General features: G+C 37.3%; 1 protein-coding gene, 2 long non-coding RNA genes and 1 other non-coding gene across 7 annotated transcripts; 3 read left to right on the top strand and 1 right to left on the bottom strand.

The window, feature by feature from the left end:
- Nucleotides 1–3,975: 3,975 nt before the first annotated feature.
- On the bottom strand, nt 3,976–102,562 carry fam135a (family with sequence similarity 135 member A). Of its 4 annotated transcripts, none has more exons than XM_039738587.1 (22): nt 101,438–102,561; nt 75,848–75,944; nt 56,193–56,321; nt 48,022–48,101; nt 45,484–45,623; nt 45,330–45,400; nt 44,883–45,056; nt 39,208–39,334; nt 38,353–38,506; nt 36,379–36,456; nt 35,315–35,364; nt 32,415–32,570; nt 31,155–31,228; nt 30,693–30,847; nt 26,228–28,469; nt 18,112–18,272; nt 14,928–15,019; nt 14,161–14,258; nt 13,366–13,517; nt 7,713–7,823; nt 7,168–7,281; nt 3,976–5,355 (listed from the first exon to the last, which is right to left on the bottom strand). In XM_039738587.1, exons 3-22 carry the CDS (start codon nt 56,267–56,269, stop codon nt 5,150–5,152), a joined length of 4,512 nt encoding a protein of 1,503 aa, XP_039594521.1. In that variant the 5' UTR covers nt 56,270–56,321; nt 75,848–75,944; nt 101,438–102,561; the 3' UTR covers nt 3,976–5,149. The 4 variants fall into 4 exon arrangements, with proteins under 4 accessions (XP_039594521.1, XP_039594522.1, XP_039594523.1 ...); XM_039738588.1 differs by lacking the exon at nt 101,438–102,561 and adding an exon at nt 93,958–93,998; XM_039738589.1 differs by lacking the exon at nt 101,438–102,561 and adding an exon at nt 84,728–84,744.
- On the top strand, nt 24,713–37,523 carry LOC120516715. The gene is made up of 3 exons (XR_005630895.1): nt 24,713–24,785; nt 30,639–30,798; nt 37,348–37,523. It is a non-coding gene; the product is annotated as an uncharacterized LOC120516715 (long non-coding RNA).
- LOC120517055 lies at nt 29,841–29,951 on the top strand. Its single transcript, XR_005630979.1, has one exon. It is a non-coding gene; the product is annotated as a U6 spliceosomal RNA (small nuclear RNA).
- Nucleotides 102,006–114,339, top strand: LOC120516714. Its single transcript, XR_005630894.1, has 4 exons — nt 102,006–102,094; nt 109,362–109,443; nt 109,893–110,082; nt 114,302–114,339. It is a non-coding gene; the product is annotated as an uncharacterized LOC120516714 (long non-coding RNA).
- Nucleotides 114,340–144,179: the final 29,840 nt, after the last annotated feature.

Below are 144,179 nucleotides of genomic sequence, written 5' to 3' on the forward strand. Positions count from 1 at the left end.
TTAAATTTTCTTAAATTAAAGAGTGACAAAACTTAGGTTCTCCTCATTGGTTCAAAATCCTCATTTTACAAAGCCGATAATCTTTCACTTGCTATTGATAATTTGTTTCCTCTTCACAACAGGTACTCTATCTTTCCCATCTCACATTAATAACATCACACGGTGTGCTTACTTCCACCTACGTAATATTATTCGCATCCGCCCCTCCCTCACTCCCCATACCACTGCCATTCCTGCTCACAGTCTTGTTACTTCTTGTCTGGACTATTGTAGTTCGCTCTTCTTTGGTCTCTCTAATAAATCCCTCCATAAGCTTCAGATAGTCCAGAATCCTGCAGCTCTCATCAATACTCAAACCCCATCTATTCACCATATTACTACAGTCTTGCAGCAGCTTCAATGGCTCCAGATTAGGTTTCAAATTGATTTTAAAATTCTGTTGTTAACATTTAAGGCCATTCATAATCTCGCCCCTCCATATCTGTCCAACCTTCTTCATGTTGCCATTTCCTCCTGTAACCTTAGATCCTCTTCCTTCATCCATCTGACCATCCCTCTCGCCCATCTAACCACCACTGGGAGAAGAGCATTCAGCCATTCTGCTCCCAAGCTCTGTAACTCACTACCTACTGAGCTTAGAAATATCGAATCATTTTCAACTTTCAAATGTAAATTTAAAATCCATCTGTTTAAAATGGCTTTTTCTTTATGATTACAGTGGCTTTGCTTGGTTTTTATTTTTATATTTTCTGATGTTTTAAGTTTTGTTTATAATGTGTTTTTTTATTTATTTATTGTTTGTTCACTGTCCTTGAGTTCTTAGAAAAGCGCCTTGTATAAATAAAATGTATTATTATTATTGCAATAAAGGGGTGTTGGTGGTCTGCAACAATTTGAAGGTAGGCGGAACGTGTCAAAGTAAGATCCATATGAATGCCAGGATCCAAATTTTCCCAGCAGAACAGTGTCTCACACTGCTTCTGTCAACCTCTTTCTTCCCTTAATGCATACTGCAGCCATCTCTCAAGGTAAACAAAGCTCACACACCCGGCCCACCGCATAATCTAAAAGAAAACGTGATTCATCAGAGCAGGCCACCTTGTTTCATTGTTCCATGGTCATGTTGTGATTCTGCCTGTTGTGGGTGCTTTTGGTGGTGAATAGGGGGTAGCAGGGGCACTCTAACCACTCTGCAACTATTCAGCCTCATACACATGAAGCTACAATGGATTATGTGTTCTGACACCTTTCTCTCATGTCCAGTATTACGTTTTTCAGCAAATTGGGCTACAGTAACTCTTCTGTGGGGTCAGTCCAGATGGGCTCCCTACATGCATTAATTAGCCTTGTGTGCCCATAACCATGTTGTTGGTTCACCAGTTGCAATTCCTTGGACCACTTGTGGTAGGTACTAACCACAGCATATCGGGGATACCCTACATGACCTGCCATTTTGGAGATGCTGTGACCCAGTCGTCTAGCTCTCACAGTCTGGCCCTTATCAGAGTCGCTCAGAGCCTTAAACTTTCCCATTTTTCCTACTGTACTTCCAACACATCACCTTCAAGAACTGGCAGTTCACTTGGTGTCTGATATATCCCACCTCTCAACAGGAGCCATTGTAACGAGATAGTCGATGTGATTCCGTTCACCTGTTCCAGGTTTTAGCGTTGTGGCTGATCGGTGTACATCTCTCATAGGAAACATTCCTCTAAACATTGTGTTCACCAGTTCCTTCCATCCCATGTAGTCACACTCAATACAAATGTCTGCCTGAATTTTTTTTTTCCTCTCTGCATTTGTTTTGTAGATGTTTAGATGAAGCTAAGCATGCTCAGGCCTGGCCTGTACTTGGATGGGAGACCAACCAGGAAAAGCTTGGGTTGTTGCTGGAAGAGATGTTGGCGAGGCCAGGAGGAGGCGATTACCCTGTGGGTTTGTGTATGGATCTCAATGTCCCAGTGTTGTGATGCTAAAATGGCCCTGTCCTTCAGATGAGAAGTAACAACGAGGTTAGGAATATCTGTGGTCATTAAAGATCCCTGGGCATGCTTCGTAAAGTGCAGGGTGTACCCCGATGTCCTGGCTAAATTACCCACCATTGCCTAGTCATTCTACCCCCTAATCATCCTCTGTCTCTAAACAGTTAACTGTCTAACACACTTCATCACCTAATAGCTAATGTGTGGTGAGCGTACGGGTGCACAAAATGGTGGATGCTATACATTGGTGGTGGTGGAAGTGGCTCCCCACTCATTATGTAAAGCACTTTGAGTAGTGAGAAAAGGGCTATATGAAATGTAAGGAATTATTAAATTTCCTGATTAACTGCAGCATACATGTTATGAACAGCAGCCACCCGTATATTATTTCCCAGCTGCAAAAGTTTAGTATTATTTGTTCACAAGACAGAGTCCAAAACAGAACTGATTATTTGGAGGTAGGATGGTGGTTTTAAGGGCTGGGAAAGGAAATGATGCCATCTAGTCCTGAGCCGGAAGTGATGTCATCAGAGGCGCCAGAACCTGCTGAGATTTCCAGGGAATGGTCTGCAAGAAACTGAGAGAGACAGTCAGCACACTCTGCCACCCCCTGGTTGGGTGTAGTATTACAGTTCCCCAGGCCCTTTAGCTGTCTCCTAAACACACGTGTGTGACACTAGTTACACTGAATTCGAAAAATTGGACACCCCACAACTCAGTGGAGCAACATTTAACGGTTCTTCTAAAATTGACATGTGACATCATGCCTGAAGAAGGGGCCTGAGTTGCCTCGTAAGCTTACATATTGTAATCTTTGTAGTTAGCCAATAAAAGGTGTCATTTTGCTTGGCTTTTCTCTCAATTGTAATGTACATTTGTCATTTTTCTCCCTTGGTGGTGGTCCTTGGAGGGATCGGATCCCTAGGGAAGTATCCAAAATCAAAAATAACATATTTGTAATCAGTAACCATGAAATTGTCTAAATGATACCTACCCCACGTGCTTACAGTATGTTTAAAAATTGTCGTATTTAACCTTCTTGGAGCCGTTAAGGGTTAGGACCGCCAATAAAGAATCAAATATCAAAAATACGATCAGCAATCTCAAAATAGTAAAAACACAACACTTTATATTTTGATATTACCAATCTCTCTTTTATTTTTTTTTTTAGTTTAGTAAAAAGGAATAACTTTGACCCCTCATATAAATCCATGAGGTCAGCTGATGCGGTCTGTACAACTCAAAGCCCTTGCTGAAGACTCCTATTGATTCACTCTTAAATCATAAGGGGATCATTTCCTACACAAAATATGGTCCAGAAATGGCATAAAAAAGGGGGGTCTTTGAGTCTAAAGAGCCAAAAATTGGGTAACCCCAAAAAGCTTGATGTCTTGAATAACTAGATATCATGCCGAGTTCAACAGCACATCATAGGTGGGAGTTTTCTTGTACTGCTGAGTTAAGGAAGTGCTGGACAAAACCAAACTGAAGTGATTTCTAAACACTCAGAAGTAATTTTTATGAGCACAATACTATTTTAAATGACATAAATCAGTGTTCTTCATTCTAACTGCTTTTTATTGTTAGTATTAAATGAAACCCTTTTTATTCTTTAATGAAGTATAAAGCCAAAGTACCCATATACTATATTCTGTTGAAATTAGAGAATGCTGGCACGAGGTGGGTGGCCATAACCGTTCCTGTCACAGTGTATACTACTCGGTACAAACAGCGTCCACATGCAGCTCAGGACGTCCCAACTCCCACCCCACCGAGGAACTCGAGAGCTTTGGGATTTGAAGCCACAGCAGTTTCTTTTAGCAAACTCTTGGCACTCCTAGTGATGCAGCCTCCAGCATTAGATGAAAAATTACAATCATACAAAAGAATTTCCACAAGAAATGACAAGTTTCTCTCTTTATATTAACAAGATTAAAAATGGAGTATTTTATTGTGAATTATAACAATAAATTTGATAATAAAACAGATCAGGTTTCCAGGAAAAAGATAAATCTTTGTATTTATTATGTACATTTAATCAACACTTGTGCAAGAATAGTTACAAACCACATTTTTGGACAAAGCCATTGACATGCTCGGTTGTATTAGAACAAAAGTAGTCCAATGTTAAAAGCACATACAAATTTTATACACTGCTTTTTTAATTCAGTGTTAAAACTGGGGAAAGTACAAGTTTATTTGGAAAGCATACAACTTCATACAAGACAGGTCACATAACGTATTTTTTATCTATCAGTTTTATAAAAAAATTATAGCTGCACTAGGTGTGTAAATCATCTTTCCATCATATCTCAGTCCCGCCAATTAATTCACCCATAAAGGTTTCTTTTTTGAATATTTATTGATCAGAAAATTATTTTGTAAAATGTAGCAATTTCTTTGTATATTACAGCATACAAGATCTCTATCTATATATGTATATAATATCTGAAATGTACTTGAAGGAAATGCTGAGCCAATTTGGTAATAAAGGTTCAAAAAATCATACAAAATGAAACGAGTCGTCAAGGCAATCAATGTTCTGCATGAAGTACATTCAAAAATCCCCATAATAAGGTGGACGTCTTGAAAAGCTCGAGAAGATGATAAACCTCACAGTAATAAAATGTTGTATTCTTTCATCATGTCCCCCCCGCCAATTAGGTGAAAATAGTTTTTTTCTTTTAAATTAAGTAGTGACGATTCCTTGTATTAGTAAAATGTAAATAATTTAAAAAATAAATATCTTTTAGCAGCTACATTTTCCAGTTGAACGTATTCTTGGTGTTTCAGGGTTTTTTAAAGCAACATGGCAAAACTGTTCTTACAAATTTAAATTAACATTTGTTCTCATGTAAGTTTAACAACAAACAATGTCTCTGCTGTCACCATATACTGTACAAAATAAAACAATAATAAAAAACAAATTAAACTTTATGGCAGTAAGAAAATGAAAATAAACCCAGCACTTTCACAAACAAAAGACCAACAGTGACACACTGAAAAACAATAATGTTCCTTTCTTTATTAAAAAAAAAAAAATGTATAAATATATTTAAAAACCCAACATGATTTTTGATTCAGCAAAATTAACCACGTGAGTGTGTGTGTTTGTGTTTTTTTTGCAATGAGGTAATTGCTTTTCTTTCTGCTCAGGAAAGTTCAGTCTACTGAAAGTATTTAAGGCCAGCAACCAGGAAGAATTTCTCTAAAAATATTTCCGAATCCAGGACAGCAATGTGTGCGGCTCTTCCTATAAGCGAGTTTGCAGTGTTTGGTAAGGCGTGGATGACATCATAACGGACAAGATTACATTCCTTGTTCTGCAGAACAGGTACCAGCAAGTTCTGTATCATCTCTGCATATACTGGCCCTGAAATGTAAGACAGCAACGCGTAAACATCCAGCATTTATTTCACAATTGCTCACTTACTCTAACAGCCCCTTCCTTGTCTACACTGGCCTGCAGCACAACAAGACATGGGTTTCCTTGTGCAGTTTTTGTTAAGGTAATCAACTGTTCAGTAAATCATTTGCTAACAGTGTAATAATAATGCTGGGACCTCAAAACTGCCATTATTAGTATCTCTTCAAAAAGATGTAACCAAGTAGCTGAAAACACACCAAAGCAAGTTCCAAAGTGATCATAACATTGGGAAGACGCAAGTAGGCTCTGTTTCTTTTCAGATAATGCAAGGCCACGTCATTACACAATTTGATAGCTTAGTCATAACACTTCAGCAGGAAGACCCTTTCTGCCTATAAAAGTGATGAATAAAGACCCTTTTAGGTTTACCAGTCCAAACAAACAACAAAACCTCTTGCAACATATAAATGTGTCCATTACATTATATTTTCTTTGGGATACAACTCTTCCTCTTCATCTCTTCCAACCTCTGTGTGGGTTCGATGTGTTTGGTCAGACCTCTCGCTAGAGCTCAGCCCTGCACTTCCTCACCTGTCAAGCCCTTTTCCTTCAAGTCTTTTACTTTATTCCTCCACTTTGAGCTTTCCTGCTTTCTCTTCTGCGCACATATTCACAGTCTCTCCTCATCACGTGTCCATACCACTTGAACTGAACCTACTCTCCCCTAATTTCTTGGTTATTTCCTCTACTTTTGTTGTACCTCCGATTGTCTCAGTTTTATTCTGTCCTTTTTTTGTAATTCCACACATCTATCTCTACATTCTCATGTCTGCCATATCCAACTTCTTCTCCTGCTCTCCCTTTACTGTCCATGTCTCAGCTCCATACATTACTGCTGGTCTTATAACTGTCTTAAAACCCTCACCTTGATTCTTTAATGGCAAAACACTCCTGATACTTTCTTCCAATTGTTCCATCCTCACTGCACTCTGTGGGTTATCTCTGCATCCAGTCCTCCCTCCCTCCTAGATATCCTGGACAATCCTCACACACTTCTCTGGTACTCCTTTCTCTCTTGTGCACCCCCAGACTTCCTGACACTGCACTCTATCATAGGCTTCTCCAGATCAAAACACCATATGTAGACCTTTCCACTTTTCTTCATGCTTCTCCAATGCCAAGACGGCATGAGCTGTTCCTCTCCCTGGCATAAAACCAAACTGCTCCTCCCGTACGGTGGACTCTTACGCAGGTCTTCCCTTTAACCCTTTCCCAAATGTACACTGTGTGTGACATCAACTCTATCCCTCTGTATGATGGGACACAATAAGATGCATAAATCAATGTCTTCAGTACATGCATTTTTATAATGATTTTGTCTGCTCTGTTGCCATTACTTTTTAAAACCTTCAGATCTAATCCTTCTATCAGTCCATGCTAAATGCTGTAGATATCAGGCACACAGACTTCCTTCAGTGAGCATAAAATGCACATTCAATACCAAAAACAGATCAAGACGTCATGGAGCTACTCAAAACTGACTGCTATTCTGGGGGAGTGGGAAACTCTGAGATTTGAAAGAAGGGATTAATAATGTAGTCATATCATCTAAGAATGTCCCACTTGGCATATCTAGGTCTTCTGGTTTCAGATTTGGATCCATACAATCCATTTACAAAGACTAATATTTCAGACATGGTTAACCACTGTAGACCTCAGTTTAATAAACTTAAGATACTTCTCTGCAAAAGTTTTTAACAGCATTGTTCAGTGACCAAAAATAAATAAATAAATAAAAGAAACAGTTTTTCTTTTTACCTGACTGTTTATCCTTTAAGGCTGTTTTGCACATTTCAATTCGAGCAGAATGATAGGGAACGTAGCGATCTTGAAGAGAACCAACCAACACAACATTTTTGAAGAAATGAAGTCCTAATGGGTAACACAAATAAAGTGTTAGTAAATATACATCATATCGACAGTGTTTTACCCCAATTACAAAGATCAATAAAATCCACATAGTATTATAGTTTTGCCAGAAAAGACAAAACTGATGCAATATTGAATTATAAGCACATAACAACAAAGGCAATTCAGCTACAAGCTGATGTTATTCAAAAACGTACGGTGTAATAGATAAAGTGCAAGCCATAGTACATGCAGTTAATATGTAAATGGATCACAAGAAATAATCATGATGTACGCTAAAAACACAAAAAACATACTGGAATTCAAAGACATGCTTAGATAAATAACACTCATTGAGAAAACAACAGACACAGTATTTCTTAACTTCATTTGTGTGGCACACATACAATAATAACTTCAACCAGTGATTAACAAAACCCCTTAGAGTGACATACCAGCTTTTTTACTCAGTTTGTATAGAAATGTTTGCCGTGGGTCAGAGTGATCCCGGCATGTCAGCTGCAATAAAGAGCCCGACTTTTTCCACTTCTGCATGAACCATAAACCTGAAAGGAAGATTGTAAAAGGTTTAATATTTTATTTCTTATATATTCAGACAAATTAGAGAAGCAGAAGGTGCATATTTTAAGTTAGAAACGCCTAAAGCACTGCTTTTACTGTTTTACTTTATTTTTAGTCTACTCCTCCTTCTTTCAAACCCAACTTTTTCACTACTGGGCTACAGGTCTACCATTACGTATTATCTGTGATGAGTTCTAATAATGTTGAACAGCACTGATGAATGTAAATCCAATCTATAGCAACCCACTCCCCCTTTAAATAATGTTTAAAAAGATGGAAATATTGCTGCATTTATAGTGATTTGGTCAAAAGTGTAATTATTACATACTTGCTTTTTTTTCTAAAGCAGAAATACAATTTACTTTACTAAACTGGAAATAACCTCAAAACTCAGTATTATTCCATTCATTAACCAACCCACTATATCCAAACTACAGGGTCATGGGGGTCTGCTGGAACCAATCCCAGGCAACACAGGGTGCAAGACAGGAAATAAACCCTGGGCAGGATGCCAGCCCACCGCAGGGCGCACACACCAGGGACAATTTAGAATCGGCAATACACCTAACCTGCATGTCTTTGGACTGTGGGAGGAAACAGGAGTACCCGGAGGAAACCCACGCAGACACGGGGAGAACATGCAAACTCCATGCAGGGAGGACCCGGGAAACGAACCCAGGTCTCCTAACTATGAGGAAGCAGTACTACCCACCGTGCCACCCAATTCAGTGTTATTGATTCTTAAAATAGGATCCAGAGCAGCTTACAAAATAACTGGCACAATTTTTCCTACATTTCTAAAATTAGATGCCTAGGATCAGTTACTTTTAGCCAGTCCCATATTATGCTGGGGATTATAATATCAAACATATGGGGTAAGGAAAGCCACGCCAACTCCTAGAAAATATGTGCTGCAAACCTCTAAAGATGGCCAAATATCTGGGAAGTATTTTATTGCTACCAGAATACACACAACGGTAGTAGTACTGTCATATGTATAGTGAAATTCTTACATAATGTATATGTCTGAGCAAGCTACAACATTCAAGTTTCTAGCGCCATGAAAAATAATGTTTTCAAATATATATATATATATATAATGTTCATGTTATTTAATTTAAAGTGCAGTTGATAATTCTATTAAATCTTTGTTCCTTGACAACACTTGTATTTCTAGAAAATGGCAAAATTGTTTATCCATCTGTTTTGTTTTCTTGAAGAACTTTCTTCAACTTAGGGTTCAAGGAAAACAATAGCCGATCTTGGCAGAGTCAGGCACATGGCAGGAACCAACCTTGGACAGGACACCAGTCCATAACTGAGCACACTCATGAAAATCTGCACACACATCTGGACAATCTGGAGACGTTAGTTATTAGACTTCTTAATGGCAACATGTATAGTGGTGAGAAATGGGGTCTGGAGCTTAGGCACCATGACCTATTTTCTCCAACTGCTACTTGTAGGCGTGTTTTCCTGCTGATTATGTGAATTAACAAGGTGCCTGTTTTTTTTATTGTTTTGTAGGATCATTTGGATAAAAGGGCCCTGAAATAGGCATGCAAAGTTTCCACACATGTACACTACTTATCCCTTTAAGATGATTATTATGGACAAACCTCAGTGATTATATTGGAATTTATTGATTAATTCATGTCTGTTAGACATTTATTTAAATAAAAGATGTAAACACTAACTTTTGGCACAAAATTGAAGAAAGTTCTTAAAATGACTTTTACAGAAATTTGTTTTAGATAGATAGATAGATAGATAGATAGATAGATAGGGTCATATTGTCACCAAATTGTTAATAAACAACATTTTCTAGTTTCAGATGGATTACATACAGCTTACAGACTATAGAATAATGTGAAATGGTCTTAAGAGTCACTCTTTATTAAGATGATGGACGATTGTGAATATGTGGATGCAGGTGGTAGTAGTACAATCTATTAGGCTAAGCATATGCATTGGTATTTTACTATTTACATGCACTTTTATTGGACATTTTTATTTACCCATCCATCATATGAATTCAGTTTGTTCATATTTAGGGTTACAAGTTCTGCATCCCATCCAATAAGAGTTAAAAGTTTCCATATTCTACAGTTAGAGGTGTAGAAGCAGTGAGTCACCGGTGAGTATTAAACTGGTGCTTAAAAGTCCAATAGGACAAAATGTCCACGACAGAAATATGTTGCAACATTTCTTCTTCAGTGATAGTCTTAGTTGGATGTAAGCCATAAAAAGATATCATCAGAAGCACATTTTCCACATATGTTCCAATTACCAGACTTCCATCCTATTGGTTATTGGTACAGTCAGCATTAACGGGAAGAAATGTATGTTAAGTAATAGTGGAGTGATTTTACACCACTAACATTTCATTTACAGACTTATTCCCCATGTAGTAATAATCCAACATTACTCTATAAGACATAGTTTTGTCTTCCCTGTGTTCTTTAATTATGTTGGTTTAATCAATACGTTATTTTGTCTCTCAAAATGGATGTATTTCATATAGATAGATAGATACTTTATTATTTACTTGATTAAGCCTAACAGTCCGGAATACTGATTGACTGAGAAAAGGAAAAAAATATAACAGGTGTTTCATTGAAAGTCCACAAGAATTACCAGTTTGATAAAAGTAAACCTGATGAATTAAAAAAAAAAAAAAATCCCCACATTTTCCACATTGCTGTGCACTACATATTGTAAAGAACAGTGTTGTGCATGAACTAGTTCAAAAGAAAGCGCTCATTGAACCAGCTCATTTTTCTAAGAACGGCTAACTTAACGTAACGTATTTGCAAGTGAAGAACTAGAACGTGAGCTAGTTCAGTTTTATGTGAATATTCTGGATCTGGTTTAGGTCCAGATTAAACTTTTTGCCTTACCTGTAATGTAGGGGTGGAGCCGAATCAGAATGCTGTATTCAGATAAGCACAAATATTTATTTTGTACAAATTTTTTGCCATTTATTTGTATTTGGGGAAAAATAATGTAACATCAAAGTCTATGTCTTCCTGCTTGTGCTTAAGCTGCAACCCTACTGGCACGAGCACATGGTGAAGCTCTGCCTTCGCTTTTAGGAAAAAGTTGTACTTTGCAAAGCCACTTTATATTTTTCCCCGTTGGACATCCAATATGTGACGTGGATTTTGACCGGCAGCGTAATTGGTTAGTTCACCTACACGCTGGTTTCACAGTCACCATTTGAGTCACATGGTTGGAAATAGATGCAAGTATACATATAAATTACTGCTCTATTTAATTTCTTTTTTGACAGGGAATATATTAGCATATATGGTTATACGTGTTTGTTGCTGGGTATAACTCAATAAAGTGTATTTAAATAAAGTCTTCATAATTATTGTATTTTATTCAAGAACACTGTAATAGCCTAAAATAAGGCATGCAAAATTGAAAAAAGTAAACTCGGGGTCATTTATTTTCATGAACGAGTTCAAAACTGAAATGGTGAAATATGAATGTGAATTTATTCATTTTAATCTGTGTGAACTGAGCTTTGAGCTCGTTCTTGTGAGGTGTGAACTTGCACAACACTGCTAAAGAACAACTTCCTGAATGGTGTGACCCAGTAATGGAAACCCCAATATTAAATAGATGGATAAATGAATCTGTTTCACACCTTGTTCTGATCGTTTTGCATCACTACATAACATTTTCTGCCATGTTTCTGATCTTTATATTTGCAGTTTATACACTTAAATTAAAAACCTAGTATACAGTGCATCCGGAAAGTATTCACAGCGCATCACTTATTCCACATTTTGTTATGTTACAGCCTTATTCCAAAATGGATTAAATTCATTTTTTTCCCCTCAGAATTCTACACACAACACCCCATAATGACAACGTGAAAAAAGTTTCCTTGAGGTTTTTGCAAATTTATTAAAAATAAAAAATTGAGAAATTCCATGTACATAAGTATTCACAGCCTTTGCTCAACACTTTGTCGATGCACCTTTGGCAGCAATTACAGCCTCAAGTCTTTTTGAATATGATGCCACAAGCTTGGCACACCTATCCTTGGCCAGTTTCGGCCATTCCTCTTTGTAGCACCATTCAAGCTCCATCAGGTTGGATGGGAAGTGTCAGTGCACAGCCATTTTAAGATCTCTCCAGAGATGTTCAATCGGATTCAAGTCTGAGCTCTGGCTGGGCCACTCAAAGACATTCACAGAGTTGTTCTGAAGCAACTTCTTTGATATCTTGGCTGTGTGCTTAGGGTTGTTGTCCTACTGAAAGATGAACCGTCGCCCCAGTCTGAGGTCAAGAGCGCTCTGGTGCAGGTTTTCATCCAGGATGTCTCTGTACATTGCTGCAGTCATCTTTCCCTTTATCCTGACTAGTCTCCCAGTTCCTGCCGCTGAAAAACATCCCCACAGCATGATGCTGCCACCACCATGCTTCACTGTAGGGATGGTATTGGCCTGGTGATGAGTGGTGCCTGCTTTCCTCCAAATGTGACGCCTGGCATTCACACCAAAGAGTTCAATCTTTGTCTCATCAGACCAGAGAATTTTGTTTCTCATGGTCTGAGAGTCCTTCAGGTGCCTTTTGGCAAACTCCAGGCGGGCTGCCATGTGCCTTTTACTAAGGAGTGGCTTCTGTCTGGCCACTTTACCATACAGACCTGATTGGTGGATTGCTGCAGAGATGGTTGTCTTTCTGGAAGTTTCTCCTCTCTCCACAGAGGACCATCGGGTTCTTGGTCACCTCCCTGACTAAGGCCCTTCTCCCCTGATCGCTCAGTTTAGATGGCCAGCCAGCTCTAGAAAGAGTCCTGGTGGTTTTGAATTTCTTCCACTTATGGGTGATGGAGGTCAGTGTGGTCATTGGGACCTTCAAAACAGCAGAAATTCTTCTGTAACCTTCCCCAGATTTGTGCCTCGAGACAATCCTGTCTCGGAGGTCTACAGACAATTCCTTTGACTTCATGCTTGGTTTGTGCTCTGACATGAACTGTCAACTGTGGGACCTTATATAGACAGGAGTGTGCCTTTCCAAATCATGTCCAATCAACTGAATTTACCACAGATGGACTCCAATTAAGCTGCAGAAACATCTCAAGGATGATCAGGGGAAACAGGATGCACCTGAGCTCAGTTTTGAGCTTCATGGCAAAGATCTCAAGTAAACTTTTTTCACGTTGTCATTATGGGGTGTTGTGTGTAGAATTCTGAGGAAAAAATTAAATTTAATCCAATTTGGAATAAGGCTATAACATAGCAAAATGTGGAAAAAGTGATGTGCTGTGAATACTTTCCAGATACACTGCATATGATCATATGCATAAATTTACTGTCTTCTTCTGAAAAGAAAAACAAAATCTAAAAACTGAGCAATGGGTTTAGTGTAAGCCAGAACCCTAGCCTCCAGTTTAAAAGCTAGGCACATCAACCTTTAAATTTAATAAGTAAATTAAAATACCACATACACATTAATATGTTGGCAGTATAATGCGAGTTTTTATTTTCCTTAATTCATTTTGCTTACCTGTGTTCACCAGAGCACTGCTGTTATACAAAGTTCCCAAATGTGGCCCAGATAAAGAAAGGAATGTGTGCAGCTTGTTCAGGTAATATTTAAATCTTGGTCTTGTAAGGACTGAGCGGATTATTAAATTCCCCAGTGAGTGCCCTATAAAGCTGTTGAAAGAATGCATTAACAGTTTTTGTATGTTAGTGGAAATTTTGGTACTCTGCTGAAACCGTTACACAGAATTATGAACCTCCTTTTTAAAAACACTGCAATAAACCAAGACAAGCTACGTAAATACTGTTTCATATTTAACTTTATGTAAACAATCTTAACTGTGAAACAAGTGCTCAAACAAACTAATTTACTTGAAACTTTGCATCTTTTAAATTATAGTGGTTCAAACTGCTAGCAATTTATTTAAACTATGAAACTTTATTGATTTGAGTGTTGTAACTTTTACTTCATTTTTACATATATTTCTTCATTCTAAATGTGAAAATGCCATATTTAAGAAAAAAAAACTATAATATTACAAACTGTACTGCCAAAAATGTAATTGATGCCTTCTTTAAATAAGTATATAGAAACAATATGAAACAAACAAGTCACTAGTTATTCATATAATTTATTCCTCCATATACAGTACTCATTAAATCTGCCTGACTTAACTGTTTCTAAACTTAACTATGCATAAATGAGCTGCTGTGTGGCCGTATCTTTGCCTGACTACTACCCGTGTCTAATATTGTTCCCAGTCAGAGGTAAAAACAGAAGAATAAACAACTTAAGCAAGGCTTGAAATATGCTTACCTAATTTTTGATATAGTTAAATTGTAGATTTGAATATATTGTATTATTTCATCTAACAGACGATCTGTCATGGAATCAAAATCTGCAAATGTGTCATTCTGCAAGAAAGGGTTGTCTACTATTAGTATAATACATGTACCTGAGCCTAGAAAAAGTATACAGGATGCTATTTATATACTAACATATGCCAATTTCTTAATATACCACATTTCTTTTTAATTTTAACACATACATGACCAACCCATACACATAACTGCTTCGTATTAGTATGGTGAAACAATCAATTCAAACAAATATGTTTAATACATTTACTTCATTTCATGCATTAAACAATGTTCCAGGCAAAAACATATATTAAAACTAAATCTCTTATTAAATCTGAAATCCTTTTTTCACTATAGCCATGTTTTACACATCCTTAATCTTATTTAATCTTCACTTGGTCACACATTACTGTAAATCTTCTGCTTTAGGTTTTATTTATTTAACAATCAAAGCTTGATTTAAGGCTTCACAAGTAAACAACACATCGTTTTATTCCAAACAATTATGCGGTATTGAAAAACTAAAACACGGCAGTAATCAAAATTAGTTCTTATCACAATTAGATGAATCCTTGAAAAAATTCTCTTGCACAAATATGATCAGTCACCTTTTGATAAAGTATAATTTAACACATGATTTTAATTGTACTGGTGAGGTTTATCAGATTTTATAAAGAAAAAAGAAATAAACTCATTTATATTTACACATATTGAAACTTTTACCTGGTTTCGCTCAGACATAAGGAAATCAATGCGAGCACCTGGTAGACCCAGCTCAATATATGTCTTTACTAGTCTGAGGTCGGCACTGTTACCTGGAATACAGAATATATTTTAGGAATTTTAATTTAAAACAGTTTAAAAAAAAGTTCTGGTCACTAATGAATTGAGGAACCCCCATGAACCACCCTGTAGTAAGGATGCACCCAAAGCACCACCCGTGGAGTAGTGTACCAGGCATGGCCTACTAGGAGAAGGCCTAGGACATGTTAAGGGATTATCCTCTTGACTGACTTGAGAATATATGATAACTTCTTAAAAAAAAAAAAAAACACAGCTGGACGTTGCTAAGAACTGGGAGGGCTGGCCAGTCCAGCAAACCGCACCAGTAAAATAGGTCAAAATGAATGATCTGTTTAATTTACAAGATTTTACAAAGTCAGCTCTAAGTATTCACAGAAGCAAAGAAAATGAGTCTAAAAACAGGCAGCCTTACCAAATTTTATAGAGAGTTTTCAAAGAAAATTCCATACAGTGTTCATAGATTGATGGCGATCCTCAAAAATATAGACATTTCTTATACTCAAAACCAATTTTCTTTCTTTGTGAAAATGATCTCATACATACAAAGCTTACCTTTAATGGGTTGTTCTTTACAAGATTCCCAAAATTGCAATATATAAATAAAAGGTAAAGTCAGAGAGCACCAAAGAAGCAATATACTGAATTAAGCATTTAAATAAGTATGTAACAAAACAACTGGTTTTTATTGTGTGGTTTATGGTTATGCAGTTTGCTTTTTCAAGACGAATGCATCTAATAAGCCTAAAAATTTGATTTTGTAGGAGATGTTGAATTAGATCAAGTGATTCTAGGCACTGCTCACATTGATGACAGATTCAATGACAAATATCCAGCATTACTTCTGTAATTGCTACACTGTTTATTCCTCATATAATTTGCTCAATTTTGATTATAAAATAATCTGTCTACAATACTTATAATAGCCAATCTTAGACTGTTAATATTAAATTGACATAAGTGTTCGCTAATTTCAACAGAATACCAGTTTCATATACTTACTTAGATTATGGTACAAGTTACCATGTAATAATTAGCTATTCCTGTAAAAACAGGAAATCGTCTCACTGCTAGAAGCATGGACTGTTAGATTAGTTTACAGGTAGAACACCGACATAAGTTTTTCAGTATTTTGTTTGCTGTGATGTGAACATTAACAGAAATGTCTGTCTTTGTACCATGAAGGCAACAAAACATAAGAGACACACTTTTGCTTGCTGGTTCAACATCTATAATAAGCAGGTCTCCATTATAATTTTGTTTGTTCTGTGAAGGGATTTAGACGTGTCCCACTGAAGTACCTCAATACTGCTTAGCATCACAGCCACCATCCAACAAGCCAAAGAACTAGCAGATGTTTTAAACTTCTATTTCTATCTCCTATCAAGCAAGAATGACTTCAGAAAGAATATGACAGCATTATTTACTTATTACTGTCAGGAGATTTAAAAAATCTAAACTTGTTAAAGAAAAGCGTGCTATGTAAAAATCAAACATAAATTAAACTGAATCTCTGATCTAAAAGTAGGACAGTTTAGATTTCCTGCTTTGCACTTACATCTGACAGTGGCCTAGTTATCGGAGATGCAGAACATCTGGCGAAGGGACATGCAGGCAAGTTCTTTGAATTTTTCTATTGTATCTCAGGACAGACATCAGACATTTCCTTCCCATGTTTATCAACTTTAACCCTGATGTACTAGAAAAGCAGACAATGCAAATCTAAACGTCCAACAAGTCTGATTGCAGATGTCAGATTACCCTCACAATACCCACTGATAATTGGGTTGTGAAATAATCAAGTTGATAACTGAATACGGTAAGCAGCAAGCAAGTAGCAACTGTTTTCAAGGTCTACTGATGCCAATTGTGTCCTCTGTCTCAAGAACACTCAAATGTTTCACTGTCATTTTTTGTTTTTTATTGTTTCAGTTTAATTCATTCACATATCAAATGCACACATAGTTTATAACCAATTCCTACTAGCAGCAATTAGCAGCAATTTAATGAAGCATGGCAGATTTAAACCTTTTTTGGTTCAATTCAGTATTAAACATTACATTTTTTGTTAATACATTTTTACAAAAAGAATCATAAGTTTTTAGGAAAATATTTTTATGTCCATTTGAAAGGTTGTTCTCGAAGACCCTAACTAAGGATATCACGATTTTACATTTTTTTTACCAACATAATACGGGTGTTAAAATTTTAGTGATTAAAACAAGTTAGGAAATGGTTCTTGTGTTATTTTGCTGCTCTTGAGCTTATTATTACCATTATTATTGCCTTGTTGTCTGCAGAATCTAAGTTTCAAAGAGCCAAACCACATGAAATACATGGGTTAAGAGCAGCAACATGGAACTGATTTTTATGCACTTCAAAATCTGGTCCATGCTGAAATTAGTTTCAGTGTGCAGTTTTTATTACTTGAGTTATTGAAGTTGTCCACTTTTCTTTTTCTAATAGTAATGAAATTTGAAGAGGTCAAACAGACCAAAGTCCTGAAGAGGTTTACTGGTACAAACGTCACCCATTTTCTATCAGTCAGTTTTGGAGAAATAAATTCCAGTGCAATTTACATCTCCTAAAATGTCCAACTGATGTATAGTAAAAATACATCAAAGCATACAAAAATGTTCACTTACACCACGTTTGACCTTTTGACAATTAAATATAACAGCTTATCTAGCATTATTAATGTAAATGTTTCCTAAAAGTAGTTTTTTCCCCCCTGTTTTCCCTGGGGTTTGAAAAGTGTTACTGGCATTGGCTGAATACAAGGATTACACCAAATGTTAGTTATATTAAAGGTGGTAACCCTAATATGCTGGTTTTTGTAAATCAGCTTATTATTTTAATCCCTGAGATTTGCATTAATGTTGTACTTTTTACATTATTACTCTGTACTCGAATCAAAAGGTTTTACAAAGGTCAAGTTTATCTTTGAGAATATTCTTCTTCCTTTGTGTTATGTTTAAATCATCACTCAAATTCATTTGAATGAAACAGTAAACACTCACTGGGCAAAAATTAGGCCGACATTTTTAAGAATGCATATTATTATACTACAATTCATGTGAAGACTAATAAGGCATTATATATTTACCATCAAGACCATGGACACAGACGATCAAATGGATTCCTTCTTCTGAAGTTTCATCTTCTTCCATACTAAAATATGGGATGTTTGATGCCAAATTGGGAACTTCACTATATAAAAATCCAGGTAATTTTAACTGCCGAAGATCTTCTTTAGCCTGGATAAACCTAAAAACAGCAAGAGTTTGAATCAGAATGATCAACAAGTAATATTTGCTCAAAAACTTACAATTACATTTATTCCATGTGAAAACTGTGCTAACTGAAGCTCAAACTTCATAGGTTTATTAACCTACGGTACACTCAGTGCACACAACTGTACCTTCACACCAATGCTCATTGCTTTGCTCTTTACTCATCCAAGTGCAATTCTGTAACATCTAAATTTCATGATGAAATGAATAAGCCTACTATTAAGACAATTATATTCAGTCCTTCAACCACAGAAGCATTCTTGTCAATTTTCTTCAGTGAAGTCCATCAATACATTAGTAAGCATTATTTGTATGTTTTGAATCAAATGACACTAACTTTTCAAGCAAGGCTTCAACTTTAACAGTAGATACAGAATCCCAATTTGATAAATGTGATGAATATAGTGCCAAAGAAATGTGCCTGGAGGCAAGTAGTACTAACTATAATATATATAGGCGATCCTAAAATTGTCCCTAGTGTGTGCTTGGAGTGTGTGTGTGCCCTGCCCTGTGTGTTGGCTGTGATTGGCTCCGGCAGACCCCCGTGCCCCTGTAGTTAGGATATAGTGGGTTGGATAATGGGGAGATATATATATATATATATATATATATATATATATATATATATACACACTCAGCAAAAAAAGAAAGTCAGTACCAGTCAGTATCTGGTGTGGCCACCAGCTGCTTGAAGTACTGCAGTGCATCTCCTCCTCATGGACTGGACCAGATTTGTCAGTTCTTGCTGTGAGATGTTACCCCACTCTTCCACCAAGGCACCTGCAAGTTCCTGGACATTTCTGGGGGGAATGGCCCTAGCCCTCACCCTGCGATCCAACAGGTCCCAGACGTGCTCAATGGGATTGAGATCCGGGCTCTTCCACTGCGAGGATGATCAGCTGTCCTTCCTGTCTCCCTGTAGCGCTGTCTTAGGCGTCTCACAGTGGGGACATGGCAATTTATTGCCCTAGCCACATCAGCAGTCCTCATGCCTCCCTGCAGCATGCCTAATGCACGTTCACGCAGATGAGCAGGGACCCTGGGCATCTTTCTTTGGGTGTTTTTCACAGTCGGTAGACAAGTCTCTTTAGTGTCCTGCGTTTTTAGAACTGTGACCTTAAATGCCTACTTTCTGTAAGCTGTTAAGGTCTTAACGACCATTCCACAGGTGCATGTTAATTAATTGATTATGGTTAATTGAACATGCATGGAAAACATTGTTTAAACCCTTTACAATGGAGATCTGTAAAGTTATTTGGATTTTTAAAACATTATTGTTGAAATACACAGTCCTGAAAAAGGGACGTTTCTTTTTTTGCTAAGTATATATATATATGTGTGTGTCTATGGCTATGTCTGGAGACAACTGTGAATGAATTTGGCTTAAATGAGGATTGGGATAATTAGACAGTTCATGGAGTGTGACATATCTAAATCAATCCAAGTGGTGACTTAAGAAATAGTGATTATGTTAACATCGTCTGAACAATATGAAACTTGTGATTATGATGAATAAACTTTCTATGGCTGAAACTTCACCCAAAAACAATCCCTGCTAAATATACATACAGTATAAATATGCGTGCAGATGACACATTAAATATGCTAAAGAATAAATATAGCCATTCAGTAAAAACAGATTATACTTTGGCATTCAAAGATATCAGTGGACTAATGGTAAAAGTGAATGAGGCATTGCTGCCAGCAGTATGTGGCCTCTGTCACTCACAGTTATAACAATACACCTGGAATAAATGTGAGGTTCTAAGGATTGTCAGATACTGTATATCCATGAAACAATGAGCTCAAGATTGTACATTTAAGTTAAACAGTGTGCTGTCATACCTATTTAAAAAGAGATAAAATGAACTCCTGTTAAGTGAGATAATAAAGAGCCGCAGGAGGTACAGATTTCTGTAATCAATGCCCCGAAACAGTAAATGTGCCCAACAACTCTGATACAAGCAGAACCATGCACAAATTCTGACAGCACAGCTAAATGAATAACTGAAATAACTTAAAAATGTAAATTCCAAACATGCCATACCAGAATATATACAGATCACAATACGTTGTTGAACTTTATTCTTAAGACAGTTTGAATTATTACTGTTAATGTTGATTAATAAATTCAGTACAATTTTTGTAGTCTTCATGATTTTGCTTTGCTAGTGTTTTTAGTTGCACCACACACATTTAAAGTGCAAGAAAATGGAGGAAATTGGGGCACGTTTTCACAAAGAAACACTGCAGACAGACTTTTCTGTGACAGATTTAGCTGCTATTCACTCCAAAGATTTTGTGAGATGTGTATTTTCTTGGGCAGCACGGTGGCGCAGTGGTAGCGCTGCTGCCTCGCAGTTAGGAGACCCGGGTTCGCTTCCCGGGTCCTCCCTGCATGGAGTTTGCATGTTCTCCCCGTGTCTGCATGGGTTTCCTCCGGGCGCTCCGGTTTCCTCCCACAGTCCAAAGACATGCAGGTTAGGTGGATTGGCGGTTCTAAATTGGCCCTAGTGTGTGCTTGGTGTGTGTCCTGCGGTGGGTTGGCACCCTGCCCAGGATTGGTTTCTGCCTTGTGCCCTGTGTTGGCTGGGATTGGCTCCAGCAGACCCCCGTGACCCTGTATTCGGATTCAGCGGGTTAGAAAATGGATGGATGGATGTATTTTCTTTCCAACAATAATGTCTGGCTTTGTAAGACTAGGAGGTCAAAAGCTCTTTAATAGACAAATCACAGTGCATTATAAGTGTATTGCCATCGTTGTGGATCCAGTTTTTGGCAATTTTAGGTCCAAGGCAGCCAGCCTTATGGCAATGAAGAATTTGAGCCCAGTTTAAAACCTTAACCATTTATGCTTCCCCTGCACTTTTGTGATTACTTAGAATAAAATAATGATGCCCTCAAAAGTCAAGCTGCTATGTGTTTATAGAGGCAGCACTGGCACATTATTTTTTTTAAAACCATCAGCCCCAATTTCATGACAGGCCTTGCATATGAAAACTAACACTAATGCTAACTTTTAGACTTGTAAGCAATATTGCTTATAAAGGAAGTAACAAACTCTAAAAGTCATGCTAGTATGGTCTATAATGCAAAAAGCAGCCTTATGAGATTATTTCATTATTTTAGCAGTGACAGAATTCTCACCAAATGATGAAATATATCAGGAGACAAATGAAGCACATAGAAAATAAAACCGCAAACAGACTCAAGATATGATTTCATAACTTTTCACTAGAGCAGAGGTCAGTAACATGCCAGCAGCTACAATACAAAATAATCAGGAGAAAAAATCTACTAAAATTAATTAAACCAAAGAAATCACTGGGAGCACTCAACATTTACACAAGGCTACTCAAAGATGCTACTGAGAATAAATATAAACCATTAATATGTAACTTTCTATATAAACCGTAAGGGACATGCATGAAGACAGAGCTGGCTAACACTGTTGCTTTACTTAAAGAAAAGAATAAAAAGGGATTGAGGGTATGCCACAAACATGGCAAATTTAGGCATAAGGTGTTTAAGAGAAGAAGAGAGAACCAGCCATGTAGTACAAATATTATAACAGATAGACAACCTGGGTATAGACAGGAGATAGTAGTGCTTTAATAATTAGATGCTGTTTTATGGGAAAAACAAAGAATGTCATTATAGTGGAGCATATGACTTTCTATGCCTTTTTATAAGACACCAAATGACATTCAAGAGGAAGGGATTCAGGACTGTGTGCCACATTAGCAGTAACACAGAACGCATTATTGTAATTGTTTAAACCGGATTTTTAGCTTACCAAAAAGGAATTTTTTGCCTAAAATCTCAATTTACAATTCCCCTTATTAACACCCATTGCGCTGAGCCTCAGCACAAGACACTGCATAACCCATAACTGCATTCACAGTTCACACTGCACAGCGAGCCTAAACATTTTTTTATGCAGGCCACACCACTTAAAAAATGCAAAGCAATTAATCAATATTTTTAAACTCACATAACCCAGTTAACTATTGCAGCTAACTGGAGCCAACCCGGGCAATATCATGGACCAGACAAAGCACAGCCAGACAGAGTTTGAGTCAAGCACAGGATACATTTGTATGTCCATATGCAACTTAAGAGTCACTAATTCAGGATATGGGAGGAAAACTAGAGTATGTGGTGGAAAGGAATAAAAAACAAAACATGCAGACGGGGATACTGATTCTTGGCATTTTAAAGTTTTTTTTCTTCTTTTTTTTAGTAAAACAAATTTTTATTCATTATAAATATTAAGCAGATGATTTGTATTTTAAGAATGTACATTTCTAAACCTCATACTATTCAAATATGTAGGAAAACCACATCCATGTATTCTAAATCACGGGTAGCAAACTCCGGTCCTGGAAGGCCGCAGTGGCTGCAGGCTTTCATTCTAACCATCTCCTTCATTAGTGACAAGTTTTTTCCGCTGATTAACTTGACTCAGGACGCTTTGTTGTTTCTTTTTCCTTAATTAGCGGCCAAATAATAATGAGACACAAAACGAGCTGCCACATGACCAGCTCACCTGTGCCCATCACACAGTATCTGAAAATAAAGAAAGGTGATGGTCTCAATAAGGTTGATCTCTCAGGTCACCAAAACATTTTGACAGTGTTCTTAGAAAAAAAACAGAAAATCGACAGTTTTGGAAATGTCTGCCGTGGCAGAATGAGAGCAGCAATAAGCTGTGGAAATTAAATAACGGGTTTAATTATCAGCAAAAATTGGCTTCTCCTTAAGATATTGGAGTGAAATCAGTTGGAATTTGAAGCCCCAATTAACTGGTCATTGGATGGCTTGTTTCATGTCCAATTTATTTATGGCTGTCATTTAATGAAGAGAAGAATCAGTTCAGAGCACTGAATCCTTAAAAACAGGGCTATTAAAATGAAGGGAAAAATAATTTAATTAGCACTGAAAACGAGTCACTGATTAGGAAAAGGGTTACAATGAAAACCTGCAGCCACTGCGGCCCTCCACCCCTGTTCTAAATGGCCAATTGCTGGACAGTGTTTTTTCTATTCTGAATGTATTAAAAAGCACTGCCATGTACTCACTCAGTGCGAGACAATATTTTTGCGTTAAAAAAAAGCTGATACTGCATATGTGAAAACTGAAGTAATTATAGGATTTTCAGGACAATGCATAGAAGTTAAATTTTATTTAGCACAACACAGAACATCACATTCATTACGTTTTCTCCTATTTAGCAATGGTCACTCTTTTTTACTCTGTTTTAATTAGGATGGGCTGTATCAGCGTTCCTCAACCTTTAAGTATTTGCAACCCTAGTTTTCATAACAGTTTTAATCGCGCCCCCCCTAACTTTTTTTGAAAGGAGCCCACTAATACCAATTTGTTCTTTTTTAATTAATGATATATCATAGATGCATATTTTATTATACCTACTTAACTTTTATCGACATTTATCTAACTCTATATTTATTTTTTTAGTATCAGAATGTAGTTTAAGTTCATTTGTTTTGGTTTCAATAGATGTATTTTTCATAATTTCGATTCTTGTTTTCTTTTTTCACATCTTTGCACCCCCTTTTTGTTATTTCACGCCCCACAGTTTGAGAACCACTGGGCTATACAATGTATAATAAATTTATTACTCAGTTAGGTACAGAGGATTATATTTAAGTACAATCATTATAGAAATGATAAATTATTGTCAAGTCTAATCTGTCTTCTCACATAAGGCAACAGGAAATCAGGAATTGCTAAAGTCACTAGAAAGTCTACACTATTTAAATAAGATGAACGCATAGTTTATGGAGTGCTGATGACTGATAGGGTTGTCAAAGGGCTGCCATATAGTGAAGAATTTCTAAGTTGCTCACAACTGACAAAACTTATTTTTTTCTGAATTGAAGTAGTACAAGGAGACTTAATGATATAATGAAAGAAATTTAATACAACGCTCAAGATGGTTTGAAGAGGATGAGGACCTTTGATTACGAACATGAAGCCCTACGAATAAGTAAAAATGGTAGTCTAGTAGGGTGTACACTAGGGACAAACAGCACATTCACCCAGGGTTTTAGATATCTGCTTGCACTTCTTACAAGTATAATCCAATTCAAAGTAATCAAGATGTCTGTAATGCACAATTCAGAATGGAATGAGGCCAAGTCTTGCAAAGCAAAAAAAGAAGAATGTATTTTGTAAAGGTTTGATTTCCACATGTTGACTGTAGTGCTAGGGTGTTGTACCATGTTAACCATTAGGACTTCTCACTACACAGGCTGACTGAAATATTTAATTTTATGCTGCAGTTCTTAGCTGATGCTTCAATGCTAAGGATGGTTACCATAAACAGTGGGTCAGTGTTGAAGGCTTGTGATGTCTGGGTCTGCTCCATGTTCCCTGTTTGTTCGGGAGCCTCTTGAACCCAAACCTGTGATAGTCAGGAGGTGAGATGAACTGGGCAAATGAGGACACACACTTACAGCATGAGGTAGGTGCAAAGGTGTTGAAGGCTTTTATTAAATTCAAAAATTAAATTGTGCTCCAATAAATAGTAAAGTGCTTCCTAATATTCTTTAATTTTACTGTAAGGTGACCTTAAAGTGCTAAGAAAATCGCCTATTAAATAAAATATATTATTATTGAGACGAAAACTTGTCCAATGTCTGAAAGTCAAAATAGTAAGACTGCAACTGGCAGTCTGGTCTTTCTTTTAACAGTGAAATGATACAATCAATGACAAAAACAAACAATTTTATTGTATACAAACTGGCTTAAGGGTGGAATGGTGGCGCAGTGGGTAGTGCTGCTGCCTCGCAGTTAGGACACCCGGGTTCGCTTCCCGGGTCCTCCCTGTGTGGAGTTTGCATGTTGTCCCTGTGTCTGCGTGGGTTTCCTACCACTGTCCAAAGACATGCAGGTTAGGTGCATTGGCGATCATAAATTGTCCTTGGGGTGTGGGTGTGGTTGTGTGTGTGTGCCCTGCGGTGGGCTGGCACCCTGCCTGGGATTTGTTCTTGCCTTGCGCCCTGCGCTGGCTGGGATTGGCTCCAGCAGACCCCCGTGACCCTGTGTCAGGATATAGTGGTTGGACACTGACTGACTTGACATTTAAAATTTGGGTGGTTTCATGAGGAATGGTGAACATCAAAACAATAAGTGAAAACAAAAAACAAAACAAAACACACACTCTTGGTAAAATCTTCAGAGTTCAGTCTAAGCACTGGTTTAGGCACACGTCACACAAAGACAGACAGTCACAGAGACAGGAGGAGAAAGGGTTAGGGTTAGAGGCAGATAATGAATTCTAGCCACCCAAGCAGTAAGGGTGAGAAAAAAATTGATGAGCCTCAATAATCAAACAGTGGATGGTGTTCAAAAAATCAGCAAATCACACATTTGAGTGCTTTATAAAATAAAAAACTTAGATATACTTGCCATTTTATTTGAAGCAATTTCAATTTTTTTTTCTTTCTTTAAAGACCAAACTGGCATTAATTTTACTTTTCTGACTTGCTACTGAAAATACTGGAATCCATATTGTTTAATATGTCAGTTTTCCATTTTTGTTTATGTTAATATTGTGATGGTCCTCAGAAAGGGTTTTTTTTATTTTTTTAATCCATCTTCAAAAATATTGGCCTGGGTCTGGTTTATAATCACTGCAATATCTTTGACAGTATAATAAAACTTTAAACATTGTAAACATCTTTATTGTTTGTCATTAAGCATTTATATGTAAGACTTCCCTGTTCAAGTTAAATGCTCAAAAACAAAATCTCAAAGAAACTTACCGGTCACTTTAGTTTTAACTTTATGAATGAGCTTTTAGAGGTCTCCGATAATTTTAATAACATTAGGGATTAGTAACAAAAAGAAACACTGCATAGTTGTTTTCAGGGCATACACTAAATATATATGTACAGTACTTACGCAATCATTTGAGATTTTGGTGCACTTTCATACCAACATGTTGAAGCTGCAGAGCAATCTAAAGGATTACTGGGTCGTCTTGTTGTAATGTCCAGCTTAGTTCTTGAGCACTCAGCACTGCAAAGTGAATAACATGTAGCTGAAGGAAAGGACAAAGCAGAGCAGATGACAGGTAGATGAGAATCCTCTGAACTGAGCTGTACCAATCTGTGATCTCTGTTATTATCCACAACATCAGAATGCTCTGAAAATTCACAGCCTACAGCTCCATTAAAACAACTGCCGTCATCCTCCTCTTCATAATAGCCATTTTCTATCATCTCATGCTCTTGATCTTCCTCGTGTGATGCACTGTCCTGAACATTGATGGTTGTGCTTGCACTTTCCAAAGGACTTACATCTGAAATGTCAGTACTACTTCGGGATCCAAAATAATTTTCCACCAGCCCTTGCTTTACAATATCTGTACTACTTGTTGTAGAAAAGTTACTGAAACTCACACTTGCCTCATCATGTGGATGATCTGGATTTTCCTGTGGCTTCTCACACCCTTTGGCTTGCTGACAGTTTACATCAGACTTACATAAGGTTTCAAGAGTGGTAGATTCCCCAAAATGAATAATTTCTGATTTTAAACCAATAATGTGTTCATGAATTGATTTTCGAATATCATCTCCCTCTGCTACTTTATGAACTCCAGTCTCTTTAGAAGCTTCATGCAGATCTGAACAAGTGGCACTTTGTGATGGGTCATGGGGGTGGCAAGCTAAGCCTTTCATGGCAGAGTTTTTCTGTTTCACAGTGGATGAGCATGAAGCAACATCATCAGGTGTTTCAGGGTTTAACGAACCTGAAAATACTACGCTTTGTTCCTGAACCACAATGCTGGATTTTCGTTTGTCACTAGTAGACAATTCAGCTTTGGTCAAATCCTGAATAGTTTGGCTTTCAGTGAGGTGACACTCTGGTATTATTGAGATCTTTGAACTTTCATCACCCTCATCATCTGAGGGCAATGAATTTATTGATGTTAAAGATGACTGTATTTCACTTAGTGCGCTGGTGCTCTCAGTACAAACTCCATCTGTAAAACTTTTCACATTTATTTCAGGTTTTAGAAGCTGTAGTGCCTGTGTTTTTTCATTTTGTTCAGACAGACATTCTAAAGCAGGCTCTGAAAGGATTTCAGTGCATGGCTGTGTTGCAAACGAGCTAGGTTCACTCTCAATTCCTGAATCAGAAAGTCGAGATGATGCATTTGTCACACTGATGTCTGGTAGCTTAATGGAATCACCGCCCACAACCAAATGAATATCCTTTACAGTTGAAGTAAGTGAAGCACAATCCAAATATCTATGATTTGTACATCTTGCTGCAGTTACCTTTCCAAATACTGAAGAATTCTCTGAAAGTATACTTTTACACTCTAAATCTAAAGGCTCAGTTTGTATGACCTCAGGAATTGTCCTTTGTTTCTCATCAGTCCGACATGGAAGGATCACGGTTACTTTTTCTCCTTGATAGGGATTCTTACAACTAGGTTTAACTTCAATTTGTCTAACTCCAGATATCTGTGAGGGTGGTTGGTTGCACAGTTCAAATTTTAAGTTCTTACGCAGTGCTATGCAGTCCCCTCCAAAAGGAAGATTACCCACCTGAGGATTGCTGTGTGCACCCAGAGCAGAAGAATCACTGTTAGCATCCCCTGATGGACCACAAGTACTATCAGTTGTTCTAATGCTTACTTCAGCTTTATCCATGTGTGGTGGAACAAGCTGAGATTCACTGGTCTGAGATGCTTGTTTATTACATGTCCTTCCATCAGTTGTACACTCTGCTATCAGAAAATCCTGATCCTCCTTCTGATTAAGTGAAGGTTTACATTCTTTAGCTTTGGAAGCATCATCTGCATTTGGGGCTTTTAAACATTTGTATCCAACCAAAACAACAGAGTCTTTAGAGCCCTGTTTGACAAGCTTTTTGTTGTTATCAGTTTTCATAGTCTTCATCAGTTTCGTTACTTTAACCTTTGACTTGTTGCTTTCATCATTTTTGCCCTTTTGAGGTTTCTGTAGTTTCTCATTTTCACCTGGCCACATGCTGGACACAACAGAAGGCCGGGGCTTTAGTTCTGGACTGGGGTATCCAGCAGCACTTGATTCCTTTGACTCTGTTCGTTCAAGCTTGCTGGACATAGATGACACTTTTGCAGTCTGAGCACCTAGCCATGGCCCATCCAGATCTATATCCAAAAACACAACATGTATTAAACCATTATTCAGTCTTCATAGAAACTACTATTAGATATTTGACAGCTAACACATTAACCTAGGTTAAAAAAGGTATACTCTGTATTTCTAAGCTCCCAGAAACAAATAATGATCTTTCTCAAATAATTACATGATGACATATGCAACTGAGTGATCACAGAAAATGCTCATTTTTTAAAAGTTATTTCTCTTTGGAAATTAAGGGGGCTGAAATTCTGCATGAGTATTATTTGAGAAGAAGCATGTGCAAAATTTTTAATTATGCCAAAATGGAAAGAAAAAAAAAATAACATTTCTAGCATTTTTCCACTATTCGTTTTTAAATCTCACAATACATATTCTCCAAAACCTAAAGAACAGGGCACACCTGTACAAGTTTTGGAGGATGGAGAGAGGCATTTTAACACTGTACACTGCATTATATTGTACATAATGACTGCACTGCTTTTTGTGGCATACTTAGCCCATAACTGGCCCCCTAATCATCCACTCTCTCTTACTGGCTAACTATTTCTCTGTCACCCATTCACCACCTAATAGCTAATGTCAGGCGAGCATACTGGAGGAAGAATGGCTACCACTGCAGCATACAGGCAAATGCTGCACGTTGGTGGTGGTTGAAGTGCATCCCCACTGTCTATGTAAAGTGCTTTGAGTAGGTTAGAAAAGTGCTATATAAATGTAAATTATTATTAGTACCATTTTTGAACTTAAAAGGCAATACAGTTACTCTTTCATTGGATAGTTAATTTCCCTTTTTGTGCATTGGAATGCTTGGTTATATAAATACAGCTATGACCTAAGGAAGGTTCTCATGATTTGCCTGTCTAGCATATTAAAGGGGTAATAAACAATTACAAAGTTTATTATGATTCATCACTATAGAAAAGGGCAAAGAGAATGTAAAAAATCTCTAAAAGAATAATGAAGATGGAAGATACATCATAACTCATAGCAGACATTTTTGACTAGTTGCCAGAAGAAAGCCTTTACTAACAGCAAAAAAAAAAAAAAAAAAAGTCGTCTCTGGGATTTGCCAAATGGCCACTTTCACTATCAGTACAATGACAAAAGACAAAACAAACACTTCAACTAAGGCTAATTTACTACTGCTGGGCCCTAGAGTCAGGGTTAAAGTCAACAGTGTCATGAAGTTCACTTTGTTCAGAACACTAAGGACAAACTTATCAATTAAGGATGGAGAAGTGGATAGCTCTACTTCTTCACTGCTCCAGCGTGCCAACGTCAAGTCCCAGCCTGGGAACAGTGTGTGTAGAATCTGCATGTTGACCTGTGTTTCTGTAATTTTTGTCCTTGCTCCAGCAGTACATATGCTATGATTATACATTAACATACAGTATATATTTTACTGCAATTGGAATGAGAACAGAAAAGATTAGCATAGCCCCTGACACAAGGATGATAGACACAATCATGGAAGTATTCATCTTGTGCAGAGGAGACCAGCCAACTGCATTCCAGTGCTAAAGGGCATGTCCTACTCTGACAGGCTCAATATGTTAAACCTCTTTAGTCTATACGTGGGAAGACTGGACAGGACCTAATCCAGGCCTTCAGAATTATCAAAGGCATCAGTAAAATCAACCCCATTTAATTCTTTTGATTAAATAGTGAATCATGTAAGGTGAACTATATTTAAGATCAAAGCTAGGAAGCACTTCCTTACATATGGAGTTGTGGGAATATGGGTTTAAACAGAGGCATTATGTAGGCGGATACCATAACAAATTTTAAAAAGATGATGGGATATCTTAGTTATTAGCTAACCAAAACCCAAATGAGACTGATGATATCCTGCCTTGTGCCAAAGGCAGGATATGCTCTGGCTGCCCATCTGAGAGTAAGCAGATTCCATAATTTAAGAAAGATAAGAAAAGGTTTTGGGTTGTTAGACATAGCTGCTAAGTGGCAGAGCCATGGAATTCAGTACTTTTTATATCTATATTTTTGGAGGGGATAGAAAAATCAGAAAAACATTTTTAAATAATCATGTTCAATTAAACATATGTATTTTTCATATATGTTTTGTCTATTAATTATACAACTTATTAGGTGTGCTGTTAAACGTATAATTATCTAGGGTGCTAAACAGTAAGTAATAATTAAACTGTACTTGGCAGGAGGAGTTGGGTTCCTTTTATAACACAAAGGGAGAAAAAAAACACACAAAGTACCTTCTTTAACAGAATCCAGGTACCGGTCCTCAAATATAATGGGAAGGGAACTGAAGTCCCCATCTAGTTCAACGCATTCCACAGGAAGAGCCGGCAATGAACAAAAGTAAGTGGAATTTTTGATAGCAGTTGTCATTTGCAGATGGCTATGTGCGCTGAAAAAGCAAAATATTCTTTTAAATCTTTCCTTAAGCTTGTACACTATAAAAAACAAATGTCACATTTTGCATTATTTCATGTTCAAAACAGTTGATGTTAATTATAAAGTAAGCAAATAAGGGGTTGTTATTCTACATGAAACATTAAGTGCTTTTATGTGCTCATATAATTGCATTTAAAACAAATGCATGACATATTTAAGTGCACATCTTGTAAAGACTCCTAAGCAATTCTATCCTGTCAAATAATTACTTTCAGGATAAACAGTTTAACTATTATATAAAAATATTGTGAAGAACATACTGGAGTTCTTGATAGGCAAGAGCAGATTGTCTTGGGTGTTCCAGACAAAAGAAAGCTTCTGCAAATCTTCTTACCTAGAAGGCAACACATAGATAAGACACTGCTGATAAATGCAGGACAACAGTTACAAAAACATGCAAAGATGCTTTTCAGTTATACATGTGCCAATTTAATATTCATCATTCCATACCATCTTTTAAGCCTGCTTAATTTTGAGCAGAGTTGTGGGGCCAATGAAATATGTGATTTATGAAACTACTTATTCTGTATGCTTCCAGCCAGTTACCAAATAAACACAGCATATCCTAATTGAGTTTGGCATACTTAGCAGCAAGTCTTTCCTATAATATGTAATGTTACATCATATTAATTATGAAAAAAAAAATTGTCATTTTCATAAAAAAATAGAGTATCAAAAGTAATCAGAATAAAGACACCATACCAGCATCTGATTTATGCTCTTAAACAACAGTGCCACACTTGTGACATATTTTTTTTTCTAACTCTTGTCAGTATTGCTGTTAACAAGTGATTACATCTGGAGAGAAGGCACACTGAGAAAGGAGTGTTGTTACTTAGTCATGCATTTTGCACACTGCATTTTTTTGTCAAAGCATAGTTCAAGTCATCTTTTTAAAGTACATGACTAAAGGAAATGTTAAAAAAACCGTCATAAGTTGGAAAATCATTTTTTCTACATTTTGCTACGAAAAAGACAGCATAAAGGAATCTGTCTTTTCATTTAAGCGAGTCTTCAACACAGGCGGGCATCAGAGTAATTAAAGATTGGCTTAATGATGGACCTAGCATCTTCAGTTTGTCTTTATGGAGTATGCATAATTTTATCATATTTGTGCAGGTTACATTAACTGGCTCTGTTGTTAATGAGTGTGGATGAGTGAACGTGTTTTCTCTACCTTGAGTGGTTCCCACCTTGCACAGTGGTGGCACAACTGACACCCCTTCTCCCTGCGACCCCGATTCGGATAAAGCAGGTTTGAGAATATATGTATATAGAACACAGGTACACAATGTGAATGATAAAGAGTAAACATCAGGAATAAGCATTTAAATTTAGTATGTAATCAATAGACTTAAATTAAGATAACTCAAAATACGTTAAACACATTATTAAGTTATAAAATCTGCAACTGCAATATAATGCATAGGTCTTGTCCTGTATAGAAACACACTAGGCTGGGTACATCACTTTTAATAGCTGCTATAGAATGGTATACAAGTGTATCATAATCAACTTACTCTAAGCATATGGTTCTCCTGAGCCAACAAAGCTGTAATATCTTCATGTAAAGACACTACCTCCAGAAACTGTCCCCAAAGAGCCATTAGAAGGGAACATAGTTGAGCAAGATTCATGTTTATCAGCTCTGCAAGCTCATCAGGGTTTTCAACCTTCTGCAGAAGACAACGTTCAAAAAATCTTTTACCTTAGTAAGCTCACTCTGGGAATAAAAAAATGTAATGCATAATAAGGTCCTTTAAAACAGTATAAAAATACTTCCGAAAAATATTGTTTTGCAAAATAAGCCTAGCTGGTATATATATATATATCAGGCAGACTCCAATGCAGCTAATATCACAGCTAATAATCCTCCAATGTAAGGCACTTTTCAACAGTTCTCAAAGGTAAGGATGACTTCTCAACACTTCACCGTTTTATCTGTAAGATTACTCACATTACCTATGCGATTAGCAGCATTTCATCTGTGCAACAATACCATACAGACGTTCCTGTGATGTGCATAATACCACAGGTCTTCTCTAAGCTTAACTGAATGTTTATCTTGTTTAGAAATCATTAATTAGGCAAGAGCTATCCCATCATTTAGTTCTGTTGGGTTCCAGGGATAGAAGCATTCCTTAAACCCCCCCTCCAGGCTGCAGTTACACACTTCACACTTACAGTATGAGAAGCAATAACCTCAAACAAACTCTTTCTATGGCAGCTGGTCAGACCTAGTATTTTAATTCTTTCCTCTTTACTGAGCAATTAAGTTCATTTAAATTTCTAGGATATCCTGCCTGAATGGGATCAATAAACCAAGGTCATTAATCCGATTTAGCCATTCTAAAAAGTAAAACTGTTCTCTTTGATTCATTATGTCATAGGTGTGCTTCTGTGTTTGTAGACACAAAACTAACATATGAAGATTGAGGTGGTATAATTCAGTTTACTGAGTTAAAGTACAAGATGACGTTTTTCAAGAGACTTCTGGCAAGATGCTAAAGAATAAACCCATCATGCATTTAAAGTGCACAGAATATGATTCCACCCTCCAATCTGTTTTATAATCTTGCCATCATGTAATACTCTAAACCAGCAAATGAAAATGAACTACTCAAACAAGCAAAAACTACCAGAGTTGGCTGCAGTATGCCATCCCCAAACCCAACAAAATGAAAACATTCCCCTACTTTTGGCACAAATCCCCAGAACAGTGTAAGCAACAGCATAGGGATTCCTTACAGGCTACAATAAGTTATTAGTAATTAAAACTTTTTATCAAAGTACAATGTTATATATTTTAATAGATTCATTATACACATATACATGTTCAATATAACAAATTTAACAGAAACAAAAATATGTAACAATCCACTGCATATTTTAATCTAATATATAAAGCTCAATGTGAGTGCGTGTTTGTTCTCTACACAATTTCACACACTTATTCCTATCTCAACTAAAATTTGCACACGTATCCTACTTTATTAGGAAGAGACAACAGACTAATTTTGGAACCCACAATTTTGACCCTGGGTGTAACGGTCCTTTATGCTACAAGTTTTAAGGACACTGCCTTTTCACTGATTTATAATTCTTCCTTAAAATTATATCCCCGGGCAACAGCAGGTGCTGCTGCTATTGTAAAATAATTTAACAGCGGAAGCTTGTATAGGTTCTTTCTGGCTGCACTCCTTGTTTTATGTCCTTTTAAAAAATATTTTTAGCAACACTTCTCTTACATGTTCCTTTATTGAGTTGCTAAAACATTCATCCGTGTATCTTGTATTTAAATAAAAATAAATAACTAGTACTACTAAAATATATTATTGTTTAATTTTACTAACACTGAAGTACTTTGATGAAACAATCAAAAAGTAGTTAGAAAAAAAGTGTCAAAAGAACATGGTTTTTACTTGCATGTAATTAAAGTTAGTTATTCATTTTGCTAACATTTGAACAAAAAGGTTGTTAAGATGAAAGAAAAAAATCGCTTTGTTGTCCCAATATAAGCTAGAGTATTTGTCAGTTTCTTTGTTACACCTTGCCTGATGAAGGGGCATTAGCTGCCTCAAAAGCTTGCATTTGTAATCTATTTAGTTAGCCAATAAAAGGTGTCATTTCACCCTACTTTCTCCTGTAATCAAAGTTGTAATCTTAACCGTCTTATTAAATGTGTAGCGCCAAACAGCTTTGTTTTTAAGTCCATCAGAGCCGACATTTTCCCGGCACATGCTGTAGTTAGTATACCTTTCATCTACATACACATTAACGTTCATCCACACAGCAGACATTGTGGTGGCCATGAATACTGTGGGATTTTTTATCCTATCATGTTCGTTTCTCGAAGCTAAATGAGACTTAACATTTGTGTTACGCGCACACCAAGCTCCCAAGAACTTGCACGGCAGACAGTTCTTAACCCGATTTTTTTTTTTTTAAAAACTTACTTTACTCACACAAAGAAAATTCAGGAAGTGTAGTGCACTCTGGTAAGTTACATGCTGATTCCGCATAATGAGCAAAAACTAGCCATTTTTGATCTACTTCCAAACCGGTACATCACTACAAGATTAACATTCTAGGCAACCAGGGACCAAAAAGTGATTATCAACTGCCTCAAAAAGGGGGCCAATGACAACAATTAATGTAAAGCTCTGTCTTACTATAATAACTGTGTTATTAATTTCATATGGAAAAACAGATTGCAAGTTTTAATTGTTAGTAGTGCAGTACCAAGAATTTACTTGGTTGACTTCTCCAAATGACATCCTCTGATGTCTCATGTTACTGGGCAATGTTAAGGCAGACCTCTGTTGTGATGAGCAGAACATAAAAAATGTAGGTATTTTAAAACTGTTCATTTCTAAGAAAAAACTATAAATAAACAGAGCATTTCCAGCAATACACTTACCTGAACTTTATCACATAGCTCAGAAAGTCGAGCTTCAATGTCCAGTTTCTCTGTGAAGAAACAGAAAAGCAACATTTTTGACACAAACAAATATCTATTAAATATATTCTAGATCATGTATACTGTAAAATGTCAGTATTTCTGTGCATATTATCATTTTTGCACTGAAACAAAGATTCAGTTGATTCAATCAAACTGCCATTCTTGTCTTAATGTTTAGATACCTATTGCATTTTAGTCATCTGCCCCTAGATGCAAGGAATTAATATTCTTTGTTGCTGTCCTGCCATAAAGCATACTGTAACTGGAACTAAAATGTAAAGTTAATAACCAAAAAATCTTGCAAAGACAAAGGTGGGGAACAAAGTATCTTCTTTAGCTTTCTTTTTTTCTTTTACTTGTTTTGCCCTACTTTACTGCCATAACAGAATAAATAAACCAATGAGGTGTTCATTTATGAATTACAAAATAATTATTAAAAGAACATATGTTTTCATTTGCAATTACTGATTCAATTAAAAATAATAGTCTCCAATAAAATAGTATTTGCATTAATGTACACTTGTTTATAAAATCTAATCAAACAAAAGTTATTCCCATACTGCCAGGTGTGACACAAATATATAGCTATATAAAGCCAAAATGGTGGGTCTCTAAAAATGTTTTAAATTTTTTTTTTTCAGCATGGGAATGACCTTTATGTTTTGCTTTTTCACATGCACACTGATAACAGCCCTACACTAACTAAAATTATTTACATTTTATACTACATGACTATAAATGAAAAAAGGTATACAATAATTCTATTATCTTCTGGCTACTCAGGCCAGAACCATCCTAACAGAGAAAATTTCTATTGTCCAAAATCTTCTAAAACTGACTTAATATAAAAAAAATAGAAATCCTAAGGAAATAAAATACTTGAATATATAAAAAGCAAACAAATTATACCACAGTTAACATAACTATAAAACACATGAAACAACAAAACAGATAAACTGAGAAGAAAAAAAGAAAAATAGCGACCAGAGAAAATGGTTGTGGAGAGCTGGACATTAACATACCTATGAAGACGTGTCTCTGGCTTCGGGGGTAGGGTCTTCTGAGTACTCGCTCATAAAGGACTTGCATGCTGGACTTGGCTAGTTATAGGATTGTACATATAGGGATATTTACTTTTTTTTTCTTTCTTGAACAACTAGCACTATTCGGCAAACATAAGCCATTGTAGCAACAAATCAAAGCATAAAGGGAGATTTTAAATTAGAAAGCCTAAAACATGACTAACTGATTGCATGTTAACTGTCTAAGCTGTAAAAGCCAGAGCTACAGACAGCAGAGTCTTTAAAAAGAAATTAGAATTAATTAGAAGAAATGTTTAGTAGTACTACTTGCTGCATACAGGTTTCTTGGTGTTAGCTGTGTATTTACACATGTTAGTTGATTGTGAGTTTACTTCAATTAACTTGTTAAATTATTAATATCTTTTAAGATAGCAAGTGTATTTTGAAATGCATTGGGCAAAATGTTAGTGTGATTAGTATGCTGTTAAAGCCGTGCATAACATCAAGAAAATGTTCAACAACATAAACAACATAAAATGAAAATAAAGATAAAATTTAAATAAACAGAAAATGTAAACATTCATGATTTGTAACTTATTTGGCAAATAATTACTCAACATAGAAATGATCATATTACACATGTCTTGTTCTTAACACTTTTATGCTTCATAAATCCTTTTGCATAATTTTACTTCAGGGAGACTCTGAACAATGTTGCTAGTGACAAGCTAAACTATTATGTCAATAAATCCTACAGCATGATCAATCAGGTCATTTGGAAACGATTTCTGCTGAAACACGCTAGAATTAATTCTAGATACATTACAGTGACCCTGTACATGTGTAATGTAAACTGTGTTTTCAGGGGCATTTTGGGCCACTAATGAAACCTGACTAGAGTTAACCAAATTAAATTAAGAAGACAATAAAATATATTTACTTTTTACTTTTTCTGTTTTTGTCTTTCAGATCTGGACAGAAAGACAGAATAATTACCCAAGATTTAAGCCCCTTAGAAATGTATATTTTTTAAATTTAATAGCAATTTCCAAGGTGACATAGGATAAGGGGAATTCCTGCATGCAAGGAAAAGGAAATATGGTTTAGCCAGCAGCACTATGGGATATTGTAAGCATGTAACAACTGCCAAGATGCCAATAAGAAATACTGTCAGGATGCCAATGCAGTGAAGTCAGGTGATGCATATAGGACAGTACTGATCATGTTGCCCTTTGACAGGAGCAGGATGTCCAGGAACTTTTAAATGGTCCTGGATATTTTAAGGCTGAAACAAACCCAGGAATACAGCTGTCTCAGGTATAGCCACGGACTTTAAACTACCCCAGAATAGTATTTTAAGGTTGTCTCTTACTAACAATTAATTAGTTTTGGGAGATGGTTCCCTGGCAAGAAGGCACAGAGGTTAAGCAAGAGTTTAGACGTAAGAATAATTTCTTGAATTTGTAGGGGAAATCCTCCAGTCAGACAGACGGGTCAGAAACCTCTATACTTAGGCTGAGAGATGGGAGGATTTTGTTTTTGGTCTGTTTCATACTCTTTCATTTTTTGTGTGTCTTAATAAATTAGTGTATTGGTTTTATATACAGTATTTCTACATTTTGGTGGCATTGTTTCAAGTGTGGAGAAATGTTTTGTAACAATACTTCATTTTATAATACCTGATAAAGAATATGCTTTAAAAATAAAATAGCACAGTGTCCTCAGAAGTGAAGTAAGCACTGATGGCATTTACTCACTTCTTGCAATCTGTAAAGTTTTCTTTTTTTTAAATTTATTCTGATGATTCTAGCAAAATTGATTATACTTGACTCTCTGCAACATATAAAATATTTGCCAATTTATCCTTTTTACTAAGTTCAATATATTCATTTAAATACCAAAGTGGCAGGATTTACAATAACAAAGTCTTAAACTTGGGACCATGACTTAACACAAAACTAAGTTTCAACATACCAAGCTCCAATCTGTGTGATGATGGTATATCTCGTGTAATTGTAGTAAAATAATCAAAAAGGCCCTGGTAGGCAAGAAGTAAACTTGCACAGAGAGTATAATGGAAGCTGAAGGCATGCTGTAAGCAGTTCTCAGATACTAGAAATGATGTTCCCTGTAATGAAAGAAAGCAAAAAACTTGAGTATCAAAATTAAAACGGTGCCATCCAAAAGCTATTTAGTTTTCCACGGGCACATAATGTGCCACTATGAAAGAACAAGTAAAACTAAAGCAAATAAAACGATTATTATCTTGTAATTATTGCAATTATTATAATTATTAACTTGTGAAACCAGCAAAAGTCTGTCTGAATTAGTATTGTAAATGGTGACATTAATACTCACAAAGGCAAACAAATAAACACAAATAGGGATGTGTGTGATGACTTTTCATAAAGATCAAAGATTAGATCTACACTAGGCTGATAATACTACTAACTTACAATATTATATGCCACATAAAAGATACACAATGTTCTTTTATACTTCATAGTACTTATTCAGTGCTCAGTGATAAACAGAACAGTGTATTGTACTTTCCAAAAACAAAACAACACAACTTTCTTTTTGCAGTTTAAAAATAATCACAATCAAAGAAAACAATTTTCAAGCTTAACACTACTATGTAAAACAAAGAAAAAAAAAAAACATAATGGGTCTGAGTTCACACAGAATACTCTAAACTATCAAATGAAAAATATCTCCGCAAAGATATTCCGTTACATACAGTACCGTTCTGGTCATTATCACATTAAAAGACTTATTAGAACATACTAGAAGAATGAAATCATAAAATGAAATTATAAATTGGCTTACATCTGGGGAGAGTTGCTTTGTGTAACCTCCTCCAAACACCACACTTTCAAGAGTTGGAATTACAGAGTCCTTAGTTTGGGCTGGTGCATTCCTGTTAAGCCAATTATTCTTTATAGGTCGAGGAAAGCTTAAAATGGATAAAAAAAAAGCATAAAAAACATTATACAAACTAAAAAGAAATAATGACATACTGCTTACTAGTTGACTCTGAATAGCATTCTGGGTCCAGAAATGCAACCTTTTTTAATGGTGTGACAATATAGTGGTATTACCAAGTCCGTTTATAAAACAGAACTTTCAAAAGAAAACATGCAGTAAAAAATGTTAAGTGCTAAATTCAATTTCTATTTTTAAAAATACTACATAGAATAAACATATAGCTTGTAAATAATATTGCAAAAATACCTAGTTATTTCACAAATAACACAAGACAATTCAGTTCAGCATGTTTATCTGAGCATTTTTCTAAGTTACCCCATGATCTCACCCAAATGCTTTTAAAATGTTATCCAAGTTTCCTATTCAGCTTAATAACTTGGCAGTCTGTTCCATATTCTAACATCCCTTTGTGTGAAGAGTAACATCCTGGCCCCAGTCTTAAATGCAATTTACATTCATTTTTACCTGTGTTTTTTAGTACTTGTTGGTGAATGACCAATCTTATCAATTCTTGTGTGGATTGTTATCAAAGTGATAAAAGGTATGTAATTTTAAAAAAAGCAATTTATAGATCTCTATGTATAACTCAAAATATTTATTTGTGAATATTTTTTCTTTCTACTAAAGTTGCCATGTACTAATAAGAGTACAACTTGCAGGTACAGAGTTTGAATAATACGAACTGACTATCACAAAGAGCTCTAAAAGCATTTATTTAAGTGTAAATCAAATGCATGAACAGAAAGTAGATAACTGCCGAAAAATCCAGATTTATTTCAAATGGTGTAGCACTGATTAAGAAAGCAAGTGGAACGTTTAAGTCTTAACAACACTACATAAAGATTGCATTGAAACAAACATTATACAGTACTGTATATAAATATATCTATCTACTATATAATAAAATGCTAAGCTCTATGTGCGCGTCTGGTTCCTCTGAGCAATCAGATTGATCAATCTGTCTTTGGTGATGTGACTGAAATAGGAAGTATGACACACACAAGGAGGATTAAAAGTGTAGGTGGCGCACTGACCGTCATCTTCAAAGACTTGAAGTATAAAAGCAAATGTGAGGTGAGCAAGGAACCTCGAAATGACAAAGTCTGAGAAGCAGGCTTGACAGACACATGATCAATAGTGGGAGTGCTGGTCAAGAGAGCTTCCATTACACAAGGGCAAGGAAGAAAGGTGCTAAAGATACAAGCAAGGGAAGAGATGGGATACATTTTAAAATGTATTCTATTACCTATCTTTGACAGGTAACATGGCTAATGTATAAATAAAATAGCTACTGACATATGGAAATCATGGAGTTTTGCTTGTGAAACATTCCTATAGACCTATCTCTCCATTAATTCACCTTCTTATCTTGCTCAGTCCAATTCAGATACATATGGAGCTAGAGAAAACCAGAATATCTAGTAGAAAAACCTGTGACATATTCTCCATGTGGAGAAAATGCAGAACCAACTCATGCAGTGTCTGTTTTGGGAATCAATCCCAGTCTTCTAGTGCCACAGGTGAATACTGCTAACCAAAATATCATCCTTTTGTACTGCTGCACTGTTTCTTAAAAGATAACCTGAAACATACTTTTATGAGCTCAAGTTTTTTATATATATATATAGTTGTCTAAACCAGTCTCTTCTGAATAATTATAGACCATACACACTATGTGTAGACTCTTAGAAATTAATGTTGATATGTCAATGGATAGGTGACTGTGTTTGAGTGACACCCTTTTTTTTCTAGGACAGCTCAACTAAATATTGATGTAATATCTCTGTTGGGGTGCCCAAATTTATGAACCTGTCTAATTTTGTTGTGATGCATATTGCATATTTTCTGCTAATCCAATAAACGTAATGTCACTGCTGAAATACTACTGTTTCCATAAGGCATGTTATATATTAAAAGGAAGTTGCTACTTTGAAAGCTCAGCCAATGATAAACAAAAATCCAAAGAATTAAGAGGGGTTCCCAAACTTTTTCATATGACTCTATATTCTAGTGAAACAGCACTTCAGTGAAATAAGTGTGTTACAAGAGAGGAATTCACAATCAACACCTAAGTTGGGTAAGACAAATAACATGGACATCTCTCTCCACACAGTAGACAGGACCTTCGTTCATTTAACTGTTTAGTGTTTAAGTATATCATACTAAGCGTTACTGACAAGGGTGTGAAGTCAAACCAGTCATTCTTTATCATTAAAAGGTAAGAAAAAAAACTGACATCAATCATTTTCAGCCAGTGGTATTTTTTTTTTTTTTTTAATTCAAAATCTTGGAAGCAAGAACATTTTAAATAATAGAATACTGGATAAAAATACACAAAACTATTCAGCTCCCCATGTAGGATATTTTAGTAAGCTAACATAATTAAAATAGAAACCATGCCATCTTAAAAAAGCCTATCCATGAGTGCCTGGATATCTTTGCGGTTATGTAAACAAAACCCAAATAAGCCTGATGCTCTCTTGCAAAATATTTTTTGACTAGCCGTTTAATTTATGTGCAGTATGTATTCATTATATGCCTTTTGCTGTTGCTCTCTCGCACAAATTCCTGCCTTGCACTTGACACTACTAGGGATAGGCTTTATCCTATTTAAAATATATTTTGGTAATAACATGGTGTACAAAATGAATTGAAGGGTGTATGACACTTAATGTGATCCACAAATCATCAAGCAGTTTTGACGTTTATAAAAACTTCTGTTAAACTGACATAATGCTGTTGTCCCTGTTTACTTGTTTAGTTTACAACTTGCAGAATCATGATAACTCCTCAGATACAGTTTTATAGTAACCTTTTGTCCAATTCAATTAATTGAAAATAGTAATGAAATAATAATCAACTGACAGTGAATGGGTGACAATGAAGTTGTTTATCCTGCACCATACAACAGGTTAGTTTTCCAAATAATTCAAAACACTTCAATTTCTCAAAAAGAATGAGGATTTTAATGTTGATTTTGTCTAAGCAAGCATTTTTATTTGTACTGCAATTAAACTTCTTGCTATCATGGACAATGGCACTTACTAGGGGTGGGCAGTAAGACCAAAATTCTATATCACGGTATTTTTCTAAATTATACCGGTTTCACGGTATTCGACTGTATTTTTTTTCCCCCATGCATGAATGGATGTTAACCACATTTTCCACTGCAATTACTTCAGTAGACTGGCTAAGAATAACCTATTCCACTGTAATGAGTATTGTACATTGTACAAAAAAACATTTTAATGTGCACACAAGTATTAATACAGGTTTGCTTGGCCCCATAAAGTTATAAAGTTTTCAAGGAGATGGCACTAATGAAGAGAAGGAATCACATTGCATGACAGATGCAGTCAAAATATAGAACCTTTTTATTGAACAAATTTTGCAAAAACTTAAAACTATAATTTTGACAACATATTGTCAACCATCCAAAGAGGCATTTAGACTTAGTAAAATATCCAGAGGTGCTTGTCAAAAGTTGTATTGCACTGAACATGTCTTAGAAAAGGAATAAATACACTTTCTGTTAATGTTAACAATCTCTGTCCACCGACATGTTAAAGTGACATTTTTTAACAACTTTACCATCATTAAACTGCATAATATTTAAACTAATAAATATTAACAATAAAAAATAATAGTGCAACTTCCAGTAATAATACTATTACTTCAAAACTTCAAGCCCAGGTACCTTACACAGTATTCATCAAAATAAAATAAAATAAAACAAGTGCAACTTGGTGATGACATCTTTACCAACTGAACCGTCATTAAGGCAAATTGCATTAATATGGACCTTGCTTCAAGCTAAGCTACATACATACATAAATAATAAAACTGCAACTTGCATTTATAATGCTATTTGTGGCATAGTGGGTCTGCGGCTTAAAATAAAAGGTCTGTTTTTAAATCCAGTTTGCCATGTCCGTCTCCGTGGGTGCGATTGCACGACTGCTGGGAGTTGATGAGGTGATTGGGGCGAGTCGCACCTGATCGTTCTGTATTGATTCATCGGCTTACTACGGCAAGCGAATAAGGCACTGCGCCGACGGAGATGTATATTTATGAGCCGGCAGGATAGGGGAAAGCAAAAAAGAAAAGACAGAACACAAGGAGGTTACAGAAGGGAAAAGGCAGTCACGGGAGATGATCCAGACACCAGGAAGGTGAAGGCAGCACAAGCTGGGGCTCCATGAGAGAGCTCAGGCTTAGGCGATCTAGGGGCTGGGTTATCCCACTAACTAAGCGTGTTGAGTGGGGTGAACGAAATTTAAGACCACCCAATGGATCCGAGGAGTGTCTGAGTGAGCGCGAAGGAAGACGGGAGGTGTGCCAATCTCGGATGGTCTGACTGCGCAGTGTGGCGGCAGCCAACACAGGAGTTGGCAGAAAGCAGTTTGTGCTGCAAAGGCTCCACCAGCAACGCCCGTAAAGGGTGAGCACTTGGAGACAGAAGGTTGTGTGCTGCGATCGGAGAGGCTGCATTTTAACCTCTATTTTAACGGATTTATTTATTATGGATTTTATCCCCACGTTTCACTGGTTTTATGGATTTGCTATTTATTTGGGTACTGTATTTTTCTGAACACTGCACAATGGACACTTTGTTTTACTTTTGACTGTTTTTAACAAAAGCATTTGAGCACTTTCCACCACCCCCTGACTTCAATGAGATTTCTCAGCTCATCTCGGTCATAACTATCAACGGTGTTGGTTCAACAGATTCCCATATGGGAAGAGGGAGTCTGTAGGGAACCGGCATTGTCACATTATTACACAGTAACCAGGTACATTACACAGTATTGGAAAAAAATAAAACAAGTACAACTTGGCTTGAAGTATTATCCAGTAGTCCAGTACTATAGAAACAGTATTCACACATTGGAACTTTTAAAACCAAAGTATCTTCAGACAACAGACACGGCACCTTTTTTCGTTAAAAAGTTCTTCTGTGTCATCATGTTCAACTTTATTGTCTGCTATAGCTTCCGTTTAGGAATGTGCTCTCTCCATTTTCAGTGCTCAATACCTCCACTAACGCATGTACTCCGCGGCATTCCTCTTTTGCGGTGCAGCAGTGAAAATGGTCCCCCCTTAAACAGTTTCCCGCTGCGCCACGTTCCAAACGCTGTTTAGGCTATTTAAACCGGTGTTCAGGTATAAGTCAAATCCATATCATAACAAAAATAAAAAACGGTTTTTGGTATGAACCGGTATAACGCCCAGCACTAGCACTTACCCTTTGCATACCGTAACAACTAAACAGAGTACCACCTTCAGCAAAAGACTGATCCCAATGAACTGCTGCAGACAGTGTTGTATAAGGTCACATTGCCACCTGCCATTACGCTCTCTGATAAGTCTCCTTACTGCCAGGATGGTTTTAAACTTCTGAGATGTCATTTTCAACACTTCACAATGTTGTATGATGCAGAACATAAACTTTTGATAAAACATTTGGGAATTTCCTTCAGGGTTAATATAGTTTTTGTCTACAGTATTTACCTTACCTAATCAGTGGTTGATGTAGTGCAACTAAAGATCCATGAATTGCTAGTGATACAACAGAGAGATGAAAATAATCAAACATGACATTGACGTGATGATGAAGACCACCGTGTAGGCTAAAGTGTAATTTCAGTGTGCGGTTGCTTATCAGCTGGAGTGTGCTCAGATCATCAGGCCTGAAAGAAAGGAGGAAAATACCTTCTTAGAAAGCAGATTTACTGATACTGAACAGGCAAATAATGGACTGTGGTAAGGAAGACTTTATTATTTTATTTCTAAGCTCTGAATATATCAATTAACATGAAATGTGAAAACACACTTGTATTTAAGTACATGGCCATTTATGACAAACTATGTGTTGTAGAACACCGAAAATGAGGTTTCTTGCAAGTACTCATGAATTTTTTGTTTTAACAAAATTATCCTTTTTTGCTTTTTTCAATACTTACGAATAGTCGGCATCTGTGAAATGAAGGTCTAATGAAAGCTGAAAATCCATTTCATTTAAAGACTCTTCAATCTATTCAAAAGAAAAAAGTTAATTAAAATGTGAAAAAAAATTAGCAAAAAAAGAATAAAAAAAACACTTAATCCAGAAATTACCTTTTTTTCATCAAGCAGCATTTTCACTTTAAAGATCATAACATCATTTACAATTATTTCTTCATTTTTATAAAGAATCTGAAATGTTTTGCTGCATATGACGGAATCATGGACACTGGCTGGAAATGCAAGTTCTGGACCTAAAAGACAAATATTTTTAGTTCACACCTTAATTTACCGTACGTAGCACACGAGTTTAGAAAACAATGTAATAGCTTTGCGTAAGTATCACTGAAATGATGTACATTGTGGCTCAAGTTGTCAAGGATGACATTCAGAATTCACCATGAAATTATTTTAAGGTGCCAATACATCCTTTTTTCCTTGCATTGAATCTTAAGTTCAAGTCTGAGTAATCCCTGTGGCTAAAACCTCTGCTTTTAATTGGGCTCCTACTTTAATTCAAGAAACTGTAATTCCACAGTGTCTATGTTTTGAAGCCAAGCACTCATGTCTTTTTACATGAATATAACAGTGTTTTTTCCTTTAAATCGGTTTTTTTTTTCATTCATAATTGTCATGGTTTTAATTCCATTTTCTGGTTATTTAAGCTATTATTGGATAGTAGGTGTGAAACCGAAGCAGCTGTACCCTTACAATATTCCTTGATATCTGGCCTGGTGTCTACTCCACTTTTTGTTAATTATTAGGATACAATTAAGGAAGATAACTGAAAAAAAATGTGAACTAACAGAAAAATGACAAAATGGAGTTAATAATTTAAAACTGAGGCTAAATTGAAAATATTTATTTACATAAGTTTCTTAGAAATGTAAATTTTATACTAATGTATGTTTGTGAATGCAAAGTAAAAGATAAAATCAGCAGCTAGTTAAACAATGAGGTCAATTAAAGGAAAAATGACTTCCTGATTAGGGAACTGGTTGGAGCAAAAACCAACAACACTGAGGACTCCAGGACTGAACTTGATGAACAGAATACCAAAAGCATAAATTAGTAAAGAACAGAATTAAAAATGGTTTATAAACGGCAAAGCATGTCATAATTTCATTAAAATTTATGTTTAATTGCTCTTATTGGATACAACAGAATTTCTCAAATAGTTTAGATTTCATCCCTTTATTATTCACATAACTTGGCATACATATCTAAACAAAATGTGTTTTACTACAAGCTTTTCATGTCCAAAGGTATACATTCAAATAAGGTATCTGGAGGAAAACTCCTGAAGACAGTGAGTAGGGATGGTACTTGTGCCACAATGAATTGTTTGACAGTGGAATTTTTTCAAAGTTCCCATGAGAAAGAATAATTTTTGCTATTACGCAAAAGCATAACTGTTAACCTTCAAAGACCGAATCTTGTGAGATTATGTCTCTCTCTAAACTCAACAGCACTGGGTGCTAGGCTAGAAACCTTAAACACTATAAACATGTAACATAAATCTGACAGCAGGTATGCACGCAGTAATAATAAAAAAAAAATTTAAAAAGTTAACAGTTAACACATCGAGAGGAGTCAGATGAGCTGGCTCAGGCATCTGATCAGGATGCCTCCTGGACGCCTCCCTGGTGAGGTGTTCCGGGCACGTCCAACCGGAAGGAGGCCCCGGGGAAGACCCAGGACACGCTGGAGGGACTATGTCTCCCGGCTGACCTGGGAACGCCTTGGGATTCTCCCGGAAGAGCTGGAAGAAGTGGCCGGGGAGAGGGAAGTCTGGGCCTCTCTGCTTAAGCTGCTACCCCCACGACCCGACCTCGGATAAGCGGAAGAGGATGGATGGATGGATGGATGGATGGATAACAGATGGCTAATGGCCAGAGTTATAAGGAAAACAATAGAAAAGGAATACAGAACCAGAAAACAGCCAAATGTGCTGCCTTAAATTTAATTTGGAAGTCCACATATTACTATGCATGCACTTTTGAATTCTTTACTATTTCACTGATTTTAATAAGCATCTTCAAATTATGCAGAATGAAAACCTTACCTTTTTTAATAATCCTCTCTCAGAAGAAACTGAAATAACTGTGCTTATTCAATAGATGTATAAAACATGCTTGAACAAAGGTTAAAGATTAAACAAGATAAACTAGAAATTTAAAAAAATATATAAAGCATATTTCATATCTTTTCATTTGAAACCTCAAATATGATCTAATAACTAGATACATTTAAGAGTAATACATTTGGTCAACTTCTGCCAATGTATGTTAAAGAGGTATGTATTTGGATGAACACTGGTCTGCATCACATACATTTTCCTTAGCAGTATATTGCTGTTAAACACTACACATTTATTGTGTGTTATGCTCTCATATGTAACCAAAGATGCAAACTTTAATAACTTTTTTGAAAACTATATTGTCAAATTTATTGAAACTTCAAAGAACTTACACTGTTATCTACAGGTGATGGAGAAAAAACTGCCATATCTCTTTAATTCTGTTCAATCATGAATCTTTATTAAACAAACAACAACAAAAAAAAACTATTCTAAAGAAGAAATTGGAGGAAAAAACGTACAACACACATAAAAGTCACACTTTCCTTATAGTATAAAGACATATTACTAACCTGCAGCACGTAGTAAACTGGCTTCTATTTTGTGAGGAATTCTGGAAGGCACCTTCAAAGCTGAACGAATCTGATAAAAACTGTAAAAACAAATTATATATTAAGTGTAACAAATATGGTAAGATAATTTCAACCATTTTTTAAAGAAAAATGAACAAATTAAGACTGCACAAAACAATTCAATAAAAAACAGGAGGGGTTTCTGTTCATTTGCATGTCACTCTGTTCTTTCTAGGTTTAAACATGGCTCAGTTATGCCAATACAATCTTACACTTACACTCTTTAAAATAACCTTTTTTATGTTACTCATTAGAAAAATCATGTAGGATATTCTGCATCTTATTCAATGAATTGCCAAGAGCTTTCATATCGCTCTTTGAAAACAAAGACACAGCTTGAAAAGAATACCAGTGCTTGGAATAACTGTGATATTGGGAAAATGCTAAATAAGTTGTTATAAATGTAATCATTATAATAAGTGAATGGAATAGCTTTTTTTTTTTTTGGGACAAATTGTAACAATGTACAAATAAAGTAACAACTATACATTATATCATACCCAAAAAAGGCATTCCATAGAGAGAATAAACCCATTTTCAATGCTTCTTACTCAGATGATACTGATATGGTAAATAAATGCCCAATACATCAACAAGTACAGACAGATGTGGTAGATGGACTCCTTCAGTTCTTCCTAAATTATTTTTCCTTAGACTGGTAAATGCAAGTGGAATCCTACCCCCAACCAGTCGACTTGCAGAGGCAACTTGCTGTTTAGCCTCATAGCTTGGGACTGCGTGTTACTTGCTCTCTATTAGCCAGGAGGCCATTAATCTTATTATCAGCCATCAAGTTCTCTAATCAAGGAAAGTGTGGCATCCCTGACACATTCTGGCATGACGACCATCTTTATCCCTGGGGGATCATTATATGTTTTCTCCCTTTGCACACCTAACTTTCCTTAGGTGCCCCTGTCTATAGCATTACTGGAGCAGTCAGTACATTTTATCATTCTACACTGGCATGACTGGCACAACCTATGCCACTTTTCTCAAGACTGGGAATCCCAGGCCCACCAAAAAATTTATCAAAATAAATGTCACATTTTAAATAATAAACTATGGAGCAATTGTTCATTAACTTTATTTTCCAATTTCACGACTAATCACAGAAACCTGTTTATATATTTTTATGATCAAAACAAACAAAAAAAAAATTACTGTGCAAACTCCACCACCAGTTTCAAGTACTACAGTCACAAGAGATAAACATAAAAAGCCATCCTTTGTATTATAATTGAAATACACAAGTCCAGGTCTTCTAGTTAATAACCAAATTTCACACTTACTGTACTTGGTCAGATGACAGGTATTTTTCAGTTTGAAACTAAGATCAGAATCTTTGTTTTCCTTTATTTTTGATAAATACAAAATAACCATGTACTTACAAATTAATGAATAAAGATTAAAACACAAAGTTATATTTAAAAATGACATGTTGGGAAAAGAATGCCTTGCTGTTACTCGTTCTATCAGCATTTGTTGAGTATTGTTACGGTTTTATTTTAAGAGATACCAGTTCACATAGAAATGGTAAAAAATTATATGCAGATTCTTAGTGCAAGTTCATTATCATGTATGTTAATTTTAGCATGAATCAAATGTTAAAGAATTAAGTACTGTACTACCAAATCAGAAAATGCTATGGTTTACAACCACATTTGTTTCTAAGGAGATCTGCAATCCAAACACTGATCAACAAATTAAATAAACATATTAATAATCAATCCTAACCTAGAGTAGCAACCTGCACATTATTCTCTGACTTAGCCTGTTGTGAGTTTCAAATAAGAAAGACAGAATTTGCAAACTGTTTCTGGCACCCGGTTAGACTATGTTCTCTGAGCCGATGACTAGTTTTCAAGAAGCTTCCAGAAGTTACAGTGCAGTAGGGCACAGGAAAGTCAACAGGGACACATTTTTAGAAAAAGAGCCATAAAAGCAGGGAGAGAAAAGGTTGACACGATAGTGTGGTATGGCTGTGGTCACCCAAGAATGGTAAAGCCTATATTGGTTTCTTTGTAAGTGTAGCAAGCAGGGTGACACATCGGACTGAATGTGTAAGACTTCACCAGAGTACTCCTGGACACAAGACCCACATGCCACAAGAACTGCTGGTCATGAAGTGCAAACGTGGGGAACGGGCAACTGAGAAGATGCTAAGGAAACCAGGCTCTTTAAGGGCTAGTTAAAATTCAAAGATCCAAATAGACCAAGAGCCTGTACAGAGAGTAATAACTGGTAGACTGGCATCCCTGTACGAAAGAAAAGCATCATCTCTCTTCAAAAAAGAAATCCCTTAAAGCAGCCTCAAGGCAAGATGGGTAACTGTGTCAGAATCATGAAATATTTAGTGCAATACTTTTTCAACAGCTTCTCTTTAACTCTAGATCATACATCATAGAGCCTGCAAACAAATATACTAATGTCATGAACTACACATTCTTACAGATGCAAAGAAAAAGACAAATTAAATGCCAGAATTAACAGAGAACCTTAATGGAGACTGACATGGATGGATGGATGGATGGATAAAAATGAAAAGCATGATAGATAGACAGACAGACAGGCAAATAATTGATTGCCAGTTAGAAATTTGCTTGCTCTAGAAGCAACATGATGTCTTAAGAAAAAAAATAGTAAAACCTGTAAAAACTATTACAACACTGCAGGAGACAAAACTGTACAAACAATATGCCCAGTGTACATTTACAATTATACCTTATCTTTAAAGAAGTATAAAATCTAATCTAATCTATTATTCCGGTGCTAATGTGTCTATTATAACAGGCTTTGGTAAAAAGGTGGGAATAGGTACTATAAAGTCTGAAAGGTTACTGACGGAAAGCAAAAAACATCTCCAGCAACACTTCTTAGTAGAAAATGGTAGGATGAGATGGTGGTTAATGTGCTTTGGTACAAAATCCCAAGGAAATGATGAACAGTAATGTATCCAAGATGTCCAGGATCAATGTCCAGGATCAATCCTGTAATACAGCTGGTCTTCCTGCTTCTGTTTATTCAGGCATATGTCATCCCCTGAGATGATGTTGCTTCTTTAAGTGACTAGAGTTCTGAACTAAACACCAACCCCTACAGACTAGCAGACTATCCCCAACAGCAAGTCACACAAATTAAAGGACTAGAGCCCATTCTAGCCTTTTGGTAGGTCAGAACAGACCTTTGTAGGTTTGTGTTTTCCATACAATCTAGACTACCAAAGTATTTTATATAACTTGGTGACACATTTACAGATTATGGTAACTAATCTCAGGGTGACCCTGGTATATTAGCTCTAGTCCACCAACAGCTCCTGTATTTTAGTGATGTTTGTTTGCTGGTGGATGGTCCCTCAACCTTGTTACAAAGTCTTCCAAGATCTTTCTATATTCTTCCTTCTCTCCACTGTCTATGTAGTATACTACTGAGAAGTTACCTAAGAATATGACATAAATACAATTTGTTCCAATCAAACGTTAGCCTGACTTTAACTTGCTGTATGCATATTCTACACTCTTGCTACTATACTACAAACATATTTTAGGATCATTGAAAAGGCAACATACATTATTTTTACTTTAATTACGGGCCAGTTTAATCTGCCAGACTGTTTAAGTTAGTTTATTTCTATGTACTGTATAGATAATTTTAGGATACTGGTCTGCTGATAGTGCTTTTAAAAGGCCCAAGATTCTGTCTATAACTGCAGCCAAACAACCAGATTCTTGCTTTGAACATTAAAAAATAATAATAAAAAACATAACCTTCTTTATATTCAATATAGTTTCTTTTTTGTAATACGAAAAAAACATTTTGAGCATTAAAAATAAAATTCTGCACATTACCTAAAATGTAGACAACTACGGATATTTACTAAGAGGTGGAAGGAACTAAAGGAAACAGTATTGGAAAGTGTAGCAAAAAAACAATGGGTACAGAACAGGAAGATAATCTTAAAAACCTTGGGTTACCGGACATGTGTAACAGATAACAGATTATAGGAGGATGTGATCAAAAATAAACATAGAACAGATTTAAAAGAAAAGAAGCAGCATCCTCTAACTCTGTTCCAGAGGCAGGCACATCCTACAAAATTATTTCCAATGCAGGTTTCTACAGAATGAAAAAAAAAATGTACAGCCTCAATTCTTAATCTGGGGATTGTAATCACAAAGCTATACACCAAACAGAAAAAGACAGGGCCATTTTCTGGTGAAAAACACTAACCAGTCATTTTCAACTGCCCATTATCAGCTGCTTGACTCTAAAATATGTTTTACTGCAGGCTGCAATGGTGAAAAAGAAAATGAATTACAAAAATGCATTGCTAACACGTGAACACACAAGTCTACCATAGTGAGAGATGGCTGCTCAGAGATGAGTAAATCAAACTGAAATTTAAGTGCCACAAAAAGCCTAGCTCTGTTAAAACTGCTAACTGATAAAAGAAGCTCATGGCCATATCTACGGAATTCACAGTCTCTAATGACATTTACAGAAAAGTCAGTAAAAAATCTTTACCTACACAAAAAAAGGGGCAACATCTGGTTATAGCTATAGATGCTAAAGCATGTGCAACCTTTTGATGAATTAAACATTCACTTTTCACAGTGGGAATCCATTTTTTTTTTTTAATTAAAATTGATCTTTCAGACCAGAACAAAAAAAAAAAAATCACACTTGACAAAAACCTACACAACACACCATTAAAACAATTATCTTTCTCCTTCCATACATAGTGTACGTAGGGGGAGTGATTTTAATTTCAGGTTGTTTTCATGGACTTGCCATTACTGAAAGAAGTACGAGATTTACAGTCATGAAAACATTATCTTGTACAATATGAATGAGCAGATAATGAGCCACAAATGAGTTTACTGTTATATCGATAATTCTTAACAATCTAGCAAATCAAACAAAGAATAAATTAAAGGAATTCTGTGTTTTGGAATGGCAGTGTCAAAGAATAAATCCCACACGAAAGAAATACTGTAGGAAAAAGTCCACACTTTACATTAGATGCAAGATTGTGCTGTGGTAAGGATGCATTACATAATGCATAATGTCCTTTGCTATTAAAAAGATAATGATAATAGTAGCAAAATATAAATACACTAATATAATCCAAAATGGTACAAAAATACAATAAAAAGGGAAATTTATGCAGCTGGTAAATTTTTTATTATAACATCTGTTAGAGGGGATGTCTGTCCTCTAATCAATAGTGAGGCAACTCTAAAGTATTTAAAATGGCCCTACTCAGTCTACTAATTGCCATGTACAGGAAGTACAAATTGCAATTAAGAGTTAATTAAGACCAGAGTGAGTGCAAATGTGTTCCATTAAACGGAGCAACAGAAATGGGGGGGAAAGAGAGAGAGAGAAAAAAAAAAACAAAAAAAAAACCTACAGTCCTCAAATAACAGCTCGTCGGAGCACTGCTACACAGTCTTGGGTCTGGACATGATGTCAGAAAAGACACACCAGAAGATGCTGCATTGAGTAGACTTGAACAGCTCTTACTGGATGTGGAAATCCCTGCAAAATGGGCTAAGCATAAGTTGTTTTTTTTGTTTTTATATTATGTTCAATCACTGTATTTTTCAGAGCCTACCATGTGCCCTAGAGCCACTTTGTTGCACAGCAGAAAATCACAGCTAATTACAGGCATGTACAGTATTAGTTTAAGGGTAAGTCAGATTTATGCAGTCTTATGCCATTTTTAATGCTGCTGGTTAATCATAGTTAACACATATGACTTTTGTTAATTTTATGGATTTCATTTTTTTTAATGCAACACCTAAACGTTTTTATCAAATCCAATTAATTTGACTAATTTGACTTGTAGAGAGTGAGAAAAATCGAGTCTGGTATAAAACAATGGCCGATCATTGCCTCTTTAACCTCATTACCATTAACTATGAGATTATTCATCCATCGCTAGTCTTACACCCAATGCCCTCCCCAAGTTTACTCATCTACAATGTAGTGTGTTTGTTGACAGGGTGTTTGAGGCAGCAGGAAAGACAGATTATGGGTTTATCAGAACACGAAGAACTTGAAAAAGAAATGCGTCATGTTAAAAAAAGTCCTTCAGAAATGGCCAGTGACTGCATTATACAGTAGATTCCAGTTCTAGTGATTACAATTAACATTTTTCAACTTCTGATCACAGCTTTTATACATTATCATTAAAGCTACAGATGACTTTAAAACATTTTTCATCAAAGTAGTGATACTGTCCAGCGTCGGTAAATTATTAAATCAAAAGTCAACTCTTGAGTAAAAGTTAAGGCAAAAAGTAATGGGCAGCAGGAGTAAATCCAGGGCTTTTCAAAAGATACTAATTGCTGGCAGCCAAGAAAACTGGCGTCATATTTAAATGAGCAAACTGTAGAGGCAGTATTAAGCCAGACAAATAGACAAGGTGTTTGTAATGGGGAGTGTCTGACTCTTCAACACTCTGTGGCAGAAAAGGAGTGTAGTGACAGTGAGTGACTAACCACCTCTGTCAAAGGACACCACCAGCCTGGTAGTGGTGGAAAAGTAATACATACACCTTATTTTTTTACTTAATACTTAGAATTCTAAGTGAATGCTATCAGTACATACTATGTCCACATCCCTGACTAGTTTAAACAGTCCTCAATAAGTCCTGAGGTGGCACCAGAATAGCTTTATTCATTACCATCCTGGATCATTCTCAAAGTGAATGCTTACAGTTCCAAGATTATCTTTTTCACAGTATCATTATGTCAAGTATTTTTTTGTCCATTCAGCTATGATCTATGGAGAGAAGAGACATTCATACATATCCATAAAGTATAAATTAGAAGTTAACTAGGGGAAAAAGGCTACTATGACTAATAAAATAAGTTCAACAGTCTGGGTTTTGCTGATATTGAAGAATAAAATTTTTAACATGTGTGCTAAATGGAAGTTGGGAACACTTATGCCTTTAGGCATCAGTGCATTATGCAGCTACTTATTATTTAAGCAACAGAAAAATGATGCACTGGCATTTTCCCCACAGAAAGCTAAAGGGAATTTGGTTTTTGCAAGACATTTAAGGTTATAATGTGTATTCTTTAAAATGCAGTTGTTGTTGCATCTGATAAACCCCACTTATTTCAGCACAAGGCATTTTTGTAAAGAAAAGATCAGACATTATTAGTAATAACAGATTCAAGATCAAAATGAGGGGACTGGGTTGTGACTCCAACATTGACAGCAACCATAGCAGATACAGCAGTGCATGGTTACCAGTGTGCTAGCCCCAATTATTTTGGATTTAAAATCTTATGGTAATGATGATGTTGAAGGTTGAACAAATTGTTAGTGCCTTGCAGCAAGTGTTTATTTGAGGACTTCAAAATTATTTGCACATAGACTCTAAAGTTGTGAATTCTCCCTTTGCACCATTTCACATTTGTGTAATGTCAGCTTGTTACTGTTAAACTTAGCAGACTGAAAATGTCACTGCTGGCGTTGTACACATGTCATATCTTTTTCAATGTGTATTATGAATGTGTTTACAATTAGTAGGCCATTGAGGACTTTACGGACCTAACCAGTCAATTCTAGCAAATCACTAACACTTCTCTTTTAGATATTCTAGGTCTGTTCTGCACTATTTTGGCCAACCCATAAGTCACCAGCATCAGTTAACTGTTCAGAACCTTTTGCCTAGAAGAAATTGTTTTCAGAGTTTACTGGATTTACGAGGGTTAGCTGACTGTGTAAACATTTTCTGTGAGACTACTGTAATGATTGAATTTCTCTTACCTGTTCCATTCTTGCTGAAAAATGCAAAGATTTCTTGGTGATTCCCCTTTTCCAGGACAAATATACAATCTTATTAATATTCCCACTAAATCATACATTAAAACATAGCCATCTGATCATTTTTCCCATACATATATACATTTATTAATTCATTTAATCTTAAGTACCTTCACAGGTAACCAAATAACTATCAAACATGGGTGCCAGAGTATAGCATGATAAGTTGCTCATCATCATCATCATCATCAAAATCTACAAAAGAAAAAGTGTTCTTTGCACATATAGTTTAAAGAAATAAATAACAAGGCTGGGCGTGTTGAACTTACCCTCTCTGGAACAGGTCTACATTATAGAACTTGTGGAGCTCCACTGAAAATTCCACAGTAGCCTGTACCTCATTCATGTTTTAACTGAGAAGGTGAAGATCAATCTTGTTTACATCACTGGCACCATGCCTATACAAAGAAGATGAAAAATGCATTACTTATATTTAACTTAACTGTTACAAAGGGTTCATTTGTTTTGACAGAAATATAGATATGATCAAGAATTATATTTTCAAAATAAAAAAACACAAAACTTTGTCTTTCACTCAAACTCAAAGCATTCATTTATATTTGTCCATTCTTCTATTTTCATATCAAATACAAAATCATTCACTGATCATGAATGTGTCCATGTAATTTGCTATTTTTCCTTATACTGTGTTCTATTTTGGAACTACAACACAGTACACTATTATTGCTGCATCACTCTTATCTCTTCTCTGTTGCTTTTAAAAATCTGCCTTTTAACCATAATGTGGCATTCCCAATTTCAAGATTCAAGTCCTGCAGTCAACATCAAGCCAAAAGAACTAACAAATTAATTACATTTAATTGACTGAATAAAATATGTAATCATTAGTAAATGATTTCAAATCATTTACTTAAATAATACTCATATAGCCAAAAAAAAACAAAAAAAAAAAACCACACCCACCTTATACCTATTTACAGTTTTCTGTTCTATAAAATGAAGATCAACATGGCACCAGAGACCAGAAATGTGCTGCACGCTCTACATGCAAGTAAGAATGTTACGGTATACTGTAGTCTTGAAAATACAGCTATTACTACTCATTTGTGAAATGCAATGGTTGCTCTGATATAAAGCAGAACTCTTCAAAGTACATGCCTAAACATTTAAAGTAAAAATGAATTATGTGCTGTCCCACTTTCATCACTTCAAGAAGTGCTTCTCTGATTTAAGACAGTTTAGTTAATGTTTTGTTTGTCAGTCTCAAAGAATGCTCTATCTTTAGTTACTGATCCCAAATATACAGTATGAATATTTGCAACGTTTGAACTTACAGATGCAGCAGGTCTAAAAGGTCTTTGCAAGGCTGGCTGAATAAAATACCATTCAAGTTCACAATATCTACTGCACTTCATGAAGATGGCTTGCAGAAGGTGTCAAAGGAATCTGTTACAAATCTATGGTTTTTATTGTCAAAATGACGTTGTCACAATTAAAAGACAACTTGTGAATCTCAAACCCTTTATACCTGTTGAAGTGTTTATTATTTGTTTTCATCAATGTATTTACAATTAAAATAACATCAAATTTGAGAAAAAAATCTTTTGCATATCCTAAAATGGTAATATGGAAAAAAACATTCACATAGAAAAGTGAATACAAAACTTACTAAACTCCTTTCACAATTCTTACTTAACAACACTTGCACCCAAAAAAAGAAGGTTCTGAAGATCTTGTAGAAAAACACTTAAGAATATAGGTAAATATAAAAGGAAAAATGAAATGAAAAAACAAATAAGCCAAAATAAACGACGAAAAGTCTGGTATAATAATATGCAGTACTATCAATGTAGTCAGAGTGAAGAAAACCTAACAGCCAAGTAAAACACAATACAAAAATCTTGTGTATATACAGCTATAATGAAGGGCATAAGGAAACAATTACCAAATACAACACGCATAAGAAAACAGAAGTAACCTCTCTGTGGTTTCTTCTTGAAACCACAAATCGGGCATTGAGCTATGTTGTTCTTAAATTAACACATAACTTACGAATCCTATCCAATATCTACGTTTTTAATCTAGTCAAAGGAATACTCACCCATATGCATCTGAGTATCTCGGGTTTTTTTCAAGCCTAGACAAGCAGTTTTTAGACCTTTCCAACATACAGACAAATGGAAGATAACAAACAGCATGCTGACATAAAATACTTTCAAGCACATACCCATTAAATTATTGTTATGGTAACCATTTTAATAAGCAAACTGAAAATACTGTGTTATTTTACCATAACAATTATGGACTGCTTAGCACTTAATCCTGAGCCTTTCTTTCCAATGGGGTGCTTTCTGTGTGGAGTTTGAATGCGAAGATTCAGTACTGAAGCAACTGATGCTGTCTGTAAGCAGTACATTAAACATCAGGGTACCAACTACAAGGAAAAAACTATGAGAGATAGCATTTTAAAAAACACCAACTACCTAGAAGTGTGCAGAAGAGCTGTGCATTACACAGAGCATTATATGTGATTAAAATACCAAATCTAATCTAGAGTAAATCCTTTCCTGTGAGCCTAGTACTTGAACACCTGGAGTCATACAACTCAACATATTATATTTAATTAGCTCCAATGTTTTGCTCTTTGAATTTAGAAAGAAAGGAAAACCTGCACTCAAATAATATACTAATATTCTGAAATTTGTTTCATACAATTCAGAATTGGTGGTTTTGGTCAGGAGATGGGTTGTTTTAAGCTTTGGAGGCTGCAGAGTTTTCACAGTGTAAGGCAAGAATCAATCAGTTTATAGCAAGATCCACTCTCATGGCACTTGTTTAGAGTCACAAATTAAAAGATTAAAATTAAAGATTAAAACCAGAGTATCTGGAGGAACTTCAACACAGATATCGTAAGCCCACAGACAAAATTAAAGTGAAAGTTTCAAACCAAGGACACTAGAGTGGTGAGGCAGCAAGCAATGTTACCCAGCATGTCAGTGCTGCCCAACTCTTCTGTTATACTGCACTATACATACATTACATGTTTAGTCCTACACAAAAATGATTTGATTCAGAAATTCAGTCAAATATGAAATTAGCAAATATGTAACATACATCTCGCCAAATGTACAAGGCTGAGCGACAAAGGAATAGAAGAAAGCACTTCCATATGACTCATTTGGCACTCATACTTTAAGACAAGCAGCCAGGTCAAGTAGCAGCATTAAATTACTTTGCTAATTGAGATTGACTGTGTTAGGCTTGTAATAACATGCTGTTTTAGCCAGGAGTGTTTTTTTTTTACCTGTTGAAGCAGTTACTACAGTAGCAAGTAAAATGGACTTTGCAGAAAAATAATTTTCCCATCAGTACTATATTATGATTAAATCTTACTCTTATTCTAAGTAAAGCAGAAACACTGTTAAATTTGTGTTTTCTTTCATGTCAGAGAAGAAAATGTCAATCAAATAATATTTAACCATTTACTCAATAGCACAATAATAAACATTTTAGTGTAATATGATTTTCCCACAGTATACACATTTTTGTAAATTCTTGTTTTCTTTTTACACTTAATCTGTATTAAAAAAATCTTAAGCACATACTGTATATCATTACAGGGTGTTCTGAGATTAGGAATTTATATTCAACCAAATAATTTACAAACATTAGCACTTTTAACAATTAGAAAAAGAAAGAGGAAAGAACGGTTTGCTTACCGAGTCAAAATTGATACACAAGGAATTTTTAAATGTTTAATTAAGTGATGCCTTGCAAAACCAACACATATTTCTGTTATGGTTTTAATATAACCAGAGAACACAGCTATAAACATGTCTGCATTTATTCACAGAGGAACTCTCATGCTGAAAGCAATAAAGTTTATTTCTTCAAGGCAGTCAACAATAACAGCATTAAAGGACTTTCACTGTCATCTCAGTATTTGAAGAAGAAAACCGTCAATGTTGTTAAGCATTGTATAGCCCACTAAAGCAAATGAAACTATCTGTGTTTATGGCATTTAACAGAGATTTTTTGGGGAGCTAATATTAATTTCACAGACATTTATGAACTGAAAATGTACTTATCTGAGCATACTTACATGTTATCCCAATAGAGATTCAGAGTTTAAATATGCTAACTACAGGAGGGGAATTTTCATCTGAACTGCAAGCCTAAACAATGACGTTTTATCTCAATTTTAGTCTTAAACTGTGGTGGTAACTCCCCTTAACATGTAAGGAAAACTGAATATTGAGAAAGCAGCACTGCACAATGAAGTTCTCTCTCAATTTTAGTGTTAAAGTGTGGTGAAAAACTCTCCAGAACATTTAAGAAAAGTATTCAAGAGAAAGTAGCATATGACTAAAAATACAGCCCATCTAATACTTTCTTTAATTTAATATTCTTCTAATCATAACAATGAGCACACATTCACTTTTATAACTTACTTTGTCTAGCACAGAGTCACGAATAGCTGCACTGCACCTTTGCAAAACCATGTCCAAGAAAGGACTCAGTCCAGGTCTGGATACCATAACAATAATTCAATTAATCAAATAATATTCCAATTCCTATTTTTTTCTTTAAGTAACATGTATTTCTATTAGGTGTAAAAGCAAACTTGAAAAGAATATAAAAGTAGCAGTTATTTTTGATATTACGTACAAAACATTATGCACAATGTTTCTTAAGAGCAGTTGCTTTTAGATTCACAACAACTTGATCAAGTTATGCAATGGAAAACACCGATTCTTAAATGAAAACACATACTTGCAAGCTTTTTCTGAAAATAATGATACCCGACGAGTAAAGACAGACTTTCCTTACCTCTCTCATGGTTAAGTGTAATTTAATATCTCTAATGACACAAGCTATCCTTTCAAAAATACAAATGGGTTAAGCCTGGAAGTGATGTATCTATAAAATACTACAATATTGCATATCACCGTCCTTCTAACAGCTACTTATTGTCCGGAATAACACAGAAATGCCAAAGAAATACATTTATAATAATGGCTGTAGTGCTAATCAAACGTGCACCCTGGTCAATTAGAACTTCTTTAGCAATTTGTTAGGCATGAATAATCAGTGCATTTAATTTTATAATCATTTTTCAGAATCTGGTAAATTAATATTTCTTGTAAGTTTAAAGAGTACTGTAATCTGTTTACTAAGATTTTTCAGGTAGGAAACTAACTACTCATGAAACCGGAGGGTGGCAACATCTTTGCATGTTGATTAGCACATACAGGTAAGAATTTCCTTAAAATCTGTACACATGAAAATAATAACCCCATAAACCCTTTTCTCCACCAATATACTCAGCCTTATTTACAAAATGAATGCACTGGCCAATGATGATTTGAGTTGGGTATGATACGTTAATGTAGTGGTTAAATCTGATGACTGTCGCCTCCAAGAAACTGGGTGTAAAATTACATGAAAGACAGCAATTCAAGTATTTACATTCCCCCCAATACCTGTCATGAGTTTTCAACACCGGAGTCTTCCACTCATATTTAAAAGACTACATGTTAGACAGACATTTCTAAAATGGCCCAATGTGAGTGAGAGACTATGATGTATGATGTACAGATCCCTGGTGGTTGAGGTGTTATCATATGGGTGAACAGGTCTGTATTTTTTTAACAAAGTCTTTCAGGCAATATACCTTTTGAACCAATTATGTCTAGAGACTTTTTCATAATTTTAGGGGAGGGAATCTTGTGATTTGTTGCAATTTTGATTTCTAAATCAAATCTCAATTCAACACACAGAGTAGGTGAACTATCTTGGGGCTTAAGTACACATTGCGCTAAACTATTGATAAAGTTGTGCTTCTAGTTCCCTGTAAACTGAAATGTAATTGGCAGTTAAGTTAACTAGTCTTCATGAAGATCAGTGAGCATCAGACCAAAAGAATGACAAAGCAAAGAATAAAGTGTTTTTATGCAGTTATTTATTTTTTTTAAAGTTAAGGTAACTGCAATGATTTGAAATATGTCACTGAATTTTCTGCAATAACTATGCAGCCCTGAAAAAATAGGGTAACATTTCGTAATACAAAGTTAGAACAGTCTATTATAAAATTAATATGTGCCAGTAAACGCAAGAATAGGTAACTGAGTGAAAGGACTTTGCTTTAGCTCAGCTGGGTAAAGTGGTTACCGTTTGTTGTCAGGTTCAAGGACAGGGAATGTGTTTGTACCTTACTCTGGACACAGATCATTGCAATGGTTCCTTGACATAAGAGACAATTCCATACACACACTCACACAAAGTTTTTTGGGTTCTAGCTCAATTCGCCACCATTTAGAATTTGCATGGGACACTTGCATTCCCATTGGATTACTCCAGAGATTCAAGCTTCTTCATACTGTTAAAAAAATAACATTAGCTTCTTAGTGTACATGAGTATGATTAAGCATGTGATCACAATCACCCAGGGCTGCTTTCTGCTGTACCTTAGCTCTTCTGCAACCTCAGAAAATACATTCTAAGAATATATGGAGGCATCCATAGCATATCCGAGTGTGCATAATGTAAAAAGAATGTCTAATTTTCACTGCATTTAATTACAACTGAGGTATTCGGGCAAAACCCACACCTGGAAGTGATCTTCTGCATTGATGATTTTTTGTGACAAAAATAATTATAAAAATGTCTTACAAAAGCTACATAAACTAAAGAAATTCCTATCAGTACGTTTAAAAAACACTGTCCAATGTCTCTATGTTCTCAGCGTTACTGACAGTTCATTCTAGTAAGCATTCATGTTTTCTACATTTGTACTCGCCATATTTGCACACACCAAACTGTTGCCACCCTTCTTATTTCACACATGGCACCTATTTTAAATTTCCACTGTTTGCACTCAGGGCCATCATACCATATCTGATAATCTTGCTTCTCATTTAAAATAAGGCAAATTTTTATTTAATGTATTTATTTATTGGTAAAACACAGACGAAGAGGAAGGCCTTCCTTGAGATTTTAGGAGGAGGGTGTTCAAATTTCACTCAGTGGTGCATGAAACCTGCTGGGGCACTGGTGAAATAAGTTTCGTAAGGCCATGGAGAAGGTTTCAGTCAGGTTGTGGCAATCCATTCAAGGACAATAGAAGGAACACTATTCAGGCTGTTCTTAGGAAGGGTTATGAAAATTTTAACCTCTTCTGGAGAGATTACCAAGATGTGAAAGAAGTGCTTTGAAGTAAACCCAGTGGACATACTTTTATTAGAAAAAAACATTGCTGGAAGCACTGGCTAGAATTGGAGTCAATTCTGAGGCTTTGGGAACTGTAGTGATTAAAAAGCTCCGCAGTGCTAAAGCTGTGGAAGTGAATGACTTCCAGCCAAAAAACTTTAAGCACTAATTTATTGTAGAGGTGTTCTGGTTAATGCACAGGGACCTGAAACTGGCAGGCTTGGATGAGTACTGTATATTTTTGATGGTTTAAGAGAGTTTACCAATCCTGCCACGATGCGCTTGGTGGACATGGATAGACTCAGGGCTGTGTACCCTGTGAAATTTACTCTTTAATGTGAGGAAGAAAAAAGCACAAACTAGAGGCAACAGTATTGATTTGGAACTGTAATATTACAAGAATTACAAATTGTGGCTAAATGAGAAAGATGGAGAGGAATATAATATTAGTAGCTATATGTGCTTCAGTAAAATTAGATAAGGAAGGAAAGGCAAAGATGTGGTGCTATGTGAGAAAAAATATATTTTGGCCCAAAAATTCAAAATAGAAGACAGGAACACATCAGAATCACTGTAGGTAAAGTTAGTAAGGAAGAAAGCCAGAGATTTGATTACTGGAGTTTGTAACAGACAGCCAGATCCTGATATTTTAGGAAATAGCATATTAGTGGGTGTGGAAATCATGGAGGGTTTAACTTTCCAAACTCTGGGACGTACCTATCGGAAATATAAAATAGGAAATTGAAATTGTGCTAATGGCACATGACTATTTTGTCACCCTATTTGTTTCAAACTTAACACATGGAAACACTTGTCTACTTTTCAAAAACATAAGATTTAAAAACAGAATAATAAAACCAGAAGTTATTGATAAGCAACATTGATAAGATGGTAAAATTTTAAGTTATCTTGGAAAACATGCAAGTGTACAAAAAACAAAGAGTTATACAGGTGAAATCCTATTTTAACAAACTTCATGGTACCATAAAAATATTTCGTTATAATGTAAATTTTGTTATAATGAGTATGGGGAAAATACGTATACTATTGTGACTGGTGATTTGCCATTTCTAGCGGAAGCAGTGCAAAGGAAACTCCATAGCTGCTCTGCCACGTCTGGTAAACAGTAAACCAAGGGCAAAGTAATTGGTTGTCCATTATAGGAACAGGCTTACCATGTAATGTGCTTCTCGCATGATGTTTAGAACATTTAACATCAGCCTTTGACCTGCTCTTCCTTGTGCTCTCCTGGGGCCTCATGTATAAATGGTGCGTATGTGCAAAAATGTTGCGTAAGCCTGTTTCCACGCTTACATCACGATGTATAAAACCTAAACTTGGCGTAAAGCCACGCATATTGCATGCTAGCTAAATGCTTGGCGTACGCATGTTCTCCACTCGATTTGGGAAACTGGCGGCACCCAGCGTCGAAGTAGTGCTTTTATTATTGTTCCAGTGTGGTTTCCCTTTCTTTTTTAGATCCACATCCCTGACGCAGCTTTATCATATACACTGAAATTAACCACATATTGTTTATTAGTTTAAGGCATCTGATTGTAATTAACCTGTAACAATATAATTGTCCACGGAATGGCCAAACTATTCCAAATACCATAGCTGCTTTAGCGTTGTTCCTCTCAATGCACCACTCAGACTATTTATCCCACTGTATCTGAGTGTGCAATCTGATCGGAAAGAGAATTATCGGTATACAGCATAGCATTGCTGCCTCAGCCATGCTGTTTATTGAACTAGTCTCAAACGGCAAAAGCTTCAGAGCCTTTCCTGTAGGGGCATTGCGGTTCAGAAACAGTAACATCCCAAGAACTATAAACACAATCAATCAGTGCCCTCAATTGCTCCTTGAAGAACTCTTTGTACTTATTATACAATTGCCTCACTGTAAACTTGCGATACAGTTATAATATTGCACAACCTGTGCCACTTTATAAAGCACGTATTTAGATAGGAGGACGATGTCATTTTTAAGATGAAATGCAACAAAATATGTTTATTACATTATACAGATAAAATGTTAACATCATTTAAATAATCTATATTGTTAATAATTAAACATGTGAGGACACGGTGTCGCAGTATTCTTGCTGGGACTGGTGCAACCCTGGAGGGATAGATGGATAGAATAATTAAAAGTACTACAAAGATATTTCAATGTTCCTTAAAAGTTTTGAAGAATCGGTATTCTAAGCTTACAGATGGCTTAACATCTATTACAGAGCTGATTGTGTGACGACTGGTTACTTGGAGAAAGAAAAGGAAGGACAAGAATTGGGAGTTAGTACTTTGAAAGAGACAGTACTGCTGCAATAAATTATTTCATCGAAGGCCGTGCACGGCGCAGCAAGCACCTTGCGGGGAGTGTGGGAAGGAACAATCTCTGGACAGGGCGCCAGCTCGTCACTATCACTGCGCCACCGTGTTCCTATGTTTAATAACATGGTTTAACTCCTATCATCATGAAAATATCAAGTATACATCTCAGTAGTTTAATTATCCAGACAGCTGTAATATAACGAATGTAATGGATTCTGTGTCCAGGCAGAGGAAGAAGAGAAGAGAAAGCCCGTTTAAGAAGCATGAAGTGATTCATACACATAGACCACATAATAGAACGCATACAAAACCAAGCATTTAACGTCCTACTATAGTTACAATGGTATTTGAGAAACAAGTAAATTAAACAATTTAAAGATTAAGTTTACGATGTTCTACTTTAATGACAAAATAAACTATGTAATTAAACTGGAAATTTTGAGATTAAAGTTGACATTTCGAGCTTTTTGCTCACTGTGTCCCTATTTTTTTTTTTTTCATATGACACTTAGACGGTGGGCTACGACTCGCCTTTTCACAGCGACTTTGATATCTGACAACTTCTTTTTTTATTTCGGGCACTGAGCAACTTTGTAAACTTGAGCTTTCGAGTTTCTCCGATACTCTATGTCACTCAGTCAACTTCCTTTTGTTGTTTATATTACTGTTTAAACCAAAAAATTGCACGTTTTTCCTTGCCTCCACTTGGTATTCGCAGAAATTCTTCTATTTTCCCCCATGCTTTTGCCATTGCCTTTTCATAGAACGCTGAGCTTAAGGGCTAGTTATATTGATTTGCATATTCAAAGAGGCGTAATTCTGGGAGGAGTTTGGGTGGTGCAGCAGGCGTGTGCGTTACTTTTCACGCTGACCAGGATTTATGGAGCGGAAAAACATGGAACACACAGATTTATGCATCTGGATTTTTTTGTGCGTACGCACATTTCCACTTTTGTCCTTACACCATGTTTTATTCTGAATTCTACACACGGCATTATGCATGAGGCACCTGATCTGCCACAGTGGTGATTCAGAGTCATTTGTGCTCTTCTAGTCTGAAGATGGGAGCTAAAGCAGGACTATTGCCTGTGTCACGCCTCCTATCTCGTGTGTTTGAGTGCTGAAGTAACAGCTCCTATTTTGAATGAAGTCTTGAGACTGTATGTGCCTTCTCTATACGATAATAAAGTACCTGTATTTTCCTTGGAAACCTGAACTCACCTTTCTGTCTCTCATGCAACTAACCATGTGGCCCAAGTTTGACATATAATGTATTTGAAAATGAGATATTAGATGTAATTTTTTTTTTTTTAAATGAGACTTTTTTTGGTAACTTTTTTTTATAGAAATACAAATGACTTTCTAATTATTTTGTTCAGGTACCAACGTCCGATCTTTGACTTTGTCTTATATTTTTTCCAATCCTTCAAAATTGTTGACAGTGTTAAAGGCCCAATTCCAAATGCTTTCCCCACATAATTTTTCTTCATTCCAAAATCAACTTTTTCCAGAATTGTTCATTTTTCTTACATCATAAACTGATACCATTTCTCACTTTTTTTTTGCTTATCGCAGGGAAAACTTTGAGAAGCGCTATGAAACTTACAGTACAGTATCCACGCACAGCTCAACTACCCACACAGATGCTCGGTGGAGCACTGATTCAGAATTCAGCAATGTGTATGATGTCTCACCTACATTCTCACCAAGCCTCACTGACACAGGAAACTTTGCAACAGGCTGTCACTTTCTTTGGGTCTAACAAGGAAGAGACTCATCGAAAGTGTAGGCATGGCACTAGGTGTTTTTACATCACATTATCATCTTAGGTGGCCATTTTTAGTTAAAAAAAACACGTTACATTGAAATTTACATTTTGCTAAAAACAAAAGACATTAAACATAATTTTGCATGACCGTTTGTCTGGGCCACTATTTGCTCTAACAGGATTTGAACTGTAATTTGTGGAAAGCAGACTTTATAGGGATAAGGAAGTATCTAGAAAACGTAGAATGATAAAGTAAAAACTCGGCAAGAATTAATGGTATATGGTGTCACTTTAGAGACTTTCTGATTCAGGCTCAAAATAAGTATATTACTAGAACCAATAAAATAAAAGACAAATCACCCAAAATTGGTAAATTATTAAAAAATTACCGAATAAGAAATTTAAAGAAAGCCAAATTCTGACTAAAAGGAACAACGCACTCTAAAGCAAGAAATCAAAAAAAATTTTGAAGGGTCACAAGAGAAACAAAAAAAAATAATAATAATTTGCCAGTGAAGCCAGAGTATACTCTGGTAAAAAGATGATAAAAGACAATGTAAGAAATGTCAGTTACACAAAAGGAGAAATAATTGAAAATATGAAGGAAAAACCAAATAAACTGAACAAATATTTCACCTGTTTATAAAGGAAAATGGAATGCCCCATGTAGACATAAAAACAAGCTTAGAGTTTATAGATAATAAAATAGAAGTGTCAGGTCCATTTCAAGTTCACAAAACAATGAAGACTAATAAAACCCCTGGACCAGACAGGATTTTACCAATTTTATTGAAAGAAATGAAAGATATCACCTATAAACCCTTTTAGACATTTTTGAGCACTCACTTGAGAAAAGAAAAAAGTGCCTGAGGACTGAAACATTGCAACTCTTACTAAAGGAACACTAAATGGATCTAGGTTATTACAGACCAACAAGTCTTACTTTTATACCATGCAAAATTCTGAAAACCATAGTAAGATATAAATCAGAAAGTACCTATATTAAAATAATATTAGCGCGGCGTACTATACGCCGCATAATCAGGCCAGTTTTTTAATGATTTTTAAGCAGAGGGAGAAAATTAACATTTGAAAAATCAGTAATGTAATAAATCAGCTAGAAAAGCAACATTGTAACAATGCACGGAACGAACCAACACACAATCGTCCATGACTGAAAACTGGCGGACCGTCCTCGCGCCTTCTCCTGCCAGATGGAGGGATGGGGGTGCACGGCACTCAGTCGCGGAGTGTGGAACGGGAAGAGAAAAGCACTTGAATTCAGCTCCGTCCGTCATGCTAGTCTGCCGATTTCTCGTTCAGTATGCACTGCCCGCTCATGTGCCCACCTCCAACTCGTCACTTGAGTCGTTGTCATATAATCCACCAAGACACCTGACCACGGTAGTAGTGAGGTGGGAGGGAGGTGTGTACAAAGGGTTGGGAAGCAACCAGTGGGAGCGTATGAGTCGCACTTAGTGGGAATTCCACGGTTTGCAGCCCAATGGGGTTCAACGGCTTACCCACGCCGGGTAGACAAACGCTCAATGTCATGCATAATTATTTATTGAATGCTAAACACTTCTGGAAAGACACGGTTGTCTAAAACGGGTTGGGGTGAGAATACAACAGTAAGCGAATGAAAAGATGGAACTGTGGAGAGAGCAAAATACAACATAATAGTGAACCCGCGGCATAACAAACGCCGCATAATTATTTATTGATGGTTGAACACTTCTGGAAAGACACAGTTGTCTAAAAAGGGAGGGTTTGAGGATACAACAGAAAGTGAATGAAAAGATGGAACTCTAGACTTTTCATTGCTCTGTGCGATTTTGGCTAACTTTCTATATATAATCCAACCAAGACACCCGACCACGGTAGTAGCGAGGTGGGAGGGGGGTGTGAACAAAGTGCAGGAGCACCTAAGAAGACGCATGTTTGTCGTGGATGCGAATTGCTGTATGTAGCGTGTAAAACAGTTTGCTATGGTGCACGTGGTCATGCGTCGTAACCGAAAACATGGTTTGTAAAGACTGCCTACTTCATTATGTTTTAACCTCAGTTGTACAAGAATGTTTTAAGGACCCCATGGGATACCCCTCGGTTTTGGCTGCTTTTCTATATATAATACACCAAGATACCGGACCACGGTAGGAGGGGGGTGTGCACAAAGGGTAGGGATGTAATGAGTGGGAGCGTATGAGTCACACTTAGTGGGAATTCCACAGCTTGCAGCCCGAATGGGGTTCAACGGCTTACCCACGCCTCTCTGCGTTGGGTAGACACACGGTCAATCTCATGCATAATTATTTATTGAATGCTAAATACTTCTGGAAAGACACGGATGTCTAAAACGGGTTGGTGTGAGAATACAACAGTAAGTGAATGAAAAGATGGAACTCTGGAGAGAGCAAAATACAACACAATAGTGAACCCACGGCATAACAAATGGCGCGTTGCTCAGACGTGAATGTGGACTCGGTGGACTGGCCGGTGAAAAATGAGTGTTGGCGGGCAGGAAAACGTCTTCTGTGTTCCTGCAGGAGCATCTAAGAAGACGCATGTTTGTCGCTGATGCGAATAGCTGTATGTAGTGTGTAAAATAGTTTGCTATGGTGCACGCGGTCGTGCGTCGTAACCGAAAAGTCGGTTTTTAAAGACTGCTTACTTCATTGTGCTTTAACCTCAGCTGTAAAGGATTGTTTTAAGGATCCCATGGGATACCCCTCGCAAACCGTTTAACACACTGCATATGGCGATTCACCTTCGCGAGAAACTTGCCTCTATGAACAGTCAACGTAGCTCAGAGGTAAATGACATTAACCTGACCTGCACTGCATGTGGCCTCTACGACAGACAAATATAAATGACGCCATTTTTTCTGTGTCGTCGCGTCGAGTTGTCGTCGTATCCAATGGTCTTGGAGTTAGTGGCCGTGGCTCCTTCCTGCGTGCGCCATAGGTGTCTCACTTGGCGGCGGCTTAGTGAACGCTTTCCATGTATATATACTAAAGAACAGGCAGCATGGATTTATGAGAGGAAGATCTTACCAAACCAATCTTTTAGATTATTTGAACAGGCAACTGCAATAATAGACAAAACTAAAGCATATGACAAAATTTACCTAGAATTTAAAAATTAATTCTTGAACTACAAGCTGTAAGCATCAGATGTAACCTACAAAGCTGAATCTCAAGTTGGTTAACTGGTAGGAGATGAAGAATACAGATAAAAGCAGAATACTCCATGTGCAGTTACGTCATCAGTAGAGTCACTCAGGAGTCTGTCCTATGTCTGTGTCATTAATATGAAAGTAACAGATTTTGATATTGTTAGTAACATTGTGAAATTTGTTGATGATACTAAAACTGGAGTAATAACAGTAACTGAGGAGGCACTTCAAACTATTCAAAAAGATTTGGACAAGCTTCAGAACTGGGTGAACACTTGGAAAATGAAGTTTAACACAGAAAGCTGCAACACCTGGGCAAAAGGAAAGTAAATTATAAATACAAGATGGAAAACATTGTACTACAGGAAACAATCTCTGAAAAAGAATTTGGGGGATATTTCGACACATTATTTTCATCAGCTAAGCAATGCACAAAAACTATTAAAAAGACAAATAAAACATTAGGTTATATCGTAAAAACTGGTGAATATAAATCAACAAACATTATGGTTTGACTATATACCGATAATACACTAGTAAGACCACATTTGAAGTAGTGTGTGCAGTTCTGGTCCCCATACACAAGAAAGACATGTTAGCACTTTATTATTGCAGAGCAGAGAGCAACCAAGTACATCCCAGGACCTAAGGGCATGTTGTACTCTGACAAGCTCCGAGAACTGAACCTGTTTAGTCCCTAACAGATTGCGTGGGGACCTAATCTAGGTCTTTAAATTCTCAAAGGCATTGAAAAGTTAAAAAAAAGTCTGCTGAATCTACTTGAAGGGTGAATCACATATTTGAAGACACTAGTGGAAATTAAGGGGATGTGCATTTAGGACTGAAGCCAGGAATCATTTCTTTATGCATAATGTTGTGGAAATCTGGAACAAACAATTGACACATGGAGTTGAACCGGAAACCTCGACAACCTTTAAGATGTATTTGAATGATATATTGGGACAGCTCAGGTAAAAGCTAAACAAAAAATCTTGATTGACTGAATGTTCTCCTCTCATTTGTCAAACTTTTTATGTTCTAAATGTGTGACAAGTGCATGAGGATTTAGGAACACTGAAGCATGCCATTTGGTCCCAGTGTTTGTAGGGAGACCGCTGTGTTTGGATATTTGGGGTAAATTAATGTCTATTCAAAGTGAATGTGCAATTAATGGTGTGTTTGCCCTGCTTTCCAGTTCATGATTGTCTTGGACAGAACAGACAAGGCTTGAAAGATAGAGTTTGGGATGCCAAGGCTTAAATTTTAGCATTTTGCACTGTGATGTCTGACAAATACACACTGGAATGACTTCTAGTGTGGCATACTGCAGTCAAGAAGAGAGACACCTGAAATTATATTCAAAAAAAAAAAAAGAAAGAAAAGAAAAAAGGTTTCTCTGGCCTGTCTTTTTTTCTGAGTTGGCAGCTACCCCAAATGGAAGAGTTAAAGTGCCCCAGGGTCATTGTTGAGAATTTCAGTTGTAAGAATAACCATTGAAGTGATGCAATGTTTGAAATTCTGCTTCCACTTTATCAAACAGTACTAGTGAAAGCATGGGCAACTTCCATCCATCCATCCATTCCATTATCCAACCCGCTATATCCTAACTACAGGGTCATGGGGGTCTGCTGGAACCAATCCCAGCCAACACAGGGTGCAAGGCAGGAAACAAACCAACATGGGCAACTCTCTGGTAAAATAGTATCTTGTAATAGTATGTTAGTTCATTGAAACAGAGCTGATTATTTTCTGCTGCCATCTGGAGTGGCATTAAAGGAGGATGGCCTCCTTAGTGTTTGGGAGTGTAGTTGGTGACGGACTGAACAGAACCAGCCCACTACAAGAAACTTCAAGGCACACAAGAAAGTTTATACTGGCTGGCATGAGAATACTATTATTGGGAATAGGGTGGCTTCATCTTTTCAGTTCAGTATACTGTCATAGGGACCCTCACCAACATTAGTTGATGGAAAAAGAAGTTACATGAATCAAATAGTATTTAAATTGTGCCATATCACAGTAACATTCATTTTTCTATACTGCTCAGTCAGTGACATGATAATTTACTGAGAATGTCCTGTACATAACTTGCTAAACCTGCACAGTTCCTAAAGGGAAAGCTGCTATATAAACAAAATTATTATTATTATTATTATTAAAATGATCAGAAACCTGCAGTATAAAATTTGATTAATGTGAATGGAGTGACAAGTTAAAGGAAAAGTTTGGGAAATTTTCAAGTCAGTTATTTTTTCACAATCATATTACGTTTGAGTGCTTTTGTTTTCACACGGGACCCCAGTTTCCTTTACCTTCATTATAAAGCACAACAGCAAGCTTGTTTTTTTTTTTAATTTATAAAAAAATATTTCATTTTAGAGCACAGCACATTTCATGTTGCAAATTATATACCACAATTGTAAACAAATAACTTTTGACTTAAAAAAATACCAAACTTATCCTTTAATTCTTTCATTACATTTCATGTTCAAAATATACAAAAAACCATTTAGCACTGGCACTCACTTAAATGTTAAATTTCAATGTGAATCACCTACAACAATCATGTAAGACTGATGGTAAAACATACATCTTGAAACATTACATATAAATGTTGCACAATGGTAGAATAATTAACAACTTAAAATGTGCTATATTTGTCAATATTTCAGTTTAACTCTTTTCTTTTTGAATGCAACAAAAAGCTCACAATAAAGAAGCAACTATAACATTTACATGTTCACAAACGTTCATAAGCTGAAGTTCTACATTTGTTAGTCAAATACTTTATCGCGTGTAATGGTCATAAACTTGGATTACCTGTGATTCTGTGGTTGGCCTGGGAAGCTTTGCTGGTACATTGCAATTTACTGTCTTGGATATTTTAAACATGAACTGAGCACAGAAATAAACTGCCAGATAGTACAGTAGCATACACTTAGGATAAGGTCAGTATTAGATGTGTAAGACATGTACCCCCATGAGGCTTTCAAAGTCTTAGCATTGCCATTAACAGGGCAGTAGCTTCTCTTGTTAGTACTCTCACTTAAGAGCTCCCTGAACTGCTTAAGTTTCATTACGCATTCAAGAACAGTAACTCTAATACGGATTTAAAAAGTGCTTAACTTTGAAGAAAAAAGTTGCCCAATGCTGCATAATGACATCGCCAAAAAGACTGCTTACAAAGACAATGAGCAAACCTCAAAAAAAGCTGGTGATTCAAAAACCTTTTGTATGCTAATATTTTTAAATTACCATTGATTTATTGCATTTGCATCATAAGAATGTCCTTATTGTCATTTTATATATTATGGAAGAAAGAAAAAAACACACAAGAGACAGCTACCAAAATATGTCTTTTTAAAAACTCAGATTAGGTTTACTATCAAAAACCTAAATTGTATTCTTAAATGGATATTACAAGCTACTACTGCTTCTCAAAAGGTAGTTAGTGGGATGATGTGACTAAAGTGCTGGATGTTGACGTACAGTGCATCCAGAAAGTATTCACAGCGCATCACTTTTTCCACATTTTGTTATGTTACAGCCATATTCCAAAATGGATTAAATTCATTTTTTTTCCTCAAAATTCTACACACAACACCCCATAATGACATGAAAAAAAGTTTACTTGAGATTTTTGCAAATTTATTAAAAAGAAAAAAAATTGAGAAAACACATGTACATAAGTATTCACAGCCTTTGCCATAAAGCTCAAAATTGAGCTCAGGTGCATCCTGTTTCCCCTGATCATCCTTGAGATGTTTCTGCAGCTTAATTGGAGTCCACCTGTGGTAAATTCAGTTGACTGGACATGATTTGGAAAGGCACACACCTGTCTATATAAGGTCCCACAGTTGACAGTTCATGTCAGAGCATAAACCAAGCATGAAGTCAAAGGAATTGTCTGTAGACCTCCGAGACAGGATTGTCTCGAGGCACAAATCTGGGGAAGGTTACAGAAAAATTCTTGCTGCTTTGAAGGTCCCAATGAGCACAGTGGCCTCCATCATCCATAAGTGGAAGAAGTTCGAAACCATCAGGACTCTTCCTAGAGCTGGCCGGCCTTCTAAACTGAGCGATCAGGGGAGAAGGGCCTTAGTCAGGGAGGTGACCAAGAACACGATGGTCACTCTGTCAGAGCTCCAGAGGTCCTCTGTGGAGAGAGGAGAACCTTCCAGAAGGACAACCATCTCTGCAGCAATCCACCAATCAGGCCTGTATGGTAGTGTGGCCAGATGGAAGCCACTCCTTAGTAAAAGGCACATGTCAGCCCGCCTGGAGTTTGCCAAAAGGCACCTGAAGGACTCTCAGACCATGAGAAACAAAATTCTCTGGTCTGATGAGACAAAGATTGAACTCTTTGGTGTGAATGCCAGGCGTCACGTTTGGAGAGAACCAGGCACCGCTCATCACTAGGCCAATACCATCCCTACAGTGAAGCCTGGTGGTGGCAGCATCATGCTGTGGGGATGTTTTTCAGCGGCAGGAACTGGGAGACTAGTCAGGATAAAGGGAAAGATGACTGCAGCAATGTACAGAGACATCCTGGATGAAAACCTGCTCCAGAGCGCTCTTGACCTCAGACTGGGGAGATAGTTAATCTTTCAGCAGGACAACGACCCTAAGCACACAGCCAAGATATCAAAGGAGTGGCTTCAGGACAACTCTGTAAATGTCCTCGAGTGGCCCAGCCAGAGCCCAGACTTGAATCCGATTGAACATCTCTGGAGAGATCTTAAAATGGCTGTGCACCGACGCTTCCCATCCAACCTGATGGAGCTTGATAGGTGCTGCAAAGAGGAATGGGCGAAACTGGCCAAGGATAGGTGTGCCAAGCTTGTGACATCATATTCAAAAAGACTTGAGGCTGTAATTGCTGCCAAAGGTGCATCAACAAAGTATTGAACAAAGGCTGTGAATACATGTGATTTCTCAGTTTTTTATTTTTAATAAATTTGTAAAAACCTCAAGTAAACTTTTTTCACGTTGTCATTATGGGGTGTTGTGTGTAGAATTCTGAGGAAAAAAATTAATTTAATCCATTTTGGAATAAGACTGTAACATAAGAAAATGTGGAAAAAGTGATGCGCTGTGAATACTTTCCAGATGCATTGTACAAGTTGGCCACACATTGCGACATAGAAAAAGTCACTAAACTGCCAGGGCTTCAGTTAAAGTAATTAATAATTACTCTAATTAGTAAATATTTTTAAAGTGTTCTTTTAATTTAAAAGTATTTTTTGATAAACTGTAAGAAAAAAAACGAAATAGGCAGCCATATTGGGCACCAGTTCTACAAGATTCACTGATGTATAAAGTGCTGTTTAAACCTTTAATGAGTTCCTTAAAAACTACATTGTATGCCTTAAGGGGTCACTGTATAGAATGTCACACTTTTTTTTTTTTTTTTTAAATATTAAGACTTTCACAAACACACACATCTTTTACCATACACTACACACGTGTTAACTTACTTGTACAGACCGTAATTACAGTTGTGTTGAAGGAAAACAAGAAAATCTTCCTGTTCCTGTAATCCATATTGCTGATTTCAAAAACATTTTGTAATTCCTGAGGAAAAGAAGAAAAAAAAAAAAACATACAACTAAGTTAATTCATGTAGACTCTTGAATATAATAAAATCCTAACCAATTGGCACTGAATTTGATAGAAACATACTCTGGGGACTGGTGAATGGACCATTGAGTCAAGATCTTTGACTAAAGGTAAATAATGTTGGCAATTACGATAATAATAGAATAGTTAAAAAAAAATATATAAAAAAAATCTTTCGGCATGTACACTGAACAAAATGGTAGCAAACAAAATGTTAACTAACTGAAATGAATAATCAAAAAAAGTTGCACTCAAATGACCCATAAGTGTCATGATGCTTAATGAAAAGTAGCATATACCAATACTACAGTGTAACATATGAACACTTTCATAAACTGAAGAAACAAATAAGCACTGTTACTCAACTAGATCACCTTACCAAAAAAAAAAAAACTTTGAAATGCAAGGATCATGTTCTGTTAATTAAAGTGGACAATTTTTATATTCACTAATGCAACAGTTCTAGCTTGAATAACCATGTAAGTTATTTATAATTAACAATGGCTAATTAAAATATCATAAACAGTTATGGATCAAAGTGAACCATGTTTTCTGTCCACTGGTTACTTGCTTGTGCTTACTTCTACAAATCAAGAATCTTTGCAAAAACAGTGCTTTCTTAAAAATCAAAAATAAGATGTGACAAATAAAGGAAAGAAAAAGTGGACAATGCTTAGTTTCACACCTTCTACTTTATATTTGACTACTGCTACTAAGAATTACACTTTACCTTCTAAAATGAACAGACTATATACAACATAGAAAATTTACTCTTAGTTTAAAACACACACACATTATTTATATTACCAATCATATTGCATACTGCGCATTTTGAGTAGTGAGAAAAGTGCTTTACAAATGTAAAGAATTATTATTTTATTATTATGATTATTATACTGCTCTTACTGGAAACATATTTATATATGGAAAAGATAGAGCACACCTCACGAATTTTAGCTTTATTATATTGTTTATCCATGTTGTTCACAATGGACTTTAAACTACTACAAATGGTTTATAAAGCCTTAAATAATCTTGTTCCATCCCATATTTTGGAATGCCTGTCCCCCTACACCTCAGTTCGTAACCTTAAATCTTCAAATGGAGGCCTGCTTATAATTCCAAGGGACAGGCTTAAAAGAAGTGGTGAGGCGCCTTTTGTTGTTATGCACCTGAAATGTAGAATGCATTATCAGGCTAATACTGTGGAAAATTAAAAAAAAAAAATGCTTGAAAGACAGACAGACATACATGGAAATTCAGGCATCCACTAGCTCAAACACATCAGTAAAAATTGTTACAAATTATTAATAAAAAAGGCAAGGAGAACATAAATAAATAAATAAATAGTAAACCGTAAAAATCGTCAATTGTCATGTAGGTCATGAATCACTTGTGTTGACAACAGAGTTATAAAATCTCACAGCAGTAGGGACATGTCTTCTAAACTGTTCTGTTCTACAGTCCAGTGAGAGAAGATGACTGCAATATTTACTTTTCTAACCTGCCAAAATGTTGGTGAGAGGGTTACTGCTGTTGTCATGGATGGCCTGTACCTTCCTCCCCATATACCTTTCCACAACCAATTCCACTGAGTCCACAGTCCTACCCAGGACCGAGCTAGCCTTCTTCACCAGCTTGTCCAGACTTTTTGTGTTCTCGTCTGTCGTACTGCCTCCCCAACATATGGCAACAAAGAAAAAGACACTGGCAACAGCAGTCTGATAGACCAAAGACAATACTTCACTACATATCCTGAATGATCTGAGTCTTATGAAGAAAATGAGCCTGCTCTGCACCTTCCTGTAGAGGACATCTGGTTCATCCAAAAAGCAGCAAGTCTGGTGTAGCATGTAGAGGACTGCATCCTCAACACCAATATGTTCCTGCTATGCAAACTGTAGGCGATCCAATGCATGCAGAACCAGCTGCTCTAGTGTCTTCATGATATGTGGGCCACCGGTTTCTAATCATTTCTTTCAGTCAGTTGCCCACCTTTGGGAACCAGCACAAGACATGATGTTTTCCACAGAGCTGAGACCCTCCCACCTTAAAGACTCAGGTTGTACAAAATCTATCGCCAGCCCTGAAAGCCTGCTTTTATTTGGTTGAGGTTATTATTGTTAAGCACTAAACAGTTTTTGCTGGTACAATCCCTGCAGAAATGTATATAGTCCAAAATGCAGACAGCCACCCTGTCAATGTCAGTACCATTCTCCTGTTACTCCAACAGCATATTCCAGTCTGTACACTCAAAGAAGTCCCTATGAGAATCTCTGGCCTCGGGTGTCTACTTCCATAATGACTGGATAGTTATAGGCTTCCTAAGTACATAGGGTGTGTATACTGGCCCCAGATAAACCAGATTGTGGTGTGATTTACCAGGTGGTGGTAATGCACAAGCACTGTAGGCCTCCTTGATGTTGGCATAACAAAGGTCCAGTGTTTTATTTTTCCCTCGTGAGATGGTCAATTTACTGTTTAAAACCAGTCAATTGGGAGGAGAAGTTGACATGATTGAAATCCCCTAATATAACAACAAAAGCATCAGGATGTTGGGTCTGCAATCTCGTAACAGTCTTGTGTGAGATGTCATGCACCACTTTGGGCTCCACATGCTGAAGAATGTAAACAACAATGGCGATGATGTAAGAAAATTCCCTCAGTACATAATAAGGTCTCATACTGACCATCAAGAGTTCAATATCTAGACAGTAGATCTACTCCTTCACAGTTATGTGTCAGAAATTACACTGCCAGTCCTGCACCTCTTAACCTTTTCAGTCTCTCTCACATCTCTGTCTGCTAGTACCATAGTGAAGCCGGGTTGATGCACACTGGAGTCAGATGTTACTCATCAGCCAAGTCTCCGTAAAACACATTAGACTGCACACATGAAATACCTGCTGGTTCTTTACAAATGATTCCAGCTCCTTGCAATTGTTAAGCACAAAGTTAACATTCCCCATGAGAATCGATGGAAGAAAATGCTTGCATCTCAATCTTCTATCCTTTAGCTCAGCCCCAGCTCTACAGCCATGGTATGGCTTCTTCAGCTCTGAATGTATAGGATGTTTAATACTGTGAGTTGTCCGCCATCATGAAAGAAGGTACTGCCTTATGTAACTTTTTTACCAGCTGTACTAGAAACTAGGTGATCCTTCGTATAAGTCATTTTACTATCTATTTTACAGATATGCTAGGAGCTACAAGATGTGCTACCTCTAGGTGTTGCTCACGAATAAACAAAAAAAATTCAGTTCATTTGTATTACTAATTGACTGTATGGGTATACTGCATGGATAAAGAATTATCATAATCTTCAGGGGTCCACAATCTGTACTAATCCCCACTATTCTCTGCTGTCTTTTCCAGTTCTTCTATGGTGACGATCTGTGCCACCAATGCCTGATCAAGGCACTGTGCAGCCTCCTGACATGATGGGTGTCTCATCTTTCCATGACACCAACTTCATCAGAATCCTATCATGTGAAACATGAAAACAAAGAGGACTAATTTAGTAACATTTATGTTAGGTAGAATGTCCACTGGACACTGGACGGTCTTTTGGCCTTGGAACCCCTGCAGATTTAGTTTTTTATCCAGCCTAACTGGAGTTTTTGTTTTGAGTATCCTCCCGGCCTTTTAAACTTACCTTGTTTCATTGTTACTTATTCTTTAATATTATTGCCTTATCTTAATTGTTTTTGTTTCCTTGTAACTTTTTCTTTGTCATTTTGTAAAGAACTTTGAGATACATTGCTGTATGAAAATGTGCTATAGAAATAAATGTTGTCTGACTTCTGTTTCTCAATGGCTTTGAAGACTGACCCATTTAAGGGTTATGGACGGTTGTGTTGGTGGTTGTATACTGTTAATGTTTGCAACAGGATTCACAGTAGACAGTTGTGCAATTAAGATGCCTAATTTACAAGCAGAAGAGATTAAGCAGTCAGCATACAAACATGCAGGAGGGAAGAGCAGTAAAAAAAAAGAAAAGTAAGTAATTAAATAAAAATATGAATTTAGAGTGTCAAAAACAAGTTTTAGTATGATAGGAACAGTTACACATATTTATTTCTAATATTACATGTGACTTTGGGGGTAGTATTGTACTTGCCCTCTTGTTTTAATGGTTGATTCATTTTGGGGCATTTTGCCCTTCACCCCTGATTATTTCCAAAGTTGGATCTATACTAAATGAGGAGGGATGACAATGTTAAATACAAAGGTTACAATTGCAAGGGGAATAAAGAAAGATTTTGTTACAGCCAATCATGAAAATTCTAACAATAACTAAAAAGCAACATTAACACTCATACCAGCAGCTCTAACAAGATGATTCTATGCTTTATTAGTAAGCATACAGCCTTTATTTATATGTCGAGACTAATGGAGTCCCTCTAATACTGCCATTTAGTTTGGGGATTTCATAACCGATTCTGCCTCCAACAGTAGTACCATTTACCCTAGCAAATTTAAGATTATTTAATTCCTGCAGTATGACCTCTGAAGTATGGTCATTACGTTTTATAAAATAAGGGGTGGCAGGGGAGAAGCCATTTACGACTTTATACATGTCAAAATGAAGATTTTTAAAATCAGCTGAAAATGGTCACTGGAAACAAGCACAGAAACTAATAAAAATCTGCTTACAGTATATGACTTATCTCAATTAAAGAGATAAAAGGGATTTATAAGTACCATTACTTGTGTAATAATTCAGTTTGTAAATAAAAACTTACTAACAGCAGGCCATAACCCTTAATAATTTGTTGTCTCTGACACTAACGTGCATTAAAATATAAGTATTCTTTGGGAAAAAAGATCCCACAGGATTTTTTTGTGAAATTACAAAAAGACACATGAACAAATTAAACATTTTAATGTTTAAACAGAGACTGTGGAACAGTAGGTCAGCCACTTAGTAATCAGTGGCCCATCTTTGAATAAATAAATATTTGAATGGCCGGCTCGATCTCTATGGGTGTGTGTGCTTGCACAGCTGCAGGAGGTTAGTGAAGTAAATGGGGCAAGATGTACCTGCAGGTGCGGGTGCGGCCTGTCTCAGTTGCTTCATTGGTTTTAGGCAGGGTGTGATTGAGTCGATGTACTTGCAGAGGCATATAATGGAGAGTCAGCACGAGAATCGGGAAGAGAATTGGAAAGGAAAATAATGAAAGAGAAAAGAATGGAGGTTAAACAGGGAACTGCAAGAAACAGGCAGGAGTGAAAGAGAGCTGGTGCAAGACACAAGGAAGGAGGCAGATGGGAATGGAGCCCTGACAAAATAGTGCGGAAATGGGAGCACCCAACTTACTCCAGTAGAATTGCTGAACAAGTCAAGGAATGTAGCGGGAGTTGGAAAGTGGAGGCTTGGTGGCGCCCCATGAAACACCATGGGATGGGCGGCGGGGGCACGAGCAGGATAGAAGGGTATATGCTTCTGTCAGATGACGTCTCTCTGAGCTGAGAGATCCGAATAAGATAAACCGGGGAGATGTCAGTTTTTAAAAAGTTACATTAGGGCTCATGTTTTTATAGACAACTTCCTCCCAAGTAATGTTAACCTTGTTTTTACTGGATTATTTAATGGATTGTTTTTAACCTCCAGCAGCACCTTGATTTTTATGGATTATTTATTAGCAGTACATTAAGTATATGAGTAATGTGAAAACTTTGTGCACTGCTAAGCAACACTACAGGAGTTTGCAGTCTACCCATACATTTAGTTTGATAGATTTTATTGTCATCATTGAAATAGACAGCCATTTGTCCACTGAAATACTGCAACATTTCACCTTTAAAAATATCTTCCATCAAACCCCCAACCTGCCCACATCTCCTTACTGTTCCACACCCATGTTGTAGTCCGGCACTTTCTAACCTCTACTTTTAACTCACAACTCATTAACTCAATCTACATTTTGCAAAATTTAATCAAGTCAAAATCTGAATGTCCCCCACTTCCAAGTTCGACTTTCCACTAAACTGTTCTTTAAATTACTGTATATTGCATACCTGTCTCTCTGTGCATTGGTTTGTTAATTGACGTCTATACTGGAGTGAACATTATCATTTATCATTGGTCTGCCTGCTACTATAAAAGATGCCCCTTCGGTCTCAGCTTTCTCACTACTTCAGTTTAGCATATCCTGACTAGAGCTGCTGATTAACTGTACTGACTGCATCTCTGTTGTCAGCCATTAGCACTAAAACATAAGTAACATCATTATATATAGTTGTAATTTGTTACTAACCTTCACCTATTCTGTTTCTTTTCTCAGCACTCAAATGTGGCACTAGGTGCCACTGCCCATCTGCCATGTTGTTTTGCCTGCCTAAGGTAAAGTCATCCCTGATGGATGATCGCAGGAATCGTGGGGTAGAGGGGTCCTTCTATTGGATTGGCTGGCCCAGCACTGTCTAAGCTGTGGAGTGGCCAAGTGGCCAAGAGGCTATGTGATATCATCTACTGTTAAATTCTGGTCCGTACTTGTAATATTTTTATTGTTATACTGTATTGAGGATTTGTTCTGATCTGTGTAATGTATTGTATTGACCACCTTCTTTTTGACACCCACTTCACACCCAACCTACCTGGAAAGGGTTTTTGTTTTTTTTTTGAACTGCCTTTCCCAAGGTTTCTTCCATTCTTTCCCTACAAGGGTTTTTTAAGGGAGTTTTTCCTTATCTTCTTAGAGAGTCAAGGCTGGGGGCTGTCAAAAGGGAGGGCCTGTTAAAACCCATTGCGGCACTTCTTGTGTGATTTTGGGCTTTACAAAAATAAATTGTATTGTATTGTATTACAATGTGAAGATCTATTTAAACTTCCTAGAATTAAAAACAACAATATTTACTCCAATTATTTTGCACCAAATTAACATCATTCTGGACCAGAATTTTTAAATGCCTTTCAGACAGCCTTGGTGTCACAATCCCTCCTAACCCATTAACAGCTGTGTTTGGTGTACTCCCAGATGGGCTTAAAGTGGAGAAGGACAAACAAACTGTGATTGCCTTTACTACACTATTGGCGCATAGACTTATCTTGCTAAACTGGAAGAATCCTAACTCTCCTCTTTTAAGTTAGTTGGTAACTGATATTATATATTATTATATGTAGGATCTAATCAATAACATTTTAGAATAAGCTTTTAAAGCACTGAGGAAACAGATTCTCTCCCAGTTTTTTTCTTCTCCATTTATCTTTATTCACTTATTAAATTTATCTGTTTACTTATTTTTACTAGCTTTAAGTTTTATTCTGCTGCCCATGCTCTTTTTCTCAGGGGTGGGGGTTGACTTGTTTTCAACCCTATTTTTGTAACATTGATCTATTTGTATGGAATGTTGTGGGATTTCAATAAAATAAATAAAATTAAAAAAAAAAAACAGAACAATACTGCAGTATGTGCAGAATTTAGCTATAGAGTTATTAGAGATAATGAAGATTACCTTCCCATTGCATACTCATTAAAACACTTAAAACAATTTTGTTTTTTTTAATACTTTTTGTGATTAGGTACAAAGATCACTCTCAATTTTCTTTCGTTTCTCGTCTTGGGGTCTTGTATTGCACCTATTTTTATCAAGTTACTCTGGACTTTGAAAAGAGATCTCTGAAGAGTTATGTCACTATTGATGACACCCATATTGTTAGACCTCTGGAGTAATATATTAAAATCATGGACATTGGCCATATTATTGTACGTCCAAAGAGGGGCCAAAGGAGCCATTTAGCCTTGGGATATTAATTTTCTTTTTCTAGTAACTATAGACTCTAGAGGTCTGCTTTAGATTGGTTGCGCAACACGATGGTACAGTGATGAGTGCTACTGACTCACAACTACAGCAGACTGGGTTTGTTTTCTTGGACTGTCACTGTTAATCACTGTTACTGTATAGTTTGCACCTTCTCTCCAAAGCTCCACAAATTTTCATCCCAGATCCTAAACAAATGCATGTTAAGATATCTGACAGCTCAAAACTGATACAGTATGAATTTGTCTGTGTAGGCTCAATATGCCCTGTCTAGAGTTCCTTACATGCACCAAACACTGCTGGAATAGGCTAAAGCACCCTAACATGGATGTACTGAGTCTTATAGACAGTAGCTCTGTTTCTCTCCCTCTTGGTTTTGTTATCCAAATGTAACTGTCATCATTTTATTATATCAATTTATCAAATATTAATAGATTTAAAAAGGCAACTTTCAAAAGTCTAAAGATATGTATGTCCACTTCCATAATATTTACACTCCTGGATGGCTAGAAATTTTTTCCTTCTCCCATGAGACATTTGATGCCATGGTACAACAAAAGAGAAGGGCAACACACTTTCCTCACTTGCCTTAGCAACTGTGCAACACAGCTCACTTACAAAGCTTTCTAAGTAGATCCACAATTAGAGTGTTTGCAAGGCACCTGATAAAGATTTGAATTAGCCTGCAAACTAACTATACTTATATTTCATCAGTTCCACACTGCAAAAGCAGTATTTTTGTCAGAAACATCTCCGTACTAAAACACAAATATTTTATCCCCTCATGAAACATTTGTAGGCAGAATGTAACTTTGCATATAGAAATCAGTAATAATACAACATGAGTTTATCATTGTATGCAGTCATTATACAGTATATGCCCTGCAAAGTGTCTGAGGCAGTTCCCTTGATTATATATAATGCCTCGAAAAAAGTATTCAGCTTGTCAGAACCAAGAATTCTGATCAACTTACCTGGTATTTTGTATTCGTAAATGAAACACACTTTTTCACAGTGCTAAGCAAAAAAAAAAAAAAATCATAACTATTAAAAATGCAAAATTACAAAAAACTGAAATTAAACAATTTGCAACTAACCCACCCCATTTCAGTACTTAGTTGAACCACCTTCCACAGCAATTACAGAAAGCAGTCTTTTTTTGAAATGTTTCTATCAATCTTGTACAACACAATATATTTCTCCCTTGTAAAATTGCTCAGGTTGTTTCAAGTTATTTGGGAAGTGCCAGTGGAAAGCAATTTTTAGGTCTTGCAACAGATGTTCAATGGGTTTGTTCAGGACTCTAAGCGGACGACTCAGGAACATCAATTATATTTATTTTAAGCCACTCCATTATTTCTTTGTCAGTATGGATTGGGTCATTGTCATCATTTTAAGCTTTCAGGCAGACGCGAAGTGGTTTTCCTCAAAGATCTGTCTAGGGCAACATTCATCTTCCTATCAATCCTGACCAGACTGTCCGTCCCTGCTGCTGAAAAACATCACCACAACATATTGCAGCAACCTCCATATTTTACAGTAGGGATGACATTACCTGGAGGATGTGCAGTGCTAAATTTATGCCACACATATTTATTTTTGGTGTGGAAAATAAAGAACGGACTTATATATGTAGTACTAGGGTGTTGTACCGTGTTAGATCTTGCCTGAAGAAGGGGCCTGAGCTGCCTTGAAAGCTTGCATATTGTAATCTTTTTAGTTAACCAATAGAAGGTGTCATTTTGCTGGACTTCCAATTGCATATGTTATATGTGAAATTTCATGTTATATATGAAATTCCAAACATGGACATCCTTTATTTGCACCTACAGGTGGGCTGTAACAGTTTTTAAGCTATAAAGCTTAAATATTATCAGACTGCAAGACTTTCTGCCTCATCCTTGCAGTATCTTCCATATGAGATTTTGCAAATTCTTTACGGGCAGGGACATGTTGATTTTTTTCAGTCAGAGCTTCTTCTTTGCTAGTTTTTCAGGAAGGCCCTTTTTGTGCAATGCCTTGGAGGTTGTTGAGCCGTGAACATTCTCACCAACTTCTGTAGCTCAGTCAGAGTGACAATTGCATCACAGTAGCCTCGCTTACAAGTAACATTCTTGTTCATCAACTAAGCTGAGAGTGAGAGCCTAACCTAGGCAGTGCAGCTGTAGTTCCCCGCCTGGGTATGTCCAGTGTCTTTCTGATGGTCTTGTAACTTTTCCCACACCCATGCTTGTGTATAATTGCAAAACTGGCTTATTTTAAACACTCTTGTCTTCATTTGGTTTTGTCTAAGGAAATATATTTAGCATATTTATGGCCCTTTGCAAGAGAGGGTGGGTTTAATTTCAAATTTACTGAGAACATGTGAACACTGCACCTGAGCAAAGTTTACTTTATAAACATTTTTATTTTGTTTCTTTTGAGTCAGCATGACATACACAATTTTGTACCTTAGCTGAAAAGGTTCTTATTTTATTATATTGCAAGTTTAGAATCTGAGGCAATAAACTTTGAAGAGAGTTTTGGAGATTAACACTTTTCAAAGCACTGTTGGTTAGAAATGCATTTTACTATTGAGCTTTTCTCATTTGGTATAGTGTATTATAACTTAAATGTTTTTTAAATCTCTAGAAAGCTAAAATTGTACACTACCCTATAAGGATGGATGTGAACTCTTAGTAATTAAAATTGTGATGAGAGGCACAACTGCTTCAGCTCTGGGTGAATATTGTACAAGTTGCTGAATGAAAATGTTGACAGTACTTGAGCGTTGCTCTTCAATCAGATATTTGGTGACTGTGAGACAATACACATTCCAACCACCTTAGCAGATATGATACAATTTGAGGTTTTACTTCTGTCCTGCATGTTACTTTAAATTTACTGGACTGTTATCTTTATTTCCACCTGTGTCAAAATTCAGCCATATACAGCAATTCAAGTTTGTGTACAGATACAGTACAAAAATATATAATGTGGCGTCTTTCAGTTTCTGTCATGTTTGCATGTACACCCAACTACAGTGGAGACAGCATTCTACCAACACTGAAAACCAGAATGCAATACAGTTTTTAAATGTGTGCACATTATTTGGCTGTCATGCGTCCAATTCTAAGATAAAGCATTTGTCAGTAGGGTTTAACTGTTTATTAGCAGAAACCGAAAAACTGGTAACTTTAATAATGCATACTGTGATATTTATAGGTGTACTACGAATTAGAGGAAAAAGGAAACAATTTCTAAAAAGAAAAATCTCCAGTTTTTTCACCCATGCAGGCTTATAATACAATTTAAAATGAATGGGCTGTCAAAGTCCATGAATCTTTAGACTCCCATTGCTTACAATTACTTTTGATTATTTTATGTTTCAGGTGAATTCAGCTGAATAAATTCTGCAGGAATTTTTCATCAATATCTTTGTATTTTTTTAAACTAGCAAAGAAACTATTTCAATATTAAATAGACAGAATTGCCTCCAGATTACTTTATGTATGCTGTGGTGATAAGATTGGAAAGGGGTGGGTGAACAAAAATTCATATACTTGGGGGGGGGGGAAAAAAAAAAAAAAAAGCATATTGGTTTTACATTGCTGATTTGATCAGTTTTCACCCCCCTTCTAACACCATTGATTATTTAATTGAAAACATGTGAGGGTGTATTATACCTTTTATGAGGTTATTTGTGTCTCGACTGCTGCATTAATATATACTAAATATGAGCTAGTTATTAACATTTAATTCAACATGTCCAACAAAGCTTCACAGCCAGTTTGCAAGAATATTCTTGATTAGGCAATAACCTTCTGCTTTTTTGTTTTAACCCTTTATGAATTTTTGAAAAGCAGAACAATAACGCCTCCAAGGCCATACAAAATGACAATTTACCTTTATGGATTAAAATTAAAAAAAAAATTAAAAATTATGGGTTTATTGCTCATACAATGGGCAGCATGGTGGCGCAGTGGGTAGCACTGCTGCCTCACAGTAAGGAGACCTGAGTTCGCTTCCCAGGTCCTCCCTGCGTGGAGTTTGCATGTCCTCCCCGTGTCTGCGTGGGTTTCCTCTGGGTACTCCGGTTTCCTCCCACAGTCCAAAGACATCCAAAATTGTCTCTGGTGTGTGCTTGGTGTGAGTGTGTGTGCACCCTGTGGTGGGCTGGCGCCCTGCCTGGGGTTTGTTTCCTGCCTTGTGCCCCGTGTTGGCTGGGATTGACTCCAGCCAACACAGGGCACAAGGCAGGAAACAAAGGAAACACCCCCGTGACCCTGTAGTTAGGATGTAGCGAGTTGGAAAATGGATGGATGGATGCACTTACAATCTTATTTTTTTCTGCATAGTACTTTCATCTAGGGATCATTTCCCTTCCTCCTAAATAAGTGAGAAGCTAGAAAGCAAAGGAAGGAGAGGGAGAAGGTCAACAAGTCATGATTGGTCTGATTACAGTATATCCTAGTAAAGATGCCTTGTTTTCACAATGCTGGTGTACTCAGCCAAGTTGAATTGGTATTATTGTTTCTAATTTCAACCTAAGTAATTGATAGAGGGTAGTACTGGCTTTCTATTCAGAATATCAACTGAGAAAGGTTAGCTTGTTAGGACACATTTTAAGGCTGATAAGCTCTTAACTGCTTCTCCCGTAGTGTGTTAAAGAAGTTATGAAAAAGCTAAGGAAACATTTTAAAAATAACGCAACATGATTTTCAATGTAATTGTTTTGTCACTGGTATGAGTGTTGCTGTCATCAAGGATTTGATTATCTTTATTTCTTACAGTCAGGTTCTTATTTGGAGGACGTGTTGTGTTCAAGTTACATTTGTCAACCGTTGCAAAGATGCAACAGGTTTCATTGATAACTTTGTGTCCACGTTGTCAGAGTTGAAACATTATTAAACATGGAAGTGTCCACTACCCAAATCACAACCAGTGAATCTAAGATGTTTAATGGGCATTCCCGGTTGTCCAAAGGTGTAAAAGATTTCTCCATTTCTATACACTTAAAAGCGACAACAAAACAATTTTGCGGCAGCTATCAGTTCACATGCAGAACCATAGGTTGACAGCTTAAGCATTTCACTGCTATAGTGGTCCTGTGTAGTATAATTGTCTCCTGTTCCGTCATCAGTCCACACCTTGAACCTGTCCCAGTCATTCAGTACATAAGATACAATGTCTCTGCAGATATCAAGGCTGAGGCTGAAATGGCCATGCAATAAATAAGTAAGAGAGAGAATGGAAGAGGCAGGCGCAATCTCTGGACATGGAAACCACTGGGTACGGGTCAGTGAAATTGTGATCGTTGTTGATCACTGGAATAGACATGTTATTCGGGGTGAACTTGCACCCGTTGAGAAAGAAAGTACAAAGGAAGGCGAGAAGCAGTGCAGCAGGGAATGAAAAGCAGAAGTCAGCACCAGGAAGACGTACATAGGCAAGTAAGGAAGCCCAACAATGACAGCCTTAAAGTGGTGGAGTAAAAGAAAAGACAACAGTCACAAGGAGGGAGACGTGAGGAAGTAAGGAAACACAATAATGTCAGCTTTGAAGCGGTGGAGTAAACGAAAAGGCAGGAGTCACCAGCAGGAAACGCGAAGGAAAGCGAACAATAAAAGGCTTGAAGCGGTGGAGTAAAGAAGAAGGGAGCAGTGAGCATGATGAGCAGCTGAGGAAAGTAAGGAAGCGAGTGAGGAGGCACATGAACGCGATGTCATTAATGTATATAGGCAGGGAGCCAACCATGTGATAGGTATGCGAACAGCGGCCTTGCGGAAAAAGGAGGGGGGACCGGGGGCAGCCATTGTGTGTCTCTGCTGTGAAATAAATCGTCTGTTAATGGAAATAAGGAATGAAACCGCCAAAAGGAGGGGCCAGTTCCAAAAGTTCCGTATAATGGCATAATGTTGAGAAACGCCAAAAAGAAAACATTATTTTCGAAAGTTCATTACAGGGCATGCCACGAAATGAAACATACTTAACATTTGTCAGTACTGTACGATGTAAATGATGAGCATGGAAAATTTGGGATTCCTACGTATATTGGAAGTCACAGAAATAGTGAGGAGGGGTTTCCCCCATCTATATATACAGTTTAGGGAGTACACCCATTTTCCCCCTTGGGTGTTGCAATAGGACATAAAACATACCTAATTTTTGTAAGTACACTGCAAGGAATGAGCACGCAAAATTTCAGCTTCCCACCTATATGGAAAGTGGGAAAATTAGTGATGAGTCAGTGAGGGCTTTGCCTTTTATATTGTGATGGACGGCCGGCAGCTCATTCCGGCCAACACATCCAGGACGCATCTTCCCTGCAGCCTAGAGGTGCCCCGGATTCCTGCAGGGCATCAAGGAAGATGGAGTTTAGCTTCACAACCCTGCTGGGTACCCTGGGGGCCACCGTGTGACGCTGCTGGAAGTTAAGGGGATTTATGTTTCCCGTATAACCCGGAAGTACTCCCAAGTCACGGGGACGGAGGAACAGAAGTACTTCCGGGCTGAAGAAAAATGTAATTCTTCATTTGACCCGGAAGTGCTGACAAGTCACGTGAACAGATGAGGAGAAGCATTTCCGGGTCAAAGACTATATAAAGGACTATGGAAGACCCAGCAAGATGAGCCAGAGTTGGGAGGGAGTGTGACGGAGCTGCTGGGAGGATAGGAGGAGAATCATTGTATAATTATTATAGTTATTGCTTGTTTACGGTGGTGGAGGTGCTTTTGGGGCACTTTGAAGTAGTTTAAATAAAGATTTAAATACAGTTTGACATCTTTGTATGGATAATGTATTTACAATTACACTTCAGATATAATATTAGAACTGCACACTTTTTTCTTACATACAAATTAGTAATGCTATTAAAAGCAGTCTACCCAATTTCCCACACCTCTCGCACTCATATCTATTTCAGAGATGATATTGGCCAGAATGAGTAAACATTCACACAGCATCTCGAGTATATAAAAATATTTCAAGGAATTTACCCTATAAATGATCCTAGAGAACAAAAGTAAATAGATCTCTTGATTAATATTTCTGAGGAATAAATGAAACTCAGCTATTCACAGAATACAATCTAGTTCAGTATGAGCCATGCATGTTATAATTAAACTAAAAACCTTTTGTTGATTTTCAAAATTAAATAAGATGTACCTAGGGTAACATCCATGTTGAGAGCGTCATCAACTGCCTAAAATCACTAGGATATTTGTTCTGGGAAAACCCTACACTTGCATCATTTTGAGCAAAGACTTTTAAATCTCCTGAATATTCCTGAATTAAAAAATCAGTCCTAACACATTAATGGCAGGTATTTGGAGTACTAGAAGACAAGATTAAAATGAACAAAAAGCATTACTCAGCTGAAAGAATCCCAATCCACCTTTTATAAATCTGTGGGAGAGTGTATAAAATATATAGATATAAAATATAAGTCCTGCTTATTAGTGAATTCTAAAACTCAATTGTACTTTTAATAATATCCAGAAATTACTGCTGTAGTTTTTCTTTGATATTGCTTATTAACATATCATCCCTTACTGCGCTGGACTATTTTTACACAAGTCCCCTGAAAAGTAAGCAGAAAGTATCGAAGCTGTCAAAGTGTAAAAAAGTGTTCAGCAGGAAATAGTTCAAAGGTGCACATAAGATACATCTTTACCCTGTTAAAGTACATAATTAACTTTTTTTAGGTGCCAAAGAACCGAAAGTCACAGAATGATGCTGGCATCATCAGACACTAGGCAGGAAACAAACCTAGATGCGGCATCAGTCCATCACAGGAATAATTACTCTCTCACACACTCCTTCATTCCCAAATCAGGATCATCATATAACGACATGCGTTTTGGATGTGGGACAAAAATCACTCACACACACAAATAAAAGCCCACACAGATAAAATGAAAATATGCAGACTCCATACTAACGCCCACTAAGCAGTGTCAGAACCCAGGAAATTGGATGGGTGAGGTAGCTGCTGTAACCAATGTCGCCACAGTTCTAACTACCACATGAAATAGTGATTCCTAAAATATAATTCTGATCCCCAGGTAACACTTTAATTGTTACTTAATTAGGCAGGGCCAACTTGTACACTTACTTACAAACTACTGACACATCTTGTACATTTATGAGAACAATTTCAGTGGATCAATAACTGGAAAGTATTATTAATCAATCCTTTTCAAAGCAAAAGCTTGTGAATTATGTACACATAATCAGCTGTAAAAGAAAAATAACACTTTCTCTATAGAGATAGCAGTCAGAACCTCTGACAGCATTTTTCACCTGTATTTCAATGTTAAACTATTTGATAAATGGGCAGTTTTCCTTCTTTCTAACATTTGACTGTTTTCTTTCTAATCATTGTACTGAAAATATTTTGTTTTAGGCACCTATCAATAATATAAATCATCTAAAGGCAATTTATGTTCTGCACTTTAATATTCATAAATATTAATCTTCTCACAGAATAGAACATATAGCTATAATTCTAGAGGGTAGGATGCAAGAAACACAGAAAACAAGATACTTTGGTTATTTGAAGCTCTGTTCACTTGATACTCCAAAAATGTCTAATTATGTAAACTATGTACCGTGGAACCTAGCTCACCAACCTCAGTCAGTTTTGCTGTTTGATCACTTAGGTCCTTTCTTTCACTTTGCAAATTTCTAATCCCTTTCATATTTTCTTCATTAACATTGCTTTTTGGCTAGATGAGCTATGGAAAACCAGTAAGATTCAAATTCACCTACTATTCACAGCCATTGGCTGCAAGCTTGGCAGTGCTATCTAGTTCCATCAGCAGAGTGGTATTATGTACAAGAAAAAAAAAGCATAATTTAATAACTACAAAAACCACAAGGTACCTGAACATATCAACTTAAAAACTAATCAGCTATCATGATGAAATACTATTAAAACTTAAAAAACACATTTTCTAACCACCTTCTTTTTTCCCCCATACAGAGGACACAATTTGGAGAAAAGCACATAAGTATTAAAAGGATGCGAACAGAACGCTACAAGGTACACCTTTTCTAATGTTCATGTAAAAAACTTTGTAACAACCACATCTGGTGAAAGAAACAGCCTTCTTAGGAGTGAACGAATGAGAGATTAAATCAGTCTCACACCAGTTTCTATTTGTTCTCGTGATAAACAATCAATGAACCCCCTTTTAAAAAATTGCTACCTCCCATCACCCCCAAGGTTTTCTTCAAAGGATTATATAATTAACTTTAAAATATGATATTTGGATATCTAAATATCAAGTTAGACAAAATACTTAATTCCTACATGTATACCATAATGCACATACTGGCTGACCCCTAAAGAATAATCACATCATTAATAAATGGTTCCAAACTCCATTTCTCAAATCCCACTATCATGTACTTGTGTTTTGTTTTTATTTATTGATTGCATTTGTTGGAAAAAAATTCCATATCATCAAATCTGACGTATACAACAAATAAAATTACCTTATATAAAATCAAGTCAACTTTAACAAACCAGAATTCATTCCCTGAGAAAAAGAAAGTGGGGAAAGCCAACAGCAAGAGCAAATCTTTAAAAACAACGCAGAATGGAGAATATCCTTGTCCATGATATAAATGCTTATTCTAACTTTTTTTTATTAGATCTTGCCATATTTTACTTCTATTAATATCAACTGAACAAGTAATCAGAGTGCAGGTCTTGCATTTAATTCATATGCTTGTATAGTCTGCCACCTTACTATTTCTTTCATTCCATCACTCACAAAGATCTCCGTGTGCAGTTAATTTTTGCCTGAAATAACATGTCCGGGAAGATGTTCATCACAATAATTAAGATAAGCATATAAAGAAAGAAGATGCAGCAATGGAGCAAATTGTTAATTGTGCTAAAAGGTGTGAAAGGAATTAGCTTTATACTTTTTCCCACCTTGTTTTTCTTTTATTACAAAACTACAGTGGACCCTTGACTTAGGGCTGGTTGTAAGTAAGTCCAGACTATTTTTCCCATAAGAAATAATGGAAATACCCATAATGCGCTCCAGTCCGAACCTCCCACAGCAACACTTACTTAACCTTTTCATAATAAAAAAGGGTTGTATAATGTGCATAATTTACCAAAACACCAATAATTTTTCTAATGTACTAACCAAAAAGTTATAAAAAGTGTCTAGCCTACCAGAAACAACAATTTCACACTGTACTCACCATTTAACTTGACATCTTAGGGCTGCAGGAAGGGAGGAGGAGGAGAATGAAACGGAAGGTGGTTATTGTTTAGAAGGAGCCTCCTTATGCAAATCTTTTCTTTGTAAAATTGTCGAGATGGTGGATTTCGATTGTGATCGCTGTTTCTCAAGTTAATAATGACAGTAGTCGAGCACTCAGTTCAAAGCTGGTCGTTGTGAACTGCTGTAATAGGAGTAAAGTTGGGATTAATAAAGTATCTATCTATCTAATACACTCCAAAGCAAGCCGATGCTGACTCAGCCTGATGACATCATCATGTGCCGCGCCAGCCTGCTAGTTAACATCCCTTTACAATCGCTTTCTTTACCTTCGTTACCTTCTCTTCCATCCATCCATTTTCCAACCCGCTGAATCCAAACACAGGGTCACAAGGGGTCTGCTGGAGCCAATCCCAGCCAACACAGGGCACAAGGCAGGAACCAATCCTGGGCAGGGTGCCAACCCACCGCAGGACACACACAAACACACCCACCAAGCACACACTAGGGCCAATTTAGAATCGCCAATCCACCTAACCTGCATGTCTTTGGACTGTGGGAGGAAACCGGAGTGCCCGGAGGAAACCCACACAGACACATGGGTTGGGGCGTTCTCATTCAAACTCCACGCAGGGAGGACCCGGGAAGCGAACTGCAAGGCAGCAGCGCTACCGTACCGCCCTACCTTCTCTTCCTTCCTTAGCAATTATGCGTCTTGCTTGCCATATATATATAAAATCACTGCACTGACCGAAATTACGTCCACAAACACATGTATCTGGGCTCCGAGTGACGCTTACGAATGCTCTCGGCTGTTTGTTTACAATCGCACAAGCGGATGCACGTGACTGCATTTGGGTCGTAACGCAAGATGTTGGTCGTAAATCAAAATAAAAATTCTGGTCGTAAATCAAGTTGTTCGCATGTCAGGCCGGTTGTATATCAAGGGTCGACTGTACTGGACTGCATATAAAATTACAAAACAATCTCAGACCTGTTTAACTCAGTTTAGTGTCATGGGTGGCCTGGGCCTATCCTGACAGCATCAGGCACAGTATAATTTAAAATAACTGCCAAAAGCAAGCATTCTACTAAATGACAATAGATGCATTTACATGTGCCTCAATAATCAGGGGCCTCATGTATAAATGGTGCGTACGCACAGAAATGTTGTGTACGAATGTTTCCACGTTCAAACTGCGATGTATAAAACCTAAACTTGGCGTAAAGTCACACACATTTCCACGGTATCTCATACCCTGTCATACGCAAGTTCTGCTCTCGGTTTTGCAGACTGGTGGCACCCAGCGTCAAAGCAGTGCTACTGTTCCTGTGTAGTTACCCTTTCTTTCTTAGATCCACATTCCTGACGCAGCTTTATAAATACACTGAAACTAACCGCATATTGTTTATTAGTGTAACGCATCTGATTGCAATTAACCTGTAACAATAGAATGGTCCAGGGAATAGCCACAGTATTCCAAATACCACAACTGCTTTAGAGTTGTTACTGTCACTGAACCTTCTTTTTCTTCTTTCAGCTGCTCCCGTTAAGGGTTGCCACAGCGGATCATCTTTTTCCATATTACTCTCACTGCACCACTCGGAGTATTTATATCACTGTATCTGAGTGAGGAATCACAGCAGCAGCTGATCGAAAAGAGAATTATCTGAATACAGCATCAAGCACACGCTGCCTCAGCCACAGCAAAACGCTTCAGAGACTTTCCTGTACGGAACTCACGGTTCAGAAACAGTTTCATTCCAAGAACTTTAAACACAATCAATCTGTCCATCAAGTGCTCCTTGTAGAACTGATTGTACTTATAAGTACAATCACCTCACTGTAAACTTGCACTACAGTTATAATATTGCATAACCTGCATCACTTTATAAAGCGCATATTTACATATGATGACGATATCATTTTTAAGATGAAATGCAGCAAAATATGTTGATTATATTATACAGATAAAACTTTAACTTAATTTAAATAATCTGTATCGTTAATAATTAAACATGTGAGGACACGGTGCCGCAGCGCTAGCTAGTTCACGGATTGATCCTACCTCGTGTTGTATTCTTGCTGGGCTGGTGTGACACTGGAAGGATAGATGGATAGAATTATTAAACACGTAGTACGTAGATATTTCAATGTTCCTTAAAAGTTATGAAGAATCGTCGTTGTAAGCTTACAGATGGCTTAATGTCTATTACGGAGCTGATTGTGTGGCGACTGAGTATTTGGAGAAAGAAAAGTAAAGACAGGAATTGGAGGTTAGTACGTTTGAAAGAGACAGTACTGCTGCAATAATTTAATTGAAGGTAGCACACAATCACTGCGCCACCGTGTTCCCATGTTTAATAAAATGCTTTCATTCCTAACATCATGAAAAACATATCACGTATACATCTCAGTATTTGAATTATTTAGAGAGCTGTAATATTACGAATGTAATGGATTCTGTGTCCTGTCGGAGAAAGAGAAAACGCGTAGTGATTCACACACATAGAGCACATAGAAGATCAAATACAAAACAAAGCATTTAACGTGCTACTTTAGTTAAGATGGGATTTGAGAAACTGGTAAATTAAACGATTTTAAGATGAAGTTTATGTTCTACTTTAATGACAAAATAAACTACGTGATTAAAGTGGAAATTTCGAGATTAAAGTTGACATTTCGTGCTTTTTTTCCCCTACTGTGTGCCTATTTTTTTTTCTCTGTACCCAAATAAACTTTCATATAGCACTCAGACGGTGGGCTATGACTCGCCTTTTCACGGCGACTTTGATATGTAACAACTTCTTTTTTTATTTCGGGCACTGTGCGACTTTGTGAACACGGAGCATAAGGGCTATTTATATTGATAGGTGGACTTCTCCACAAATAAACAGATTATGTGGCAATGTAAGCCCTTAACCAGGTTAATGTTAAGGATTTTGCACCCTGTGCATGTATTTTCTTTGCACACACTTGTAGAAGTGTTCACAAAATAAATTTAAGGAGGCAAAAGTTTGCATTACTCATTCTCCTGGCTGAAATAACATGTCTCAATATTTAAGAAATTGCTAAATTAATTCTGACGAGCAGAAAAGGGTATATTGCGTGCAATCCAGCAACTGATATCTATAAACAACTTATCAATTTGACAAAATATATTTATAATACACAAGAAAATAAGAGGCTTCATGCTATTATCGGATTTATGGAGGTCAATGAGGACATTTGAACTCTTTTTTAGCAAAGTTTAAGTGTTTTGACATAAAATTCCAGAAGACTAGTTGTTCACGTAACATGTATTTTAAAGAAAAATATGCCTTAACCAGGTTATTCTCCTTAACCCGGTTATGTGTGTGAATGTAAACGTAGTCAGTGTGTCATGAACAGCCATACACGTTTTGAGCGGGAAAACTTAGAGCAAGGCTGAGTGGACTCTGAGCCTACCTTAGAAGCAATACTGAGAAGACTAGAACAAACCTTGTTGGAAATCCCACCACAACAAAACAGATTTACATGCTCACAATTTAAGAATTCAGAGATTCCAATTAAATTAATTAAATATTAAGACATTGGGAAAAATCCGGAGATAAATGCTATTTTATGTAATACCATACTATAACAATTTCAACCCCAACCCACTTTACATTATAAATAACTGAAGCACCTATGATGTGAAAAACTAAAAGAAATGAGATTTCCTCTGGGTCATGACAAGTTACTTTGTAGGTTCTGGTGAATAACAACTATGCTTAAGCATCAGAGCCTCAATCACTAAGTCACAATTCCTGTATGACCAGGAAGCCTGGATGCTGCTTATATAGTCTGCAGGCAACTGAATGTTCACTATTAGGTGGCTACTTTAAAAAATCTGAATCTTTGTTAAACGCCTTAAAAACATAAAATGAATGGAATATTGGTAGACAAACACATTCACTATATTAGCAAACACTCACAGGAGCCCATTCTTAAAAATAAAAGGGCATCATTGATGAACAGATAGGTGCCTCAGAGATATGGCAGGATATTTAGGAAAATCTTTATATATAATACGCTACCGTGGTTGTTCGTTTGTTTGTCCAGGATTTTAAATCACCTGAAGCTTGCAAACCGTTTGACCTATTGACCAGAAATTTGGTACACATATACTATGTGATGTCTACTATCCTCTTTCAGGGTGATGATTGACCTCCAAGGTAATTCTTCTTTATATTTTTATTTTGTTGTAGAATCAACTCTTGGCAGCGGCCAGCAGGGCGGCCATGCAGCGCATGCGTGCAGGCACAGTTCTCATTACTACCATCTTCGCCGTCACTTCCCCTACTTCTTTATATTTTAAATCATTCTTGAGGCAGACTGAAGACTTACAGTGCATCGGAAAAAGTATTAACAGTGCATCACTTTTTCCACATTTTGTTATGTTACAGCCTTATTCCAAAATGGATTCAATTCGTTTTTTTCCTTAGAATTCTACACACAACACCCCATAATGACAACGTGAAAAAAGTTTACATGAGGCTTCTGCAAATTTATTAAAAATAAAAAAATTGGGAAATCACATGTACATAAGTATTCACAGCCTTTGCGCAATACTTTGTCGATGCACCTTTGGCAGCAATTGCAGCCTCAAGTCTTTTTGAATCTGATGCCACAAGCTTGGCACACCTATCCTTGGCCAGTTTCGCCCATTCCTCTTTGCAGCACCTCTCAAGCTCCATCAGGTTGGATGGGAAGCATCGGTGCACAGCCATTTTAAGATCTCTCCAGAGATGTTCAATCGGATTCAAGTCTGGGCAGTGGCTGGGCCACTCAAGGACATTCACAGAGTTGTCCTGAAGCCACTCCTTTGATATCTTGGCTGTGTGCTTAGGGTCGTTGTCTTGCTGAAAGGTGAACCGTCGCTCCAGTCTGAGGTCAAGAGCGCTCTGGAGCAGGTTTTCGTCCAGGATGTCTCTGTACATTGCTGCAGTCATCTTTCCCTTTATCCTGACTAGTCTCCCACAGAGGAGAACCTCTGGAGCTCTGACAGAGTGACCATCAGGTTCTTGGTCACCTCCCTGACTAAGGCCCTTCTCCCCTGATCGCTCAGTTTAGATGGCCGGCCAGCTCTAGAAGAGTCCTGGCTCATTGGGACCTTCAAAGCAGCAGAAAATTTTCTGTAACCTTCCCCAGATTTGTGCCTCGATACAATCCTGTCTCTGAGGTCTACAGACAATTCCTTTGACTTCATGCTTGGTTTGTGCTCCGAACTGTGGAACCTTATATAGACAGGTGTGTCTTTCCAAATCAAGTCCAATCAACTGAATTTACCACAGGTGGACTCCAATTAAGCTGCAGAAACATCTCAAGGATGATCAGGGGAAACAGGATGCACCCGAGTGCAATTTTGAGCTTCATGGCAAAGGCTGTGAATACTTATGTACATGTGCTTTCTCAATTTTTTTATTTTTAATAAATTTGCAAAAATCTCAAGTAAACCTTTTTCATGTTGTCATTATGGGGTGTTGTGTGTATAATTCTGAGGAAAAAAATGAATTTAATCCATTTTGGAATAAGGCTGTAACATAACAAAATGTGGAAAAAGTGATGCGCTGTGAATACTTTCCGGATGCATTGTAAGTGCCAGCTTAAGTGAAAAATTAAAGAAAATGTGCTAAGTAGTTGCAACACAAACACTGACTTAATCAGTTTTAAAGCCAAAAGATGCAGACAAAAGAAGAGAAGAAGCGGGCCGGCTGGGTGGAGAAAAGAAGAGCTGCTCAGAAAGCAGCAAGCGCATCAACCACTGAGCAAATGAATGCTAAATTTACAGAGAGAAAATATGAAAACTAGGAAAGCTCAAGTCAAGTGTATTCATTGCATGTTATCGTGGAGTGTACCGTTACTGGTAACAGAATAACAGAAATTCCAGTCATCATTTTAATAATTTTTTTACAAAACTGGGTGAACAAGAAGGTCTGCAGTGCTGTGCAAATAGTGCAGCTGACAAGGTTTCACTGTTATGGACTCCAATGCTGCACCTGGTTATTATGGTTGTACAATTCTCCCTTTGTCCATGTCAATTTAACCCTGTATTCCAATAACATGAAGATTAGACTTACTGGCATTTCCTAATTTTCTTTCTGTAATTGTGAGTGTGGACTCACGTGGGTGTTGTGCAAGACTGGCACACTATCAGGGTCAGTTCCTACTACACGCCTGATGCTGCAATAATATGTTCTGTATTCTGTGTCTGTGGAATTAATGAAACAGCTTTTAGAATGTTGTCATATTATGGATGGCAGACAACCTACTTCAGCAACAGTGGCCACAAACGAGGAACTGTGAATGGAATGCCAGTTCACTGCTGTGTACCTCCTACATTTACCCACACTGGTCCAATTCCGACTCAGCCATAAACGTAGTGGTGTATCTACAGTACATTTTGTGCAAACACCAAAATTTCATTCCACAGAGATGTAACTACTGCTAACATTGCCTTTAAGCACCTGGAAAAGTGTAAGAAACATTACTTTTTGGACTACTGTATAGCTTAAAACAATATTTTTGGGAGCCTTTTTGATCTGCAATACGGCGATCAAACCAGGATGGACTATATCCTACTTTCGGTTTCTTGTACCTTTTATTCCTTTGTTACTTAAAGCCACATGAAGGTGTCCGCACAGCAGCGATTTCCAGTATGACAGGCAGCCTTCTGAGAGTTACACCTGACAACGTCAAGTTTAAAGTGCATGCCGGCTGCGACTACATTTGCCTTGTCCAAAGTCACAGGGCATTCCACTTACAAGATGTAGTCAAGCAGGTCGTCTCACATGTTCATTTCTTTAAGAAGTACAATGAAGTTACACTTCTACGGTCGGAAGCCTGCGTTACCGGTCTGGCGTGAAACTACAGGAGTGGCCCGCCTCCATCCTGTCCTCTACTTGAATAGAAGTGGTTCATGGTAACTGGTGGCGAGAATTACACCTTTGACCATTTTTAACTGCAAAATTAAAGATGTTCATCTTTTAGTGTAACTGATTACTCCAGATCCAGTTAGCAGAAAGGAAAAAAACGACGGCGACCGGTTAACTACCCGGCACGTTTACGCAACAGAAAAGACAGAAAAAAGAATCAACCTTTCACAAATCACTGGAGATTTCTGTATGAAAGGCGCTGCCATTTCCTTCCAATTCCAATGCAAACTGTCTAACGTCTGCCGACTTGCAGCGACTTGACAGCACTCGTGTGTTAAAAACGGCGGTCGTATTTATTATGCAGCAATATAATAGATCGCCATGAACACTGACCGGGAGATTTCACTCCTTATCCACAACAACAACCCCCCGTAGTCTGTAACCATGCATGGAGTCTTAAGCCGCCATGAATTACTATGCATAAGTTTAAGCACAACAAAACTTAGGCTAATTAATTCATTGCTAGTTACCAGTGAGCTTGCATATGACAACCGGCGGCTTACCTCAAGCAAAGAGTCCGAGTTTCCTTGGCGGAGGCCGCGGCACCGCGCTCTATTTGGCAAGACGGCGGATTCCCGGCGTCTTCTCTTCCCGTTTAGCCTGTTGTCTCGTGCGCCGCTGACGGGCAGAAGGGGTTTGTTTGTAACATTCAAAGGAAAGCCACTAGAGACGACAGCGTTGTGTTTCTCTCTTTTTATTCGTGTTTTCCTCGAGCCTTCCCTTTCTTTCTAGTTGTAGTTGGCAGTGTTCTACAACCCTGCTGTCCCCATTGCCCGTGGTTCGGCAAAAGCTGCAGTCTTGTACCGAGCGTCTTCGCTCAGGGTTGCTACCACTTCTTCTTTTGATCAAAAAAGATGAAAGGGGGGAGATAAAGCGACGGGTTTTTCGTTCGGTCAGCCAGCTGTCGCAGCCATCGCGATTCGGCAACAGTAGCGCTCAGATAAAGAAGCCTGCCTCGGTGATCTGGGAGACAAAAAAAAAGCGCACTGCGCTGCGCGGCACCCGGCTGGATCCTCTACGGCGCACAGCTTCTGACGGTCAGCATGTGCGCACGTGACCCCCTGGGTTATCGTTTCCTCAGTCTTTTAAATTGCCTTTACGATGTGACGGTGACTTTTCATGCCGTGTCATCAGTTTTCTCAAGTTGATGACTACATCAAGTAAGTATAGCGCCTTCTGGAGGCACTCGTTTCTTGCGCCGTCTCTCACAAACAGTAATATTGTCGCACCGCACTCGGCAGATGGATGCAAGACGACCGAGTTTAACTGGCTTCCACCTGAGCACTGCACTATCGCCGCTCTCCTCCTCATTCTTAGGCTGCCTTACATACCAGTGGCGTGCACAAACGTAACCGGTCTTGCTCATCCAGTACACCGTTTTGTGCATGCCACGCCTGTGCAGGTATAGTTGGTTGTCTGAGTTGACATCCGCGACCCCAGTATTTCCCACGCTCGTGTCAGGAAGTTTAACAGCTGACCTTTATTTGTCTCTATGTTTTCAGAAGAAACGGTTAAAGTGATTTCGAATTTTAATCAACGTATTTTCATGTCCATTTTACAAACTGCCCCATGTTATTTTTACATTACATTATTCTTACGACTTATACCCACCATTCTGCCAACCACATAGCTTCCCAGAAGTGGCCACGGACCAGAAAGCTCTGTCGGACGTGATTGTGTTAATCCTAAAGTACTGAAAGAGTGCTCTGGGCAACTGTGTCTTGTTTTAAGCCTATCTTCAACTTGAGTCTGATCCTACAAAGGGTTCCAGCGGTATAGAAAACATCCTGTGTGGTACAAGATTTCAACATTGCGCAAACGAAAGTGGTAAATGACTACCGATCTATCGTAAATGACTACTGATCTCACACATTACGAAAACCTTGGAAAGGCGAATATTGGCTCACTTTCAACTTCTGGTCAGAGCAGCACTGGACCCACTGCAGTTTGTCCACTAGGATAACATAGAGGTGGACAATGCTGTCATATGTCTGCTGAACAGAGCCAACTTCCATCTGGGGAAACGGCAGCAAGGTGAGAATGTTCCTTTTTGACTTCTCTAGGACATTCAATACTATACAGCTCAAACTGCTGGGGGAGAAGCTGTGGTCACTGAGGGCTGTGTAGCAGATATGGGCATGAGTAGTACAGGTGTTCTGCAGGAAAATGTACTGGCTCCCTTCCTGTTCACCCTGTACACCTCAGAATTTAGATACAATAATGAATCATGTCATCTGCAGAAATTTTCTTATGACATCGCCAAAGTTAAGTGTATCAGTAGTGGGCAGGTGAATGAAAAAGGACACTAGTGAAGGACTTTGTTGAAATGTGCAGATTTAACCACTTGTAGCTTAAAATCAGTAAGACAAAGGAGATAATTGCACACTTCAGGAAGGTTAAGCCCACTCTGCAGATAATGAAGATATGGAGGTGGTGAAGACATGCATGTTTCTCAGGAAGCATCTGAACTACAGGCTTGAATGGAGTATATAAGAAGGGTCGGAGTCCGCTGTATTTCCCGAGGAGGATGAAGTCGTTTGGTGTATGCAAGCCATTCTTAAATGTTTTCTACCAGTCACTAGTGGCCAATATAAATTTCTATCTGGTATTGTGACAGAGAAATGTCATTAGTGCAGGTGATGCCAACAGACTGATTTAAAATGATTGGTTCAATCCTGGGAGTCAGGCTGGACACACAGGAGGAAATGGTAAAGCAGAGGTCACTGAGAAAGTTGATTACTATCGTGGACAATGATTCTCACCCCCTGTATGAGGTTTTGGCTAAACAATGGAGAACATTTAGTGACAAGAGTGAGACAACTATGTTACTCCAATGAGCAGAATATAAAGTTATTTCTAACCTGTTCCATCAAAGTCTATAATGAGTCACCCCACATTTTAGGTGGTATTGTTCTCTGTGCGCTTATTGGTACTGAGCTGGTCTAGCAGACATCTTAACAGATTATGATACTGAGCAATACATTGTGCCTATCTATCTATCTATCTATCTATCTATCTATCTATCTATCTATCTATCTATCTATCTATCTATCTATCTATCTATCTATCTATCTATCTATCATTTAATTAGTCTGGTCACCCTACCCAGTTAACAGTCCAGGCAATGGATCAATCTGTCCAGGATGGACTAACAAGCCATTAAAGTGGACACACACTGGGACAAGGGTCGCCACTTAATCTAATCATTTCTTAAGGCTCGAAAGGTAAATTCCATAAGGAAAACTCGACTTTGTTCAATTTTTCCAAACCACTTTTTAACCTGTGTGACTATTCTCTGACATAATAGCTTAGTTCATTCTGGAACATAAGGTATTGAACTTTCTAATTTAGCAGACACTCTCTCATACTTACATTGGAGTATTACAAGGATGAGTATTCTAGGAATGCAGAGGATTTTAATTGTTCACACTTGTAAGGTTGTCTAGGTCTTCTCCCTGGCATATTATAGCTGTAAGCATTTTAGAGAATCATAAGCCCGCACTCAGTGAAGAGTACTATACAACAATTAATTGAATTGAGATTTAATTCAATTTGTCAATAGTGTGTATTCAGGAGTATCCCAGGTTGTGAAGCAGTCAAGGGAGTATGCTTCATACATTTAATGATGGGTATAAAACTAGTCACCTCCTGGGTTTTTATGCATTTACACTTTATGTCAAGATATACTGTATCTGTTCAGCAGTTTTGTAGTCTGATCATTTTTAATTGCTCCTGTATCATTTTTCAGTTCTGCTTGGATTCAGAAGTGCTTGCTTATTGCAGAATCCATCCACTTTCCAGGCATTTTTTAATAGCTAACATTGAGAAGCATATAGAAAATGTTTAATTCTGTGAACTCTCTTTGACTATTTGCACAGTGGGCTGCTGATGACTGATTTACAGTTCATTTAAGGTAAGGCTGTGATGTCTTGCATAGGCTTTGTTGACACCAGGGGTGTCTACCTCAAATCCTGGAGGGCTGCAGTAGTTTCATGTTTTTGTTCCTGCCACTTTCTTAATTGGTAAACAGTTTCATCAGCTAATGGAAGAAATAGATGGATAGCACTTGTTGTCACCAGGGGGATATTTGGCTTTTTGTTTCAGCCCAATAAAAGATATTTTTATATTCTCACATGCGACAAAACCCTCAAAGATACACCCCAGGATGAGTACAAAGAAAGAAAACTAAAAAAGAAAAGCAAACGTCTGACTTGGCGGTCACAGTGACGGATTACAAAAGCTTATTGCCATGGACATAAAGGAGCCCCAGTAGCGTTTCTTGAGACAGTTCTGATGAATACATATTTTGCCTTAATTTTGATGTACAGTACTTTCACAATATTTTAAGAATATTTTCCTTAACCAACAGCGAAACAATAATGAGGTGTGAAGAAGGCTAACAAATGACCAGCAAACTCTGGGGTCTCGAGCTCAGTTCCTGCAGGACAGTCATTTTTCCTCCAACCAATTTCTAAATAAGAAGCCAATTCATCCTGTTAATGAAGCATGTTATTTATTTATGTTTTGCTTCTTGGTGCATTCATTCTGCAAGCCATTTCCAGAATCGCATATTTTGTTTTTTCTGCTAGCATCATTCAAATGACTAGCACAGATAAATAATTCTCAGTCCTTTCCTTTTTTTACCCAATATTTTATTGAAGAATCTGTTGTATTATTGACATAGTTGCAAGTAAGATGAAGTTGGCTAATTATCTGTGGATTGTTTTGCATCTCTTTACTGTCTGACTACAGGGAAAAAAAAGAAGTATTTAATTTAAAAGAAAAAGAATTAAATTTAACATAGAAGAAGTATCTGACAATATAATCAGTAGTTGTTTACTAATCAAGAAATTGTATGGAATGTTAACATGCAGTCACTGTATCCCTCACAGATCTTAGTTTGACTTCCCTAGTCTACACCAAGGGTGCTTAGATTTGACTCAGATTAAATAGTATTAATGATAGTTGTGAACCTTTTCTTTATTTAATGTGAGATTTGGTTTAAGAAAGTCCTATTTTTGCCACAATTACAAAAAGCAGACAAACTAAACTTTGTTGTCATTTAAATATCAGAAATAGTACTAATGTACTTTTTAATAATTTTTTAAAGTTGTAAACATGTTATTATAGGTTAGATTTTGTTTATATTGTGATTTTATATTACAAATAATTTATAGCAATAGGGGGCTCCACTCTTTACTTGCTTCCCTTGTTATCCCCTGGGGGTGGGCGATGGGTGCCTGCTATCTCGTAGCTGAGCTGCTCAAAGGGCATCGGGGCGCTTCTCTGTTAGACAAAACAATTGTATTTAAAGAGATGGTATAAGAAGAGTATGTGAGACATGGGAGGAAGACGGTTTGATCCTTATTTATTATAGACAGAAAATATGTTACTTGAGTATTTCACTATAAATGTCTATTTTAAATACCAATTAATAATAAAATGTAGTAAAAAGCAAAACATAATAAAAAGTAAATAAAATTGAATTACATTAATTCCTCATCAAAAACAATATTATGAATTACATTAACCTCTAACTTCTATAAATGTTGTTTTTTTGCATTTCTGTTCACATATTGTTTGGAATATTTTTTTCATTTCCATTTGCGACAGATGGTTATCATCAAGAGTGAAAGGGAAGGTCTACAGGACGGTAGTGAGACCAGCTATGTTATATGGGTTGGAGACGGTGGCACTGACCAGAAAGCAGGAGACAGAGCTGGAGGTGGCAGAGTTAAAGATGCTAAGATTTGCATTGGGTGTGACGAGGATGGACAGGATTAGAAATGAGGACATTAGAGGATTAGGTCAGGTTGGACAGTTTGGAGACAAAGCCAGAGAGGTGAGATTACATTGGTTTGGACATGTGCAGAGGAGAGATGCTGGGTATATTGGGAAAAGGATGTTAAAGGTAGAGCTGCCAGGGAAGAGGGAAAGAGGAAGGCCTAAGATAAGGTTCATGGATGTGGTGAGAGAGGACGTGCAGGTGTTGGGTGTGGCAGAGCAAGATGTAGAGGACAGGAAGATATGGAACAAGATGACCCGCTGTGGTGACCCCTAACGGGAACAGCCGAAAGAAGAAGAAGTGTATAGTACAATTGTCTTTGTTCTTGATTTTTATTATATGCAGGTGTTTATTTGTTCATTTTCTTTTTTTTTGACATTCATTGTCAGCTCTTGCTGCTACTTTTTCTATCGCAATCTAAAATTCGATGTTCTTGAATAGATAATTTGCTTTTCTGTCGTGCCATTTTATCTGACTACGTTGAAGGGTGAGTTAGTACTGAGTCTCATTGGGTGGTAACAGAGAGAGTAGGAGTAACGATTGGGCTAGCGGTGTGGAGGGGAGTGGTCAAGGCTGAATAACACAGACATGTCAAGAAACTTTTTTAATATAATAGAGAGATTTGACTTGTGATTATGAAGTAAATATATAGCAGTATGGTTGTGATTTGAAAAAAAAATTGATGTATGGTATTTTTTTTTATGGTTCATCTTCCACCCCGGCGGAGAAGTCGGATTCCACCCATGCTCAGAGCAGATGAATAATTCCTAGTCCTGCACTTTTTTTATCTTCTATTTCTTCCAACTTCGTAAACAATGCACATAGGCATAAGTGAAGCCAAATTACACGTGGATCAGTTGGTTCCTTTGTCATTTGCATTTCATTGCAAATTGAAAACTGATTAAGAAAAACGCATTTCAAATACAGTAAAGGCAGCTGTTTAAGTCTAAAAGAAGTAATTAAGGGATGGAGATTTTAACAAGCAAGTTAACTAAAGTGGGGCACAGAAATGTTGCTTGAGTAGAAATAGCTTCAGCAGAAATAATTGGTTTATAACTAAGATACTGGGTTGAAACAAAAAGTCACTGTGGCCCTTCTGAACCGGATCAAAGATGAGCTACAATGGTCTTCACATTAACCAAATTAATAAATACACAAGAGTCATACTAGTCCTCGAACTGGGAAATTGCTGGTTTGATTATCTTGGAATGTCAGCACTGCCTTTCACTCATATAATAACCTGCTTGAGTGAAGTAGGCTAATGTTTGAAGAACATCCTTTAAAATGATAGTTAAAGAGGATTTACAGTAGGTCTGTCCTTTGAGACAAAGGCTTGATAAAGTAGTCAAGCCATGCAAGACATACTGAAATACAATCCAGAACGTTTTCAAAATATGCATCCTCAGAAAAGTAGGTAACATGATAATAGAAGCTGACATATATTTTTTATCTTTTTTGGGAGGGAGTGCAGAATTTTAAAAGCTGTTAATATATAATTTAATTATTTATACTTTTATGCAGGTGAGTTTGCATTTAAGCTGCTATTTTTATTTCTGTTCATACATAGCAAAGCAGTCACTTATAGGAGACATTAGACTACATATTCAATAATTAGTATGTCACTGTGATTTTTGCTTTAATTGATTATGCAAATATATTTTATTTTTCCAACATTTATATGTATACACATAGATTTAGCTTATAAATATGCAGACAGATAACCAATATTTTAACTTGCACTTGGAATATGAAATACTACATTGTGAACTGCAAAGCAAGACCTTATTTAAGAGATTTATACAGTACATACAGAAAGAAAGTAGGGAACAAAATTACAGCTACAGTACATCTTGCCAGAATATTTTGGTACTTACAGAATTGATGGGGGAAAAAAAAGGGCATGTATGAAATTGTATTGCTTATTTGGAAAATGTTTAAATTTAGTGTGAAAACAAATGATAATGAGGTATGTGTGTCACAATGGTTTAATATCTGGGAGCTGTCACAGTCATTGAGCCATTCATCCATTGACATTATCTTTGAATCAATCTTCCTGTACACATTTGAAGGAGCAAAACCAGAGCCATAGTCTAGAAACATGCCCTTATTCCTGTTCTACCAGCCTCATTTGATGATATTGATGTAATGTCTTCACATGTGTTTGTTACAAATCAGACCAGCATTAAAAGCCAAGTTAAGAGCTCTTTCCCTGCTACATTCACATTTTATTTCTTCAACTGCCTGGGCTGAGATATGTTGTGGGTGTTTTGGAGCTAGCATTAGGCTCAGAGAAACAAATCTGTCTTTCAGGCAGCGTATACTCTTTCCAAAATATACATGCTATCTTAAGATCAGCTACTGATGTTATAAGACCATCATAAAGAATTCAGGAATACCCACCAAGAGCAGAACACAGTATTCTAGTCACAAAAAGGCTTCCCAATAAAGTAAAGACTTGTGACTTCAGGTCTGTTAGAGGGTTCATAAGATGACAGTAGAAAGTAGATGTGAGTATGCTCTTCTATGGACTAATGTTCAGTCCATGGTTGTTTCTGAGGATAGGCAGATGTGTTTTTTCCTGTTACTTATACTTTTACTTACTCTTTTCCATTTTCATCTTTTAAATTCACTTTTATTCCTAGAGCTACCTGCCTTAGGAAGAATTGTATTCACATGAAGATTTCGTTTTTAACAAGAAATAGACACAGGCAAAATTGTCTGTCAGTAAGTACTACACTACTGTACTACTACTAATACTATAGCTTTTATAGCGTTGCATCCATCTGTGTGTTCATTACCAAGCAACAGCTTAAATAATTTCAATATTTTAAAATCAACAAGAGAACATAACCTTAAGAAGGAGATTAGAACTGCCTATCAGTCACTCAATTTAAAGCACAATGATGTGTTATGGTAGTGTGATGCAGGGACTGAACCAATGGACTGTAAACCAGAAAGTTGCTGGTTCAGCTCTGACACTGGACCTACTATGTGACCCTGAACAAATCAATGAACCTGCCTGTGGTCTGCGTTTTGTGGATAAACTTTCATTATGCAAATATGCAACTATAAAAAGTCATGTAATTTCATGGAATTTCTTAAATGAAAGAAAATTAAACTGTTCCAGAACGTAGTATAACATAACATTGTAAAACTTGCTTAATCCAATTCAGAGTCGCAATAGACTGGAGACAGTTCTAGCAGCACTGGATACAAGGAAGGAGCCAGTCTTGAGAGAAGCGCAAGTATATTGCAAGTGACCTTTATTCATGCCAAGCCAATTTGGAGACATCTGTTAACACAGTGTGGCAGAAAACCAGATTACATAGAAAAGAAGCCAGGAGGACATGAGGAAAACCACAGGTAATTGTTATTTCTGTAATAAAATTTTTTAAAAACAGTATTAAAGACTCGCCTTTTGAGTCACTTATCCTTTATCAAGTGTTTAGTCTTCATCACTACCCTTGAAAAAATATTCGCCTTACTATTGAACTGCAAGATATTACCATATTGATGTCCTCTCCAGACTTGGTTGTTGTCTTACATCTGGTGTTCCAGGCCCAACAACCGTGAAATCTGTTTATGAGATTTGATAATGGTTGGAGGAATTAGTGGATAAATGTAATGTTCTTTGGTACTAGCACTCAATGCAGTATAGGCTACCTGCATTTTAAGCAAATTTACACATTAAACTGGCCATTTATTTTTGAGTATCCCCTCCAGCAGATTGTCATCTGGTCCAAGGTTGGTTCCTACCTTGCATCCAGAAATTAAAATTGTATCAGAAATTGTCCAAATGTTTTTCACAATTGGGAAAGAATTTATTAGTACTGTTCTAAAATAAACAACCTCGGCTGCTGTTAACCTCACCTAATTGAATTGGGGAGAGATCTCATCCTCTGTAATGTGATTGATAAAATTAACAAAATCCCTTTTAAAGGTATAGGCTGTGACTGTGGCAAACCTGAACTTGATTATGCAGGCATAAGAATAGATGGAGGGAAAATTTTATAGCATTTCTGTAACATTAATCTACTACAAAAATCTTGCAGTCCTATATTAGGATGATTGCATCTTACCCTCTATATACTGTATGTAAAAATATGATTTATATTGTTTTTATTTTACTTTTAGAAAGAATGAAAACTCTGCGGTGGGCTGGTGCCCTGCCCGGGGTTTGTTTCCTGCCTTGCACCCTATGTTGGCTGGGATTGGCTCCAGCAGACCCCCGTGTCCCTGTAGTTAGGATATAGCGGGATGGATAATGGATGGATAGATGAAAACTAGGATTGTCGATGTTAAATGTTTGGGAGTGGCCTCACACAGTATAGGTTTATTATATATTTATCAGGCCATTACTGTCACATGTAAAGAGTACAGTGAAATTTCATTTTCTGACTCACTTAGTCCAGAGCATGGTCATGGGGGACTGCTAGAGCCTATCCCAGCTAGAAATAGGGTGCAAGGCAAGAACAAACCCTGGACTGGGTGCCAGTCCATCACAGGCAAACTCACACTCACACACCCCAAACACACAATAGAGCCAATTTTGGATTGCCATTTCACCAAACCTGCATGTCTTTGGATTGTGGGAGAAAACCAGAATACACGGAGGAAACCCACACAGACAAGGGAGAGCATGCAAACTCCATGCAGGGAGGATCTTTGATGAGAACCCTGGTTTCCTTACTGCAAGGCAGCACTAATACTATGCTACCATGCCACCTGTACAGTGAAATTGTTTTGTTCATATGCTAATTAACTCTTACTCTTCATTGTCATAATCAGTTAGTATATTATCTCAAAATGTCTGTCTTCCTTATCTGAGAAATCTCCGAACATGGTATACAGCACTATCTACCATTAGGAGACTTCAGTACTTGCTAGAATTTCAATTTGCAAGTCACATGATCAGACATTGCCACAATGAGTTTTGTAATCACATATTCCATATTTATGATGGCAACTGACTTGTTTGCTTGTTTCTTGCAATTTCCCGATTACATCTAACAATTCTCTTGAGATTATAAATGTGCTATAGGAATTTTTGCATTTCTGTCTATTATATAAAAAAATCTTGAGTCAAGACATGAATTTCTCAGAGACACTTTAACGTTCTGCGAGACAAGGAGGACAGCTGCTGTACAGGCTTTTAAATGTTCGAATCGTTGCGCGACATGCAGGTCACGCAGCACGGCACAAGCAGCAGAAGCAGCAGCAGCAACCCAACTGATCAAGCATAGAGGAGGTAAAAAAAAAGTATTTGTTTCTCATTGTATCACCGTTTAAGAGGTGGGTTTTTGGAGGAGCAACCGCATCTCCTTAAGCGTGTGTTCAGCCCCCCTCTTCACAATGTGAGAGGCAGCGATGTGATGTGGCTGGCGTGTAGCGTACCCCAGGGGGGTGGTGGGGGTTTGAAGGTGGTGGGCCAGCGAAGCTAGACTGTAAATATTTTTCTCTGACTTGAGTTAGCCACGTGTTCATATTCTGCCAGGCAACACTTTGACCTTAGGTGAGGTAAAAGAGGTTTAAAGTGCCATCTTCCTAGATGCTAGACCAAAGAATTCAAGTATTCATAATATTACAGAGGGTCCAAGCCTAACAGTTCTTAAACAGTATGACTGGTACATCCAGGGTGTCCCCTCCTAGATGACTAGAATTAAAACAAGTAAGAACAACAAGAAGTGAACTGACCAAGGTTTTGATATTGAAATCAATTTGTCACTACGCCACATATATTACATGACAAGAGGTTCTAAGTAATATGAGATGCTGATTGGACAAACTTTGCAAAAACATGAAAAAAAGGACATAAAGAGCATCTCTTATGCTTTAATGTGGCACATATTGAAAGAAAATGCAATATTGTTATTTTTACTTGCCTTCACACACCGTGCTGACTGCTTGTAACATGGCCAAGTCAATAATAATTGATCTTCACGCTCAAGTTTCTTACTGAACTTGGGATCATCTTCATAAAATCAATATTTCTTCTCTAATAAAACCACACGCAAACTAAACCTCAATAGCGGACACCCAGGGGGACAGTTTTAAAAGATTCCCATAGTGAATTGATGCCAACAAATATTCTATGGCTGGCAACAACAGACTGCATATTTAGCTATTTTATACAGAGAGTTTATTCTTATATTTTAAAGGCCTTTGAATTAATTATTCCAGTATGTTTCCGTTCAATCACACACACTCTTGTAGTGAGTAACATTTGATTTTCCTGATAGCTTTAAAATGAATTTCAGTGAATTATTGTGAGGCAGTATGGTGCCACAGTGAGCAGCACTTTAGCTGCCTTCTCCAACTAATGATTCAGTAGATTTCCTTTGGGACTTCACTTTCCTCTCATGGTTCAAAATCACAGTGTTATGTAGGCTGATAAATCTAAGCTTTAATAGTGTGAGTGAATGAGTCCTTCAACAAACTGAGATTCTGCCTAAGTCCTGCTTCTATATATTGACTCAGGGATAGGTTTTGTACCCTTGAATTATGTAAATAAGCTAAGAAAATTAATGGATTGAGCAGTCCTCCAGTCAGTAAACAACATAATTCAGTCATCCTATATAGTTCATCATTCATATTTTAAACTTTCCTGGTATGTTGATGAGTGTTAGGATTTTTAGGAGCAACAGAAATTGTAACAAGTTGCTTAGATAAATCTTTCAGAATTGAAGGAAAACTAAGGCTATATTTACAATATAGCTCAATTCTTAATTTTTTCATTTATCTATTATATATGCGTAAAACTTGCTTACATTCGCAAACCTGCGTAAGCCATTTCGTACGTAAAAGTCAGGATTTATAAGTAGTTTAAAAGTAAAGATGTCACTCAGGAACATGGCCAAATGTATATGGTGATTAGGTCATTGAATATTCAAAAGGATATATTTTAATGTCATACATGGTTACTGGTGGGAGGTGATGGGGAGTAGCTAAAAGCATATGCACTCCCATATACTTCATGCATTTATTTCTAGTAGGGTTGACTACTATAATACTATACTACAATGCGGTGTTCACTGGATGTTCAAATTGTTCTTTATGCAGCCTCCAGTTAATCCAAAATGCTGCTGCAACAATTATTACAAGAACAAGAAAATTCAAACACATAACTCCAGTTCTTAAATCCTTACACTGGCTCCCGGTTAAGTTTAGGGCAGATTTCAAAATCCTCCTTTAACATATAAAGCCTTAAATGGCCAAGGTCCGACTTACTGGTCTGAACATCTCATGACTTACAAACCAGAGCACACATTTAGACTTTAAGATGCCGGTCAGCTTACGATTCCAAAAATTAATAAAATAACAGTGGGAGGTCGAGCTTTTAGTTACAGGGCCGCTAAACTGTGGAGTGGTCTGCCTGCTACTATAAGAGATGTCCCTTCAGTCTTAGCTTTTAAATCCCAGCTGAAGACTCACTACTTCAGTTTAGCATATCCTGACTAGAGCTGCTGATTAAATGTACAGACTGCATCTCTGTTGTTAGTCATTAGCACTAAAACATAAGTAACAAAATTATATATAGTTGTAATTTGTTACTAACCTTCACCTATTCTGTTTCTTTTCTCAGCACTCAAATGTGGCAATTGGTGCCACTGCCCATCTGCCATGTTGTTTTGCCTGCCTAAGGTAAAGTCATCCCTGATGGATGATCGCAGGAATCGTGGGGTAGAGGGGTCCTTCTATTGGATTGGCTGGCTCAGCACTGTCTAAGCTGTGGAATGGCCAAGTGGGGGAGGCAGCTTGATGGCTGAGGTCACCAGGACTCTAAACAAATCCAAATCATATTATGTGATATCATCTACTTTTAAATTCTGCTCCGTACTTGTAATATTTTTATACTGTATTGAGGATTACTTCTGTTCTGTGTATTGTATTGTATTGATTCCCCTTCTTTTTGACACCCACTGCACACCCAACCTACCTGGAAAGGGATCTCTCTTTGAACTGCCTTTCCCAAGGTTTCTTCCATTTTTTCCCTACTAGGGTTTTTTTGGGAGTTTTTCCTTGTCTTCTTAGAGAGTTAAGGCTGGGGGGCTGACAAGAGGCAGCACTCCTTGTGTGATTTTGGGCTTTACAAAAATAAATTGTATTGTATTGTATTTGAAACTTATAGAGGAACGTTCCATGAGACCTGGTGTGCATATGGTTTTATAAATTCCTTTTGTTTTTGTGTGCATAACCCTCTTTTGTCTTTTTAGCGTAAGCAGAATTTTACTATACAATATAAGCAAGAGGACCCTGTTCTTTTTAGAAAAGTGTAAACAGACAAAAAAAAAAACACACATGGAATCAAAACTTTTAAGACTGGATTTAGAATGCTTTTGTGGTAATACATGTGACAGATGCCTCTTGGGTGTGAATTGCAGTGCATGCTTGAACCAGAAATTGACTACAAATTTACACTCCCCTGCTAATCTTATATGACTATTTATGTGACTTTAACCGTATTTCTACATTTTAAAAATAGATTACAATGGAAAGAATGCAAATATTAAGAGTGACTGATGCCAGCACTGAGCATGTATATTTCCAAGGGAGTCTTATGGGTAGATATTGATATAAGTAATCGAACCTTAAGCTCAACTCAAACCCTCCAAATCTCACACTTACCAGTCCTGCCTCCTGTGTTGTATCCCCAAATGTCTATGTACAAATGCAGCAGTGAAAATTGCACTCAAAGCAACAACTACAATTTTTCACTTTGTTTTTCTCATATTGTGATCAAGTGCCAAAATATTCACCAACATTCTACACTGAGAACAATGTTAAGTTGTACAGAAAACAGCATGCTGTTGGTGGTTGTGGTGTTCTATTAGGTTGCATCTGCCTGATGAAGCTCTTTTGTTTTTATGTTTGTTTTTGCACACAGAGCACCTGTGGCATAGATAATCATACACACTCATATCAGAGACCACTTGCAAAATTAATTTGAATAGTGAAACAAATAAAACTGGGATGGAGTCGGTTTTAGCTGTGTTGTGACATAGCCTAAAGGTCAGTAACATTAGACAGAAATACCAAAACGTCAAAGCCAAAGCAAAATACAAAAATGCAGAGTAAAGAGAAACATGTAAAAAGGAATATCCTACAATATAAAACTGTTTGGAAGCAACTTTTAGTTTATACTGTACTGTCCTAGAGTTTTTCTTTTAGGTTAAGACAATATTTAGACACTTCCTTGTGCTCTCCTGTTTTATAGTGGGAGATGGGTGATCTCACATGTCACATGACTAGCAATAGGTGCCAGTACTAGAGACCATATGGTGGCACCCATTGAAGAGAAGACAGTATAAAATGGTTCTCCCATTAAACAAAATGGTGATATAATAAAGTCCCAGATATATTCCTAATGAATTCTAAACAGATGGAAAAATGAAGCCTGTCTTAGCTGGATCAGGAACAAAGCAAGAACCAACCCTGAATAGGACACCAGTCCAACAAAGCTCTTCATGCACATAATCAAACCTGGCCTATATAGAGACAACCTCACCTGCACAGCTTTGGGGTGTGGTCGGAAATCAGAGCAAAACCCACATAAACACTGATAGATAGATAGATAGATAGATACTTTATTAATCACAAGGGGAAATTCACATAATCCAGCAGTGGTATACTGATACAAAAAACAATATTAAATTAAATAGTAATAAAAATGCATGTAAAAACAGACAATAACTTTGAGTAATGTTAGCATTTACAAGAATGTGCAAACTCTAAACAGAGAATGATCATGTAGGCCTATTCTTTAAGAATTGCACTATCATATATACTGGGATTGCAAGTGGGTAAACAGCAAGCCAATACACAGGAAAATAAGGAAAAGATACATATTCGCAAATAACAGATACATTTATTTTAAAATTTAAAGATCCATGGTGTCCAAAGTTCTAAATGGAGGTTTCTTCAGCTGTTAAAGTCTCCACTTCAGCTTCTGGCTTGATCTCATCTTGGAGAAATTAGAGCAACTTCTTAAGGAGAATTCTTCCTTTCATGGTCATATGTGTCAAGTAATTTATAACCTCTTACATCCCTTAATAGCTCATTTTGGGGGCACCTGGAAGAAGTGGTCCTTGCACAGTGGGTTAAAACTTGAAATTCTGGATGCCTTGGCACCTATTTTGGCTTCTTTTCAGAAAGATACTGGTAGTGGACCACAGAGTACATACTCAGAAAGGAGACTGGGAACCCAGAGAGTCCAGCACAGTCAAGGAAGAACAAAGAAGAGGCCAGTAACTACCCATTTTAGTAACATGCCCTTTGTGGGGGTGATATAAAAGGAAGAGAAACCAAGTGGAGTTCAGTGTGCTGTCTTCTTTTTCAACAGAAAAAAGCAACCTAGAAGTTGCTCCAGAAACCCCAGGACAGACTTCACATAGCCCATGGGCACATTTCTTAGACTAGAAAACCCTGTCAGTCCCAAAGTTCCACCCCAAGTCCATTATCCACATTTATGTCCTAGGGCTAGATAACCCCTGGGCAAGATTCATTATTTTGGGACATAGTGTCCCCTGTTGATGGTGACCACCTGATCAATGTAGGGTCCAACAGCTGTTCTGCACTGGAGGAAATTTATGAAATTCCTTGAAGTAATATCAATAGTTACACATGTTGCATGTTGATTAGTACATGTAAGTAACAATTTCACTGTACTCCCATATGTAATAATAATGACCCTATAAACAAGTAAAGCTACATGAGGACAACTTAGTGACAATATGACAAGAAAGGTTTTCACTTATTGATTAATGTCAGGGACCTGAAGCCCACAAAGATGTAACTTCACCAAATATTTTATTTAATTATGAAAGAAACTGGAGAAAACTGCAATGCTATTTACATTTAATATAGTCAGAAGGGGCAATCTTAGTGCCAGTCTGTGTCAAGGCAGAATATTTCAGATGATATTGGTCCAAACTGCAAATCAGTACGTTGTGGTTCAGGTTTTGCCTATTTCATATAAAAATATTTATTGAAAGAAAAATTATATAGCTACATACTGTAAGTGGTATTAAAATCCAGCTTGTTTATAAAAGTACAGTATTTCTTATCAAAGAAAAATGTTGTCCCACATTGCTCCACAAATGTAAGATATTCACTCTATTCAGCATTTACTGTATTTCTATCCTTCTATGTGTATTTATTCTATATTATTTTATCATCTAGCAGTGTAACAATATCTTTTGACTTCTGCATTCTGTAATTTAAACTGATTATAATCACAATTTCTGTAAACACATCAGGACAGTTACCATTTCTGTCCTTATTATTAATTGCTATACCGGCCATACTATTTAAGTGAACACATTTAAATTCTTCTGACTCAGCCTTTGGCAATGCTTTAGTCATTCCACCTATCATTTACATTTTTGTCTTTGTCTCCACATACACCCAGAAAAAGATCCAAAAAATCAACATACGGCATCTCTGGATTTACATAACAGGAAAAGTAAGCTCAATAAACTAGGCTCTGGGTTTTGCATTTTCATATTTAAGGTAAGGCAGAGGCCTTTCATGGAGATAATTTGCTTGTTATATCATATCTAATTATGAGCGGTGTTGTTTCTAACACATATTAATATATAATAAACCAGCAAACAAATATATAAAAGAATATATACTGTGGAATGGGTTATTCTGTTGATTACTGATACATACCTTTTAAGAGCACTGCATGGAGTAGGCGGACAGTGCTCTGAACGTTTTAATGTTGAAATTGCTATAGTTCCATTTGTGTGCCCCTACCAATGACAGTATTATCTGTCTCCATCTAAAGTCCATGCATCCATTTTTATGAACATCACTTATTTCAGTTTGCCTACCCATGTGAAATTATACATTCCGTTTAATTAACTGTTGTTCCTCATGATGTGATATTAAAATTAATCTGTTCTCTATACCAGTTTTGTTCAGATCAGAGTGACATGACACTAACAAGACAGTAAACAACCCAGAATGGTACACTCTTTGTAGTTTGTAGGTTATGAGGCAGGACTGTGACTCAGGTGTACACTGAAATAATATCCAAACTTAACAGAGGCCATCTCAGCGCACAGATGAATGAGACTCCAAGTGGTATGAAGCTGCAACACCTCCTGCTCTGCCATCTCTAACAAGATAACTGTTAATTAGGCCTGTCTGGCTGTCTTGTGTCAGCAAAGAAGTGTGTTTGTAGGTCACTGTGTAAATACCTTGGTCTTCAGATTTTCTGCAAAATACTTTTTCATCCATATAAAGTAGTGCGCTCTTGTATTTCCTGTTCACAAGGTAAACCTGAACTTAAATTTATTCATTATTTTATGTACTAGGTAGTGTTACCCTGATGTGTCGTACAGATTCCAGTTTAATTTCCATCTCAACTTTCTTTTTACGTTGCATATTCCTTTCGCATTCATGTGGGTTTCATCTGGAGATTCAACTTATAGCTCATTTCAGTTAGGCCTGTATGTAAAATTAAAATGACTTGGGGTCATCAAGTGTGGGTGTACCTTGCAAATAGTCTCTCATATTGCTAAGTTATGGGTTTGAGTCTTAGATTGATTGTCGTCAGCTGGAGCTTGTACTTTGTCTGTGTGGGTTTTTACTTGAAATTACAATTTGCCACCCATATCAAAAGGCATGCATTTTAGGTACAACATCTTACAGATGTGTATCTTCTGTCAATCTACAACTCTAAATTTGCCCAATATGACTAAGTGCACCATTTAATGGATTAGCGGGTCGTTCAGTGGGGATCCCGCTTCGTAACCAATTTTGCTGAGCTAGGCTCTGGCTCTTTCCATGGGTAACAATCAAAATAAAAATTTTAAATAAAAGCATGGAAGGATGGATTTTGCCTAATTTCCACTATTGCTAGGAAAGGTTATTGCCAAAATCACTCTGTATTGAAAAAAGTATATTCAGAAAACCAATCGATGAATTACAAAAATGGTAATTGCCCATTTCTACCATGTAAATGCATATTAGTCACAATAGAAGGAATAAGCCATCAGACATACCACTTGTCCTTCAAAATAGGTCATCCATCTTATGCTAAGCATGTTTGGGCCTGGTCAGTACTAAGAGGGGATGTCTTCGCAGAAAATCTTGAGTTGCTGCTGTAAGAGGTGCTGGTAAAGCCATTAGGGGGCACTTACCCTATGATCTGTGTGGATCCTAATACCCTAGTGCAGTGACAAGGACACTGTGTTGTAAAAATTGGCACCATCCTTTGGATGAGACATAAAACCAAGGTCTTCATTCTCTATAATAATAATAATATGGTCACAAAAGATCCCTAGGCATCTTTTAAAAAGAGTATGGCATTTCCCAATGTCCTGGCTAAACTACTCACCACGACCTTGTCCATTCTAGACCTTAATCATCCTCCATCTCTAATTGGCTGTCTCTCTTACTCCTTCACCACCTGATGGGTAATGTGTGGTGCGTGTACTGGTGCCAAGAATGGATGACATCACATCATTCAGATGGATGTTACACCTTGGTGGTGGTTGAAGTGATTCCCCAATGTCTAAGTAAAGTGTTCTAAGTAGGTTAGAAAAATCACTATATAAATGTAACAATTTTATTATTATTATTATTAAGTAGTAGTAGTAATAATAAGATATTTTATAAGAACCACATAACTCCTTTATTGCTTAACTACTGGTTTCTGATGCAGAACTAAGGAAGATTTAAAGGTTACATTTTCCTGATGACTATGAATGGTGCTAAAGAATATTATTTATGGCAAACAAATAAGATTAACAGCTCTTCACATTGTGGCAGACGACCAGGGATCTTGCCCCACTGGAACGCCTGGAAGAAGGATGGACCGGGAGAGGGGCACTATCTTTCCATAGGTGCAAGAGAGCAGCCCCGCTGGGCAGCATCATGGCCACAATCGTGGAACACTGGAGCTCATGCCTTTTGGGCTCCATGGCCACCGCCAGGGGGAGCGGAACGACTTAACGAACCCATTTGGGCTGTGATGCAGCCTAATTAGGCTAATTGCCACCTGAAGCACTTCCGGGTGGGCTATAAGAGGAGCCTGCAGCCACCACTCAAGAAGCCGGAGTCGGTTGGAAGAGGATGGAGCTTACAAGGAGGAGTGGAGGCGGAGGAGGAGGAGGAGGAGGCGGCCACCGCCGCTGCTGATGATTAGAGAAAAGAACTGGGTTTGTGCACGATATTTGGTGTGGTGTATAATAAACGGTGCATGTTTTTGTGCATTGGGAGTCCGTGTCTGTCTGTGCCGAGGCTGATCTCTTACAACGTCCATGTGTCCATGGGTTACAATAAGCATGTTTAAAAGGTCAAACAAAGGATGATTTTTATAATCAAATTGGTCACACTTAGCAAACATAGCCTTCTCACAAGATTAATACACATGTTCAAATTCCATTTGTGTCTCTGTTGTTGGTTATGTATATTTAAGTAAATTAATTTTAAATATTTACAGGCTACTGGCTAATATCTAACAGTTTGTTTCCTTTGTATTTTAAGGTATCTTTTAAGGGCAGAAAATATTGTCATTATTATATTTACAGTAATTTTGGTTCCATTTTCTTTATATCCATGCATTTCTTCCAGTGAAGTTATGTAGGAGGCTGGGACAATAGGCACCAAAAGCCTTTACAACCCTAATATGATAACAACAAAGTACTGGGCTTACGATATTTACATAAATAAACACGCTTATCAATATTTAAACACAGGGGTATAAAGAGTGGGTGATTTTCTTGCAATGTAAAAATTAAGATAAGGGTGGCTGATGTTTGGAGGACTTGAGAACAAAAATTCAAATTAGCAACATGTTTGGAGTACATAAACCTTGGGGTTTCATGGTCATTTAAAACTGGCAAAAATCACAGTTTTGCTGATTTAGACACAACGGGCATGGTTCCCCTCCTGGGGATTCTACAGTATCATAAACAGAATATGAAATTCATAACTGCATAAAATGAAGTAAAATAATAAGGCCTAGTGTAGCTGTTGAATCATAAGCTTCCCAATTAACATAATTTTTCATTCCATGGACAGGGCATGTAGATTGGCAGAGGGGCTATGGCACCTAGTGCAAGAGTTGGAACCTAAAAATATAAATAGAATAGAAAAGGATTACTGACAATGTTAAAGACTGCTAACCTTTTGATTTTGAGCAAATAACTAACAAAGAGAGTTGGAAATGATGATGAAAGACACTGCAGAGGAAGAGGCCATTATTTTTGTGAGAGACACGAATGGTCAAGTTGGAGACAGGGATAAAGGCTGGGATGAAATGTATGGTGAATACGAGTTAGGAGTGATAAATGAGGAAGGTCAAAACATCCTAGAATCTGCTAGCCTAGTGCTGAAAAATTAACTTTTACTTGTGTTGTTTGGGTCTCATTTCTTGGATTCTTTTTGTTCTGCTTGAAATGCATAAGTTTTGCTTTTGAGGTTTTCGGACTTTCTGGTTAGTAAAAATAATCCTTTGAAGCACTATTCTGCATTTTGCCATTTTGAATCATTGTGATTAACAAACTTTATTAAAAAGATGGTAATGGTTCCCCTTTTCATTTTGAAATTTATAGTACTGGCCTTTTTGACAGTGTAGAACCAAACCTATCTAGAGTGTCAGAGCTAGGTCTACTTTTCAAGTTTTGATAGTTCTCAGGGCTGTTTTGAGTTTGTTACAATATTATTATTTGATCTGTCTACTTAAGATGTGCATATCCTAACTGATGGAATTTTCCATAGCTATGTTGTTATAATCTAGAACACTTGCTGACATCTGGTCCTCTCAAGATTAAGGTTCCAGCACCAGTAGGTTACTCACAGTGGAAGGCAGGGCTATCATTCTTCTTATGTTTTCTTCATGCTCTGAAGTTGTTATTGCTCTTTGTTTTGTCTGTGCCATTTCTTTCTCTTGATCAGTTTCCCTATGCAGTTTAATATAAGAAACACAAACCTCAATAATTTTGGGGAGGTTGCCGCTACCCACCACAAGCACTGGCAGCTTGGCACAGCAGAGGCTGTGCTGTCAATCTTCCTCTTCCTATCACATAATCAGCCGCTGCAATTTGCTTTACACTCAGTAGATGTTGCTGCTTTTCTTTTTCTCTCTGCTATGTCACCTTGTTGATTAGTTTTCCTATTCTGTTGCCATAAAAAAGACACAACTCCCATAACTTTGTGGATGTTACTGCCAGCCTCATGTATCACTTCATAAGCTTTCAGTTAAGACCAGGATGAAGGTTGTAACCTCTGTGGTTTGTAAGTAATTGTGTAACAATTACTTTGTATTTTATATATACAGAACTAGAGTGCTAGAGTAAGATGTCAGTGTTCAATCTTAAGTATATAACTTTTGGATCCCCATGACTATTGTGTACTATTTCACACACTGGTCTGTGCCAATTGTAAAATGACTTTCTGTATGTTCTTTTGTACCATACAACCAATCTAGCTTCATGCTGACTACTAGATTGACATTCCACAGATGACGCTACCACAATTATGCTTTAACCTTTGAGTTGGGTCCATTTCTTACGCAAATCTACCTATCCCAGGAAGAGTTTTTGGACAGCTAGCCAGGGCCCAACAAGCTTTGACCTATCTTTAAGGATTGTGAGCCAACACAGATTTTTATTCTTCCTATTTTCATCACCCTGGGTATTCTGTTTTTCTCTGCTCCATCAAAAATGAACGAGAAAGGAGACACTGAGTTACAGTATGTAAATTTTTAAAGGAGTTAGATGTTTATGATGACGCAACAGAGTCTTCCTGCTGGCGACGTGAGAAGCAATTAAAAGGCTTGATAAAATGTTAGGCTTAATAGTGTAAGCTGTAGAATATAAATGAAGAACGGCTCTCCTCAAACACTATAGTATAACACTGTGACTCCTTTGGAGTATAATGTAGAACTGTGCTTATCGAGCTACAAAAAACATATCACCACCTTAGGAGCTGCCTAGAGGAGAGAAAGCACTTGGATGTCGTGGGTTATACAACTTTAGCAAACCTGAATATAGAAGACTAGTGGGGACATAAGATTTTAAAATCTTCAAAGCCACCCAAAACAGTTTCTGAAATATTGCAGAAATTTACTGAAACCTGAGCTTGATTACACTGTTACTAACAGACAAAATATGCATTTAGTATATAAATCAAAAACTAAAAATCATATGTTTACCAGAGTCTGGAATAAACTTGCTAGTTACTTTGATGAAGCACGGTTAGTCTCACTGAACTACATAAATGTCCAGAGACATCCATGAGTGAATTTTGCTTAAACGTGGATGGGGACAGTTAGATGAGTCACTGAGTGTGACATTTCTAAACCAATCCAATGCCTCATGAAGGAGGCGCTCAAAGTATGGGTGGTGATTTTGAGCTGGAAAAAGTAATCATTCTCTTGTTAACTTGGCCTAACTTCTGATTATGGTGAACTGTCAACAGTCAAAAGGATTCCTAAAAAGACCCCTATTAAACATAGAAATGTGTGTCATTTATATGGAGAGCATAGTGCATGTGTTAAAAATAAACAAAGCCTGTCTGTAACATCAGATTATACATCCATCCATTATCTAACCCGCTACATCCTATCTACAGGGTCATGGGGGGTCTGCTGGAGCCAATCCCAGCCAACACAGGGCGCAAGGCACGAAACAAACCTTGGGCAGGGTGCCAGCCCACCGCAGCAGATTGTACATTGGTATTCAAAATCATCAAAGGACTAGTAGTAAAAGTGAACAATCTGTTGTCCCAGGTGCTGTGTGTGCTCTCTGTAGTTCAGTTACAAAAATGGAGTAGGAGTTGATGGAAGGTTGAAAGAATTAGCAGCTGTGTTTGTGAAAATATGAATTACAGGATATGCATTTGAATTAAATGATGCATCACAACCCATCAAAAGGGGGTGAAAAGGACTGTGGTTTAAAGAAGACCAATGGTAGATACAGATATCAGTACTCAAAACAGGCAAGTCAGTATATGTGTCTAACAATACCAGTAGAACCATAGATAAGGCTGCCCAGCATCTACCTTCTCACTGCACATCTAAACGAATAACTGAAGGCAGTTAACATTACTATGCAATTGTTAATGCAAATATGCCATGTCAGAATATAACCGCAACATTTTAACATGTAATGTATCCAAAGACCACACTGTTAAGTTTACTGTTACTGTATGTCATGTAGTGATGCTAAAGTCAAAATGACATAAAGATGTTGTAGCATACAGAAGCATTTCTCAAGTACTTACAGCGAAGTAGTTAGATAGATAGATAGATAGATAGATAGATAGATAGATAGATAGATAGATAGATAGATAGATAGATAGATAGTAAAGGCACTATATGATAGATAGATAGATAGACAGATAGATACTTTATTAATCCCAAGGGGAAATTCACATAATCCAGCAGCAGTATACTGATACAAAGAAACAATATTAAATTAAATAGTAATAAAATTGAAAAAAATAAAATTAATGTTAGCATTAACTCCCCCGGGTGGAACTGAAGAGTCGCATAGTATGGGGGAGGAACGATCTCCTCAGTCTGTCAGTGGAGCAGGAAAGTGACAAAAGTCTGTCGTTGAAGCTGCTCCTCTGTCTGGAGATGACACTGTTCAGTGGATGCAGTGGATTATTCATGATTGACAGGAGTTTGCTTAATGCAGTAGTCTATGTGTGTGTCTGTCTGTCTCTTCTGTTGCCACGTTAATTACAATGTACAAATTCATCGTTAAGCTTCTGTTACCTTGTGCTACTTAGCTCCTGAATTGATAACAGTAGTTTTAGCATTTTATTTTCTCTCAGTGTCAAGCCTTTTGTTTAGTTTCTTTCCTCCTTCCTTGTAACCCTGACAGTGTAAAATGCACAGACTGGAACAACTGGAGGTGGGTTTTTACAGAAGAAACTCAGTGGGAACAGTTTTTAAAGCAGAGGATTTTGCCACTATTCAACAAAAACTTTTAAAGAAGTTCCCCTGGAGTGCATTGTTGTTTAAAAATCACGTCTGGCCCTGCAAAACTAAACTATTGCTAACAGCTACTGTACTTTGCACTGTAAACATTTTGTTAATTTTAATTAATTCAACAGTGTTTTGCATTCCCCTGTGTTATACACTTACAATTTCCATCTTGTGCTTCCTCTGTTGTATTGCACTGCTAAATACAGCAGAACAAAACCAGCCAGTGACACCTGACACGCACAGAGGAGCTTTACACAATGTACTATGCTTATCTGGTAAACACAAAAGCTTATGAGTGAAAGATAGCTAACAGCCAAATATTATAAAATGCCAGCCAAGTGCCCAGGAGCTACACAGACATGTCAAGCCAGTGCCCTTGGATGACATCATAGAGTGAATAAAACAGGCAGCTCTGAGTACAAAGCATGTTTTTGAGCCAGGAGGAACCTATGAAAGGAATGGGACAAATCTTGTGTGATAGGAGCTTTGGCAGTCTTAGTAACAGTGAGATGCTACTGATGCAGAGAGAATGAGATAGGAAAACATGGGGACAGAAGTGATGGTAGGCAAGAGAGGAATACAGATATTCCTTTTTTGCTATTTTTATGGCATCCCTGAGGCTTAGAGAGTGGAAAGAAATACAACAGGTATAGCAACAGGATGGCATCAACAATGACAGGTGTGTAGCACTCCAAAACAGTTACAGAAACAGTACCTCCGCTGGAACTGTTGTAGAATCCACCCAGTGAGTCACTACCATGTTAAATACAATTGTGAATAAGATTTCATTTGAGTGGAACAAAGCTGACTTCATGAGAAATGATACCTCTGCTCTCTAAAATTACCCTGTCAGTTTTTTTTTTCTCTTTGGCCATAGCTTTGTTGGTCAGAGATAATGTGTTTTTTGTTTTATATATTATCTGTTGTGCTTTATCATTGCCTAGATAGATAGTGCTGTCTTGTTAAACTCTAGTGTATCCATTTAGATAAGTCCACATGCAGCCTCCTTAACATGTGATGTGATTCATCATCCGTTCTATTGATTTCTGTCATCTTTCTTTAAGCTTTCTTTTTTCTCTCCTGAGATAAAATCATGCAGTGAGTGCTTCCTGAAACATCCATCACCCTTCCCGATCAAAGACCACCACATCTTTCTCACTTTTGAACCATCAAACATCCAGCATTCAAAAAGAAAGTAAATAATGGGTTTTATTTTTAATAATTGCACTCACTGGAAAATAATTATTATGGAATAGGGAATGAAGGATGTGCTGCATCCAAGGTCCACACCAGTAGGAAGGATTTACGGAAGGTATTTTGGAATATCTGCGGTGGGCTGATGCCCTGCCCGGGGTTTGTTTCCTGCCTTGCGCCCTGTGTTGGCTTTGATTGGCTCCAGCAGACCCCCGTGACCCTGTAGTTAGGATATAGCGGTTTGGATGGATGGATTTTGGAATATACTGCAATAAAGGTCTTTAAAGACTGGTGATCAGCAGAGGAAAGTGGAAGGAACAAGAGAGCTTAAGAAATTAGACATGATAGGAGTCCATTAAACCCATTTGTTTAGCTAATAGCTAAACTATGTGTCAGTAATAGTGAATAGGTAAAATGACCTAAGGTGGAAAAAGATCCACCCAGAAGTAGACTAATAAAATATGTGCCAGAAAGAGAGGAGGAAGGGTGTGTGTGTTTTGTTTGTGATTAATTATTTATTAAACAGGTAAAACAACCAAATGTAGATACAGTATGTGCAAATAAATTAAAGAATGAAATAATTACCCTCCCTTGGCACCCAACCCAGCCAGCCAGACAGCCCTTGAAACAAATATATCTGTTGTATATAACTAAAGAATACTGAACTGGCATATGATAAATGGTCCCCAGAGCCCTAGATGTACTTGCTGGATCAGCAATGCTAACCACTCGAAGCCCAGTTCTGGATGATATTCATCCAGTGCTGCCCCTTGCTAATGTTTACCCCAAATGCCCCATTCTTCCTTGCTGCTGATAGCTCTGGTAGTGAGTGTTAAATTAAGAAACGCGGTTTCCCTGGCTAAGAATGATGGAGAATCTGTAGATTTCCATCAGGATATTAAAACAGATGTAGCAGTTAAGTCAGCTAAGGGAGAATAACCTCGTTGGAGAAGATTCAGTGAGACGGAGGAAAGATCAAAATGAATAAAATGATGAGGCAAGAGAGGAATATTAATAACAAGAGGGAAATACATACAAGATGCAGCTTTGGACCAGAAAGTAGCTATGATGGGACATTCCCCAAAAAGGTGAAAAGAAGTGTCTGCTGCCCCCATGTTGATGCAAATGGCATGAAGGGTTTGCAGCAAAGCACATAATAAATTGTCTATATGGAGTAGAATATGATCCATGTGCAAATTTAAAATGAATATTTTGTAGTTTAGGGTTTTTAGCAGAGGTAATCTTTTTAAAAATAATAAACCATTGGAGAGGAGGGGATGGATAGATCACGTCGCTAAATGGATTGAATAGGCAATGTATGATGTGAGGCATTAAGTGTGTATAGAGCTGATAGTGAATTTGCAGACCGAGATACTGCGGTGAGAAGAACAAGAGTGCTGAGATGCTGAACAAAAGGATAGTCGAGAATTCAGGCGAGGGTTAGAGTCAAAAAAGAAAACCGGGTGAACAAAACTGAGAGACAAAAATCAGAAATCAAAATGAGGCAAAAGTAAGTAGCTTAATACAGTATCCTTTCTCTAACGAAACTGGAATGTGCACTTTTTCAAGAAGAGTGTTTATTATTCAAAACACATGCCATAGTCTTAAATACGACTGATGTTGTGATGTCATGTGCTGTATGCTGTATGCACCCAGAGCTATTGTTGAAAACAACAGGGCAGCAGCCATACTGTAATGCATAGCTGTATTATCCATCCATCCATCCATTTTCCAACCCGTTGAATCCAAACACAGGGTCACGGGGGTCTGCTGGAGCCAATCCCAGCCAACACAGGGTGCAAGGCAGGAACCAATCCCACCGCAGTAGCTGTATTATGTGAAAACAATAAATAACAAAAATAAAGATGTAAACAATAAGATAATGTTATGAGAAATAAAATAACATCGAAAAGTTGTTGTAATGGGCAACAAAAGAGACTTTCTGGTGTTCAACACCACTGATTCCCTGCGAACCTTTTGGTATGTATATGTTGTGAATCTTGAGAGTTCCCAAGTGCAAAGTTTCAAACACGTCCAAAATGTCCACTAAAGGGAGAAGCCGTCAAACCCGATTAGAACAGGGGCAAGCTCAACATCTACATAAAATAAAAAGATTAATTTGGAACTTAAAGAAGATCTGTGGAGTGCAAAAGGCAAAGGAGTTGCCTTAGCAATAAGGCAATCCAATAGTGAACCGAGTCCAAACACAGAATCCAAGAGGTGAAGTCAAAAACAGACCACAAGTTCAAAACATCCATAAAAATCACTAAAGCTTAAAAACAAAGCAAGAAATCTCACTATAACACAAGTGCATTTATTATTCACTGCAAGAGACTATGAGTTCCCCTGCCTATATAGGGCTGAGTGCAATCGCTTGTGGTGGTGGGCAGATGGCCCTGTGAACCTCTCACAAAACACAAGGAACACAATACATGCATCGGGAATAAAGTGTATAATTACCAAGAGCAACATAAATAAATAACTGAAAACTGAGCAAAAATACACAAAACAACCCTGCCTGAAACACAACACCACATTGCTTCTGCAACCTCATGCCAATTATCCTTCTTCCTTGTGAGAACATTCAGAGGTGTTGGACTGTGACAGTTATCTTTACTTCAGATTTTTTTTGCTGAATCCACAGCATCACTAAATAACAAGGAAATAATAAAAAAACATTTTAGAGTATGAAAAAAATTAGAGCTGGAGGTTAATAATAATAATGGAAAGGAAATAAAATTTTGGAAACCACTGACAGCCTCTAGTGCTGTGACTTGAGGCAAAGAAAACACAGTGAATAACATCAATTTGTTAACAGTGAGAACTATGGCCACAACAACCTCGGTTCAATCTAGTGCCTGAAGTGGAAACAAATACGTGGTGGTACTTTCTGTTTTTGTTGACTTCCTGGTCCTCCCCCTGATGCATTTTAAATTTTACATTTTTTAATGAATTGGTGGGGTGTGTATTCCTCCTCTGAGTTTCAAGAGCAATGATATTGATACATTTGATCAGAGAGCGTGTTGGAGAGGGTTCGTCTGGGAGTTTTGATCATTACGATATTCACACATTAGATTGGACCATGGGCCAAGGGTTCGTTCCCCTTCAAAGTAAGAGCTGAAGGTGCACAACCATTTACTGTCAGTATGTCAAGATGAAAATTTTAATAAAGCCAGTACTTTGTACACTGGGCAAGTTCAAGACTTGGTTTAATCATTGAGTTGGTTCTGCTTCTTATCTATAGTAAGTGTGAGCTCTGATTTGAGAGTATCAGTAGCAACCTCCCTCTTACTATGGGATGCTTTTCCATTGACTTCAAAGGAGGCAATTCTGCTTGTATTTTGGGGGAGTGTTGCCTTACTATAGCTGCTTTTCTGGTTTAGACTTACTAACTTAGCATAAGCAGACCAAACAATTAAGCTACACTTGTGCTAATCACCAAAGCAGGTGCCCACTCACCATGCTGCTTTTATTATTGGAGTCCTTCCCCCTCAGCTGCTAGCTCTTCTCACTATACCTTGAATCTATTATCATGGAGATTCCTATGTTAGTTTTTTTTTGCTTCATCCATGCTATAGTTACTGTTAATAATATTATTTATATGAGCGTTAGATGTCTACTTCATGCTCCACATGTACAGCCTTACCTGCATGTGGACAGCTGCCTCAAGCAAAGAGACTTACTAGCTCTGCTGGAGCAGACCAAAGAGTTGTCTTCAGACCTGCGACACACCAGTGCCAATAACTAAATCAGGTGCCCATTTTCTGCACTGCTTTCTTTAGAAGATGTTTCTTCTCAGCTGCTAACCTCTATGGGAATATGGCCGTCACCCCCAAAGCAAAATTAATGATAAAAAAAGCAGTAAAACTGATGGCATCAAAAGTAGGAAATATACTGCATTTGAAAAATCTTAAAGGTTTAGGAAAAGCACTTGAAAGAGTCTTACTAAAAATACATCCATCCATTATCCAACCCGCTATATCCTAACTACAGGGTCACGGGGGTCTGCTGGAGCCAATCCCAGCCAACACAGGAAACAAACCCCAGGCAGGGTGCCAGCCCACCGCAGGGTGCACACACACACTCACAACAATTTAGGATCACCAATGCACCTAACCTGCATGTCTTTGGACTGTGGGAGAAAACCGGAGCACCCGGAAGAAACCCACGCAGACACGGGGAGAACATGCAAACTCCACGCAGGGAGGACCTTGGAAGCGAACCTGGGTCTCCATACTGCGAGGCAAAGTGCTACCCACTGTGCCACTGTGCTGCCTACTAAAAATACAGTGTGCAGAAAATAAAGGTGATGGAAGGTGAGTCTTTTAAAATTTGGGTGCAGAGATTGTTGTTCATTACACAGAGGTCTTGCCAGTTTCTTTGGGTTCTTCTTTCATTTCTTGTCCCGTTGCTCATCCTTCTTTCCATTCAGCATGAACCTCAATCTTATAAGTCTAGCTTCACTTCAAATTATCAATGATTATAAGAATAATCAGTAAGTGTTTGCCTTTTTCTGGCTGTTTGTCCATTCAGGTCCTAATTACCTCAGGTCTAATAAATTACAAAAGGGATTTGTAACAATCTGTTTTTTTAAGCTTCTAAAAGAATGATCTAAAAGATAAAAAGGTTTAAGTCAGTAAAAATACAATTTAAAATCAATCTATAACAGTTGTTTAAAAATATACAATAGAGTGTGTTTAAAATGAGATTTAGAGTCCAGAGTTTATAAGTCTAAGGAGACTCCATTCAAATAAAGCCAAAAAGTCCAGGTTTTCTAATTCCTGGCTGTTTACTGAGGTGTCCTTATTGCTGGCAGGTTAATCAATGATAGCTTCATGATATTCCATTTAGGCTGTAAACTGCTTAGCTCATGCTGGTGAGTTTGAGCATTACAATCTTCATAAGGATTCTTTTTTATGCCATATACACTGCTCGTGAAGAACTTTGTGCTCTTCATCAAAAGAGAAATTCTTGCTATCATACTGAGCTTTCTTCATTAAATTACATCTTTGACTTACACGTGTCCATGTCTGGGATGCATTTTATTTGGCGATGTGCGTGAGATCAGAGACAAACTGTTTAATAAGATTTTTTGGTTCAAAATAGTTGGAGAGGCAGGGTCAGCAACAAACAGGAAAAACTTTCAAAATCCAAAGGTTGAGGTCAAATGTAATACTGGAAGTTGTAATAACCAGAAAATAAATCATCACCAGTAAAATGAAAAGAGACAAGTTGACCCAAGCAATTTATTAAAACTAAATTACTGAATACATTATCCCTTTTTGTAATATGTATTCTGTTGTTAGTAACATGTAAAGTTGAAGGGGAGGAGAAGTGTTGGCCACATTCTTTTCTGTGTTTTGTCTTCATTTCCTTTAGTGTCATTCTTCCACCATATTTGTAGTACTAGGGTGTTGTACCGTGTTAGCCATTATAGATGTAGCGAATTGTTAAGCAAAATGACACGTTTTATTGGCTAACTAGAAAGATGATAATATGCAAGCTTTCAATGTCATCTTGCCTGAAGATGCGGCCTGAGTTGCCTTGAAAGCCTGCATATTGTAATCTTTCTAGTTAGCCAATAAAAGGTGTCATTTTGCTTAACTTCTCACTACTTCCACCATATTTAAAATAAAAGAACATTAAAATCTGAAAAATAAAACATGTATGAGTCTCTTAATTGTCAGGATGGGCTTGGGTTTCATTTTTAATTCCTTCTTTTTCCTGCATTTTGTCCCTGGCCCCACCTGAATGTGTCTGTTGCTATACAACATTAAATCGGAGGTGAATGAAATGAAAGAAAAGGGGGAGTCTGACAAATGATCTAGCTAAAGATTCTTTTCATGCTCCCATAATATATTTTGTTAATCTAATCATTTTTAACCTTTTTTTTATTTTTTGTTTTTTCTGATTTTCTCTTAAGCCTTTTTTGGTAACTTTCCTGGAATTTTTGTGCCCGCCTTCTTGAATATTGACCCCTGTCTTTTTTTGCCATTTTGGCTTACAGACTTTAATAAAATATCTAGCTTTTACCTGAATGTATTATTCTGGAACTTTATGTGCACTTTATCTAGCTGCATTATAGCACCCCACATTTACAGCCTCATGTGCATGCGATAGCAACTTCAAGCACAGAGACTTGCTAACTTTGCAAAAGCAGACCAAATGGTTTGTTTTCAGAAATAAGCTAAGCCTGTGCCAATCGCCAAAGCAGGTGCCCGCTCACAGCACTGCTTTTTATTAAAGATGTCTCTTCACAGCTGCTAACCTCTGTGGGAATAGAGCAATCATCCACACTAGTGCCATTAACAATATATCTTAACTCAATCAAACAATATAAAGTCAATATTACAACAAAGTAAAGTAAATGAAACACAGGTAAAACGATGTAACAAAAGCAGGAAATATATTTGAAAAGAGTCTTAAAAGGTTAAATGTGTGCATACCTACTTCAGATTTTTCTTCAGTCCGCAGAGGTCTTTTTTCTTTAGGAATTCAGATATCTTGTCTGAGTGACAATTTTCTCCTTTCTGTTCTTCTTTCATTTTTGTTCTCCCTGTCTATGTGCAGCATTCATCCCATTTAAAAAGACCTTTCTTCACATATATTAAACAATGATTACATGAATAATCAATCGTTTTAAAATCACTGTTGTGTTTGCATTACATCACTGTTTTCTTTCTCAAGCTGATGTCCTTTCTAATCCTAGTTGTCCTAAATAAATAAAAATATATGTTTAGCAATCTGCCTTTTTGAATCCAAATGATCTAAAACATGCACGGTTTAAATCAGTAAAAAATAGAATTTAAATAGCAGTCATTTTAAAGATGCACATATTTCTAAACGAGTTTAGAAAGTTTAAATAAATGTCCAGTTGTCTTGAGTTTTTGATGTACTTTAGAATATTTGCAATGGTCCTGATTGCTGGCTGTTTAATCATTTCATCACACAGTTCAGATTTTGACTTGTTTGAAGTCTTTGGTAAAGTTTTTATTTTATTTATTTATTTTTTTAACTTTTATTGAATTTACTTAATGCATGTAACATTCTGGGCGGCACGGTGGCGCAGTGGTAGCGCTGCTGCCTCGCAGTTAGGAGACCCGGGTTCCCTTCCCAGGTCCTCCCTGCGTGGAGTTTGCATGTTCTCCCCGTGTCTGCGTGGGTTTCCTCCGGGCGCTCCAGTTTCCTCCCACAATCCAAAGACATGCAGGTTAGGTGGATTGGCGATTCTAAATTGGCCCTAGTGTGTGCTTGGTGTGTTTGTGTGTGTCCTGCGGTGGGTTGGCACCCTGCCCAGGATTGGTTCCTGCCTTGTGCCCTGTGTTGGCTGGGATTGTCTCCAGCAGACCCCCGTGACCCTGTATTCGGATTCAGCGGATTAGAAAATGGATGGATGGATGTAACATTCCATACAGTCAAGTCAAACTTAACAAAACTAAATTCAATTCAACCCCCTCCCATGTTTATATATGTTCTTTTAATTCATAGTTAACTATTCAGAGATTAACATTTATTCTTCACTAGGGTGCTATGCCCCCTTTTCGCTTCGCTCACCCACCCCCGGGTTTGGTTAACCGGATATACAATTTAAAGAGATTGTTATTTTCATTTCATTCATTTTCTTTCATTTTTTATTTCTTGATATTTGCCAGTAATAAAGCTGTAGTGATTGAGTTATTCCCCCTCATGCAACCTGGGGCGAGCTACACGCCAGCCACTTTGCGTCTCTGCCACTTGTGTCGTGAAGAGGGGGGCTGAACGCATGCTAAGGAGATGTGGTCACTTCTGCGAAACCCCCTCTTAAACAGCGATACAATGGGAAACAAATACATTTATTTTACCTCCTCTTTGCTCGATCAGCTGCTGGATTGCTGCTGCAGTGCTCTGTGATCTGAATGTCGCACTGCGCGTCAATCATTTAAAAGCCTGTACAGCAACTGTCCTTTTGTCTCACTGCCTTGTCTCACGGAACATTAAAATGTCTCCGAGAAAATCATGTCTCATCTCCTTCCAAGCCTTCCAAGATAATAGAGAGATATGACTTGTTTTCCATTGCCATAGACATGTGTTGTGATCTGTATAGTGGATCATGCAGAAACAATTTTTGTACTTCCTTTAGATGCCCCAAAGGATGGTTGGGCATCCCAATCAGAATGGAGGTGGAGTCCTGACCTGGCTGGAATGCCATAATAAAAGGATGGACTAAATTGGCGCAAAACCTGGTTTGGACACCTTATGATCCCCACCCTGGGTGGAATAACTGAAGAGTACAAGAACTGGCAGGATGCAGTTCATCCCCCATTTTAAAAGATGGCAGTATTCCTCATATAGAGTGTCATTTTGAATTTCCGCAAGGCTGCATGGGAGCTGGAGTCTGGAGGAGCAGCCCTGTAGGGATCTCTGACAGACGACAGAGGGAGCTGCTGGGAAAGGACATCCCTGGGTTTCTCATAACCTGGAAGTGCTTCCAACTCACTTTATCATGTCGCTGGAAGTAGTCCTGGGTCCACAATAAAAGAGCCCAGGCGAGTCGGAGCTGGGAGTAGAGAAAGGCAACACTCAACTATAGGAGTAGCAGTGTGGTGGAGAGAGATGGAGACAGAAAGAAGATGAAACATGGGGCTTAATTGTTTATACAGGGTATTTTGTAATAAACACCCCTTTGATTTGAACCTGGGACTGTGTTTGCATGTTCATGCTTGGGGAATGGGGCTCTGTGGCACCCCTTAGCCTTCACAATTTCTTTTCTGTGTGTAATTAGTTTTGGACTTCTTCAAAATGCTTTGTTGTTTTATTTATGTTCTTTTTTTGTATATTTGCCACTAATAATGAGTGAAACAGCACAGTTTCATTTTGACAAAATTGTGCCAAAAATTCATTGTGTTTACAATTTCAAAATTGTGAAACATGAAACACACTCTTATTAGGTTTTTAGGTATTTTAAAAGTTTTTTGGGTTGAAAAGAAAGGAATATTACTCCTTAAGGGTTATTTCACAGCTGAAATTGCTGCCCCCTTTCTTGGTTGCTCTCTAATCGTCCAATGGCACAAGTTTTGCATGTGGAGAAGCACAAAATTTTTTTTTTTTTTTGCGCAAAGCAAAACTTACATTTCCACTGCAAATTCAATTACAGTGGTGTGAAAAACTATTTGCCCCCTTCCTGATTTCTTATTCTTTTGCATGTTTGTCACACAAAATGTTTCTGATCATCAAACACATTTAACCATTAGTCAAATATAACACAAGTAAACACAAAATGCAGTTTTTAAATGATGGTTTTTATTATTTAGGGAGAAAAAAAATCCAAACCCTGTGTGAAAAAGTAATTGCCCCCTTGTTAAAAAATAACCTAACTGTGGTGTATCACACCTGAGTTCAATTTCCGTAGCCACCCCCAGGCCTGATTACTGCCACACCTGTTTCAATCAAGAAATCACTTCAATAGGAGCTGCCTGACACAGAGAAGTAGACCAAAAGCACCTCAAAAGCTAGACATCATGCCAAGATCCAAAGAAATTTAGGAACAAATGAGAACAGAAGTAATTGAGATCTATCAGTCTGGTAAAGGTTATAAAGCCATTTCTAAAGCTTTGGGACTCCAGCGAACCACAGTGAGAGCCATTATCCACAAATGGTAAAAACATGGAACAGTGGTGAACCTTCCCAGGAGTGGCCGGCCGACCAAAATTACCCCAAGTGCGCAGAGACGACTCATCCGAGAGGTCACAAAAGACCCCAGGACAACTTCTAAAGAACTGCAGGCCTCACTTGCCTCAATTAAGGTCAGTGTTCACGACTCCACCATAAGAAAGAGACTGGGCAAAAACGGCCTGCATGGCAGATTTCCAAGACACAAACCACTGTTAAGCAAAAAGAACATTAGGGCTCGTCTCAATTTTGCTAAGAAACATCTCAATGATTGCCAAGACTTTTGGGAAAATACCTTGTGGACTGATGAGACAAAAGTTGAACTTTTGGAAGGAAAATGTCCCGTTACATCTGGCGTAAAAGGAACACAGCATTTCAGAAAAAGAACATCATACCAACAGTAAAATATGGTGGTGGTAGTGTGATGGTCTGGGGTTGTTTTGCTGCTTCAGGACCTGGAAGGCTTGCTGTGATAGATGGAACCATGAATTCTACTGTCTACCAAAAAATCCTGAAGGAGAATGTCCGGCCATCTGTTCGTCAACTCAAGCTGAAGCAATCTTGGGTGCTGCAACAGGACAATGACCCAAAACACACCAGCAAATCCACCTCTGAATGACTGAAGAAAAACAAAATGAAGACTTTGGAGTGGCCTAGTCAAAGTCCTGACCTGAATCCAATTGAGATGCTATAGTATGACCTTAAAAAGGCACTTCATGCTAGAAAACCCTCAAATAAAGCTGAATTACAACAATTCTGCAAAGATGAGTGGGCCAAAATTCCTCCAGAGCGCTGTAAAAGACTCATTGCAAGTTATCGCAAACGCTTGATTGCAGTTATTGCTGCTAAGGGTGGCCCAACCAGTTATTAGGTTCAGGGGCAATTACTTTTTCACACAGGGCCATGTAGGTTTGGATTTTTTTTTCTCCCTAAATAATAAAAACCATCCTTTAAAAACTGCATTTTGTGTTTACTTGTGTTATATTTGACTAATGGTTAAATGTGTTTGATGATCAGAAACATTTTGTGTGACAAACATGCAAAAGAATAAGAAATCAGGAAGGGGGCAAATAGTTTTTCACACCACTGTATGTGTGAATAGTTTCACTCATCACTAGTCATCATTTTGTGACATGTTGTTTATGGTTGTTATGCCTACTACTTGTCACATGACATGTTGTGTTCATACTCCCCACCTATAAGCAGAGGTGGGTAGAGTAGCCAAAAATTGTACTCAAGTAAGAGTAGCGTTACTTCAAAATAATATTACTCAAGTAGAAGTAAAAAGTAGTCATCCAAAAAATTACTCAAGTAAGAGTAAAAAAGTATTTGGTGAAAAGACTACTCAAGTACTGAGTAACTCTTTGATCATAATAAATTATTTGTTTTTTAGAAATGTTGTAATAAGACAGACAAAAATATAAAATAATGTGCAAATTCTGCTATTTCCAAATAATAAAATATAAAATGAGTAAAAATAAATAACATCTTAACAAAATAAAATGCACAAATAACACAAAGTTCCAAATCTCCGTTTTTCACAACAAAGCTTTTGAAGCGAATGCCTACAGTAGGTAACATGTATGTCTGAACAGTGCAAACTACTTACAGTGACGAGATACACTGTACACTGACAGTATACGACTGCATATTCACTTTGTGGTGTAGCGGGTCTGTGGCTTCAAAAAAAAAAAAGGCCAGTTTCAAATCCATAAAACCGTGTCACTCTCTGTGGGCGCAATTGCACGACCGCAGGGAGTTAGTGAGGTAGTTGGAGCAGGTGCGATCGTTCTCAGTCACTGCATTGGCTTCCTGCAGCGTGTGATTAAGGCCCACGAAGATGGGAGTGTATATATACGGGTCAGCACAAAAAAAGAAGGGGGAATCAAAGAAAAGAGGTTAAAAGACATGAAAGGCAGTCTTGGGAACGATGGTCTGGTTCTTGTAGTGAAGAGCAGTGAACAGGAGCCCCGCATGACTACAAAGTCTCTCACAGGCTGCAAGACGCAGGAAGTTTGTATGTGGTCATGTGACTGCATGGCTACGTCTGATTGATGAAATGGAGTCATGTGATTATTGTTGCTACGTCTAATTGGTGAACCAGTCATGCAATAGACCCACTGGCGAGTTCTCTCTTGCAAAAATATAGTGTTATGTGTAAATGGAAATGGAAAATATCGTGTCGATTGTTGCCCAATGTAGCAGAGTAAAAGTAGTATTTCATCTTCACAAATGAACTCAAGTAAAAGTAAAAAGTATGGTGCAGTAAAACTACTCTTAGAAGTTCAATTTTTTTTAAAAGTTACTCAAGTAAATGTAACGGAGTAAAGGTAACTCATTACTACCCACCTCTATAAGACACAACAAAGAAGACCAGTAAGCAGTGATGCACTTTTTATGAATGTGTACCAGGGACTGAAATCCTTGTCAGTTTGTTACAATTATGGTATGGAATTGAACATGGACAGGTAGCACAATCCTTCTTTATACATAACACTTGTCCAAGCATTTTTGAACTTCTTAGTCCATTCATAAACACTCCGCCATGGTAAAGCACTGTCTCCACATTGTGCAGATAGCCTTCTATGACATACCGTCAACCCATAAAAAGCGACAAGAGATATAGTCAAACACTTTTCCTGGTTGAACAAAAGAGAGACTAAGCAGTGCAACACAAGGCCCCTATCACAAGTCCTGTCTTTATGCAGGACAAAAGGTACTATAAAACTTTACTAACTTTAAAATTATGCTTGGAAACAAGGATACATAGTTTAGGAATTTCTGGTCTTCCAAACTCTCATGATAAAGGAAACCCTTAAGAGATGTGCTCTCTTATTTTGGTTTGCCCCTTTTTGTTGCACTCCCGAGGAGGGCTCATCTTACCTGCCTGCTCTTATTTCAGACTGCAGAAGGTTGTAATGGAAACCAACTGGTGGATATCCCTGATACTGCTTCTGAGGAAAATGTCACGGAATGAAGAAGTCAGGTTCATCCAGGAAGTTCTCAGATGGCAGAAAAGGATGATTGATAACCATGAAAGCGAGGCTGTAAAGAAAGATGTTACGATCAGTTTGGATTTCAGATAAAGACAATAGCAGTAGAAAGTGGTTCTGTAAATAACCAGCTGGATGACAGCGTAAAGACCAGGGCCACACCCAAGGGTAAGGAGAAGGAAGGAGCCATTGATGTTGAGTAAGATGATCTATGCTTTAGTCAGAACTAAAATGATAAAGGTAAAAATTGCTAAACCTGTTTCTTAGTGCTCTTATCTATCCATTGACTAAACTATTAATCCCATAATGCAGTTACACGGGTGACTGTGGTACAATCTGACAGCATAGGTCACAAGGCTGGAACCAGCACCAGTACATCATAGGACACATTGATGCACACATCTATACTCACTGTCTCCCTGGATATGCTTTGACTCTCCGTTGCACACGTCAGATTGGTAGAGGAGCTCATACACTAAGAGGAGCTATGGTAAAACAAAATGAAAGTTTGCTTTCATTTTATCAAAATACAAGGGACATTCAAAAAGTTTCTGTACTTTTTTTAGCTCTATTTATTAATAATTTCAAAAACAAATTACATCACTTTTCTACATAATCACTGTCCTTAGTGATGCAATTTTCCCAGTGTCGTAGTGCTCAATGGGATTAAAGGTCTGGGGAGTTTACCGGCCATGGACCCAAAATGTTATGTTTTCTTCCCCAAGCCACTTATTTATCACTTTTGCCTTATGGCATGGTGCTCCATTATATTGGAAAAGGCATTGTTCTTTTGGCCGTGACTGTACAGTTGTTTTGATTACAGGATTTATTTTCTTAAAGGTGCTTAAAATGCCTTTTCAGTGCTTATGCTTTGTGCAAAAACAGAGAATAATGTCTAGTATGCTATGGCATTTGTTCCCATTTATGTTTTCTTGTCTATCTCTTTATCTTAAATTAAATGGAAAATTTTGTCAGTCAGTCAGTCATTGTCCAACCCGCTATATCCTAACGCAGGGTCACGGGGGTCTGCTGGAGCCAATCCCAGCCAGCACATGGCGCAAGGCAGGAACAAACCCCAGACAGGGCGCCAACCCACCGCAGGACACACCCACACACGGGACAATTTAGAATCGGCAATTCACATAACCTGCATGTCTTTGGACTGTGGGAGGAAGCCGGAGCGCCCGGAGGAAACCCACGCAGATACAGGGAGAACATGCAAACTCAACGCGGGGAGAACACGGGAAGCGAATCCAAGTCTCCTTACTGTGAGGCAGCAGCGCTACCACTGCGCCACCGTGCTGCCCACTTTTTTTTACTACATTTAAATTTAATAGATTTTTAATAACTTTGCAAACATTTCTAAAAACACATGTCCATTTTGTCATAATGGGTTATTGATTGTAGATAAGAGGGTAAAAATGGCAAGTTTATCCTTTTAAAATTAAACGACGCAATAAATTGTGCAGGGGTCTAAGCACTGGTCAATGAATTACCACTCTGCTACCGTGCCGCCCGGAAACTTTTGTGCAAAAATATATTCTATACAACATACACATTGCATGTAAAACAATTTATTTTTAGAGAATATTTTTCATGCAAGACTGATTCAGAGCACAACTCAGACCATCAAACGCAAAACCATCAACCTCTCACGGATTTCAATCAAATGGACTAGAAATTTGAATAAAGGCTTTGTTGTTTATGACAAAATCAGTCATTATTATGTATAAAATCAATGAAGTCTGTAAACATAAGATGACTGAAAAATAATACATTTAAAAAAGCTTATTTTACACATAGAAAACAATAGGAAAATGAATATTTTATAGAAAAAAGTAGTCACCCTCTTGGAAGTTTTTATATTGTATTGTTATGCAGCATTGAGTCACAGTGGATTTAATTTGACGTTTCTTACACTGATTAAGAGACAAACACTCTTTAATGTCAAAGCGAAAACAGATCTCTGTAAAGATGCAAAGCTCTGTAAAATTAATTACAAATACAAATCACAAAATAACTGATCACATAAGTATTCAGCCCTTTAATATGCCACACTTAAATCCTCAATGGTCCAAGCAGTTAGTTTTGGGCATCTGTAACAAATGTTTAATATGTCACTGTCCTCTGTACAAAAGTATTTTATAAATCTACTTTTCTTTCTACTCACATTGCACAGTGGACACAGATTTAGCACAGGGCCTCATCATTTAGAACTGCTAGCGAAAGCATAAGACAAGACAGATAAAGACAGCTGGGGAAACGTGCACTATATTTCATCTGTCAAAGTCAGCATTAAACTGTATCCTCTTTGTCTTGTTTGGAATTGTATTTTTCACCTAAGTGAGGGCCTGCACATGAAGAAAGAGTATAAAGCCTTGGAACATTGCCCGGTACACCTTTGAAACCAACGGATGGATGGGAAATAACGTCACCCGATCCGGAAAATCTTTCCAACGCAGCGACAAAAAAATGGCAGACTCTATACATCAGGCCTCCACTCCCGAACTGTGTTCCTGTCATGGCTTCCTATGTCTGTTATAACGCTTAAACTGTCATTAAAGAAAGCTAAGTTATCTTACTGCCGTATCATTATGAGAGGGGTTTCGCCTTTTCATGTTATATCTAGTAGTTTCGGGTTATGTAACATGCCACAATTACAAAAGAACTTATTCCAGCAACAGAACTAGCACCCCCTGCTGGATACAGCATCCCAGAATTAGTTCAAACGAGATCACCTGTCTGGGGTTTACTTTGTCTAAAAGTAAACTGCAATTTATCTGGAAAGATACAACTTTTGATGAATCAGTATGATGGCCTAGACTTCACAATGAAGACAAACAAACACTCCAGGAAACTCTCTGGAAAGGTGCATGAAAAGCACTGATTACTGGATGGAGACAAAAAGATATCCAAGTCAATGAATATCCTCCAGAGTCGAGCTGTAAGTCTGCCACATAAACAGTGATCACGCAAGACAGAAACCAGTGAGGGAGGCTGCTAAGAGTCCTCTGAGAACTCTGAAGGAATTACAAGCTACATATTGAGGTGACTGTGCAGACTATTTCCCAGATACTTCACCAGGGGCAGCGTTATGGGAGAGTGGCAAGGAGAAAGCCTCAATTTAAAATAAAACATACATAACATCTCGGCTAGAGTTTGCCAGCAGTGTCAAGTCAGCTGGATGAAGGTTCACTGGTTTGATGAGTCCAAACTCCAACTTTTTGGCCATCAGACGAAATACCATTATTAAAAACACACCATGTCTGGCAGCATCAGTCTGTGAGGATGGTTCTTTGCAGCAGGCGCCAGAAGGTTTATGAGGGTAAAACGATTGCAGTAAAATACAGGGAAGGCCTGAAGAAAAGCCTGATGCAGTCTGCAAAAAGCCTGTGCTTTGGGAGATTTATTTTCCAAGAACACAACGACCCTTAGCATAAAGCCAAAGTTAAACAGGAATGGCTTAAAAACAGCAACATTAATGTCAGGCAGTGTCTGAGTCAGAATCTGGATCTCAATCCAGCTGAGGCTGTGAGGTGTTCATTCATGATCTCCATGCACCCTGACAGAACCTCAGCAGTTTTACAAAGAGGATATGTCCAGATGTGCAAAGCTGATAGAGATAGACTTGTCCACACAGACTCAAGACGGCTGCCAAAGGTGCATCTACTAAATACTGACTAGAAGGGGTGAATACTTATGTGAACAATTATTTTGTAATTTATATTTGTAATTAATTCAGACCACTTTTTAGAAATCTGTTTCTCTTTGACATTGAAGACTGTTTTTCTGTTGATCAGTGTCAAAAAAAGCCAAATGAAATTCATTGTGATTCAATTTTGCATAACAATAAAATATGAAAACTTCCAAGGGCTGAATACTTTTTATAGATACTATAATATTTCATTTCTTTAGAGTAGAATGATGATGATGTTACCTTATAGATCTGGAGTCCTGTTCGCAAATCCTGAACCATCCATCCATCTACTCATTTTTCAAACCAACTTATTCCAGAGTAGGGTGGTGGAGGAACTGAAGTGTATCCCAGCAGGCATTGGTTGCATGCAGAAACAATCCCTGGATGGAGTACCCATCCATTTCAGGATGAACACACACACTCACTCACACAAACATAAACTAGAGCCAATATGGCATCGCCAGTCAGCCTAACCTGCAGGTCTTTGGACTGTGGAAGGAAACCAAATCCTGAGTCCTTCATTGTAAGTGTGGCGTTTGCTCCTTCCCTATGTGTTTCCATGGTCTTTCTTTCCGACCTTTAGTTTAGGTTAACTTGTGACTCTTAGCTGCCTATTATGCGTATCAATGTGGAGGATTGGTAATCCATTCAGATCTGGTTCTTTCATGCTCCCAATTTTGCTTGGTTAGACCCAGTCTACCAGCAACTGTATACTAAAATAGCTGTGGTTATCAAATTGACAGATATAATTCTAATAAGTCAGTCAGTCATTGTCCAACCCGCTATATCCTAATGCAGGGTCACGGGGGTCTGCTGGAGCCAATCCCAGCCAGCAAAGGGCACAAGGCAGGAACAAACCCCGGGCAGAGTGCCAGCCCACCGTAGGGCACACACACACCCACACATCAAGCACACACTAGGGACAATTTTGGATCGCCAATGGACCTAACCTGCATGTCTTTGGATTGTGAGAGGAAAC

Source organism: Polypterus senegalus, chromosome 16 (assembly GCF_016835505.1).
Source record: "Polypterus senegalus isolate Bchr_013 chromosome 16, ASM1683550v1, whole genome shotgun sequence".
Lineage (NCBI taxonomy): Eukaryota > Metazoa > Chordata > Cladistia > Polypteriformes > Polypteridae > Polypterus > Polypterus senegalus.

Bases quoted from the DNA above. Each gene is read 5' to 3' on its own strand.
- fam135a (XM_039738587.1), bottom strand. From the start codon at position 56,269: ATGAATGAGGTACAGGCTACTGTGGAATTTTCAGTGGAGCTCCACAAG. The intron at 45,401-45,483 runs GTAATTTCTGGA...TCTTTTGAATAG, and splicing joins TGCTGCTTGATGAAAAAAAG to ATTGAAGAGTCTTTAAATGA. The intron at 39,335-44,882 runs GTAAGGTAAATA...ATCCATTTTAAG, and splicing joins CTACATCAACCACTGATTAG to CTTTCCTCGACCTATAAAGA.